Raw genomic sequence first — 128,138 nt, forward strand, 5'->3', positions numbered from 1 at the left:
TAGCAAGGAAGAATCATGTTAACTTTTCGGAAAGCTAGTAGCAAGGATAATACAGCACTGGAATGGATTCCCTGAGGAATCTTCACCTTTGAAGGTTAAACACACACACCCATCAAGAGGGATGTATTTAACAGGGTTTATCTTTTACTGTATAAATTGAATCACTATCTAAAGAGCTGTTCACCAATTCTCTGTCTATACCAGAGCTGCTGGTATATACACTTTGCAAACATGATTTTTCAAATACGTTCACAAAGAATTTTAAAAAAATCTATTTTAATTATACCAGGTTTAAATAGATTTCACATCTAAAATACAGATTAATCACATAATTTTTTTGATTGAAATATATTTCTAATCCTTCTAACGACTCATAGAAGATGCTTTTCACAAAGTCTAGTTGTGTCTCTTTTAATCACATACATCTGAGAGGCTTGTTTAGTGCCCTCCTGACAACCACATAAGGACATTTCTCAGGTTCCCCATTGAAATCAATAGCAACTCTTAAGCACTCTGACATCTTCATGATTAAGGGGAAAATGCCTAGAGAACCAAAGTTGTCCACATGGAATAGATGAGATAACCTGTGTGATATGGGAAAATTGTGTTGAACTGGACACCTTATTTTGTTCAATTATTACACTTTCCCTGGAAATGTAAATTATTTTACGCTACTGCAATTAGCTCTCCTCTGATACCCAGTATTACACTTCCAAAGTTAGTTTGGGTCTCTCTACCATGTGCAGCAACCTTCAGAAAAGACCTTTTGAGAATATCCACGGTCCTTATCAAAACTGCCTCAGCACCTGCAAGCAAAAGGCAGCAAACAGATATTCTGTAGACACCAATTTCATGCCAACTTTAACAGTAATTTTTCTTTTATGATAATTAACTTTGCCAACTAATCCTTATTTACATAAGCAGAGAGTCTTAGAAAGATTGGATGAGATTACAACAGTAGTGAAATCTGTAAATAACCAGTGGAAATTCCATTTATTAAAGAGATTGTGTAGATATTAAACTGTGTGGTAAATTACTTGTAAAGCATTCTTATGATGTATCACTTGTGCTTATAAGCATTTTTCCCTTTTGTTGCCAGATCTCAAACAAGGGATTATGCATGTTTAGACAATTCATTTTCTGTACTTCTTTCGGTTAAACGCACAAGTGTGTAGCTATATGACTTAATTCTTTCTTTATGTATACACTGCTTTCAATGTTATATTTTTGAGGATTGTTAATGTTAATTGTACCTTGGTGCACAGGTGTTTCCACTGCCTCCAGATTTTGTGTGTTCTCTTTTTGAGTTCCATTTAAAATAAAGAAGTGTGAAACATATATTTTAACAAAACATAACACAGGTAAATTTATGTAAATCTGTATTTTTCATGCTTTTAGGATGATCTTTGTTCCCAGGTGGCATCTTAACTATAAAGTTTTGCTTTATAAGATCAGCGATAACTGTAAATCCAGTTGTGTTCCTTAGAAACTGTATTTAAAACTGTTGCTTGATCTTTAGATTACTCTAAAGTAAACAACATAACCAAAGGGCTTTTCCTACAAAGAAGGTCTCCTCGTGTTGTGAAAATTACTGCATAAACAGTAAGATTCCTTGAACTGGTTAGGATGAGGATGATTATGTATGAACATTAGATGGATAATACTGCCATTCCAGGCATCATGTTTGTATGTATTATGTACATACACATTCACATGCTTTGCTTTCTATAAAGAACACACTATAGAACACGATTTCTCAACTGGAGTTCATCTTAAAGCAGACAACAATTTTGTGAAGCAGGGTGTTTTTTGGTTTGTTGGTTTTAGAAATCAACAATTAGGGCCTCAAGCTGCATTTCCTAAATCCTGCCCAGGGAGAAACCAGTAAACCTTTCCTAACGCAGGATGTCTGTCTTAAAAACTCTACTTGCTACTCTGAATTCATGTCAGTTATGTTTTCCCTCTTCAGAAAACTTCATGTTTGCTTTGATAAATTCCCTGAAACACAGATGAGTCTCCAAGTAACTCAGGAATTTCCAAATATCTGGGGTTGCAGTCTCAACTCAGCACAAGACCTTTATGCCAAGCCAATGGAGCAAAAACATGATAAATTTCTCTTAACTGCCTATTGACCCAGGGGATGGGCAGAGGAAAGTCTCAGTTGGCATATACTGACTGAAAAATTGCATTAAGAAGTAATCTGCAAATATACTGGCAAAATAACTATAAAAATTATGAGATTTGTTTTCACTCCATGATCTGATCACTGCAAACTGTGGGTTCACTTTGCCCATTTACTAATGACCAATTATCATCACTGGATATATTTTATATGATCTGTGAATTAACAAATTAACAAACAAATTAACAGTAACTCTTATGTCAACTGCAGGTATTGCTGAGAAAGGGAAACAAAATCAACCAACTAGGTACTGTAGAACCACCTGCAATTATCACGAGACTTATTAGCAGTTACACCATTATGTCTCTTAAAAGCCAAATGGACTAAAACTAGTGATACTACCACTGTGTTACCATAGGGATACATTAAAAACCCTATAAAAGCCACAGAGTGAAATCAGCACCTGGTGGTGTTTCAGACCTGGTGAGATGATCTTCATTGCTGGAATAAGCATGATTATACTGTAGCTGCTCCTCAGTGCTGGCATATCCATTTGCAAACTCTGGGAGAATCTTAAGACCTTTAGCAAGAATGCAGGAGCCATCACACACCAGGACCTTACCAAGGGCTGTCATCATGTACTCACACTTTCAACTCTTACTGGAGCCTCTTCTCCGAGTAAGCTGGATGTAAGCACAGATCTAGAATAACACCAGTACCAGATCCAAAAGCTACAGCTCAATGTAGCCTTTCTAGGCTACAAGCTCAATGTAGTTTTTCTGGAAGGGACACTAGTTAATATATTTTCCTTCTCTTTTGCTCCTCCCAGATCCTTGGCTTTGTTAGGTTTTTGGGTTAGGTTTCTAAATCTGTGTTTGGTGTTCTAGGCTCTTTCAGTACTACTTTTTAGTTAGCCATATTGTTTTAAATAATATGCCACTATCTATATGGGTTGTCTTCAGCCCCACAGGTTCCTCAGTTGTGGAATCTCCTTTATTTTAACCTAGAGCTTAAAACACCAATTACCTATAAAATTAACTGTTAGCATGGTAGGCTGTGGAAATAACCAGCAAGAGAGCACTCTCTGCATTCCTTGCAAACCCACAAATTTTAAGGCATTATTTTGTTCAAAGACTCAACCGTAATAAGCCAACATCATTATTGGAAAAAAAAGTCTGGTTTGGCTTTTTTCTTTGGTTACTACAGGAAGATTATTTTCCTCCTCTGTTTTATTTTCAATAGGACTCAACATATGCATTCCCATTTGAGGTGCAGCAGTGTTAAACCACTGCCCATCTGCTGTGGAACAGGAAATCTGCACTGGAGACTCAAATGTTATAATTTTATTCACTGACTTGCAATTTCAAATGGTTCTGCATTCTGCTGAAACTGTTGAAATTTGATGTAGAACTAAATAATTTAAACAAAATAGGAAGAATTTCTTATATTCTTCATAGATTAAATTTTTTTGTTGTAACCTAGAACAGGGCTGCCCAGCACTGCGACGTCTGCTCCTTCCCTAAGCTGCTACTTACATGGCCAGTGAACAGATGCAGAGCAGGATCATTACACAGACAGGGCAGGGGAAGGATGGTAAATCATTCTGCTTAACTGACTGCAATGCAAAGCACGATGTATTTTTTAAAAAGGTGAAATGCTGACTAAAACTGCATGCTTAATGTCCTATTAAATTTAAAAACAGTTGAATAAAATAGGCTCATGGACCTGCTTAAGAGTTTGAAGTCAGTTCAGCTTCTTGATTACTCAAGTAAGATACAAGACAGTGCACATTATTGATAATTTTACATCACTTTTTGGATCAGCATCCACACAGTAGTGAAAATACACAACTTCTACCTTAAATATTGGTCTATTATTCTCAGATTATCTGAAATGACAGACACATCTACACCTCAGACCCAATTTTAAATGAGAACTTCATCTTGTATGATGCATTTCCCAACTCTGTTTCAAGTACATAATAGTCTCACAAGGTTGAGGACTCAGTTTATCAAGAAAATCTTGGAACAGTTATTATTTTAAGGTAAATTCAAATTTTCTTCTTTTAGAGTTTAATGACTTTGAAAAGCTTGATTATTTTGAGTTATATTAACAGAAACACAGTTTTTAAACTAAAACTCTGTACTGGGGGGTGGTATTTATTTCAATCAAGAGCTTTGAGATTTTATGTAGTCATACTTCTTCCTTTTATGACTGAATTACACAGACATGATTTACAAATTCAGAATTAGTAATACTGTTTTAAAATACCACTAAGGGAATGTGAAATAAGTGCAATAAACTTCTTCTAAGCCATTTTAAGAACTATTAGTCATACTGAAATACAACTTTCATTAAAATGAAAACCAAGAAATGTTATGCCTGCGAATAACCCATCATTTCAAAGCAATTATGCTCTAGGTAAAACTCAGGATTAATGGTGTGCATTTGACATTGTAGTAGTCCTGGCAATATACAGGCACGAAAGAGCCAAGATTCTGTACGTGTGTGATCAGTACAAATGCAAATGCGTTGGATAACCACTCATATTTAGTTCTGACAAGTTGGTAAGTACGAAAGCTCTAAAACCCGTGCTTTACTATTTTTGTGGATAACTGTGTATGGTGGGTAGGTGTATGTTCCGGGGAAGCTGCTCCATCTTTGATACTATGACAAGTTCTGCATTCAGGCACTTTTAGATTTGCTTAGCTTTTTTTCCTGTAAAAATGAAAGTGCTGCTGTCAGAACTGTGCCTTCCCTGCTGCGGGAATTAGATCCAGACAGCGTGACTTGAAAAACACGGCCGCTGGAGCACTCGAGACTCGAATTTGGGAGAAAAAACTGAGGTCTAGCCTGCAGCTCCAGCCCGGGACTGAACCTGCTCCCGGGCGAACACGGCCCACGGCCAACACAGTATCACAAGATCACTGTTCTGGGGATGTTGTTTGAGGTAACAAAGAGTCATTCCAACACCAACAATCTGAATCTGGAGCGGAACGTGTCTCGGCCCCGACACCGACGAAGTTCGACGTGGGGAGGCCTCAGCCAGCGGCCCGAGAGCTCCCGGGCAGCGTTCGGCACCACTGGCACGGGGGTGACCGGAGCCCTGCCCCTCCCGAGGGCACCGGGGATGCCGCCGCCGGGTCCAGCTCTGCCCTCCCCGCGCCCCGGGCGCCATTAGCGCTCCGTGACGGCCGCCTCGGCGCCGGCGTGGCCGTCCCGCGCGGGCTCCCCGCCACAGGCTCCCCGTCCCGGGCGGGCTCCCCGCCACACCCTGTCACAGGCTCCCCGTCCCGGGCGGGCTCCCCGCCACACCCTGTCACAGGCTCCCCGTCGCGGGCGGGCTCCCCACCACACCCCGCCCGTCACGGCGCACGGCGGGTTCCCCGTGCCCAGGATGGCGCTGACGGTGCTGGACGTGGCGCACTGGAGCACATGGGCGGTGTGTGCCGTGATCAAGCTGCCGCAGCTGGCGGCAGTGTTGCAGGCCGGGTCGGCGCGGGGGCTCAGCGTGACCAGCCTGCTCCTGGAGCTGGCCGGGTAAGGCGGCGGGGGCACACGGGGACAACGCGGTGTGTTCCCCCCGATCTGAGCAGTAGGTGCGGGGGCGCGGCGGGAGGAAGCGCTGGGGCCGCGGATCCCCTCGGCCGGGGGTCCAGGGCGCTGCGGCCGCGCTGCTGCAGCAGCCAGGGATTAATTCCTTCCGGCGCGGCTCGGGCCGGGCGTGAGGGCGCGTTGAGGGGCGGCTCGACAGGCAGCGCGCACACCCCGCTGTCTCGGTGTTACGTGGCTCCCTTCGGGGCCAGCCCTCTCTAGGAGAGCCCAGAGAGACTTTGGAGAAGGATCTTCCTGTTTCTAAAGTGATTCCGCGCTGTCGTTTAAAGGGCAACGGCTTTTATAACTTGTCCTATACGACGCGTGAGAGCTGCTGAGGGTGCAAGCCGTGTGTTTGGGTTATTGAGTGGCCCGTGTGCCCTGTGGTACAGCTTGTACTTGTCAGACAGGCTCCCCTCACACAAATCAGTAAAACATAATCATTCTTTAGGAAAATTATAAGCCGTGTCAAACTCCAAAGACCTGTCAGCCTGTAATAAGCTTACATAGGCTAGGCTTATTAAATCTTGCCTAAAGAGGATTGTATGGAATGAAAAATAAATAAACTTTGTGCATGCACATTCAGATGTAGGTACAAGTGAGAGTAAATACCTTGAAAAGCCTCATGTTGGCCAAACCGATGGATGGAGGTGGGCAGAACATCCAGCCAGATGGCTGCTAGCTCCCTGCACCAGCCTAAAACAGGGCTTTTTATTCAGATAAATCCCCTCACAAAACTGGCATGTTGTTTCTGAACTCACCCGTGACGTCTTCAGGCAGGGGCACAGCTACTGACCCTGGTCTGGCATTTAGGTGTACGGACATCTCAGAGTTAATTAAGTAAATTCTAGTTCCAGCAGAGATTAGTGACCCCACAGCTCCAGCCAGAAAGTGGTTGCAGCATTTTAAAATCATTCGTGTGCATTAAAAAAGCTTTGTAAGTAATGTTTCGGATGAGCATGGCGAAGCCATAAATGTCTCCTAAGCACCTGTGTGATAACTATGGTACCTGCACCACTGCAGTGTGGGTCTTCTTTGAAACATTTATTGGGACTGTTTGTTTATTTAGTAAACTATCCTGCAGCTTTTAAAGACTTTGAGTCCAGTTGCAGGGAGCTTTGGGACTACTGGTGCAAGCTGGGATGGTTCTGCAGAGCAGGCATGCAATGACAAGGCAGAGGAGTGATAGATAAGCACGGTGCTGATGGCAGGGAGTCTAATTTGACTTTATAACAAGGAAGTTCAAATATTTAAATTCTGAATACTGTAAGAAACAGTTTCTTACAAGGCAGGCTGTTCCTTGTGCCATCTTTCTACCCTGGAAACCATAAATTTTTCCTTACATAAAATTGTTCTCAGAGTCCTTTCTGTTTCCTCTGTGCAGCCATGAATTTTCTGTCTAACCCCATGGACTTGCAGGAGAGTGGAAAGTAGAGAAAACATTATAAAAATTCTGTTCTTTTCAGATACTGTGTTTTGGATTGGCAGGAAGGAGAATTGCCATTGTTTGGTACACTTAGGAACAGACTCAGTCTGACTAGTAGAGCTATACTGGGCAGTCTCTTAGCAGTATAGTCTAGACAGCTTGGAAGACATTTTCTACTCCTGTAAAACTTGCTTAATGTAGAGATTGAACCACAGTCATAAATAAATCTGAATTATCCTAGAGGTGCCAGGGTTCTTGCAAAAAGAAGGTATTCCCTAGGTCTGGAAGCCTTTCTTTCTTTCTCACCAGTTGTAATTAATAAAATTATGCCTTACACACTCTGCCATAAAGACCTCGATGAGAAGTGTGTGCAGCTCTCTACCTCTTATTCTATTTGAGGGTCACAGAAATAGACTACAGAATGATCAGGCTTGCACTTTGTGCCCAAATTTGTTTCATCAGTTTGACAGCAGGGGCTGTCTTGTGCCTTTTGGCACCACCAAAACAGTAAAAAGTTGTGAAGGCGCTGTCGTGTCCCTTTGTGCAGTCACCTTGTTTTGTATCTCTCTGTTCAGCTTCATTGTGTTTCTGAGGTACCAGATCTACTATGGTTACCCTCTGCAGACATACCTGGAATATCCCATCATCATTGCACAAGGTAATTTTTTAAAACCATGTTTTGGAAATGAAGCAGGGCTCATTCAGCACTCCCAGGCTCTGCTTGTAGGTACAGTACTCCACTGCAGTGATGCTGGAGTTGGGGGGGAGAGGGAGTGAACATCTCAAATAAAATTGAATTCTTATAAATTTCATTAAAATAGATGGTAAGGTAGGGGAGAAAGACCTAATTATTACACAGAGTTGCAGTGTAAGCGCATCCTTTATCCAGTACCTCCATGTGGGAGAGAAACATTTTAAACGCTCCAGACTTGATGAAAAGCTTTGTTTTAGAGCTTGCAGTATTTTGGACATTAAGCACATTTGAGAGACAGAGCCTGTAAGAAAGGAGTTGCCATAGACATGGTGCCCAGTGGAAGTGTCTAGGATTGCGTTCGGGCCCCGCCAGTCCCTCTGTGATGAGCTGTCTTTCGTTTATTTCAGATGTCATTCTCCTTCTGTGCATTCTGCATTTCTTTGGAAAAATGAAACGAGCTTTGTTCTTTGCAGTTATGTATCCTTTGATATCTGGGAGTTTTGCGTTATGTGAGTTGTTTGATGGTTCTTTGCATAGCAGCTATGTCATCATTTGTTTTGTGCTACTATTGTAAATCATTTTCAGCCACTCCTCGATGTACATTCCACATTCACATGCTGATTTCTTGGATCACGGTAAATCTCCACAGGAAGTAAGCTTCATATGTAGCTATGCTTTAGAAGACTACCAACTGATAAAGAGTAAACCTAATTCTTAATTTACATCTTTGCTAGGGATGCAGAGTAGAAATGACAAATCTTATTTCTTTGATTCCCACCCATGCACGTTATACTTGCTATGATGAAGATAGCAGTGTTTGTTTGTTTGTTTTTAGATAGGACTTCAGTTTAAATCTCAAATCTTGTGCTTTGGAGCAAGTTTTGAGAAACTACAGGCAACTGCTCAACTGAAGACAGTGTGAAAAATAGGAACACTTAATGTTTCAACCAGTGCTTAATATGTTTTATCTGGATTGTATAGTCTGTTACAAAGTTTCAATAAGATTGTTTCCAGATGTTTTAAAAAAATCTAATTCCTCAGGCAGTTTTGAGAACTTTGTATCCTAGAATTTTCAGTGCTATGAAACTTAACTTAATGTAAGATTTTGGGGGGGCTGGTACATGCTAACACTGCGGAAGTGGATAATAGACCTGGCCATGGTAAGTGCTGCATGTTTATTTGAAAGTAGGTCTTCATATGAAATTGCTTTTTTTATGGAAGTCTTTATCAGTGGAATCTCTCCTTATATTTGTCATTGGAATAAGGACAACTTTAGCTTTCAGAATAACCAACCAGTTTTCAAATACAACTGGTTCTCTCTTCTGTGAGTAGCTGGAAAACATCAGTGGCAATGGAGACTCTATGGTGAAAAAAAAGGTATGTTCTAAGGTAAAGCTAATTGGTGGTGCCTTAAGTAAAACTAGGAGATGCTTAAGATGTTGAAATTCTATTGCCACTTTAGTCCTAATGTCATAATCCCAAGCAATAAACCTTTAACACAACAGGAAGAGAATGGACCGTCAGTCAAAGCATTTGGAACAGGGCATGTGAAATAATTTTTCCCCTTTTGTCCTACAATTTTGCAAGAAAAGTACCATCTGATAATGCCTACATAGGTTAGAGATGGTCTTTTCTCTTTTTACCATAAGAGAGAAAGTAAAAATGTAATTGAGATGAACTGGAGTTGCTAATGCAAAAGATGATACAAATGGGGATAAAAACTTCTAAGCCCAACTCCAATCCTTACTTGCAAGGGAAATCTGGGCATGGCACAAAGGCCTGTGTGAAGGTGCTCTCTACCTGCTGCCTTTGCAAAATCCCCATAAAAAGAGTGACAGAGTGAATAGTGCATTCCTGTTATTATTTTTTCCCTCCAATTGGACTAATTTTCCACACATTCTTGTCAGTTTTCTCATTCCTTTATGGTTTGGTTTGCCAGACATAGTGGTAACAGATGGTCTGAATCAACCTTGCTGTTTAGACTAGATCAGTCCCATTTCAGCTAACTTTCATAAACAGTTTTATGGAGCAGGTTGAGAAGCTTTTTTTGTTTCTTTGCTTTTTATTGTATTTGCCTCTCTCAAACATTTGCCAGCAACAGTAGCAACTGTCCTGCTCTTTGAGCCTCTTGCTGGGCAGTACCTCAGAAATCAGTCCCTTGTTTCTGGCAACTTCCAGTTTTGGCTTCACTGTTCCTTAGTAAGAACCAAAGCACTTGGGTTGCCAAATACCAGCCTTTATTCTAAGTGAAAAAGCTAGTTCTGTTCAGATAATACAATAGCAGAGGGTCTTTTTCTTTTTTTTTTTACCTGCTTTTCAGAACCTGTGCACATTCATCAGCGCAGCCAGTAAGCTGGTTCAGCTGTGGTGTCTCTGGCAGACCAAAGATTCCGGACAAGTGAGCGCCTTGACCTGGAGTCTGTCTGCATACACCTGTGCAAGTAAGCCATGGGCAACTTGGTGTGAAGTACTGAGTTCTCCTAATGCCTCTTTCCATAGGTATTTACTTATAGGTAAAGATCTTGCCTGAGTTTCCCCCTTAATGCTGACTCCTGAGACTCTTGAAATCTCTTGAAATCAAGTTTTATCTTTGACACCAGTGATATTAACCAGTGACTTAAAACCCATGTGAATATAGCCAAGGGAACAATAGTTGAAATAACTGAAAGGCTGTCTTTATGAAGAAAAGATTTCTGTGTTCTAGGATTTAATAAAATTACTAGTGATCCAGCATGAAAAGGTGCTAACACTTGAGTTAGACAATCAGGCAATGCTAATTTTGAAGTTACCTATAAATAAGTACACACTTACTGATAAGTACCATTAACTCTGTGGCTACATGTAATTGCATTTCTGGACAGAGAATTTAAGAAAAGTGATTTGTAGAGTTCCTGTGGTAATTCCCCAGTGGTCTGCATGAACAATTCTACAGCTATTTGTCAGAAGTGCCAGTGCCTTTCTCATCTTCACAAAACTTGTTTAAAATATTCTCACTATAAAACACAGTGATGCTGGATCTATTTCCACATGAAAGTGAATAATTAGAAGTTTTAGTATGTTTGCTGAACAACGTAAATGCTTTTAGTCTGATGCAAATGTGAACTAATTAACATTTAGGTCCATTGTGGGAAGCAAAATTGATTTCCTTGTATTTGCAAAGGCTGAAAGCACACATGTGGACATTCACAATGGTTAAGTTACTTGATTGGGGGTGTAAGTCACTGTCGACTACTGAAGGAGGGGCTGAACAGAAAGAAAAGCAGTATCCTCTGGCCACATCCAATCTGTATCTCTGTGATAGATACAGATATAAAAGTTCTAATTATAGCCATTATTTTCTCATTGAAAAAGACCCTTAATACATTGCCACTCACCTTTGAGAGCATGATCTCTGAAGCTAAAATAGTGAAGAATTGGATGTACTAAAAGTGGGAATATCTGTACAGTGTATGTTTTCATGGAAGATTACCCTCTGTTGAAAAATAGATATTTCATAATTTTTTAAAATTACAAATGTGTCATATGTGTTCCACTAATCAGAATTCATTCAATTTACAGCAAGAATATTTACAACTGTAGTGACTACAAATGATCTCGCAGGTGAGTAAAGTTTGGAACTGCCTGCCTTTCCAAGGGAACAGCTAGTTTTTAGGTCTTTTGTAAAACAGCTAAAAAGTCGCAGAAGAACAAACCATGAACGTGGTGGGTTAGCATGGTAAGGGAAGGAGTTGCCAAAAAAAGTAGCACAAGATTACAAATCAGGAAAATACATCAAGAAAAAAAAAAAACAAAAACACGAAAAACTGCTCACACTTATTATATGGTACAACTGGTCCAAAAGATACTATTTTTTTCAAGAGGCAAAAGCACTATAAAATTAATTCCAAAAATAGCAGAGTAAAGCATTAAAAATCTTTACTATTTAAAAATAATGTAAAATATAACTTAAAAACTCTGTAGTAGTTGAATGAATTTTTCAAATAGGAAGTGCTTCCTTTTCGTATTGAGGGTTTTCTGAATTAAAAATTCTTCTAGAAAACTAAAGTTCAGCTTAGTATATGAATAGTTTTAGGCACAACATTCAGAAAGTTTTGGCAGGCTGAAAATGAAATGCTAGGCTGGTAAGAAACTCACAAAAATTGACTTAAAATATATAATTTGCAGCTGATTTAATTATGAAGTAAATTTATTTAACAGGTTCTTACCATTCCGAGAAAACTGCAAGAGCTAGGGAGTGTAACAGATTTTTCAATAAATGGTTTAAAATCAAGACTTGGTGGATGCAAGAACAGTAAAAAAATCCCTTTGTGCTTCATCTGGTGGTTCCTTGTTCTCGTTCAAAACCGCTCTTTCAATCAGAAGCATCATTTGAATGAATATTATCCTTCTTAAGCAGCACATTAAGGCCGCAGCTTTACAAGCATTTCAAGCAGCTCTTTCACTGGAAAACAAGTCCCATTTCAATCCCCCATTTCCACCCCTATGCTTGCTGCTTTCCTTTTGCCAGAGTAAGGAGTTCATGGGGCCATGATGTTAACTGGGTCACTAAAAATTTGGCAGAATGCACGTGCAGGAATTTAGTCAGGGTCAAGTACTGAGCCCACCTCACCTGCAGCTACACACAGAGAGAGAAGTGAGAGAAGTTCACTGCGGGGAGGGAGGAAACACCAGGAGAGTAAAGCTGGCTCTGGGTAAAGCTGCTGTTTAAAACCCAGCATCATCACTTTGGAACAGGGAAGAGACAGCAGCAAACATTGATGCTGTGCTGCTCTAATGGAAAATGTTTCCCGTTAACTTGTAACACTTGTAACATCCACATGTACAGAACTGTCAAATATCTCATGCTTCTGAAACAAAATTTTGTGTGCATTTCTGTGAATATTCCAGTTACCAAACAGACATTAGACATACCTGTACTTCAGCCTCTGGTCTCACAGGTAGAAGTACTATGCCTATTATGGTTTTTAAAAGAGCTGAGTTATTCAAGGTACTGAAAAACTGATTTTTTGTCAATTGTCAGATTTTCCATCATTAAAATCTGACAGACAGAGGTTATTTCCTGTCTCCCCAATGGCTACACTTAACAGATGGCAATAGAGAATAATCCCTTTATTATAAACAACACATGCAACTCTAAAGGACGTGATCTGCAACTCTGAGTTTAGCTTTTGGTGTAAATAAGAACTAATATGAGGCTACTCACACTTGTACTACCCTGGCTTTGTTAGAAAATAATTAAATGTACTGCAGTGTATCATTTTCAGATATCACTGCAAGCGATTAAGTGCTAAATGCTCTTTTCTGTTGTATTTACACTCAGAATTTCTGGGTTCCTGAATATAGTAATTAAAACTAATTGGCTGAAAAGAGTTGCAGAATAGGAACCAGCCTGGTTTACAAAACAACTTGTCCTGTGAAAATAACAGCAGTTGGGTTTTTTTTATTAATGCTCACAATATTTTTTTTCCCTTTTAGTTCTCATCCGTTTCATAACCATGCTCATTCTCAATATTTGGGTCACAGCCACAATCCTGCACTACAGGAAGACTAAAAAGACCGATTAGAAGATACTGATTAACACACATATCATTACTATGAAAAAAAAAAACAAACTACAATTAAGCTTGAAGAACAGAACAAAGGTTGAGGAAGCTCCCTGTCTCTCTCAAGCCTAATATTTACCCCTTAGCATACTATAAGTATGTACAGTTCTTACAGTATAGTACCTTCATGCTTACTTTATCTAAGAAATAATTTTGATAAGATACTTAATTTAAGCAGCATATTTTTATTGGTCATTTCAGACAAGTTTCACTAATATCACATTTTCTCTGGATTTTTTTACTACAACGTATTTTGTAATTAGATGTTTATATATTCTTGTATCACTTCAGTACTTTCTGGTTACATATAAGCAATTTTCTTCAGTTTATACATGATCAATTTTGTACCAACATACCAACTTGTCTTTCTGCTGCAAGATTGAAAAACCACAACAGATGTTTGTCTTGCAAGCAACTCAGTTTGACATTAACTATCTGTATTTTAGGATGAAGAAAATCTGAGTCAAGGTCCAATCCAAAATAAGGTTCTAAATGTCTTTTACTAAGTCACAAATCCACTTGGGATTGTAACACTTACATGCAACACTTAAATAGTACAATTTATACAGCTGATACAGGATACCCTTGGTCACTTTCTTCAGTATACCCAGTTTTAATTGGATAAGAGCAGAAACTCAACTATGAATTCTTCTTTTTCAACCTGAGCTCTCATTCACTGAACATACTGTTTTGGGAACGTCAGAGACTAGAATGTTTGGGAATTAATGAAGCTGACCAACAGTTAAAAATGGTGTTCAAGCAGAAGTTCCTGAACCCATATCCAGAATCCCCAAACACAATCCATACTGACAGTGACCTGGCTACATGTGCACCTTGATGCACCTCAGCAGACTCATCTCCCATGGTTGGTCAGTTTTTGGTGATACTGCTCTGTGGTTCATTAGTTTTTGGCCTATCTGTGCTAAAGGGTACTGAAGAACATAGACTTCACTTAAATTTTTACTTCAGAGATTCTAATCAATTTGCAGTACTTAGAGTAAAACGGGGCAAAAGGGTATTCTTGAGAACTATTAACGGGATTTTGCCTTTGGAAGCAATGCCTTCTAAACCAAAAGTTACATTAGTAATCACATATCTTGTCTTCATTTCTCATTACATTCTCAAAAAGATACGTCATTTCAAAAGACTTCTTACGGTATTCTGTTCATTGGCTTGTACAAACCAAGGCACCCTTGATCCCAACACTCCCGAAACCTATGGGAAGACTGCATTGACTACATTTGAGGCAGGTTTTCTTTGCAACATGCTAAATTGTGGGACTCTTGTGGAGGAGCAGGATGTGCAAAAGCAGATGTTTCCACCAGTGAACACTCAGCAATCAGACTGGGACTTTCACCATCAGTAAACAGCTGCTTTGTTTGTAGAGTGGGAAGGGGTGGGAAGAGGTGTTTCTGTGGATCTAGATTTCAAGTATCTCACATTACTGAGGGCAAGTCAAAGATGAGCATTTTTACTGCTACAATAAAATATATAAGTCTTTCTTTGTTGGTTGAGAGATTAACTGTAAACATTCTGTTACTGATTTTACTAAAGCTGTGTAAAGTATCTGAAGTGGTCTAAATGGTGGCAGGTGGCATGTGGTACATTTTTCAGGTGATATTAATAAATGCTATTCTTCAAGATTTATAATGTCATTCTTACAGTTAATTTTCATTGCATTTAATTTTTTATTCTGTTTTCATATATGGAGAGAAAATGAAATATTCATTACAGGTCATAAATGGGCAGCTTTTACCCTAATTATTTGAAGCATCAGACTGAATATTAACCTGTCAAATGCTAAAGAGCTCCAGCATCTTAAAATGAAAAAAAGAAACACTTAATTTTTTTTTTTTAAATTAAAGCCTCTTCTTGATAGAGAAAGATTTGGATGGAGTTCAAACCCCCTCTGTTATTGACATGTTTCATACTCCTGAGTGATGCTGCAGCAAAGTGAAGCTGCTCCATTTTTGGTTTGAGAATCAGCACCTTAATTTGTTTTTTTTATCATAAAATGCTGAAAATGCATTTAAGAAAGTTCTTAATAGGATACGTAACATATTTTGAATAAATCTCCTTAGAAGCCTGTGTGGAAAAAAAAAGACTGAGGAAAAAAACAAAGCTGGGTAATTCACGAGCTAAGGTAAAGTAATTTTGTGGACTTGGAAAGCTGGACCATGAGTTCTCATTCGAGCTGCAAGAGATATGGAACAAATCAGACAGTAGCAGTTAATAGTTTTACACTTTTTTTCCTCCCAGAGAGTAATTTCCTTCACTTTTGTAAGCAGACATACATTCCAGTTCTGGGCAAGCCTCATGAAAGCGCTGACCTTGTGTTTTCCAGTATGTAAAGCATAATCTTCTCAGTGGCTGGATTAAAGGAAGCAGCTTTAGACAAGATACACAAGGAGGATAAATCTTGTTAAACTTGTCATTCATCAGTATCAGGTGGACACAAGTTGGTTGCTGCCTAATGCAGCAGTGAGCCAAAGGCAGGCAGGGAAAGCTGCTTGGATTTATTGCAGTGGGTGTAAACCAGTAAGCCACTTTTATTCATGGGACTGGAAGTAATAAAGCTCCATTCACAGATGCTGCGTGAGTGTGGAATTACACACTCCGTGTCTAATTGCACCAGTTCACAACACGCTCACAAGGTAACACAGCCTGTCCTGTCCTGGCTGACAAAACCAGGGCCCTGTCAAGGCTTTCAAAAAGTTTGTTTCCTTGCCTGTGAAAAGACAAGCTCTGAATTCCAGTACAGTCCACTGAACAACTCCAAATATCTCCAGCTGTGGATATGATGAACTGTGACTGGGCATTTGGCAACAGGTAAGCTACAAGCTCACTTTAACTGTATGAGAGAAAACATTTACCAGATTTACTATCCAGAGGAAGGAATGAGGACGTGACTCGAGGCAGCAGGCTGCGTGCCTGAAAGTGAGGATGTGAACAGTGTAAGATGCACTGAACTGTCCTCAGTGAACAGGAACACCAAACATGTGCAAAACCATCCTCTCCCCCACCCTCTGGGCCTTTCTAACACAGGGCATTTTGTGCAGAGTAAAACTGTGCACAAAGATGTGTTTCTTTGTGCTACTCTAATCCAGCAAAGGATGCTGTTGCTTGGACTGCTCAGGAGTCCCTGTCCCTGCCTGAGCCCCAAGCCTCTCTCACTGGCCTATGCTGTGCACGTAGCTGCTCCCTATCCTGGCTCTGCTAATCTAATCTATTAAAAGAGGAGAGAAAGGAGTAGGGCAGGGAGGCAGCAATGCTCACAACCACTGCAGCTCCAAAGGTGGATTTTAGTGCAGTTTGACTGTCTGGAGGAAGTAATTCACAATTAGCTGAACAGTCCCAACCAGCTTAAAACTTGCAGAATGGCTTCATTCACTTCTTTAAATGAGGTATCCTCCACCAGTCGTTATCTATTTAGGGACATATGTAAGGCAGAGGGGAAGGGGGAGGAATTAACCCCTGAGAGCCCACAGGAGGAACTGTTATAAATGAAAAGCTACACAGATGTGGAGATCAACTCAAAAGAGGTAGTTTGCCAGCCATGTATTTTCTCCGATGATAAATAATAATTACTCCCCTCCAAATTCTCTTCAGGCTGGTTTGTTCCACTCCCTTCCAAATTCTTCAATACTTGGAATTCATATTTATGTATTAAGCAGAACATAAAATGTTGCCTTCATCAATAATAATGCTCTGAGGATGTCTCAGTTTGGAAGGTGAGAAAGCTGAAAAAAAATCTTAAGATGTTATTAAGTTCTTATTTGTACTGAATTTTAATTCGCTTGTTGAGCCAGAGTTCTCCAGGATGCTTCAGAGTTCTCAGAGATAGCTGTTGAGGTCAAACAGGTGTCTGGGAACCACAATAAACATCACCTAAGAACGTGACAGCTCATCACTTGAGATGGATCCAATTGCAAGACCTTGGCAGTCTCAGAGACCTGAGTCCCGATGGACCTCAGGTGTTTCCTGCCTGATGGCAAGATAGACATACAGATATTTTCAAGTTAAAGATGTCAACTATTCCATTCTACACTGGAAGTGGTTTGGGGCAAACACCATCTCTGTCTTGAAAAATAACCCAGTCTTTGGACCAGGGATAAAATAAGAGGCTTTTTAAATTATACTTTTGATGAAATTTAACTGGGGATACCTGAAAGACAATTTAAATACTTGTCAAAATTTTGTTAACACCCTGTTTTGTTTCATTATTTCAGCTTGTAACTGTCTTAAATTGTCAGTAGCCTAAAAAAAGTACTTCTGTGCATTATGTGCTATCACCGACTCACAGGGAGGGAACATTAAGTGGACAGACATCTTGTTTTATCTGTCAAATATTCTGGAAACTGATGTAAAGAACAGAACCTGCACCAGCCTAAAATGTGACAAGAGAAGTTAGCTAATGATAATTCTGATTTAAACTGAATAGTAACATGGCTCCATGCTGAAAGTCAATTCTACTTACCACTCTATTGTAATTGCAAGTCATCGGTGCATATGCCTGCTCTGCAATGTACAAGAATTCTGCTTTGGAATCTGGAGGCTCTGGCCAGCAATACCAAGATGCTGACCTGACTCATATTATATGAAAATCATAAATGGAAGAATACACATCCTATGCCTCAGCGTCCTCTCTGTCATGTAAATCATGACTAATGAAGCACAAATTGAGCTCGTGTAAAGCATATTTTAAGTACCCAATTACTGTAAAGAAATTCTTTCACCTTTGAGCAACTGACTAAATACAGATTCCAGTGGTCTGATTTTCAAGAGAGCGACTTATCTTGTGAGATTTAAATTTTTTTCCATGATATGCACTGTTGGCACAACTTTCAGTCCTCATGGACTCTGAGCTCAAGGATACTTTCCTCTCTCAGCTTTGTTTTTTTTTTTAAGCTTGCATGTTTGCCCACCTTCCAGTAATACAACTCCCATTGCTGTATCTCTGAACAGGATACGAAACATGCAGGGGAGCCTCCTTATTGTATTTATCTAGTCCTTCCATCACTGCAGAGGGAGGTAATGGCTACACAGATCCTACTGAATCTGTTGGCCTCCAGGACATAAGGATTGTAATATGCTGGACATCACTCAGACACATGAGGCCATGGGATCCGGCAAATAAATGCAAGTCCTGAAGCTGCAGCCAGACCTGCACCCATGTGCAAGATCTGCTTTGAAGGTCTATTGGAAAGTGGAACACAGCTGAGGCAAGAGACACCACCAGGGCAAGCAGATACGAAACAAGGCTCAGACAGTGGGACTCCTGGTTCCTTCAGCCTCAAAAAAGTTATTTAATATCTCAGATACCTCCAAAAAACATTTCCACCAGTTCACTTGTTAATAAAAAGTAGCGCATATCCAAGGCAATTCAGTGCCTGAAGCTGGTGACCCAAAGGAAGAGGATTGGCAGTGATCTCACAAGCCTGATGTACTTCTTATTGGGTGGCCATGCTTACCCAGTGCTGCAACAGCATCCTAGGCAAAAAACACCCCAAAGAGCAATGACAAATGACAAGAACTAGATGACCTACGAGGCCCACTGGTACACAGTGTAAGAGTATACATACAAACAGGCTCACCTCTTTGAACACCGAAGGCCTCGACCTCAAAATGGGGCAATAGACCAAAGCATCACATGTGGTTGTCTTGTCTGTGAAAGATTTCTATGTAGCTCCTTCAACAAATGAAATTACTGTTCTCTCTGCCCTTTCTTTTCAGAGTGACGTTGTGTTTCCAGATTTCTTTAAAGTATGCGGGACTACATACATTTATAACTTTGAATTTTGCTACCTTTCACTGTGACTTTCCTTTTGAGAGATCACTTTTATCCTGGAGCTTCTCTTAAGATTATTGGAGCAAAACCAGCTGCAGTCAAATCCAAGGCTTCACCCTTCCATTAGCAAGCAGTAACGTGTCTTTCTTACCTTTATAAAACAATGCTTCCTTCCTACAAAGAGGCAAAGACTCCAAATCTTCACTAATAAGGCCTGGTAATCAGCATCCCTGTGCCAATAAATTACAGTTCCTCTGCATCCCCACTTCTTGGAGCTGTGGTTTTACAGTGAGATTTTCCATTCACTACAGTAGTTTCTGGGGACAATTAGGCTTGATGTGTTAAGCCATGGTGTTCTTTTCAGCCACATACATCTCAATAGACTCATCTCATTTCTCAGATGAGAATGTCTGAGTGTATTCCTGTCCACTTCATAGAACCAAGAACACAAACTAGTTTCAGAACCACTCCATCAACATCTTTTACAGAGATCCAAAAGAAGACTCCTTCCCACTCTTATGGAGGATACTTCTAAGCAGTAGGAAAAACCACATGATCCTTGGGATGCTGATAAAACCCTAAGTGGTTCAGAAGCTAATCTTAAAAATAACAAATAATGTTTTCAGTTTAAAGTGTACTATGTGTAGAGATGACAGTCCATAAAAAACTGTAATGCACTGAAAAGGCACCAAGCATGTCAAAGTTCAAGGAGTGTCTGGATGATGCTGTTGTTCATATGATTTAGTTTCAGGTTGTCCTGTGAAGAGCAGGAAGTTGGACTCCATGATCCTTATGGGTCTCTTCCAACTTGAGATAGTCTCTGATTCTATGATAAAATAAATTAATCCTTATTTTAACATCAATGCTGAGGCAAACTATCCAGGAATGTGAAAGAGACTAAAATACTCAAGTTCACTGAAGTGGACCATGTACTGTTATGTTCACCTGCCTCAGAAACAGAGTTAGGAGACAGTAAGAGTTTGTAAGAGCAATGCAGGTAAGAAGTTTGTTTTCATATACATTCCCCCTTTTCACAGCAGCATCCCAAATATCACCTCACAAGCATAAGATGGATAAAGGCACTTGAGACCAAAATATATAAATCCTCTTCCAAGGATGATTCTCTCAAAGCTAGATGGGAAACTAATAGATTATAAGATTACAAAAACAAATGCTCAAATTTCTCATGATCACTTGACATTGCCTGAGAAACTAAAGAGAAAAAGCATACAATTTCACTGGCAGCTTTCCTGGCCTTGGTGCCTTCAGAGAGCCACTGAATGTCTGTCAAAATGTAGGAGGTTCAGTGCCATCAAGAGGTAGTAAGAGATCTGGACACTTGCAGTGGAATTTCAGTGATGTTTTTAATCTGGCCCCTGTCACCGATTGCTGAGATCCATGGGCCTCTTGCATGTTTCCAAGTCCTACATGGTATGTGATTCTGTGCCACATTTTGGTTACAGCATCAACCATGCTCAAGCACAAGAACCACAGTTTTCCTCTAGTAAAAGCAGACGTGGTGCTGGATTGCTAGTAGTGCTGGGAGGGGCTGCACTTTGGCAGGAAACACTAGAAGTAGGGAATTGCAGCACACAGCTAGGACAGAACTGGAAATCTCCTTGCAGAAAGGTCTTTCTGACAACTGACACGGTAACTCCAACGGGGTCTTCCTGTCCAGCTTCTCTGCTGGTGAGCTTTTGGATTGGGAACTAAAGAGCAACTTCCCTACAAGTGTCCGAAGCTTCTGGATCCAAGTTTGATCCCTGATTTTTCCAGAAGGTTAATCTGCAGCTTGGCTATGCTACTTGTTTACTCTTGTGAAACAAAAGGACTTGCAGTGAGAGAATTTTCTATAGATAAATCATTCAGGCCATAAAAATGTCCTGTTTGCTGGGACAACCCTGTTACAAAATAAAAGTGTTTAAACATCTGTGGCTCGCAAGACAAATATTCTTTAGTTCATGAATATACCCTTCTCTCAAAAATGTTAAAAGGTCACCACTGGACAATAAGGAAACAACACAATCTCCAGGAACTGGCATTTAAGAGTTCTTTGCGTTTCACAGCAGGACAAGTGAGAAGAACGGAAGAGCAGCTTTGCCTTTTGTGTCCTGTGTACAAATCAACGTTCATACACATCATACCACTGGCCTTGAGGAGCCGGTGCTAAGTTAGCCCTGCTCTGAGGTAGAGGTCAGAGCACAGGACCTGCAGTGCTCTCTCTCAGCCTGTATTGCTCTACGACACCATCTCAATACAGCCTGCTGTAATGTATAAATGCACAGAACGTATAAACTGGGGCCAGTAAATACTATAATATAGTACATTTCCTGAAATGTCAGGCTTAACAGGGCCCCAGGGATTAACAGTAAATGAGGGCAGGCCAGGGAGAGAAAAGTGCAACGGATCCAGCCCCAGCAGTGGAGCAGCTGCCAAACAGCTCCCCTGGAGTCTGCGTTCCCTCCTCACACAGGCTTTGTCTTTGCCTTTCCCATGTCTGCCGCAGTAGTTGCCTCTATAATTAAATTCAATTAATTACCAGCTTCTCAAGTTCAGGAACTATTTTACCTTACTCAAATAGTTTATTTAAAAATATATATATAATATTCTCCAATTCAGAAAAGGATAGAACTTCCCACAATGTAACATTTTTTTATATATATATATAAAATATTTATGCATTCAGTGAACGGAAACAGTTTTACTGTATACATTTTTAATGTTGTTCTCTATGCATATCTGCATTACCTAAAAATATACCGTACTTCTGTAAATCAAAACAAGCAGGGAAAAAACACTGTAGCTGTGCGCTGGGTTAGAATACCTAATAAAAAATGATATGAACGTTTTAGCTTCGATTTTAAGAACTCACAAACAACATTTTACTTTGTGAGTGCATAAATAGAAGACTGAATACATTCTGGCTCTGTTAAGCTGAACTGTAGTAGAGGTTACAAAATGTAAATATATTTTTTAATTTTCAGTATTTCAGTGTTTCCAAGTTCACTTTTCATGATAGTGTTAAATAAATCATGGTCCTATCCTTCCAAACATTTCAACACTCTTTAAAAAACAAAAACAAAAACAAATTTAAAGTGAAATGTCCTCCTTCATTGAAGTGTTAGATCATATTTTAAATTACTGCACTCCCACACAATATTTTATATATATATATATTTTAAATATATATATATATTTATATATATATAAAGAGACCAAATAGGAGACTATATTTTTTACTGTCAATATGTTTAACATCGCATACTGTAGTTGTATAAAACATGCATTTTCTGGGATAATTATGAACACATCATGAATGAGCCCACATAAATTATATTTTTGTACAACTCCAAGTTAAAAAAAAGAAGTCAGATTAAGTGCCTCTGAGGCCCTTTCTTCCCAGCTATCAGTTCTCAAAACACACTACTGAAATATTTATCTATGCCTACAGCTATGTGCTAGAGAACCAGATTAAAACTTTAAAATACATCTACAGTATGTTTTACTTTTCTTAAAGTTTGTGACAGTCCTTGGATATTGTGTTGTGAAATGTAAAAATAGTCACAGATTCTTTTTCTTTCCAGAAATAAAAAAAAAAAACACATCTAGGAGAGTATGCAAAAACAAGGCAAAATGAAGTTTCATAGCACTTAATGAGGGTTAATATAAGTCAATAACTAGCATTGAGGTTCGTAAAAAGGGCTGGATGAGCAGTTACATGTACAAGCAAATGGTCTGGTAATTCCAATGCTCTCCGACATTGTTTCTGTAACCAACACTTCTCCACCCTTAAAACCAGTCAATATACATTCAAAATAGGCTGACACTGATATACTTACTAGGTGTAAAAATAGTGCACTATTTTTTCTGCCACAAAGCAAAATTGCATTCTAAGAGCCGGTAAACTTTCTTTTTCCTTAAATAGAAAGAATGGGCAAAAAAAAATTGAAAAAAGTTTAAATTAAGGCAATTAGACAGGTAAAACAGGACTGCCCATGATGACGTATAGCTGAAATTAGTACATACTTCAAACCTATACTAGCTGCTGAACACTGACATGCAGCTTCTGATAGACGTGTATGAATGATATAAACTTCAACAGTATGGCTTTATACAAGTGCATAGTTGCAACTGCAATAAGTAACGGTATCTGATTAATAAGCATAAAAAAATAAAGTGGAAAGATTTTTAAAACCCTCTTGCAGTATTACAGTACAATATATATACACAGTATAATGGTCACTTCTTACAGATGCAGTCTATATCACTATGGTGGATCTTCCTCCGGTTCTACTTGCAGACGTGCTGGTGGCATCTTTACAAAAGCTGAGAAGTCAGTTTCTTCCATTTTAATATTCATTCCTCTTGATCCTTTAATGAAATGTAGTGTATGTGTCTTGCTTTTGTGGAACAGAGTTTAAAAGGTTACCTAACATATCCTTTTACTATTTGCCAACCATTCCTCAATTGATCAGTCACTTGGGAGAATACAGGAAAACCCTCAGAGATTAGTAATTTATATTGCAGCAAAAATGTAAACCTCTGATATATATAGCACAATCTCTCAGGAAAATATATATTTTTAATATATTTTGGGATATGTTTCAGTCTTGCTGTAATGGGAAGAAAATTATCACCTTGAACTGTGTCTACATTCACAGAAAGCAGTTAGCTGAAAAAGAAGAAGGAAGGTTGGTCAGTAAATGCAACAAATGTAAATCTGACAAAAACATACTTCTTCAAAGTCTTAATTTAAGATGGGCTCATCATCATACTTGGGAGAAATGCATCCAACAGCATTGTTACTTAAGGACAGCACATCCTTAGGCATTATGATCCCAAATCAGTTAAAACCCCCTTATAATATAGGAGGGTACAATATGCACAAGGTAATAGTCACTTCTAAAAGATTAGTGACTTGTAAGCTTTTAGTACATAAAGATGCAGTACATTTAATTAACGTAATGCTTGTTACTGTGAACGCTAAGCTGGTTAATTCCACAGGAGCTGGTGTCTCAGTTCCCTGAGCACAGCTGAGGTGCAGCCCCAGTGCTGCTGCCATCGCCCCTTCTTTTATACAGCTGAGACAAACCTCACATACTGTTTGAAAGAATTCTTAGGCATTTAACATTCAGAGGTTTTTTTCTGTGTAAATGAAAGATTGCATCAACATATAAAATGATTAAACTGAGATCTATAACATAGGTAACACTATTTCCAGTACATTCACAATTAAGCCGTGGGACAAATTAAATCACTGCAATGGCCGGATCTTTCCTAAAGCAGTCAAGGAAACCACATCACAGAAGCTGCAAAGCCCGTTTGTTTACATAATTTTCAAATGCATGGTTAGGTACCCAGAAAGCACAGCACTGCAAAGGAAAGCCAAGTCAAATTCACTTCAGAACACAAGGTAGAAAAGAAAAATGCAGAACTCCAGTGATTTCATGTCTGCTAGCCATAGTCAGTTTATATTAAAAGTTTAAAAATGAAAAGTATTTGTAAATGCTAAGTCTATTTCAGCTAAACATCCAGCTGCTACTATCTTCCTTTTATCCTTCAAATACTCTCTGCTGAGGTTAAAAGTATTAGCATTATAGATGAGCAATGACTGACAACAGCAGGGGTTTTTTTCAGGCAGGCAGACATGAATTTGGAAAAAAAAAAGATCTAAAATTAGAAAAATGAAAACACTGACAAAGGCAACAACTTGTTCTAATGAAAATTACTCCTCTAAAAGTTCAACATCAGGAACAGAATCTCATTTTCACTGTTTAAAATATTAAAATGAGATCTTGTATTTTCTCTGCTTTGAGAAACAAAATCCAACATAGCATGCTGTATTCAAAGGCAAACAAATCCATTCCTCTCTATTTAGATTTACCCCTTATACTTCTTCAGAAATCAAAAACATCGTCATCATCATCACCATCAATATCATCAACATCATCAAATGACCAATCCCAGTCCTTAAATGCCAGATCAAGTAATCTGCAACAGGAGGGTTTGATGTTTAATGAGTGTCACACTTCTATAAAAGTCTTCCAAATTCCTTTTGTTATCATTAAACCTTTTTAACTAAAAGACTATTTTAGGTAGATGGGTTTGTTCCTTTGTCTATCATGGAATATCAAGATTCAGTGTTCATGTAAGCTAGGAATATTGTACTCATTGAAAATTCATCTCAAAAATCACTTAATTCAATATAGAACACTTACCATATTGATTTTTTTCCAAAAAAAATTTCAGTAGGAAAGACCAACAAGTACATTTTATAAAATTAGCTGTTTTTTGTTTTGCTGCTGTTCTTGTTGACTCAGGTGGTTTTATGCTCTCCTTTTATCCCTTTCCAGACAACAATGCAAAGCTAACAATTTTTCCAAGAAATTCAAATAATTTTGATTGCTGAACAGAACAATGAATAAGAAACCTTCCTCTAAACATACAAAATACAGCATTATTTTACTGCATCCCAAATACAGCGTGATTACACTATACAGCTATTCTGTAGCTCATGGCTTAAATCTAAGCAATGCCAAAAAAGAGGATATATCAATTTGTTCTCTGGGCCTCGCTGTCTGTGCTCCTTCTATGGTCACTATAGAACAAAGAAAGCAAGCAAGGCAAACTCTGTCAGCAAATGAGTCATTTTACTTTTTTAAGACATTTGTTTTGGGATGGAGTGAATCATTGTCTAGAAGCATTCATCTCATTCTGTAGTTATTGAAGGATCTTAGACAAATATCTTAAGTAGTAACTTCTCAACTGCTATAGCTACAAGAAATGAAACCCAGTCTAGTCGTCTCTTCAGTGAGCTCAAAGGACTTTTAATCAGGATTATATGCCAAGCATAGGAGGCAGACATAGAAACCTTACTCTAACAGAGCATCAGTGTAAACAGACTACACTGCTTAATATAGTTAATCACATGCTCTAAACAAAATGGGTTTCAGGAGGATTTGCATTTTTAGGTTTTAAGGTTTTAAACTATTTAAACCTTTAAATGTGATATAGCCCTGAAAAGGCTCAATATTAATTTGTTATATAAACTACAGCTAAAATACTTGTATAATTAGGAATTAAAATATATTAAAGTTGATTTTTTTTTCAATTTGAAATTATTCTTTTGGCATGATCGAACAGACAGCTAAACAGAAATTATATGGTCTGTAGGAAAATCTGGTTTGCCCTTTCTTAAATCATCACAAAGAACAACAGTCATGAAAACCTTGGAGAAACAATCACTGTGTGAAATTCCTAGGAGGGACAGCATTTTTAGGACCATGCAGCTTGGAAGGAAGCTCATGAAGTTTCTAGCCCAACCTCCTCCAAAGCAGGAGGCCAGCCAAGGCCAGCCAAGGCCAGCCTGGGATGCTCAAGGCCTTGTCCTCTCAGGTCTTGGAAGCCTCCAGGGATGAAGCCTGTCCAACCTCACCAGCCTGCCTCCCTGCATTGGCTTTTCCTTCTATCCAGCTGGAAAGTCTCCTGGTTCAAGTGAGCCCCTCGTTTCTCACCCTCCCACCATGCAGCACTGCAGAGCCTGGCTCCATCTCTTGGATACCCTCCCCACAGGCCAGGGCAGGCTGCTATGACAGTCCCTGGAGATGTCCTTCGTCCGGGTTGAACAAGCCCACCTCCCTCAGGCATCTGCCCTGACCATCCTGGTGGCCTCTGCTTGGTCCTTCCCCGGTGTGTCATTGTCTAGCTGGAATTTCAGGGCTCAGACACAGAGGCGCTATCTTGCAGCAGACTATGGAGTGAACAGAGGCAGATAACCTCTTCCTTTAATCATCTGGCTGTGCTCCTTTTGGTGTGGTCCCAGAGCCTGCCCTGCTGCCAGGACCCACTGCTTGTCCCCAGCCACTCAGTCCCCATCTTCATTCTTAATAAGTTCATAAAGGAAAATTAATTATTCCATATGGTAAGCCCTTCCACAAAAGCCTCATAGAAGCACCAGTCAGATATAAATTGGCCATAGCCATTACAGTAATTTATGAGTATGTGGTTTCTTAATTAAAGGTGTTTAAATCCATACAAATTTCCACTGGTTTGACAGGCCTGCATTAGTAAGGTGATAGGTGACATGACCTCAGAGAGCTAGCTACACTTTTCATCTGTTAGGTACATTTGCAAAGCTAACTTGGAAACTTTAACTGAAAAAGTAAAATGGTTTACATACAAAAATATTCATCCTCCCCCTTTTTCCACCAGTATAGAATGGTAAATACTGTGTTATTTTGTACAAAAGGTCATGAAGATTGAAAAAAGGATGTTGGAAGGAGAAAAATTATTTTCAGAACATCTAAGAATAGCTATTGAAAAAGAATCAGAATTTATAATATACCTTTACATATTAACAGTAAGAAACAGAATAATGCTACTAAATTAGACTGTAAACACCATGCAGAAGAAAAGCATTCTGCTCGTCCTCCAAGTTGTCATGAATGTTTCCTTGATTCGTGCTTCAATCCTATCATTGATATTTTTGTTAGTTTTGCACAAAGAAACTCTTCAATAATGGGTCCCTAAAAAGTGATTAAAACCCTTTTTCCTTCATGATTATAATAAAAAAAAATCTATTAATTTAAAATCCAAATTATGAGGTCTGACTCTCTTTTAAATATGTAAATTAAATCACCAAAAATTAGACTGCATGAAAATTAGGAGGGAAGTGAAATTAAGTTAATTCAAGTCCTTTCACTATGCATTTCCACCCATTAAAATACCAATATTTGTTTAAGATGTAACTCTTCACAGCACAAGGATGTTTTGGAGTAACAGCAGCATCACAGCAAGCACTTCCCTGCATTCCCTCCTGTAACTCTGTCAACTCAACCAACCCTGTTCTCACCCAGCCAGCTGAGATACTGGTGCCAGTCTGGTCACAGACATAAGGACAGCAATCCTGTCCAGCCACTGCCAAATTACCTCTCCGGAGAAAAATGTTAAGCCTTTGCTGAACTGTCCATTACTGCTGGAATACTGTAACAAACAACACAAGTCAGGCCAACCTTTTCACAGGCTGCCAGCAACTGGGGACTGATAGAAGCACAATATTAGCTAGTGCTGCAGGTCATGAAAAAGGTACACTGGAAGAAAACCAGAAACTCTGTACTGTGCAATCACATAAATGCTACCTGCAGAGTGCTATCACTTTTAGGAATCATGAGACATGAGCATGAGTTCTTCTAGGCTGAATAAGGAATTGAAACCAAATTCTCTCACCCTTTGGGTAAATGACTTGACCAAATAGTGACCCTCTGCCTCCCATCTTCCTGCTCTCTTTCAAAAAGCACAAGTGATCCTCAGACAGGTGCCTGCCACTACAGCAAGAGGCTCTACACTGTGGAACCCGTGGAGGCAGAGACACAGAAGGAAGATTCGCTGTATCAGCTGTGTGCTCCTTTTGTACACTAGGACAAGAACCCTGACAAAACTCTTCCTAAATGGAGTCAGACACGGAAATACATACATTTGGTCAGATGAAACACACATAAACATACAAATCCCCAGTCAACTGTCTAACTTTAGAGCAGGGCAGGAATTTAAACACATGCCTCAAAACCGAGCAATAAGAAATGAAATACAGGTAGGCTTTTTTGTGACGTGTAAGGCCTTCTAGTCTGCTTTTTGAAGGCACCTAATTCTCTCCAAGGTTCATCAGAACCACAAACACCTAACATCATTGCTCAGCTTCAAATCGGGTACTGTAGTGGTCACATCAAAAATTTTAAAAAATTTTTTTTTTTTTTTTAAGTCTTCACACCCCTTCTCACTGACTCTTTGCCTGGTTAAACACCATTTTCCCTATCAGTTCACAGGAAGTATTAGGCCACAGATGATGGTACAAGTTCTGCCTGTTACATGTAAGAGCCATTATCAGTATGGTAGAGTTAACTAACACACAGTGCAAGGTCCTTTAAACAAGGGAACGAACATGGTGGCTCTTCTAGTGGACCTTTTTGTAACTTAACTGAGGTTTATAGAAGATTACATGCTAGATCATACGTCACTAGCCAACAACATTTGTGGTCAATTATTCTTATCAACTTATATGACATTAATTGTAGTAAAACGTTTAAAGCAATAACTTAAATAGCAGGCCTTGTGTCACCTTGGTTTGTTTGGAGGAAGCTGTCGACTTGGTCGTCTGATGGACTGGTTTGGCTGTACCTTCATGGAAGTTCTGGGAGAAGATCGAGCAAAGGGGTCTGGTGCTGGAGGCTTCTTGGGTATTTTTTTCACCAGTCGGCTCACCCATTTTTGCTGTTCTTCCGTAGAATTAGCTAACAGTAGTAGATTCTTTGCCGTAGAAATATCATAGTACACTGTAATAATAATTTTTAAAATAAAAATGAATACTGTTATTATTCTAAAGACGTCCCAACATTAGTTGTCAGATTATGGTACTCTCAAAGTCAACACAGTGAAATCAAAAGAAAATGGACCAGATTTTGCCAAATTAAGTTTCCTGGCTGCTGGTAGTGCTTCCTCCTTATATTTAGAGAGTAACAATTTAGTACTATGGAAGAGTGTGTGCCTGAGCCCAAAAAATTATATAACATTGAGTCACAACGCATAACCTTCACCAAATGTCATCTCTTCCGTAACACCCACTAACACAAAGAGCACAACACACAGTGTGAGCAGCCTTACAAGCACCCTGCTTTACTGCATGAGGTTGCCAACACAACAGGTATCATGGTCACATGCCATTAACTCACAGCAGTGAGTGACTCTCACAGAGACACCCTTGGAAAGCTGCTGATGGCTACTTATTAATAAAAGAAAAACTGACCTGTTTACATTTAGTTGGTGTCAGACCATTACTAGAGTCCTCTGACCTATCAGAATGCCTTGTGACTCCAGCACCATATGCATATTCAAATACTTGCTATTTACCTTTGCAAGGCGCTATAATCTCTTCTTTTTTATCCATGTGGTCTTTGTGACATTTGATGTGGCAGCGGCGACATTCCAGAGCAGGAGGAGGTTTAAACATATGCCACAGTGGCTTCATACAAGCTTCACAATTGGTTGGAAAGTGGTAAAGAGTAGGTATAAACTCATGTCCTTTGTGACAAATGTAATTTGACTTCTCTCCCATGGGTTCCACAGGAAATTCCTGTTCCTTTTTGCTCTCTCCTTCATTAGCATATAGAATCTAGAATCAAAGCAAAATAATCTCAGTACTCCTAGATGGCAAATGTAAATTCAGAGTAATTATCTAAGTAGAAAGATTGAAGAATTACAACAGAAGTGAATTTTCAATAATTTTTTAGTAAATATTTCATTAGACAATATTTTTGACAATGTGTGAAATACCATGTCTGTTACACTAGAAACATTAATTTATTAATGAATACCTGGAATATCCTTGGAATCTCCTTGGAATCTGCTCTGTACACATCAGTCTGAGTGACTGGTCGGACATGGAAGAGTTTGCTATAGGAAATTATTTCAGTAAGGACAAAAATGAATGTTACCAAACTAATAAATTTAAGTTGACAGATTATTCAGGATACACATTAAGACTTAGAGCCATTAAAGATTTGTCAGTACAAATTTCTCATCACTTGGTCCAGTCCTGTCTTTCAACCCCACACATGAACTCCCAAAACCCTAAATAAAAAGAATTCACAAGAATCCAGCTATATTTGCAAAAAAAATAACAGCACTGATAAATAAAACCACCATCATGTGACTTTAATGATTGCTGGCAGCTTTCTAACATAATCCTCTCCCTGCGCTCCAACCTCTGAATACACACATTCTGCATTTATTAAGAAAATTAATTAACTATACAACCCACCTGTAAGGACATGTTGTAAGAGAAAATATAGAACACTGAAAATTATAGCCTCTCTGCTACAGTTCTCTAATCATGTTTTGCTCCCATGTGTATGTGAGGAAGGTCTAGCTGAGCTCGTGGGAGCAGTGCAGTTACATCAGGCTCAGTGGAGTTCCCTGGATCAGTCTGAGCACCATGCTACTGCTGCTGCTGCACCAGCAAATCCAACTCTTTCCCACAGTGGGTACCCTAAGGGCCCAGCTCTGTAGTTCAAATTAAAAAAAAAAAAATGCCCCATGCGACATTGTGATCCCAGACTGGACCTCAAAAGGCCTTTGGTCACAATCATTTCAACAAAATTCACCTGCAAATCAGAAGAAAGAATCACACATGGCAGTACTTACTCTATATCCAATACCATATAGGGATTAGATTGTTCTTTATCTTGTTCGCTGTCATAGAACAGGATCTTCTTACTGCTTACAATTACATACTGTTAGGAGACAGAAAATTATAAAATACATGTTTTAATCCAGCTCATCACAGAGGTCAGAGATGTCACAGCAATTACCACAGATGCTGCATTGATATTTTTCTATGATTTTATTAAATGGTACCTAAATAAACAATAACAGTACTGTATGCTAAGTCCATGATATGCCAAGAAATTCACTGCACAACAAACAAAATCCTGATTACTGGATAAACCAATATATGTTATCAGACTAATTGATACCTAAACAGATTTAAGTATCTGTGAAGAGACAAATCTAAAGTCTGGAAGAAAGATAAAAGCTTTTCCTTTCTATTTTATTGATTTAATTTTTACTTGAACTGGTAGAGTCAGTGTCATCTTATGATGATTGTGTGCAGGTCACAACTAATAGAGATCATACCTAAAAACATCACTATTATACTTACCAGAACAGCCAGCAATATTCATTAAAAACCTAATTACCTAGAAGATGCCCTATTTCTAGGATTTTGGCTAGAATTAACAGTATGACTGAGCAGTAAGCAAACTGGTATGAAAATGTGTATGTTACATTTTGGACAAAGACCCATCAAAGACGTTACTGAGAAGCAGTAAACAAGTGAAGGCTGCACAAGGCAGATAAGTAGTTGCTAGTTTTATCTCCTAAATAAAGAAACTGTCAAAGGCATCTGCTTCCAGACTCTGCTGAATTTCAGCTATGAAATACTGTTGGAAATGCTTACAGCTGCATGTATAAAAGTTTGGACACCATGAATGATTGTTCTCACCTCTGGCTGGACAAAGAAGTGTCTTAACATATTAAAATTGTCCTAAGCTGCTCCCCTCAGAGGTAGCTATCCCAGCTAACATATTTTATACATTTAAGTAATGAGAGAACACATATAAAATAAAAATTGAAGTGTTGAAAATCTGCATTCATATTAAAATCCAGACTACGCATGAAACAAGACCAGAAATCTGGGGTTTTTACCTTTTTAACCCATCCAAATTTTTTAGTGTTATTTCTAACAGGCAGTGATAGCCAGCCTTCCAATCTTGATTCTGAAATAGATATATATATTAAAGAACATAAATATTCACAAAACATCATTTTTGAGACTACTGTGCATTTTAAAATAGTTATCAAAGATCAATAATAAAGCAACAGAGCAAACATAAGACCTATTTAACAGTACAAGGTCTTGCAAGGTTTAGCACAGTAAATGTTCAGGAATGCATTAAATAATCTTTAATGAATAAAGCCAATAACCAGCAATGCAATCACAAAAAAGTAGTAAGCACGAGGAGGAAGGGAAAGAGCAAACTTGCAATTGTAGCACACACATTCCCTTTAGTAATTTTTTCAAGTTGTAAAAGCCTTACGTCTATCAACCTTTACCTTTTACAACAGCATCTAAAGGTATTAGTACAGACCACAGAACATCCAGTTCAAGACAAAAAATGCCAAATTACCACCACAAATAACCCATATGCCAGGGAAAATGTCAGTTTAGTATTCAAATTCATACTTTTTGGTCTGAAAATTTTTCTTTTCTCTAATTCTGCCTGTATCTCCTAGGCTTTCTAATCCAAAATAAGTAATTTTTGGTTAATCCTTAGGCCTTGCCTGAATTCAACTGCCCTTTCACACACTTGCAATATTTTATATTACACTGGCACATTAGTCAGATTTGATTTATCAACAGTATTAAGTGCTCAGCTGTTGCTTGACACACACATTTACAGTAGTAACTATAGTACTGATCACACTTTCTCAGTGGTGGGTGATACACCGGATCACATAGCCTTTGACCCTATTTTTATAGCTGCAGTTAACACAAGCACTTCTTTCCCTTCTGTTTTATTAGGAGCAACTACTCAATTGGAATAATATTTTTCCAAAGAGTTTTCTACCCTAGCAGATAACCTGTACTGCTGAGGAATCTCCAAGTCAAAAATAATGAAGCCTTAAGCAATAACAAACACAAAACCATGGAAGGAGCAAAAACATGCTCCAAAATTGCAAATGTTATTTTCTTTCTCACCAGAGGGCATTTGCAGGTTCCTGCCCATGTTTAATGTAGCATAACAAATAGTTATTAGATATTCATAGAATTGTTATTGTGCCTAGAGAGACTTGAAGCAAGGTTATGTATTCAGATACACAGTCTTCAACATGTATCGCTCTACCAGCATTGCTGTTGATAAACCATTTTAATGTATATACTGAGTACATGATGCAGTTCTATAAAATGTATTTTGCCTCATACCTGCCACTTACATTGTTCCTTTCAACTACACCTGATACAAAATGTAGCAAGCATAATGCTGATGAAAAAAAAATCCTACCCCACATCCAGGAACCATGTGTAGGGCAAAAAGTATGCATGCTTTTCTTATTTCCTAAAATATAATGTTTTTCCTATTTTTCTCTGTAATCTCTAATATCATTGCACGAAATTGGACAAAATGAGTTTCTGATTATAATTCTTCAATGATTACAGATCAGAGAAAGGACAGAATACTCAAAAATTTTCACAGCACATGCTTATAAAGCAATAGGAGGGAAAGAAACAACAAAACACAACGATCATACCTCATAATCAACGATCATAATTACAATGACCTGTTGTAATTATGTCAGCAAGAAGTCCTAGTTTAGATATGATTTCTACTTTAGAGCAAAAGAAATCCATGCACAAACCACGACAGCAGCTAACAAGAAAAAATTATGTATGTACATAACTTTTTTTTCATTAGAAGCCTCATAGTAAAAAACAGAGAATGAGGAAAATACATTAGTCTTTACTCTAGTTCAATGAAGTAATGTCGATATCCTAAAAGAAGTTTTGCCTTCAGTGGAAAGGTATTCACACTTTAAAGGAATCTCAAGTGACATACAGGAATTTGAATGCAACTAAAAAACCCACCTATGATATTAACAGTAAACAGAAGCTTTGTTCAAAAGAGTGTAGGTGCAGTCATATAAAATGAACATAGAATTAGTAGAACAGAGTTCTGTTTTACTGGAGTCTTATCAGTCATTATATACTTTATGTATCTGGGAAAATTAACAAATCTTGCTTGCCTTACCACAAAAGAATCAAATATAAGATTTAAATTAAGGCAAAACAATGTAATACTCAGAAGATTGAATTTCTACAAGAAGATCACAAATGTTTAGATGTGAGGAGTCAGATGTTTCCATACTTCACTTTAACACAGATTCGACTTTTTGGTATCCAGTACCTTAGGGCCATACAGATAGCTGCAGACACTAGAGAGATGCTACCTTGAAAACAAGGCCATAAGGCTCATTTATTCAATGCTTTAATAAAAATGGTAGTTTAAGACATGGCAGCAAGTATTTGCAAACGTTTAGAGAAAACAAGCCATTTATTTGTTTATGCAAACTTTCTTGTGTCTTTGATGGCAATGTTTACTGTCAGTTTAGTGTGTTAACTGCCAGATGTATGTTTCTTTGTTTTAATAATGCATTAAGAGTGTTAGTTTTGAAACAGAAAAAAGGACACAGTAAGAACAAAGCCAAACACTTCTCAGGCATGTCACCTGTGCTATCAACTTCTGTAGGACTGTGTGAACAAGACAAAGGTTCTTCCTCTGAGTCAGAATCAGAATCAAGAAGCATGCGAGAACTGGAAGGCTTAGTGGCAATACTGACAGAGGTGGAAGAGTGCTGATAGGTAAAGGACATGGATTCCATAGTGTGGGATTGAGTGATACGGACTAAACATAAAGCATAAAGGAGGCAAAGTAGAAAAGAAGTCAAAACAGAATCTCTGTGAAGAGAGTATTAGTTTTATATTTCATCACATAAACACAGTAACTGCAAAGGAACCACCACAAGTGAAAAAAATATTCAGCTCTAATGGTGTGCAATAGAATTTTTAAAAATAAATTTCAAGATGAAGTATGATTACAGACAGATTTAGTTAGTAGGTGGATAGTGATCCCTATCAAAGGATTGATAAGGTGGTATAAAACAGATGAAGATGAAAAGTCACAGAATCATCAGATCATCAGCTTCCATGGTAAAACATTGATATAAACCCAGTTAATGCAGAAATATTATTAAGATTAACATACCAGGGAATCCATCATCTGCCTCAGCATCTCCAGGCCCGCTGCCAATGCTGCTGTTGTCCAGCCCAATGTGCAGGGACTGCAGCTGGGAACGAAGCTGTTCAATGTCGCTGTCCTTGCTGTCCAGAGTCATCTGCAGTTCAATTCGGATCTGACTCTCTTCTGCAATTTGCTGTAGGGATAAATTACAAGATTTCCTATTATCCCAATATTTGGTTACTCAGATAAAATGTAAGTAGAAAATCACGCAGAATTTGTAGCCAATTGTACAATATTACAGAAAATGCTGCAATGTTTATATTTGCAAAAGGATCTTACTGCCTGCATTTCATTTATTTCCTTCTGATATTTGATCATCATTTGGGTTAACTTTTCTCGTTCAGACTTCAGTTCCATATGCAGCTTCCTATTTTCCTTTTCCTTCCGCCGTACATCAGTGTCAGATCCACGTTTGACTGGACCCTTCCGATTCATGATCTCAGCCAATTTATTCACAGCCTTTCCATGGTAAAGAAAAAAGAGACAAAAACCACACTAATAAATACACAGAGCTACATTGTGAAGAAATAGTCTTCTGTCTACAACCAGGCACTTCTAACTGTAAACTAACACCTCTGTGATCCAGTAATATAAACTTGCTTTAATTCCATGTATTACTTATAACTGAAAAGAAGGTAATGATGCCACGTTTACTTTAAGAAAGCATTAGCTGTGAACACTTCCACTCATCTCATTTAAATAATTCCCTCCATTTTCACTAGTTAGACCCAATATATATATTTGCATTAAAATGCCACTTGTTCTAAAAAACAATCTGGATTAAAATCAAAAATAAACTTCTTTATAGAACTTATAGAGGAATCAAGACTGAAATCAGTAAAATATCAAATAATTGGAGAGAAATGAAGACTTTTGCTGGTGAAATGCATCTGGATTAGAATTTTCCTCTATGATGAAACACAAGGATCCAGTTTCACTACAATGCAAGTCTACTTAGTAGAAGAGAGAAAAAAATCAGTATTTTTTTTTCAGGGCGAAAACGAATAAAGCATTAATGGTACATATAAATAGTTTACCATGGAAAGTTTTCTCTTATAAATTATTTAATTCATGAACACTATCTCTACATTTATTTAAACACATTTGCTTACCTGGGTTTTTAATGTTCTTTCAGTCAACAACTGTTTCTCAAATTGTGCTTTAATATTTCCTATATTTGCTTCTTCTTCTTTTAGTTTTGTAATTTCTGTAGCAAGGTAATTGAAAAAATTCTATGAAAAGTCATTACAAAAGAAAACAATACTACTAAAGAATAAAGCTGGTTTCAAATTAAAGTACATTTGGTTCACAGAATACATACGTTCTTGTACTTCCTTCAGTTTATTGTTTAGTTCTTCTTTCTCATTAGCAAGATTAGCCACATCACTGGTTAGTGTCCTATTTGCTTCCTCCAACTAGAAAAAGAAAAGAGGGGTAGGGGCACAGAAGAATGAATGGTCAGAAAGATGCATGAAGAAACATGACAAGATTTTTGAATTTCAATCATAAAAAATAAATATTTCAAAAATGTTAGATATATCTCTTGTATATCTCTGAGTATACTAAATAACAATGGATAACTCAAACTGCAAATAAAACTCAAGCTCTACAACCTCTACCAAAATTACAAATCATACAACTCACCGAAGCTATGGTGGCATCTTTCTCAGTAAGTTCCTGTTTATGCCTTGCCATCATCTCTTTAATCTCCAGCTCTTTCATAATCTTCTCTTTTTCCAAATCAGAGTACTGCTCTTCAGCAATGGAACGGGCAAGTTGTTCTGAATCTGCTTTTGTCAAAGTAATCTCTAGCTGAGCAGCCAAGGAATCTCTGCAAATTATTGATATATATTTTTAAATTGGGTAATGTAGGAGTGGGGGTAAGGGCAGGGAAGAAAACAACAAATAGCCATCCTAATCTTTTATGTATTAGTAGTACAACTAGCAAAACCTACCTCTCATCCTGTAACTCTTGTATCTTTTGCTGCATTTCTTTACAAATTTTGGTCTTTTCCTCACATTCTTCTTTAAGTTCTCGAACTTGTGTCTTATACAAAGTCTAGAATTTAAAGTTAGCAAGAAACTTATGTGATTTTCTGTATTCTTGAAAGTCCACAAAAATTATACAAGATGACATTGTATGCAATTCTTTAATCACACACTCTAATTAGAGTGTAACTGTGCAATACCTTCTCTAAACTTATCTAAATGTCATCATTCACAAATGTGTTTTGGTTATTTTACTTTTTGTTGTTCTTTGTTTATCTTGTATATTTGTGAACGGGTAGATGTATGATATACATTTTCTATGTTTGTAAACACACTGTTAAAGATACTCTAAATGTGAAAAATCAGTATTTGATAGAAAATTGGAAGTATCAGAAGCAAGGAAAATTAATTGATTTTTCTCTACTATTTTAAATCTTTGTCTGATGTAATTAAGTATGTGCTGTTTAGATTCTAATCATACAAATCCGTGAAACCCATGTGACAGTTAAAGAACAAAAAGAAATATAGGAGGAAGGGAAAAATAGATTAGAAAATAATTTGAAATTCAAAATTTCGTGAAATTGATACAAATCTAGAGCTCTAAAAAAATGAAAGACACATTATATTGCTCTGTCCACTCAAATGACTGAATACAGGTCAAGTGACAGACAGCTGTAAGTGGACTTACCGCAAAGATTTCAACACAGATTGTCTCTCTCTGGCCCATCTACAAAATTCTCCCTTTCTCTCCTTTAATGTGTGCAATGTTTTCATCTACTAAAACTTTAGATAGTCCTTCTCCTCACTGACCTGAATACCACAATGAAATTTTTAGTTTCCTTTAATTCTGAAACAAGCCTTTTGGCATCTCCTGCAGTGCAACTGGCTGTGCACTGTTAATAAAAATTAACCTCCACAAGCTAGTGATGATTTTTAAGTACAATATCTATTTATTCTGTTGCATGTTACCACTCCTAAGAGACCTCTACCAAGTTTGACTGTAATGCAAAAATTTCCTTCCAAGCCTTAATGTCACGTTTTGTCACACCACGTGAGAATACAACTCTTCTCTACCATGCAGCATGGAAGAGATACTGAATGCAAAAGGTTGGAAACATGCAGAAAATTATTCACGCTGTGGAAAAGTGAGCTGCTTGCCCCCTCCCTCCCTCTGAACTCCCTTACAAACCTGGGACATTTTTTAACCTGAGCTCTTTTATATGCTCAGTGATCAAGATCAAGGCTGCAGACAACACTGAAGACAGGCACAAGAAAAACAAGTAGCTTTGGTTAGAGATGTGAAACAGCTGATGGCTAAGGAGGAAGAAGAAAAGATAACATTTACTCAGTAAAGAGATTAGTAAAAAAATAAAGCAGCACAAAACATACCGAGAAATACTGTTCAGCTTCGAGTTGGTCTTGAAGCTCTTTCATTTGTCCATCTGCATCTTGACGTTCCCTAGAAAGGAATAACATGCTTTAAAGATATCAAGACATTCCCGACCAGTAAATTAAAAAAGACGGCATTCATACTCTTGAGATCTTCAGTGATTTCCTGACCAAAGTATGGTCAGCAATTAAACCTGAAGCTTCCTCTGGGCTCCAGATCTCTTTTTCACTTGTATAGCTGAGCCCACTACACTAATAACATGCTAGTTTAATATTGTTAACATGTTAACTACAACAGTGTCACACAGTTTAACCAGTAAGAGACACCAATAAAGTAAACAGCCACCAACAGAATCTTATTTCCATGTAAAACATCTCTGATCTGACCAGTTGTTTTGGGCCTCTTGTTTGCAAGAGCAGAGTCTGTGAAAACATGTCTGTATTCCTTAACACAGATAATTTCTTGAATTCATCTGTTATTAAAACAAAAGTCAGTCCCATAACAAAAGAAATGTAGCAGAAAAGACTTCTGCCAGTGTTTCACATTGTGGTCACCTTCTATGTGACTAACTGCATCTTGTTGACAGAAAAGGCAAAGCACCAGGAGATAAACCATCAGAAGTCATAAAGGAGCTGAGATTCATCTGATATGTGTGCTAAACTTGTATTTTCATTCACAAGAAAGTTCTTTATGTAAAAAAAATATTATTTACTTATTTATTATCAGGTGCAAATACTACTTGTAAGACCTTGAAGAACTGTTGGGATGTAACACAATTCCTAAATGAAGGTCCAACAGATGTGTTTAAACATCTGTAGTATTAGATATTTCCAATAGTTATGCTTTCCAGCAGTTATGCTTTCCAGCTCTGTAGCAGTATTCATTTCCGACTCTAATAAGCTCTCCTAGACTAATAATTCCAGTAACTTTCCTCTTCACTGAAGTTCTACATCATTAAAGAGAAAGTATCTAGACTTTCAGTTAAATTAAGTATTTCTCTTGAGTCCTCAGACTCATGTTTACGCTGAGTTTTTTAAGGTTTTCAGGATAACAAACACCTTTGAATACAAACCCATACACTGCTGAATCACTAGGGTAAGTCTCAACTAGTCACTGTAAATTATTTTAAAGAACCTTAAAGTTTACCACTGTACAATAGCATATTCTTTGCAGCAAATTTTTTCAATTAATATTGCCCTCAACTTTTGTCACAAAAATATTACAAATCAGTAACATGACTAAAAATATGGAGCAACTTGCATACTTGCGGAGTTCATTGTTTTGTTTTTCCAGACTTAATTTGATTTCCTGAAGATGGTTATTCTCCTGTTTTAACTGTTTCTCTGACATTTTCAAGGTGTTGACCTGCTGCGTTTGCATCTTGAGGTCATTTTGAGTGAGACAGCGCTTTTGTGTTTCTTGCTCTATTTTTAATGTCAAGTTTTTTACCTGAAAAAGATACAAACTCCTGTTAATTTTACAGACCTATACAGGAAAGCAACATTTAAACAGTCTGTTATTGGCTTCCTCTATATTTCTGTACAACATGTACTCACATCTCTTGGTAAATTGAAGTTGCTTCCTGAATAAAGGCATTAGCACACATTAAATTAGCTAGTTTTTCCATGTCAATCTCACAGAATTTTAAATGCCAGAATGAAAAACTTTTTAAGATGAGTAACGCTGAAATATTTCTGAAAAATGACACTAGACTCCATGAAGTAGACTTTTTAAAGCTCCAAAGACAGAGAAGGAAAACTGCTGCCATTTTAACTCACAAACATTACTAAATATAGCTATAACAGGAAAAGGATTAGAACATTGAAAATGAGGTTTGACTCAAGATGCTTTTTGTCAGTGTTCCTTACATCTTCATTTAGTATATCCTTTTGCATAAGGAGCTCATTGATTTTCTGTTGTGATTGTTTGAGATCACAGTCCAACATGGAGCGCTGCTTTTCAGCTTCCAACAACCGATTTTCTACTTTTTGCTTTAAAGCTCTCTCTTCCAAAAGTTTCTTCTCCATTTCTGTGAAGTAAAAAAATTTAAGACATAAGTCAGTGTAAAACAGCATATTTTGGAGGCCGAAGGGAGGAGGATGTTTAAGAAAAAGCCACATTTCTCCTTTTAAAACTGAAGAGGAAGACTGCTGAAAAGTGATTAATTAAAATTTTCATAGTAAAATCACGCCCAGAGGGTGCTTTTGCAAGCATTCCTGGCAGAGCTATTTCCTACTTTTGAGTTTCTAGATAACTTCCAGTTTACCTGCAACACTTTTGAGATGAAAAAAAGGGTGGAATTTTAAAAATAAACCATCTAAATCTACTGAATTGTTGCGCTATGATAATATAAAACCAATTAAAGAGCTGAAGCTGTTGCGGAATCTGATATGCCAAGTGACTCGGTCGTTATTACTGAATCACTTTTGCTTCTTTTGAAGATTTGCATGCTCAAAATTCTTGAGAATGCTCTGCAATTGAAAGGAGAGGCTCTATAGGTAGCTTTTCAATTAGCACAATAAACATAAGCCATTTCATTAAAAAGTAAGAGCCATCTTCTGGAATTTTTTGGTAACTATCCCTCTCTTCAAGATATTTCGGTTGTCTTGAGATGCACCAGAATATGCACAGTAAAAGCTTATATTATCTACTTTGTATAATTCACTCCTAAGTCCAACTGTGTCAAATACCTACCTTTCATGGCTTCAGATTTTGCTTCCTCTATAGATTCATAGATCTTGTTTTTGTCTGCTAATCGTGCTTTTGTGGCTTTATGTTCAGCTTCTTCTTGCTCAAGGTTCTGCTGCATAACTTTAAATTTATATGTCATATCTATTTCCATGTTGCTCTTTTCCTGTTAGAGAAAAAATAATATTGAAATAAAACATAAAATACATCAGGTTAGAGGCAAAATTTTGGATGACAATAACATGCTGCTTGGAAAGATGCAAAAAGTAGAAGAGAGAGCTCAGACTAAGGAGCTAACTGAGAACTTATTTCTAAAATGTTTCTTTGTGGATGGCAAAGTGCTCTAAAATGTACAACATCCCGAGGGGCAAACAATTACAGAATTACTGCCTTAACAACAACGTCCTGTAATAGGCTCAAAGATTAGGTTTATTGAAGAAATTTTTCAAGACTTTTGTTTCAATGACAAATTTGTTCAATATTAGCAGAAGCTCTTTGATTTTTGGCAACAAGGAGATTCTAAAAAAACCCAACACATGAAATGAAATGTTACTACTGCACTGTTAAGCTACCAGAGTACGTTATTATGTACTTTAGAAGTATAATGTCTTATGATCGTATAGGACATTATGTCTTTTCCCCCCACACTTTTCATATTGCAAAAACAATTAAAAAAAAAATAAATGCTGAAAACAAGGTTTACTCAACATCTCAAATAATAAAAGTACAAATTCAAAAATTCCGTAAGAATGTGACACCAATGTTCACTTAGAAGTGCTGTTACCTTTTCTAAATCTGTGAGCTTTTCCTGCAATTGTCTTTTCTCCATTTCCAGTTTGGCTAATGCACTCTTTCCACTTTTCACTTCTTCTTCAAGGCTAGATATTCGACCTAAAAATAACCAAGACATCAATGAGACTGGGCAGTGTGTGAAAACGAGACTGTACTTTATCTATTTAGAGATAACATTTTTCAAATGTTACAGCTTCTAATTCCGACTGTTAAGAATATCTCCCTTTGGGGTGATTTTAAAAGTTATCAATAATGTTTTATAAATGTTATCACACATTTTCTCTCAAATGTGTGTTCAAAATTGCATAACATTTTAGAGGACAGCACACTTATCTAGTCAGTCTGAAGCTCAAATAACACCACCCAAACCTACTTTTATTTTGGAAACAAGAAGCAATCTTAACATCAGAACATTTGCAGGAATACCTTGTAAATCACTGATAATCTCTGATCCATGACTTCGATCTCTCCTTTCTGATTCTAGAGCTGACTGAAGATTGAGATACTCCTTCTCCAGTTTGAGTTTCGCATTCTCTAGCAGGCAGTTCTTATCTTGTAGTTCTCTATTATTAGTTTCCAGCTGCTGGATTTGCTTTGTGCTTTCTGTCTGGTTCTTCCTTAACCTGGCTGCAGTATCAGACTCTGACCGCAGCAAAGAATTGGCTTCATCCAACTAAGATTGACAAATACATACTTCAGAAACAATTAAAATATAAAAACTACTATTTCTACTACAGCATACTAGGTTTTAGGGATTAAAGAAGTAAAAAGGAGTATACTTTAAGATTACTTTTGAACACCAAAACATAACAAAAAAAATCTTTAAAAACTCAATTAGAGATTTCAAATCCCTCCACTAATCCCAAAATCTGTACTTCAAACAGCTATTATTTTAAAATATACATATATAAAGTTGGCATACCTGTCTTTGTAGCTGATTGATTTTCTCATTAGATATTTGAGAGTTCTGATTCCTCTTTTTTAAATCTTCAAGCTGGTCTTTCAAACTGTTAACTATAAAAAAAACCCAATTCAACATTGTTAATCACTGTCATGAAAACACTTCAATTGGGACTATAATTCATTTATTTTAACTTTTAAAAACCCACATCAAAATGGAACCCTTCAAGCATGATTCAACATACCCTCATTTTCCAAATTGCGTTTCTTATCTGCTTCGTGTTCTGCTTTTCTCTGGTATTCTGTATTCTTATGCTGAAGAAGAGCCTTCTCTCTCTCTAACTGCCTGACTGCAGACTCTACATTCTTCCTTGAAGTAATCTGGATAGATTTAAAAAAAATACACCACTAATTACATACACAAGAGTGGTATTCTTATATGATAAAAACACAGCTCACACACTCAGTTTAGCCTGTAATGGAGAAAGCCAGTTTATTTGCCTGCTGCAAACACAGCGTATCAGAACACGTGATCAAATCTGGCCCAGGACGACTATGGCCAGGAGCTCTGCTATTTAAATACTGTTTGATCATTTGGATTTGACAAACCTGGTAGACCTGCCTAAGCAGTCACTCTGGGAGCACAGAAACACATGTGTAATGTAAGGCCTTGACATGCACCTGGATGAGCAATACATTAAGTTGCACACATCCACATCCAAGTTTGTAGAAGCACTAAGGTGCAAAGCTGGGCAAGAAATAGGGTCCTTTTACTAACACTGAACAATGCAAAGCATAGCCTTCCTCCTGTAGAAACACTACTCTCACACCTTCGATTTTTAAAATCTATAGGGGATATTTATATCATGCTGTTCTCCAGCTTAAAAACACAGTAAAAAACAAGTTATCAAAGAAATGTGTCATTATAGTACAGAAATCATAATGAAAATATTTTAGCAGTGACAACAATTTCATGCTTGTGAATACTAAGAAATCAACTAGTGTGACTTGCTATAAATACACAGCTACTCAAAAGTAATCTGCTGTTACCGAAGGAAAAAGCCATACACAAATGTTAAAGTTCTAATTCCAGTCAGAAATATCTGTGGACTTACCTCTTCATCGAGCTCTTTCAGTATCTTCTCTAAACGAGTACTTGTAGACCTGAACAAATTTGAAAAATACTTTTAAATCCTGCTGATAATACAGAAATTAGAGTGCTTGGATGTGTCTCATTAATTAGATATTCTATTTTCAGCAGTAACATGAAACTTCAGGGACAGGTGAAATCACTCTAATAACAGAGAGATTCTTCTAGAGAGGTAAGGCAAAAAACCCCAACAAAACCACCCCAGTAGTCACAGGAGCAGCAAGAATAGGCCGGCAAGTTACAGTGAGATCTGCTCACAGGGTTGGGAATCCCCAAAGTGAATTAAAATGCTCTTAAGTATCCAAAAACAGAAGGTCTAATAAAACTACTCTATAAACATACCAAACATGTCAAAACAGTCTTACCTGTACTTCTGTTCTAGTTCATCTTTGGCTTGCAATTCATTACTGAGCTGTTCTTCTAGCTTGCTTAGTTTTTTCTGAAACTGTGTAAAATATCAAAAAAGTATGGCCCACATATAAAAATGTTACCACATAAAACAAATGTAATTCAATTAAATAACAAAATAAGGGAAAGCAAGGAAAATTAATTCAATCTTCCACTATATTATTTTAAAACCATCACTAGAAGGTTACATCTTTACAAGGCATTAATTCAGATGATTTTAAAGATACAGATCCATAGCAACAAAAATTGCTGCATGCTGCATTAAATCAAACCATCACAGAATTATGTGCCACAGATTGTGAGTCATAAAATTTATATGGGGAAAGAATATTGTTACCGGCCCTTTGCTGTTCTCTGTAGCCAGAGACTGTCCACTGCAGCAGATTTTTTGGGATAGCCTTTTCTAAATGAAATGAAAAAATAAGAATTGTCCACATGACCAAAGTGGACAATATTCAGATGACTAAACATGTTCAGTGACCTTACCTGAAGAAGAATTTCTTAGTCTTACTCATTTGGAATCTAATGAACACTTTTCAGGTTTGGAAATGCTTTGTTTTCTCAGAATCAACTGGGTTGGAAGAGACCTCTGAGATCACTGAGTCCAACCTATGACCTAACACCACCATGTCAACTAGACCATGGCACTAACTGCAACATCCAGTCTTTCCTAAACACCTCCAGGGACAGTGACTCCACCACTTCCTGGGCAGCCCATTCCAATGCCCACTCACTCCTTCTGTGAAAAAACTCCTCCTAATGTCTAACCTAAACCTCCCCTTATGGAGCAGCTAAGACTGTGTCCTCTTGTCCTATTTCTGGTTGCCTGGGAGAAGAGGCCAATCCCCAACTGTCTACAATCTCCTTTCAGGGAGGCTCCCCTGAGCCTCCCCTTCTCCAGGCTGAATGACCCCAGCTTCCTCAGCCTCTCCTCATAGGACTTGTGCTCCAGACCCTTCGCCAGCCTTGTTGCTCTTCTCTGGACCTGCTCCAGCACCTCAATATCCTTCCTGAAATGAGAGGTCCAGACACAGGACTCGACGTGCGGCCTAACTAGTGCCAAGTATGAGGGAAGAATCACTTCCCTGGTCCTGTTGGCCACACTGTTCCTAATACAGGCCACGATGCCACTGGCCTTCTTGGCCACCTGGGCACACTGCTGGCTCATGTTCAGCCACTGTCAACCAACACCCCACCAGGTCCCTTTCTGCCTGGCTGCTCTCCAGCCACTCTGTGCCCAGCCTGTAGGGCTGCAGGGGGTTGTTGTGGACAAAGTGCAGGACCTGGCAGTTGGCACTTGTTGAACCCCATACCATTGGATTCAGCCCTTCTATCCAGCCTGCCCAGGTCCCTCTGCAGAGCCCTTCTACTCTCTAGCAGATCGACCCTGCTCTCCATCTTAGTGTCATCTGCAAATCTGGCTAATGGTAGACTCGATCCCCTCATCCAGATCATCAATAAAGATATTAAATAGAACTGGGCCCAACACTGATCCCTAGGAGACACCACTAGTGACCAGACACCATCTGGATGTAGCACCGTTCACCACCACTCTCTGGGCCCGGCCCTCCAGTCAATTCTTAACCCAGCAGAGACTGCCTCTGTCCAAGCTGTGGGCTGCCAGCTTTTTCAGGAGTATGCTATGGGAGATGGTGTCAAAGGCTTTGCTGAAGTCCAGGTAGACTACATGCACAGCCTTCCCCTCATCCACCAGGCAGATCACCTGGTCATAAAAAGGAGATCAGGTTGGTCAGGTAGGACCTGCCCCACCTAAACCCGTGCTGGCTGGGTCTGATCCCCCGGCCATCCTGTAGGTGCTGTGTGATAACACTCAAGATGATTGTTCCATAACCTTGCTGGGCAGTGATCCCAAGCTGACAGGCCTGCAGTTTCCCAGATCCTCCTTCCAGCCCTTCTTATGGATGGGCGTCACACTGGCCAACTTCCAGTTTTCTGGAACTTCCCCAGTGAGCCAGGACTGTTGATAAATGATGGAGAGCAGTTTGGCAAGCTCTTCCACCAGCTCCCTCATCAACCTAGGATGGATCCCATCTGGTCCCATAGACTTGTGAAGATCCAAGTGGCTCAGCAGGTCACTAACTGCTTCCTCCTAGACTACAGGGGGACTATTTGGCTCCTTGTCCCTGTCTACCTGCTCAGGAGGCCAGCTGTCCTAAGGACAACCTGTCTTATTGTTGAAAACTGAGGCAAAGAAGGTGTTAAGTACCTCAGCCTTTTCTGCATCCTTGGTAACTATGTTCTCCCCCATGTCCAGTAAAGAATGTAGGTTTTCTTTGCCCCTCCTTTTGCTATTAATGTATTTATAAAAACACTTTTTATTATCCTTACTTTAGTTTTGCTTAATAAAATATTTTTAAAAAAATGTGAGTCCAGTACCCTAATATTCATGAAATAAATTATAAATAATAAATTTTGGATTAATCTCATGACTTCAGGCTTTCACATGCATTTATTTTCCTCCCTTCCCCCTCTTCCTCTACCCTCCAAACATGAAATGTAAAAATGTGGTTTTCTAAAACGCTTTACAATTATTACAGTTAGAGGATTCCCAGAACAGGGACACTGAAAAAGACATCAAAACTGGAGATTCATCGCTTGAGAACATACAAATAAAAAAGTCGCCAGAAGTCAAATGCAAAATGTTACCATCTGCATTTACTATCACAACATAAAGCAAATGTCACGAATGTGACAATACGTATTTTGAACAGCAGGACCATTTCTTTTTAAAAGGGAAACTCTATTCATCTATTCAGCAGTGACAGGAAGGAAGTGGAGTGTAATAAACATTTGCATTTAAATTTAGCTGATCAATACAAAATGCATTTCCTTTATTTATTTTTTAAACTTTGAAAAGGAACTGTAAGTTTTAAGAAATGTTAACAATATACTATCTGCACTTGAATAATACAAATGTTTAAGTAACATAATGAAATAAGTAGATGAAAATTCTATAACATTTTCCTGTCATATGCATATTTAAATTCAATTGTCAATCTTCAAAAGCTGGATAAACATGCTCCATACACTCCAACTGGAGTATGATTTAAACATTCCTTTATCGCTGCAGGTGACAATTTATTTTTCCAAACTCTGAATAAATCAGTCATGAATCGCTTAGGCAACTGTGGAATCTTCCCAAGAGTGATGCTGTCTGTAGCAAACAGAGCTTTACGCACTGGATTTCCAAAAAATTCTAGATGCCAAAAGAATTTGAGAAAAACCTGTATTCATTCCCTTTTATACTACAGCACCTTAACACTTGAATACAACTGTTTCAAAATACAACTGGCTTACTGCTAACAATTTGGTGAATAAACATTTAAGATACATCACATCCACATAAAATTAGGTAGGAATTTTTCTATTCTTTTCATAATTCAAATAATATACTTACCTCCTTGCTGTCCTGTAAACAGAAAATATCATTTTTATTGAGGATCACTAAAAGATAAAAAGCCCCCCCCCAAAACTGCTTGAAAACTTATTTTAGGCTTTGTCTTTTCTTAACAGACTTAACAAAATTAGTTAAGCATACTGTTAATACTGAAGAAGAAAGGCACTAACCTCATTTTTACTAGATTGCACAGATTCATTTTCTCTGCAAGACTGAGAGGAGTCACTTAGCAACCTGTCAAAAACAAAAACAAATCCCTCCAGCTCTTATTCAAGTTTTCAACAACTCTGGCAATCTTGCCATTTTAATCAATTCTCTCAAGCCTTAATTTGTCCTATGCTCCTCTCAGAATGAAGCTTGTTTTATTTCAGTCTTAGTGCATCTTTATGATTTGAATCTTTCCTTAACTGAAGTATAGCATGTTTCCAAATCCACAGCAGCTTATGATCTTTTAATTAATACAATTACTTTTTAATTATTCAAGTTTAATTCTAGAAAGTTATCTTGTGTAAACTTTTTTCTAAAATAACTAATAAAAAGCTTTTTTAGAAGTAAATTACAAATCTATCAACATTTTAACCCTAAACAATTTTTTAAGATATTGTATAATTCTGTGCATATAAAAATACTGTGTTTAATCACAGTTATCAAAATAACCAAAATAGTAACAAATTATTTTACTCAAGCTTAGCATTTTGTATCTTCCCAACCGGACATAAATTAATATAATGTAAGGAATAAATTATGAATCTAGAGTGAAAAGAGAATACAAGAAAAATGTGCAGGTATTTTTCTAAAAATGTATATTAAAGTATCACATACAAATTATCTCTATAGTAGGTAAATCCTATGAAAGGCAGCTGGTTTCCCACGAAGGCTTTGGGGATTGGAAAGGTTTCCACGTCTCCCTTGTCGTCCTCAATGTCATCAAAATTACTGCTATCTATATCACTGCTGAGCTCAGGAACAACAGGAGCAGCAGCTATAAAAAGGGGAGAAAAGATGAACTTCAAGATTCAGTCACTTGCTATATACTGGTATCTCTATAATGTTAAAAGACTATATTATAAGTTGTCCTTAAATAACTTGTAGTTAAATATGTATTAACCAGACAGCAGATCTGGAAATATCTGTGCACAATTTTTTCTAGAGCAATCTATTTTTGTACTAGTTGCTTCATGCATAGACTATCTAATATGCAAGACATATTTGCTCAGGTAATTATGTTTGAGAATAGAACTCTAATACAATCAGCATTTTAAGAAACCTTAGTAAATATGTAACTTTAGAAGTTACGATCAAGCTCGTGAGCTGAACTGACATACTTCGCTTTTTTTACCTAAAGTTATTCAGGTTCTCAACACCTTAAATGAAAAGCAGTAAAACTGACAAGACCACTGTCAAACTACTGTCTTAACTACGAGAAGATCAAAAAAATCCCAAATCAAAATGAAAAAAACCATAACACAAAACAACAAAAGCAAAAGAGAAACATGCATTCTTTTTAGTTAAAATTCTGAAACATCCAATTCCTTTATTTAAAATGGAAATGTCTACATTAAAAGCATGATAAAGATGAGGATAATCCTAGTAGGAAAAATGTGTATTTACTAACCCTAACTAACATGAGTTTTCATAACACAAATGATAAATATGAAAGGTTGAGCAAGATTTTTGATAGATAGAAAATACTTAATTTATACAGCCTAACGTTTTTTCCTCATTTCTACTATTGCAAATACTGAATAAAATAGAACTTGTAAGCTAATTTACTCACTCTCTCGAATGTTGTCCCAGTTCCACTGATCGCTTTTGAAGAAAGGGTGATGCTTTATTTCTTCTACCCCATTTCTCCCAAGTCGCACATCCCTAAGCATAGCAATTAAGCCAAAGTCACATTAGGGAAACAAGCTTCTTTTTTTTTTGGCTTAGTTTGTTGTTATTTAAATTCTGACTTGTTCACAAGCAGCAATGAAACTTTCAGTAAAGATTGTCTGTGTTAACCACACTAATGGTCAGATAAAAAACAAAATTTAAAAACCACCAACCACTAATCTTTAGTTTCTTATATAAAACATAGTCTGATTCTTAGCATGCGCTCTCCTTGCAACTGCTGAAATGTCCAGAATTTGGAGTCTGCCACGTGGGGAGTAAAGCAAGACAGAGAACACTGAGGCAAAAACTAAGAAAAACCTAAAAACACAAACAAAAACTCAACACCCTCGGGGGAAATAAAACTGCAGAAGTTCCGTGTCTGCCAAACCACATGACAAACCGTAAGACGCAAGTGAAGGAAGGTCTAACCTACTGCACAGAACAGTTATTCAAAGTTGGACTAAAATAAATATTTTAAGAATTTCATCCTCTGCCCCACAACTAACCCTGACACGTCTTTTGCTGCTATTTGCAGTGAAGTAAATCTTAAGAGCAACAAGAAACTTTTAGTTTGAACAGAAGAGTCTCTCTTGAAACTATGTACAGGAACAGGACATAAAAACAATGGATGGAAAAGCAGCAGTAAATCACAGGGTCGATGCTTAGTCCTTTAAGTGCTTCAGCAGTGATCACGCAGACAGAGAGCAAGCATCTGTTTCAAATAAATCGCTCAAGCACTGTGTTAAATATAAACAGGAAGAGGGACACACGTAGTGGAAACACACCTCGCCACATTTACATTATTAAATTCTACTCATATTTTCTCTCTACCCTTCAGCTACTAAGGGTGAAAAATGCTGCTAAATTAAAGCACATCCTTCCTGAGCAACTGCGATCTTGCTCAGTAGAGCAAACAATCTCTCTTTGAATGCAAAACCCATTATAAAACCATTTGTTTTCCTAATCCCTCATTCTATATGCTCTGCTCCAGCTGGGTTCAGGTGAAGAAGCATAAGAAGGCATCACCGATCCAGAGTCAACTGTGGGTCTACAGTGTTGTTCTTTTAAATCAAAGAAATCAAAGATCATCTGTGCTTTCTCAAACTAAAGAAAATGTAAGTGTTCAGGTTAAGAACAAGCTTACACAGTTGAATTTCAATAAATGGCTCCATTCCATAAAGACAAACTTCGAGGACCTATTTGTAGCCAAAACAATACTCTTGCAGATTTGTTAGTTATACTTATCAATTAATGCAACAAAGCAAATAAAAACTAAAAATTCAAACATTCCAAGAAACCTTAAACAAACTCATAAATGCATGCTTACTTCCAGAGAAGTACTTGCTTTCATTTTTCATAAGTAACACCCACACAGACATTGAGCACAACAATTTCGTCCCTGCCTTGGAGCTTACAAATTACTTTCAGTCTTACAGGTTTGTAACTGTATTACACACTGCAATTGGAAGGATTTGTCCAGCACAAACTGTGTTGTTAACAAGAGCTGTCAGAACTGCTCATAGAAATAAAATACAATACCTGGAAAAAACACCCCAAAAGAAAAACTAGAGAACAGAAGGTTTTGCAGAAGAGATGTGGACAGAGATTAGGAAAAGTAATGGAAGGAATTAATTTTTACAATGTACCATCCAAAATAAATACAGCCAATACCATCCAAAATTTAAAAAAAGTAACAGAAAAACACATGCACTTACCTATCAGTTAAAAAGGCACAGATAAGGTTCTTCGCATGTTTAGAGATTTCCACGTCATCCGGGAAATGTAACGAGTTCTTATGATCCATAATTTTACTGTATGTTCCTACTAGTGAGTCTGCATAAAAAGGAGTATCGCCTGAAAATAAAATAGCAAATTGACTGTGATTTTGAGTCATGTAAGTTGAGTAAGAGAAAAGATATAAAGAAAAGTCTACAAGCAGCTTACCAAAAATAGTCTTTTATTTAAAAAAAAAATGAAACAGTAAAATTGGAATGCAAAAATAATGTATACTACTAAAAATATTCCTTCCCTAAAATGCCTGTATTAGAAACTACACCATTTTCTATCCTGCCTATCAATACCAGAATTTTGCCCAGCGAATTACACCTTTTGTTCTATCTAAAGACTCTCACTGTGTTTTCTAATTTACATGATGGCTGACACCCACTTAAATCCCCACCTTCAAACACTCCATGGGTAAAATGGACCACAACTCACTAAAGATTTGCTAATGCACATTTGTTGGAAAGAATAAACCAAAGCTCTCCAAAGACCATTTCAGAGGCATGACAGGCCTACCCTGCCTAAGGCAAGTCAGCTCTGAGCAGGAGCCTTCCCAGTGTGTTACTGCACTGTTAAAGCCATATTATTAAATCTTGTTCACTGACAAATTAATTAGCTTCGGTGCCCATATTAACATGACAGGTGGCTTTTAAAATCATAGACCTTTCCCACCCAGAGGTTTGCAGCATAGGTTCTAAAGATATTCGCAAAGAAAACAGAATTAAGAAAGGTAAAATTGGGACAAGTGAAAAGAATTGGAAGCGATGAAGGCAACTGACACTCAAATTAACTGACAACATTCTGAACTTACAAATGGTTCGGGTCTGTAATCAAGAAGCTGCAACTTTCACAGAAATGCTCTTTCTCCCAACTAATCCATAGGTTTAATAGGGAAGGCAAACAACTGATTGCATGAGCTAGGCTCCTTTCTCCGTCCCAGTGTGCTGTGTGCAGGCAGGGACCACCTGGCAGGACAGCCTTGCTGGCTGCAGCCTTCCATCAAGGAACTGAATATTTCAAAAGCCAAGTACATGAAAAAAACATACAAACGGACCAACAGACAAAAAACATTCTACTTTCAAAAAATACAAATGTAATAATCCTAACTTGAGTCTCCTCTTGTCATTTTATGGCATAATAAGGAATCAGTACACACCAGCTTGAACTAAACTTCTAAACTTTTAGTAAATTCATTAGGGTGCCATACCAGTGCATTGCAGGCAGGGATCACTGATACTTGTTGCTGCCTCACTCTCCCAACCTTCCTCTTCTCAATTGTCTTCTGTCCCAGAAACAGCTTTGATTTTGGACACACCTTAAAACTATCTAAAGTCACTGAACTATCGTTAGGATTCATCCTGTGACCAACATTTTACCTTTTAGTCAAGGGCACAATACAATTTTAATTCTCATAATAAAATTTTCATTAGTACTGTGGCTTTACTAAAACCAGAACAACGGAACACTTTCTGTGATTTCTTTGAAGTGCAAAGTTTTAGAAGACCACAGGCAGAATCTGATATGTGAGCACAGACAAAAATAGATGGAGAAATTAAGTAATATTTCCCTCCTAGATACAAGAGGAAAAAAAGGGAGGCTCTGAGAAGAAAATTCTGGACAGCTATGTCCAATATTTTAATAACTGAATAATTTTCTTTATTGCTAAAATTGTTCATTAGAGACTAATCATTATAAAACACTCTATTTAAAGCCAAAGTGCTTTAATTCTGAAAGACATAGAAATTGTTACAGCTTTTTATATCCAAATGTCTTTCCTAGCTTAGGATACCAGAAGCATCAAATCTGCAATATTCCCAGAACATGCTGATTTGGATTTTTAATAATTATATGCTCAATTCCATCCTTCTATAATCAGTATTTTGCTACCAGACTATAAAATTGATCCTCACCATATATTAAGAGGCAGATGACTCATCTCCTTAACAGATTATATTCTATGTTCGTTGCCATGGCAGTCTGGTGTATCTTACTGGAAAATCCTGACTCAAGCATAGAAGAAAGAATCAAGCCATAGTTTTGCATTTTGACCTAACAGAAGACACTGACATGCTGTGGGAAAAAAGAAGAGGAGAAAAGAAAAGGACAGTCCTGCCCTTTCCACTCCTTTCTCATCTCTGTGGCCCTGCAAACTCAGTACTGCTTGATGTGGCATAAACCTTCACGAGTTGGTGAGGTAGCTGACCCCAGTTAAAACTATTCTAAGAATTAGTTTTAAGCTGAATCAAGTCAGGGAACTAATCACTGAGCACGCACGCAAACAGCTGTCACAGCGTAAGAGTGACAGAGAGCAAAGAGAACAGAAATGAAACCACAGTATCAGCCAAAAGTCAGAAGCTGTTAGTGAGGTACAACCAGCCCCTGAGCAGCAAAGTACAGCTAAAGGCACAGTAAAGACTCAATGATAATCTTATTAGCAGACTAAATTACTACTTACCAACTAACATCTCAAAAAGGAACACCCCTACAGACCACCAGTCACATTCCCGTCCATAGTAACCATCACCCCCCTGCGACTTCAGAACTTCGGGCGATATGTAGTCGGGGGTTCCCACGGCCGTGTCGCAGCGAACCATTCCTGTCTGTGCAACAGAAGAACACAAACAGCTCAGTCCAAAACACTTCTGAGTCTTTAAACAATTAATCTATTAGGAGAGCAGAAAACCATACAAAATATAGCCTAAAATATTTGTTTGACGAGTACGTTTGAAAAACTACTTTTTTATTCAAAAACAATATGGACTGAAATGACATTGTCTGGTAATGTGGTCACCCCTTGCCTACTTCATAGTGATTTCTCTTGACTACCTCTTTCCAAAATTGACCAATTTTATTATTTTTACCATTGGTTTCAATATGAAGCTACACACCATATCAGACTGTTCCTTATCTCATTGAATTCAGGGACAAACTTTAGAATCATTTTGACAAGTTAGGAATTCTAGGCCCTACATTGCAGATACATAACAATTCTGTCCAATTCAGACAATAAATCAAGTTTGAGGTAAATTTTTATAGTTACACCTCGTTTTTTAATTACAGATGCGAAGAAGACTAAAAGGAAAAGCTATTTTTAAAGAATAGGAAAGCTCTTTTTCATTTTTTTTTTAATTAACGTAATGCCACAGTTGTATTAATGGAATGATTCCTCATCCCCTTTGCTTCACGCTGAGAGACTGAAAATGCAGGAGCTAAGTGATGCAGAAGCATCAACCAGATCTGCCAGTATTCTAGTTCAGAGTTATAAGCCTTGTTTCCTTTAGTCAAATTCACTGTATTCACTCCTCAGAGACCAGCTGGATGAATGAAACGAAATTCTGGATGAAGTTAGAGAAGTACCAAAAATACACTCATCTTTTATTCTGTTTCTAAATCTGAAATCTCAGTCATCTTACAAAGTTTTTCATGCATTTTGCCATCAGCATGAACAGCAATGTGCATTATTTACAAATATTGATATAGAATATTAGTAGCAATAACTAAAGTCAAAATACATATTTAAAGAAAGTAAGAGAAACATTTTGCTTTGGGAATTGTACTGATGTGTAAAACTCACACACCACATTGTAATATTCCTTTTCATACACAATATGAACTGTCAAAAGCTTTTATTTCTGTACTAAACCAGAACACAGAGAGTCATGAACCAGCAGGCAAAAACTAAAGGGATGACTAAATACTGTAGAGACCCTACTGCCTGTCCTCCTGGCAAATGCCTATCATCTTCTACAACTCTATGCTAAAGCTGAAACCTGAAGAAGTTTTAACTTCTCAGTTACAGAATGAAGAGCAGGTTAACTTTTGCCTTCTATACTATGGATGAGACAGCACATAAGCTATTCATCCCTGGGATAAGAAAATGAAGTTAATACTTTTCAGAAGACCTAATGCATTCATGGGTCAAAAAAACCCATAAACACATTTTAACAGTGGAAATAAACTGAAGCCCAAAGGCTCCAAAAATCTAAAGTTAAGAGCATTCAAAAATGAATCTGGCACATGGCAGGAACGACTATTTGAATATGCTGCTTGTAACAGCACTTGTGCACTACATGTCTTCTCTGAAGCTTAAGCCTCTCTTTGCTTTGGGCTCAGGAGGAATTGCTCTAGGGTTATGTAATTCTGCTCATCTAGTAAGACTGTGGCATCTTAATGAGGCCTTCAACACTGGCGTGTGTCTATCTCTTCCTTATCCAAATGCAAAATTACAAGGAAAAGTCTGAATTTTTGCTCAGTCAAGACTGGCTGAAGCCACCCAAATCCCTCCCCAGGTAAGGAGATACTTTAAAAACAAAGTAAACAAAACAGTTCTGAAAGAACTTTTTCTGAACATCGCCTTGACACCTAAGCACTTAATAACACACCATTTCCCACCCTTCTATAATTAATACACCAAAGCAAGGACACTTTTTAATATGTTACAGGTGTTGATATTTTATGAAGTCTTAAGCAAACAAAGCAAAGGCTGTGCCAAAACCAGCCAACCCCAAATCTGGCTGGTATGTAGCAACAAGGAAAGTTCTTTGCAATGACATTACAGATGCTAAAGAACTTCAAGTAATAACACCTTAAGTTTTCAGATGAGACGCCAAAGAACTGAACAGTAAAACAAACAACTATTTCTACAGCAAAAAGGGCCCTGCTTCCTAACACCAGTTTTCAATAGACCATACCACTTTGAAGCACATGGAGCTGGTTGTACTTACTTCACATGAAACTCTCTATCTTCTGTCTCAGGAACTAATCTAAAAGTGCATTCACAGATCATAGAACAGTCTGGCTTGGAAGGGACCTTGAAAGATCATCTGACCCAACGTGTTGTGGGAAAAATGGCCTATATAAGATTATGTAGCACCTTGACCAACTGCATCACAAAAAACTCCAGCAATGGCGGATTCTATCATGTCCCTGTGAAGGTTGGACCATTATCATCTGCATATACTATTCCCATATTTCTGTTCCTCTCATTTACACACTTGTTCTTTCAAAGAACTTGAGTGTTGCTCTGTATGTATTTCTAAGTACTGGATACCTTTAATATCACCATCAGACTCGCTTCTATGATCTCCGGCATCAAAGGCAAGTAAACAAGGATGTCCTCTTTGTGCAATACACGGCACCCTGGCAGTCCCTACACTCTGGAGAGACCTAAAGGATGCTGTTTTCTCTGGCCAACTCATTACTCCTGTGTTTCAAATACTAAGCTTCTGTTTTATGCCTGAGCAGCACACTTACTATAACAGTTCTCAGTTTCAGGCCAGTGATTTACCCGAAACTTTCCTCATCACCTCAAAAGATCAAGGTGGATCTCGGAACCCATCTCCTGCAGCTCTGTGAGCGATGCACAGTGCACAGTTTTAAAAAATAGGCTGTCCAGGAGACACAGCATGTCACAGCTCGTGACAACTTGGCAGTGAGGCTGCAGTGTTTCCCAGCATCGTTCAGTGTTATTGTATTGCTGAAGGAAAAGCAATTCAGGTTTCATCTTCAGGATGATCTCCATCAGACCTGAAGGACTTGCTGTCTTGAACCAAGGCAAACAGTCAGGCTTTTACTTCCTCATTAAGTTCCTTCCTGTAAAAAGAGCTGGAGAGTGCTTGTGCAAAAATATTAGGATAGCATATATTAGGTGTTAACACAGCACACAGGCTAGTGCAGTGCGCTGCAGACAATGGACTGAAGAAAGAAGGATCCAGCAGGATCTTGGATAAGCTTCAATGAGAAAGAAGTTGAGTTCTAAAAACAGGAACACACTGCTTCTTTCAACGAAACTGCCTGAGCCAAGGTAATAATCCCAAATGGCAAATATGCCTTCTTTTGGTCACATCTGTTTTCAACAGGTAGCCTCTAAACCTGTGCTCTTCTGAAAGCTCAGCTGGCAAGGACAGCGCCGTGTACCGAGCCTGGAAACACTGGCCCTACCAGACCTATCGAAGCCAATTACTGTCTAGTTTCTTACATAAAACCTGAAGATTAGACACCTGGTGAAACCTGCCCTGATCGACCTTACCAGACCTAAATACCTAAAGGGAACCACAATTTCTACTGAACCTCTGAGGCCAACTCCATTCTTTATACAATAATAGAAATACTCACCTTATTGCAGATTTTAAAAAAGGCAACAAATTAAAAAAAACCCAAACCATCCCCCACCACAAACCCTCAAATCATGACAACTGAGTTATATAAACAGAAGAGTTCCTTTTATGCTGGAAAAGATCACTAAAAACACTTAGCAGCAACTCTTTTCACATAGTGATAAGGAGGAATTCTAGTGCAACTGTCAGGTTTGGCCTGGCAGACTTAAGTGAACACTGACTTCAATTCCACACCAAAGGTCAGAAAAATCTCTAACCAAATTGCAGTAGAATTTTCCTGGGCTATTGGCAGCATAAGGAAGATACCAATGTCCACAACTGCTAAAAGAAATCCAGATCCGAAAAAATAAAAAAGTATTGGGTAAGCTATATTTTCTAGAAATCAGTCTGCCAACACCAATATTATATTTACACAGCTGGGATGTGTTCGTGTTTTGTAAGAAGTAGCATGAGATTTGGAGACAATCCAGAATCTCTCAACTTCTAAAGCTTCCTGTAAAAAAAATTTTTGCCATTCCACTGAGTCTGAGAAACACGAAGAACTTAAAATGTAATCTGTTAAAAAATTAATTTCTTTAGCAGATTACTGGTCCATTGATGATGCCCAGTCTAAACTGGAGCTCACTGTAATTCTTTATGACAAACATGCAAGCATTTCTGACATTTACAGTAGCGTCATCCACATTTTAGTATTCCATTCTTTTAACAACAGCAGCGAAAAGGAAAATGGAAAGAAAGGCCTAGGTCCACCATTTCTGGGATCTCTAAAATAGCATAGAGAATCCCTCTTTCATTTTAGATTTATATTATGAACTTTTTGCTGCTTTTTAATTGTCTCTTCAGATAACAACAGATTCCTTTAAGATCTACGGTCTATTGACTCAAAACAAAGTTAATTTTTAAGGACTGAATTAAGAGACCAAGTACTACTTTCAATTTTTTCAATTAAAGTAAATGCTGTCCCCTAGAATACAGGCAAGTAAATCATCCAAGTGGAGGTGAATATTCTCTCTGCCTTTAGAGTAACAATAGTTATTAAATTATCAGCAAAACTAAATAGACTGAATTTCAATAAACAGCTGCGGTTGTACAATGAAGTTAATATATTAGCATGTGAAAAAAAACCAACCTAATCAGAGACAGTACTTCTAGATACAGCTGAGAAGACATTAATTTAATGATGCAAATGCAAATTAAGTAGGTTGCAGAGACTATATCAAGCACCTTCAAAACAATACACAGAAAAATCTAAAACACTAAAGCAAGTAAGCTTAACAGGGTAACCCTTGCCAATATTAATACAGAAACCTTTCAAAGGCCAGGCAAATCGTAACACACATTCATATACAGGGTTTTTTTAGAATCTGTTAGAATTTTTCACAGGAAGAATACATTCTGTAATTTACAGCCTAACACTGTTTGTCAGGGAAGATTTTAAGAATGCAAACTTCAAAGGTAGATTTGTTTTTAAGTCACCTTTGATAACATAAAGTATTACATCATGTTAAAAATATTCTTATGCAATCTCATTAGAAAACTGTATTTGACTGTAATAAAATCTGGACAATTATAATGCACGACATCTTGACAAATATCTAACAAATTTTGATGAATATATCACATACCACTGCTGCCCCACTGCAACCTCATTTGAATGACCACTAGAGGATGCTACGAGAACAATGAGACACAGGAAAACACACGGACTACATTTTGCCTGTAAAATAATTTCATTTACAGAAAAATGTCAGCCTATGAACTGTTCCAAGGTTATTAATGTTGAAACTACGAGTTATCTCGTAAGCTTTTCAGACATTTGGCAAAAAAAAAATGAACCTCAAAAATTCATAAACACACATGCTTTCAGAAATAACGAAAAGTAAGTTTACATCCTTCTTCTGTGTGACAGAACAGTTTATTATAAAAAAATTACACTATTTAGAGTACTCATATTTAAAACTAGGAGACAAGAAACGGCTTTCTAACCAGGTACACCATTTGATGAACTTTCTTTTGTGTATTATAATTCATAAGAAAATAACCCTAGAATTACAGTTTTATATATAATAAATTATTCAGTTGCGTACTTACTTCATCCATTTTCATACAAGTGCCAAAATCTGCCAGCTTCAGATGCCCATGTTTATCTAAAAGCATATTGTCAGGCTTCACATCTCTGTGTATCAAGCCCATGGAGTGAATTGCATCAAGAGCAAGAACAACTTCGGCTGTGTAGAACTTGGCCCATTTCTCAGGCACATCGTAATTGCTCATAAGGTTTACGAGATCTCCACCTGGCATGTATTCCATTACCATGTACAAGTACTTGTCATCTTGAAAGGCACAAAATAGCTGCAACATTAATAAAAAAGAAAGAAAAAAATGCAATTACTTTTCAGAGACATCTAGTAAAAAGAATAAAGCCCCTTATCTTGAAATTTTGTTAAACCTGAGAATATCTTGTCAAAACTTATGTAAATAACTTTACTTTTTACATTCAGACAATCTACATTTTCTATTAATTATGACAGTACTTTGAAATTTACTGAATTTCAAAATCCCTTCATCTTCATTTTAAAGAAAGTGATAAAAGACTTCCTGATTTTTTTAATAATATAGGTTTATATATATATATCTATATATCCATATTTCTTGACATTAAAAAGTATCACTGAGTCAAAATGCAAAGTATCAAATCTGAGAAAGGGAGCATCACATAATGATTTGAAAATACCTAAACAGTGAGCAGCAACTCAGACTATTTCTAAATTGTGTGTATTATAAACTCCTTAACTCTGTACTTGTTCACAAAGTCACCACTGATTTTGTCCTAAATCAACATATATTGAAATAAGAAAGAAAACCAAAATGTTACTGAAAACAACTATAACACAATACAAAGAAATTATCCTTAACAATAAAATACTGATCTGGCATAGGTTGCAGTCAGTATGTTTCCTACTGGCATGATAATGAAAATAAGTTATCTCTTTAAAATGTATTTCAGACCTAAAGTGCTGAAAGTTTTAGAGATCTCACTCAGCAATCACCAAGTCTGAAAATAGCCCAAGCCATCAAAAGCATTACTATCAAATGTTCAAAGGCTGGTGTGAAAAAGTCTCTGAAAGTCTCACCTTATTTCTCAGGGAATACTGCTCCTTTACCTTAAAATCTAAAATTATTCACATCTTTAAATTACACACACAAAATTTAAAGGGAACTGAAAATAGGATGTATGGAAAGGAGGAAGGGAAAATAAGGGAATCTGTGGAAGATGAGGAACCATGTAAGGCAGGTATGTTATTATGGAGATTTGACTTTTAGATTAAAATTAACTGTATAACTAGCGACAGAAGACCTAGATTAGAAATATATATTTTAATACATACATATTGCACTGTATTTGTTTTCACAAATGGATAATATATGCATTATATAGTAAGATAATGCACTTGGTCATCAAAGTCTAAATTAAAATCCAAAATAGTCTCTGTATTCTCACATGTAAATATATTAATATTACACAATAATAAATAACAGCACTATGCCTTTATACAGCACTTTCATTATTGCCCTCAAGGGATTTAATTTAAAAAAAATAAATTAAAATTATCTAGGGCTCTGGTATCATTTGTTTTTCATATTAAAAACAAGACACAGAGAAGCAGTGTGATCTGTCCCAGTTTCTAACTCAGAACAGGAGCTACATTTTCTTCAAACCAGCTCGATGTCCTGTCCCACTGGACCACATTACCTAAATATATCACACTAATACACTTTACCAGAGAAGGCACACTTGCAACTACACTTTTGTTCATTTGCTATTTGCACATACAGACATACATTTATATCCTGCTTGTGACACTTTCCTTTGAAAATCCATGTCATGCATTTCTCGTTCCTTTCAACTGCATGTGAAAAATAAAAATAATTCCTGACAACTGCTGTTACTAGAACAAAGAACTAAATAAAAAAATCATCTATTTGGTTAAGTATTTCTGCTGAATATAGGCAAGGGCACAGAACATGTTCAAAGAACAAATCAAGTAAATAAAAAACCTTGTAAAACATTTCTTGCATGAAGTTATAAAGAATATATGGAAAGCTTCAGGCCAGTCTTATTAAATACACAGAGGCATGGCAATATACATGAGAGCACTTAGATGTATTAGTTATTTAACAAACTTAGGTACTAACAGTTTCTCCAAGCACATGCTTTCACTACCCATTTTATTAACTGGTGTAATTCACCGGTTACAACAAAAGGCAATAAGCAGTACTGATTCCTCCCAAAGGCATAATTCACATTACAACACCGTGATGATACATCTCAGGAGACAGCTGCGAGCAATGGTGCTCAAGACAACTGAAGAAGCCAACTCTCCATTACTTGGATTTTACTTCCAAGCTCAGGTGCTCTAACTGATCACCAAACAGAAGACGGTTTCAGCAAACCACTGCTCTGGTCTTGCAGGATACCGGGGTGCACACTCACCCATAGACCAAACTGCTGATGAAAAGACAGTGACTGTTTAAATCACTCTTAATACTAACTGCCTGTGATCAACTGACTGTATCAGAAGGAAAGACTGGAAAAAATATTGACATTTGTTTCTACATTTCTGTACAGAATTTTTCTTAGTTGGAAAGATAAATTCCCTATTATTCCAAATAATTATATTGGTATTTCAAAAGTCTGTTTCATTCTGTTTTATGATGCATTTGTGGTGACTAAAATGTAAATTAATCTATTTTCTAACACAGCCAAATACTCAAAACTCAGTGAAATTGCTGTAAAAGTGTATTTTTAAAAAGAAAACTGCGATTTGAGTTTAGGTGTCAATTCAAAACCAGCCTAAGACTGGAAAATATTTATTACATCATCGTTATTATTGCTGTTGTTGTTATTATTATTATTATTTTACTCTTACATATCTTCCTTACCTGAACCACCCACGGACTGTTGGCGAAGGCCATGATATCTCTTTCTTCCCAGAAAAAGGCTGAATCTGATCTCTTGATCATTTCAAATTTACTAAGTAGCTTCATTGCATAAACTTTCTGTGTCATTTTATGGCGAACCTGTTCGTTGAGAAAGAAGAGAATCAACTTTTTTTAAATGCCTCATTAAAAACCTGAACACCAGCACAATATATTTCTGCTATGTGCAAACTGCCTTCTGGGATGTGATGCCTCCAGGTCTTCATACACCTGATTTTCTACCCAGTAAGGATTTGAGAACTTCCAAACCTGGAAAGAAAAGCTTAACAGCCGCTCAGAAAAACCACCATAGCAGGGGTGGAACAAGAAGGATGCCCTGGGAAGGAAGATATGCCAGAGACTGGACAAGGGCTGCAGCTGCCACTGCAATCGCAGCAGAGGAGCCACTGGGCCATGAGCAGAAGCTCTTGGGAGGTGCCTGTTTCTTTGAAGATGCAGCAACACGAGCATATGATAAAGAAAAAAAACTCCAAAAAACCCAACGCAAAACTCAGAATGAGAAAAGTACCACCTTTCTCTAAAGACCTGAACTGCTCTTAACATTTTCTCAGTGAAGGTGCCTACTTCAAATCACCCAGAACACTAAAAAGATAAAATGACTGTTCACAGAAAAAAAAGGAAATGCTATTCCCCCATCAAAAGTTAGATCATGTAAGGAGAAATAAAGTCCGTGTTTGTATTTTCTTATTCTGAACACTGTCTAGCCATTTAAGTCATTCATGTTAGAAATTCTGCAAGCAGTCGGCTTCAGCCTCTGCCAATTTTTATTTTGCACCAGGTAAAGATTGCTCCTATTTCTTTCTTTTCCTAAATAGTTCTTAAACTCACTTTAAATGGTGCAAAATTAGTAACATAAACCTTATTGGAAAACTGGAATTAAAACTTCTATGAAAAAATATGAAAATATTTTGGAAAACTTCATCTGAATGCAAACATGAAACCAAATCCTTAAATTACACACTGCAGTCATTACTCTGTTAATTAAACAATATGAGACTTATGCTGCTTTATGAAACAACTACTAAAGCATCAGGTTTTTAACATTCTTGAGTGTTCCTTACAGAAATCAAGGTGAGAAGTATTCAGCTGTAAAATGTCTGAGTCAGCAGAAAAAAATAAATTAACTGCACCTTAACGTTTTGCATATTTTCTTCCTGTTAAAATAAAAAATTCAGTGGACTAATTTCTGAAATCGATTTGTGAAATTTGTGAAATGCACCAGAAATAGAAATTATGATTTTCTGGTGCATTTAAAACTCTCACATTTAGAAAAATAAAGCAGATCTCCCGACCTTAGTTTTGCACTAGTTTAATTACGCTACTTGAAAGAACAGAAGCTTTTTCTGAACACCTGTAAATGTTTCAGGTCCACTACATCTGCAGTGCAAAGCTTCAGAGAGGCATCTATTTGGTCTACAAATCTGGGAGTCTCCTGCTGCAGAGGAGCAGTAGAAAATAATATTGCTGAAGGAATAGAAGTATCAGTGGAGGGGGTAATCTTGGAAAGAGTGAGAACATGAATAGAAACAGGATTATTTAAGAACTTACTTGAAATTGGGGCTTTTTGCTTTCAAGATATAGGTGCAGAGGTTTTAGTATTAGTACCTTGCATAGTTTAACACTAACCAACAACCTTCTGTATAGTTAGACCAAAAAACCTCCAGCCTAACACCAGAACAGAAACAGGATATCTACCTTTATTAACAACTCTATAAGCACATTTTAAGATATTAACAATTAAGTCAGCTAGTGAGGGTGTCCTAAAAAAGGATTTTGAAAATTAACTCCTTCCCATTTACTAATCCCACATGGGATTATTTACAAAGATTTGGTGGTACACCACAAACTATACTCCACAAAGTAGAGCTCTTGTAATCCTGCCCAAAACCAGAAGAAACACAAAGACCAGAAACCACAAAAAGATACTGTTTAATTGAAGATGCATTTTCTGTGAAAGTTCATGTAAAGCTCTGCAATGTATTTAGTAGTTTACAGTTCCTAAAGTTGGTGTGTACTCTTGCATAGGTGTAGTTAGTGCAGCTGCCTTCATTTAAAAGAACACCTGTCTCCCACTACTTTGGGAAAAAAATTGTTGAAAATTAGCACAGCCTGAAACAAGCTCATGCACAGGAGAGGCAAAGTAAACAGGGGTGGGGAGACCCAAAATCACAGCCTGTGCACCTCTCTAAAGTAGTGCCAATAGCTTATTAGTTGGCTAAATTACTTCTGGAGAAAATTTCAAGATAGGTTCTTTCTCTGTACAAAAATCAAGGAACCAAAGCAATAACTGGTATGGCACACCCAGAGGCTGAGCGTGTCTTGGCACACCTTGCAGGGGAACAGACCTACCACTGATATTACTGCTTCTATCACCACCGTGGCCCCTGGAGACAGCCTTTTTAGCTGCTAGTCACTGTACTCTTCACCCAGAGCTATATTTGTACATACAGATATTGGCTCATACAGCAGATTATTCATGTATTAAACTGTCATGATGTTTCAATTTCTTCCAACTGTTAAAAGGACCTGCCAAATTTAAACTGCAGCTCACCACAGTAACTCTCAAAATAGGTAGGAAAATCCCTTCATGCCATTAGCACTGAGTAACATGGCCTCATTTAACTCATGAAAATGCATTAAGAAAAAAGAATTTCACTCTACTGTGCTTCAACAATCTAAGACCTTCAGTAAAGGAGCACACGCAAAACGCACCCATAATTTCTACAGCATCCACTCCAGAAGACAATCTGTAGGCAAAGAAAATAACATATCTATTTGAAGTTATCAGATTGAATACGCAGCATTGGCAATAGTACTGTCTCTTTTATGATTGAAAGAAAATGAAGGTCCTAGAGTGGAGTTTTGAAATGAACTCCAAGGCTTGAAGTAATCACAAGTATCCTAAAATACTTAATAGAGCCATAACATACGACTATGGATAGGGCACCGAAGTTCATATTCTGACAAATTTTCAGGTAAAAAACCATGACTTTATCTGCTCAATTACAGAGCTGCACGACCGCAGTGGACAGGAACTAAACCTAATAAACAAAGCACTTAATGGAAAAAAGTAAACCAGCACCTCTTTACGCAGGCCATGACAACTGCTGGTTTGCAACACTAAGAAATCGCACAGTAAAGACTGACACCCAGACCATTCTTTAGCACTCAAACACAAGAAAGCTTTAGTTTTGCTTTAGTTTTCTCTTCCAGTACATGACCAGGTCAGTCTGGTGTGTCACTGCAATGTTGCAGTCCTTCATGGTTAGATCTGGGAGAAGGGACTAAAGATAAGTTTCAATTTCATATCAAGAGGATTTTTCCTCAAGTGAAAACAAACAAGAGGTACTCAGGATGTGCTTTCATAAATTACTGTTTCTGCATAAACCACAAGTAACATATTAAGCACCATAATTCAATTTTTCTGTCTGCCCAAACACCAGTCACTTTTATTCACGGCACTGCATAAAAGAAGAAGTGGTCTGGCAGCTGGCAATTATTTTCTTAGCTTTCCCCATCACTACAGATCCAGTAAAACCAGAGACCAGAGCTCAAGTGTAGAGTTTAATACTTCTGGAGCTGTAAGGAAATTGTTTTTCCACCGAAGTCAGATGCTCAAACCAGAATCATCTGATCTCTCTTTACGGGACTGAATTTTTTTAATTTTTTGGAGGGCAGAGGAAGGGAGAAAAGTGAGGCTTTTAAAATACAATCTAACTGTAAGATACAACAGTAGAGAATTTGTTTCCCTTTTCTGAAAGAATCTGGAAAGTTGATCACTCCACACCACTTCAACAAGAAAATGCTATACTGGAGCAGAAGACACGGGGAAAATAAAATTAAATGACAGAGGTCATAGCTGCCTAGTTTATGCTGTAAATATTACAAGCCAAAAAATAAGCATTCTAATATAATCATTAGAAACATATAATAAATATTTGTGCTACAAATACCTATGCACAACAGCACACACTGATAACAAAACATTCATTAATTCACATAGTTAATCATGTTTTATTTATGGTTCTTTCTGCATTGAGTCCCCACTGAAGCAAATTTCTATTTTGATCGCAGAAAGTATTGCAAAATATTTTGCTTACTGCAAATCCATCATCTGCAACAGTGGTGTTAGCATTTTAAATGAAGTAGAAATAGATATAGCTTAGCTCAATAGTTTAAATTTGTATCATACCTTGTGAGGAAAAAAATCTAGGTATGTCTGTCCACATCACCAGCTAATATTAGTTCAGATCTGCAATTGTATTTATTAGCCCACTGCTTTTTAGCTGTAAGACTGCATAACATTATGATTTCAACTTATATTTTTACATTACAGAAAAATGGTGTTCTCTTAAATTGACATAAAGTACAGAAGAGTTCTATTTGAACACACAGAAGTTCCCCTCCAGCACCAAGCATTCCTGCTTTTTTGAAGGGCTTATTAAAGAATAAAAAAACCCCAACATAACAAAAACAAAACCCAAAAAACATTATTATATAACCAGGTTACCAAGCATTTTGCCATTTTCATGGTCAGGCAAATGAAAAATAGTTTGTCTTCAGATCCCTCAAACTGCCTAACTGCAGCACGGACACTGAAAAATCAGCTCTTCTTCAAAATCTAAATTGTGCATGACATGGATTATTTAGAAAAACCCTTTTATCTTTAGAAATACATATATGAAAATGCATCTTCATTTTTGAAGCACATCAAAAATACAATTCTCTTGGATCCTTCCAGCAAATATATGAGTGTGACACCCAAAAAAGGCACAGCTTCTGTTATTGGGATCTTCTCTTTTTCATCTCACCCCTACTCAGCAAATAGAGGAGGAACTCTGCTCCTTAGGACTTGACTTTTCACTGACTTCCCATGCAAGCGCATGAAAAAGGAGAGTCTCTATTTGCTGCTACAAGTGGATATACATAAAGATAAAAACATCTAATCAAGGACTTTAAAACAAGCCATTTGATGTGTCTGTCAGTGAAAAGACAAGGAACAGTCTGCTTTCTTACAAAGCTCCCTGCAGCAGCCCTTTCACACATAGGTAAGGTTCTGCTAAAGGTTCTGGTTTTGGTTTTAATTTCTTGCCAGCAAGGATATAGAATCATATAAAGATACATATTAATTTTTTAAAGTCTTGTTAGAAAATGGGGATTTTTGGAAATACTCCACTGCAGACTTCATACATTCTTCTGGATAAAAACAAAGTGCAAATGACCCTGATAAAAATAGGTAAGAGGCTGCTACATTCTCATGTTGCCAGACTTGGATGAAGGTGTCTCAAAAATGACACAAATGAATAAAAATTGCTGATTAAATGTTGCTGTCTGCCGCATAAATAACATCTAAATTTGCAAATTATCCATTAGTCATGCAAATAGCTTTACTCTAGTCACAGTTTCAGGATAATTTTAGGTTTTCTTCCCTGGTTTCCATTAATTTCACCAACGCTAATATGGAAAATACAAAGAATTTTATAAATGGATCATAAATGTATTACTATTTTACACTGTATACCTTCTATAAGTACTTCACAGCTTACAGAATTTTACCACATTCCTCAACAAAACCCCAACACATCTTTGTATTTTCCAAAATGCTTATGTATTACAAGACAATATAATTTTCCCAGCTTCCTAGTGCAAAAATAGCACATAACAGTAAAATGTCAGTTCCATGTCAAAAAGCAAAAGGGTAATTTTTGTTACCTTGTGGTAACAAGATAACAAGTTTCAATTGCTGCAAATTAGTTGCTCCACTTTCCATTTACTTGCTCCACAGCTCTCTTCCACTAAAAATGCTCACAGAGAAAAGTATCCTGGATTAGCTGGTGCACAGTTATCTGTAAACTCATGATAACTTGTCCTTGGTGTTTGTATTTCAGATTCTATTTGGTGCTTACATCCAAGGCTTATTTCAAAACTGACATATCAATCCATCTTATACGTATGTGCACATTTTTGTGTCACTTATCACATATTAGGACTTGGAAGTCTGGGAAAAACCAAAATTAAACGAAAATCAGACTATGCGTGATACACCAAGGGGTTTTTTGTATTTTGCCTTTTTTTTAAATAGAATTTCTCTACAATAAAAATTTACAAAGTACTCTCATTCTTACTTTAGTTATTATAGAGCATACAATGTTGAGGGGACAATGTTAAAAAATGAATCTTTTAAAAATCCTGAGTCATGTCAGTTAAACGCAATGCAAGCATTACAATTATAAGAGCAAATCAAAATTCTTTTGTCACACTATATACTTGCTCTTTCATAGGAAGGTTTCAGACATTATTATACAGTGAAGCTTGTGGCCAAAAAAATTTAGAATTGCCATGAACTGCCTTTTTGACATTGATCAAAGGATAATAAACTATTTCCCAAGTCCTTCCCTTCCAATCCATCACATTTTAAACTCAGATGTACTGTCTACTATGTGCAGAAATGACCTCATGACACAATGAAAATAATACTTATTCTTTATAACAATGCATTTTTAGATATAAAGTGTGGAAAACTGAGGAAGGTTTTGGCTAGAACTGGAAATCTCTCTAAACATTAAATCATTACATTCTTACCAGCTGCACTTCTCCAAAAGCCCCTCTTCCAATCACCTTTACAACATCATAGTCTTCAGCTTTCATTTGTAAAGCTCGGATTTTTTCCACAATCTTCTCATCTAAAACAAATCAAATAGAAGTTGTGATAATGCACGTATTAACAGAATACAAGAATTTTCTCTGTAATTTTTCATTTAGAGTAAAAATAAGCTATTTGCATTTAAATGCTTAGAGTTTTCTTGATAATTCTTGAAATCTGCAGTCACTCTAAATATCCCCTTTCATTATTCTTTGGAAACCATTACCCTCTACCTTTAGCTGTAACAACTGAAATGTCTTTTGGACTTTGCTGATTCTCATTTCACACCTCTAATAATCACTCAAAAGCTCACAAGAAGACTCTGGCAATGAAGAGAGGCAGAGATGCCTGTTGTGCAGGGGTAGAGGACTTGGTACACACAAACCACTGCAGCTGCGACCTGCTCCTACACAGCTGGAGGGTTCAACAGCAGTCAAATGGCAACCTTCATGTACAACTACGGATCATGCAAAGACATGACTTCAGATCCACTCGTTCATTCCATCCGATACATTGATTCAAGTTTACCTATGAGTATGTAACTGCTGGCCATCTCAAAGTGCTTTTTGGTGTTCACTACACTTCTTAAAATGATGTCTACAATGCTCTGTTCAAGTATTCTCTGGTATAATGTTCTGCAGATAAGCTCTGGCTGTCAGTATGTGTCTTGTTGGCAGTTGTGAGAATCCGTAAGGGAAACCAGCGAAATTCTGATCTCTGACAAATTCTAAAAACACGCAAAGTCCTAGACTCTTTAATTTTGCAAATGAAGCATGCTACGAATGCATTCCTGGCTAAATGCATTTTTTAAGTCTATTCTTATTACAAGGACAAAAGATAATGGAAACAATGAATGGAATCCATAATACGGGAGGTAATCTTTCTTAGGCATGGCAAGCCCCCCCCCCCCTCCCCGCACACACTGAGAAGAAGCAAAACAAAGCAACCAGGTGGCTGGAGCAAGAACTCTACCAGGGAAGAGCATAAAATTGTATGAAAAGCTGTGGATGCTTATATTCAGAGAGGAGTAGAGGTGTATATTGTGAGATCCCTGTTTAGGGTCAAATACCATGGAATTTGATCCCTAGAAAGGCATGAAAGAAGATCTCAGATCTGAATACAGGAGGAAAAAAGGATCAGAGATACAGTTAATCCAGTACGACATTAAAGATGACCTAGTCCGAGGAAGTTAATGATAATGAACATCTAGTAAATAGCTTAACCATCCCTACATATTTAAAACGAGCAGCTTGGCAGGCTACAAGCAATCCAGGAGATGCCTGACTATCAAGAACATTTATTTTGTTCCAAGCAAGCAGAAAGCCAAATCAGGGAGGTGCTCTGGTCTATTACTCACAAACAAGAACGATCTGGCCCAGGAAGACAAAGTCTATGGGAGCCTTAGCTGAAGCAACTGTGGTGGAACTTAAGACTCTTAACAGAAATGAGGAAGAAAAATAGCAGACCTTGGACTTCAGAAGAACAGACTACAGCTTGATTGGGAAACTCACTGGCAGGATCCTGTGGAAAGCTGCTGTGAAGGGCAGAGGAGTGGGTTGATCTTCAAAGATGACATGTTCATAGCACAAGAACAGTCTGTTCTAGTTAGCTAGAAATTGAACAGGAATGGCAGGGGGGAGCCAGTCCAGCTAAATGGACAACCTCTGCCTCAAGTCAAGCACAAAAGGCAAAGGTTTGGACCATGGAAGCAGAGATGTCCCAAACGGGTACGAGTGATCCAGCAGGAATGTCTCAAACAAGCAAAGATAGAATTGGGAAAGCCAAGCTTGGCTGGAATTGAAACTTGCCACGGTTATGAAGGGCAATGAGAGCCTTTATAAATACACTGGCAATAAAAGAAAGAATGAGGCAAATATGGGCCTGCTGCTCTCAGTGAGGTAGGGGATCTAGTGCCATGGACATGGAGAAGACCAATGTACTCGATGATCTTTTTTGCCTCAGACTTCACTCTCAAGCTCTGCTCACAGGCCTCCCAGCTCCTCAAAGGCAATAGTTGAGTGTGGAACAGCAAACTATTGCAGTAGGGGAAGTTAAGGACCAATAAACCAACTTGACGTACACCAGGTGATGAGACAGGACGCATCCAAGTATGTTGAACAAGCCAGTAAACACCATTGCCAGCGTGTTCTCTATCACCTTTGAAAGGTCATGACAACTTGGGGAGGCTCCTGATTACTGATAAAGGGCAGATGTCATGTCCATTCTCTAGAAGGGCAACAACGAGGATTCAGAAAGCTACAGGCTGGACCAGCAGGCTGACCACACTGCCTACAACAAGCACAGAGCAAATCCTTCTGGAATCCGCTTCCAAACACTTGATGGACAAGAAAGGATAAGAACAGCCAGAATGGATCTAAAAAGGACAAACTATGTTTGATTAACCTGATTTCCTTCTATGACAAGATGTCTGTCTTGGTGCACAAGGGGAGAGTAGTACATACATCCTTTCCTATACTGCAGCATGACTTTCAACACAGCATCTCAAAGCATCTTTGTAGCCAATTAACGCCAACGTGGATTGCACAGAGAAGTTACCAGGTGAGTGGAATACTTGCTGGAGTCACAGTCCGTGGTTTTAAGTTCAAAGCTGATACACTGGAGGGCAGGGCGGTTTTTAGGAGTGACCCAGACAGGATGAGTAAATGAGCTGACAGGAAGCTCAAAGAGTTCAACGACAGCACGTGCAGAGTCCTGGAGCTGGGATGCAACATCACACAACAGTATAGGATGGCACTTTGAGAAAGAGGACCTGACAGCCTTGGTGGACAATAAGCCAAGCAAAGAGGAACAAGCAGCCAGCCTTTGCACTGACTGTGTACAAGTCTGCATGGGTAAATCCATAGCCAATAGGTTGAGGGAAGGGGGAAGTAGATTTCCTCCTCTATTTGTCACTTGTGAAACCATATCTGGAATGCTATGTCTAATTTTGGGGTCCTCAGTGCGCGAAAAATATCAAAGCATTCGCCAGCTTTATGGAAGTCCACCAGGATGCTTCACGTGGTATTCATAGAGAAGCTGAGAGAACTGAATTGTTCAGTTTAGGATGAACAAATGGTTGGCTTCAACAGAAGCTGAAATGAGGCTTTACTTTTAAGGGGTGCAAAGTGAAAGGACAAGAGTCAACAGATAAGTTGAAACACTGGAAATTCTACTTTGTAGGAAAAGAATACCAAGAATTGGGGAATGGAGCAGACTGCCCAGTAGAGCTACAAAACCTCTGTCTTTGGAAATTTTCAAAATTCAACTGCACAAGGACCTGGATGATGTAATATAACATCAGAACTGGTTTGACTTCCAGCAGAGTTGGACCACTTGACCTCCAGTGATTCTTCCTAACCTGTGTAATACAAAAATGCAATTCCAACTTTCTTCTTCTGTGGAAAAGATTAAATGTGACAAGGAAGGGAGGAGATTAACGTTAATAACGAGGCAATAGCCTGCTAGTAAAGTTGTAAGGACAGAGGCAATTAAAACCTCAAAAAGTAAATACATTTGCTACATTCAGTGTACCAGTAAGACTGAAGTAAGCCAGAGTGTGAATCAGGAAAGCTTAGACAGGAAGCACAGGACAGCAACAGTGCTTCACCCACACCAAGTTTATTATTTTGTTAATAATGTGAACTAATTTTGCAGATTGAGAAGGGAAGACTGTGCTTGGAAGCTTATTTAACTGCAGATAGGAAGCTCTGGCACAAGACAAATAATAATAAATGTAAATCACAGGAAGCAGCAGTAGAGAAGGAACATCAGCAAATTTCAAGGCAGAGAGAATGTGCAACTACATATTTGAACACAATATTACATCTCATGACGGACAGGAATCACATGAATTTATTTTCAAATGTTTCTAAGATGTTACAAATACCTTCAGATGTGTGAAATGAGATGGTAAGTATTTCAACACATTGAAATTGAGCTATGTAGTTTTACATAGCTCAATTTCTGATCAGAAACTCAAGAGAATATTTCTGTGTTCAAAACAGAATGCAGAAACTACAAACCACGCTACTACAGCTCCAGTGAAACTCTTTAAGCATTAAACATTGTGATTAAGCAATGAAAAACCCAGTAATATATGAAGCAACCAACAGAGGAGTTCCCAGTTTTATCATCCCTGGGAAATGTTGAGAATGGAGAAATCCTACTTTCTTAGCTAAGAGATAGGCTAGAATAGGATAGAATAGTATAGAGCCCTGTCAGTTGGAAGGGACACACAGCTACCATCAGTCCAACTGCCCGACCTTTTAGGGCTCACCAACAGTTAAACATGTTGTTAAGGACATTGTCCAAATGCCTCTTAAACACTGACAGGTTTGGGGCATTGACCGTCTCTCTATGAAGCCTGTTCCAGTGTCTGACCACCAGCTTGGTAAAGAAATGCTTCCTAATGTCCAGTCTAAACCTCCCCTGGTGCAGCTTTGAACCATTCCCACATGTCCTGTCACTGGACACCAGAGAGACCTTCCTCTCCACTTCGCCCCTCTTTAGAGAGCAATGAAGTCACCCCTCTCAACCCCTTTAACTAAGATTTAATAATCTTAGTTAAAAATAGTATCATCTAGGGATGCAAGTGTTGTGAAGGTATCAGTTACATAGATGGATTGTCTATTTTGGCATAAAATTTTACAGATATGGAACAGATAATCAATGCATGGAACTAATCTGAAACAAAAAAACTGGGGTGCAAGAAGGCAAGTTTAGATTAACCCTGAAGCCCTGTCATAATTGCAACCCATGCTGGATCATATGATGTAGTTCACATATCACATAACATGATCTAATTCAAGGTGCAGGAGACCTTTCCAAGAGTAGCCTTTTAGTAGAGTTCTGAATTTTTGGAAGATTTCACACAGGTAAGTTTGCAAATTTGTGGTATCTGTATGCACAGATACCACAGTTTGCATCTTACAGCCTCATAAATTTGCAAAAGAACAAAGCCCAGCAGCAGAAAAATGTTATGTTTAAAGGAAGGAATTAGATGGACTCCTCAGACCCAGAATATAATGGAATCTGATAAAAATATTGTGACATTTGAGTAGAAGTCCTAAACGTGAGAATATCACCACCTATGATTCAGTTTTCTTCTTTAACACAGGAAGGACAGGGAATGCTGGATACCAAGAGTGTTTAAAGACAGCTTTTGATTTACTGTTTAAAAATGGCACTACAATCTTTAAACAAATGAAGTTTCACTTTCTGAAAGGGCAGTGTTTGGATCGGTCACTGACAGCTGGCAGCAAGAATGTGGCTGAAGGTTGCAAATGCTTGTGAAAACAGAAAAAATACCTGACTAGCAGAGTAAAGGGGGATGGGGAGGAAGAGAAAACCACACTTTTCTGCTTTTTAAAGTAAACAAAAAAAAAAAAAGAAGTTCATATGAAGGTTATTTTCTTTAAATAAAAGAATGTGTATCAAGCAGTCCTGGGCTGTGTATATATGATGAATAAAAATGCAAGGGGATGCAATTTTACCCCAAAGGTCAGGCACAGTCAGTCAGTGAGTGCTGCTGTGGAGCACGTTAAGTCAAAAGCTACTGCCCTAGGCACAAGTCCAGCCAGAAGTTAAACTGAAGTACAGCCAGGAAGTGCTGCAATCCCACACCCAACCAAAACCAAACAGAAAGCACAACAGAAAGACTGAAGTCATTAGGTGTGCATACATAATATCTGGTCAAAGGTGTGTGAAGAATAGGAAGCTGTTGCAGACCTTGTAGAAGCAGCAGAACCTAGAAGGCACAGCTTCAGACGGGGTAGTGCTTCCACCCCCCAGAGAAAAGAGAGGTGGACACAAGAAGTATTTTGACTTGCACAGACAAAAAGAGCAGAAGACAGGGAAACAGAAAGCAGCAGCCCTCTAGCCTGCAGAGAACAGATTCCTTAATGAAAATAAGCCTGATGGCAGGACTGAATTGCTTTGTATCTACTGAGTACCTAAATGGAAAAGTGGTTAATAACACTGACATATAACTTGTTTATACATCTGAGACATTCTGTGTTAAACACTATGGCTTCCGTGCTCTGCTTGGGAAAGTTGTTTATTTGGTACGTCTCCCATCCCTACTCTTACTAGAACAATGTCATTAAGAACAGAACTGGAGTCCAACCTGCTGAGGCAACAGCAAAGACCTGGCAAGGAGTGCTCTAAGAGAAGCCAAGAGAAAACCAGAGTAGTGATTAGCTCCTTAACTCAATGTGAGTTCTGCTGTGCACTACATTTCTAAGAGTCTTCTTGGCATATGACACTTCATCAGTGTGGCTGGCAGGAAGCAGGGAGCACAAAGAGCTACAGCCATGGCAGGCACTCACACCACACCAGATAACACATTTCTGTTGGTGGCTGCACGGTTGGCACATGATTCAGCAGCTTCAAGTGACACAACGAAATGCAAGCAAAGGAACCAGGACTGTTAATTTTGCAAAAAATTACCCTTAGCAGATAAAACTTCCAAGTAAGCAGTGTCTGCTTGGAGAGGAAAATGGCCAAAGCAACTTTCTAGGAAGTTTATTCAGGGGGTCAGCAAAGCTGCTGCACAAATGTCACATCTGCACTAAAAGTTCCTTCTACTGTAAATACGTCCATTGCCATTACACTCTGCAAGTCTGCCAACCTACAAAATATCAGCAAATCATTTCAACAACACAGGTTTCTAGTTCTTGAGTGATGCTGGATAATGCACAGGAAATCACTGATCCACTGAGGGAGTCAAGACTTCTGGATTGTACCAGGCCTGTTGATGGCACCACTCCCTGCACTGCTGCTTGGATTACTCAAAATCCATTCTTTGTGCCCTTCTATTCCTGATGATAAGATTATAAATGATCAAATATTTTCAACTGTTGCTTAAATCTGTTATTTAATTATTTAACTTTCTGCTCCCAGAAGTTATAGCAGCCAATAGGCTAAGTAGCACCTGAAAGGGAGACCACCAAAAAAGGCACAAGCCACCAAGACATGATTCAACACTTGGTAAATCTCAGATGACAGAAAAAATGACTTAGAAGAATTTACTCAACCCTATTGTCTTGGTCTAGATGAATAGAAGAGGAAAAGAAAACACCAAGAAAGATTTGTTACACCAAGCCCATGCTGGAAAACTCACCCTTCTTTTCTAAAACAAGCAAAGTAGTTTTTGCTCTCAGAGGACTATGAGATTCCTCTCATTGTCTCAGGAATTAAATATTGCGTTATGCTTTCCCTTCCATGAATACTCTAAAAGAACACAGCAATTTAACCAGAATCCCAACAGTTGATTAAAACAACATAAAAGACTGAAAAGGAAGGGTTGTATTATATGAGATGCTTAATGTGCCTCTTACAACAAATATAGGCTCCACTTGAGGTCAATACCTCAGAGAAAGTGGTAAGAAATCAGAATAGTAAGGGAAAGCAGGCAATGAAAGAATTTCTTGCATATTAAACAAGTGAAGAAGCTGCTTCAGCAAAGTGGTCACAGAAACAGGATACATCAAACTCCTATAGTATGGGAAATTAATAAACTGCCTTTGTGAAATGAGTTGAAACATCCGAGTTTCAGCTTGAAACTATGAGTTGAGCTGAACATCAATTAATGTCTCAGCTGAGGTGCAAACTATTTCATTTTTAAACTAAACTAAGCTATTAATAAAACATTAACCTTAATAGCAATGACTTGACGTAGGTTGGAAGTAGAGTGCACACAAACCCCTGGGAATATGGTAGGAAAAAAAAAAAATTCTTTCTCAAAGTGTTATTGTGGAAGAATTAAGTGATTAAACTGACCGAAAGTGTGATGATTATTTAGCATTCTCCACAACTTTTGAAGATTTGTGCAATACGGATTAAAACAATCGCAATGACTTCACCTCAGCTGCTTTACTGTGCACCCCACTGCTAACTCATGGGATGGCCCTGCCATCTCTCTGGGGTTGCCTTCAGGAAGCCCTGAGGAAGGATGCAGGCTCCAGGCCCCTGGCACAGACTGCTCATCAGCGTCTGTCAGAACCTTTTGACAGCAGTTCTCATCTAGGCATTTGCTACAGTTCATCAGATGCTGAGAAAAATCACAAGCGACAAGAACTCACTGTTCCCTAACCTAAGAGAGCAACAACTTACAGTTCCATAAATTCCTAACACAATTCCCAACTCTTCTTCCAAGCCCAAGGTAGCAAGAGGCTTCAGCAAGCCTGTGTAATGCTCTTTCCACTGATCCTTGCTACCCCCAGAACAGTTTCCAGGAAGACATGAGCTATGGGTTCAGCAACTTCATATGGCATAAAATCGCAAAGCCAATAAGAACCCAGTTGTTGCCCCATTTTTTCCTGCACCCCAGCAGCTTGTTTTGTGCTGGCAAAGTATCAGTGAAGTGAAATGAAAATCAGAAACTGGTCTGCTTTTCTTTTGCCCGACTAGTTTTAACAAAAAGAAAAAACAAACCGCCCCACTCTTTGCTTTAATTCTGCTCAGTTCCCCAATCTGGTACATAACAAACCACACAAACACCTGCGTTGGAAAGGACTTTGAAAGACATCACTGCCAGGACTGATTCTTTCCACTGCAATGCCAATAGATTACTAGCCTCAAATGTTTACCAGACCCTCATTTCAGAATTATTTTTTTAAGTGTAAATCACAGAAGATATGGAGCATTATTTTTCATTCTCTCCCAGGCAGTATGGAAACCTGAGAGAAGTTACACGGGTGATTCTTAAGAGAGATGCACTGACACACAATCTATGAGCCAAAATAGTCCGGTCTTACATGCTTTTTTTTTGAAGTTCAACAGGTGAGGATGAAGTACACCTTTGAAAACTCTTTGAAAACTACTATGAATTTCTTGGTAACATGTCTCAGAATTTTTTTAATTAGTATTTGGCTATTTCAATTGTATAGTGTCAGCTCATTTAACAAAAAAAGGTAATAATAAAATTGTGAAGGAAAGTATATTTCCATGTTTCTGCCATTGCTGGTAGCCTGTAGGCCACATCAGATACTTAATAATATTTAAAATAACAACTGGAGGGAACCTAGAGGAGGAGAAGAAGCAACAGCCTTCAAAAAAGGGCAGACAGACAGCAAGAATGTTCAGGGGCTGCACAAAACAAACACCAAACAAACAAACCAATCCAACCTGTTCACAAGGTTAAATTATTTTCCCACAGTAATGTAAAAGTGAATCTGAACAGCTCATAGAAGTTACTGATAAATGTTATTTCTGTCATTTTCACTGGGTTTTTCCCTTACTTTACACATACAGCACTTAGTTGCAGGTAACAAAGATACTTAAAATACTGTTTCAAACCCTTTCTTTCACAAATATCAGCTTGAATTCCTTTGAACTCAAACTGAGAATAATCCCAAAGTATGCTTCTACTTCCTAATCTGCTGTTTCTTATTTACTGTATTTTAAGTGATTTCTCCAAGTGAGACTTTATTGGCAACTGTAAAGCTGTATGTCCATCTACAGGGCTCTGCCAAACCTCACAGAGAAGCACTGAATTCCAAACAAAAGAACTCACCACAAATTACTACACTGGCCACCATTTAACTGAGGAGCACGAGTGGATATTTCAAGGAGTCCCAGGACAACAGAGAGCAGAAATACACCTCTTACAAGTAAAGACTCTAAAAACGAGTTGCTGATAAGACTGCATCTGCAGGAACCTTAACTTATGCAAAAGAAAAAGCTTTTTAAAAAAATATGGATCTCAAAATAAGCTCCCACAAAGCATAGCTGTTCCAAGAAGGCCTACTCACTGCAACTTACATTTTAAACAAATGGTCCACTATTTTTACAAGAAAAATATTCTGCTTATATACATGGATAGAAATCACTTTGAAAAGACAAAATACATCTACTCTGATGTACAGTCTTTCATTTCCATATGCTCAATGAACTCCAAGATCCTGTCTACAATTAATTTGAGGAGAATCACACACATCTATGCAAAGGTGCAAAAATGCACCAACATATTTTAAGGTACAACCTTAGTTTTAGTTTTTAGTTTTAAAAACCCACAGAAGGCTGTGGGTTAGATCAAGTATGACTATATAAACAATGTTGACATTTTGTGTAATGAATTCCTGAAGAATAATAACTTGGATATGCGATATGCTTAGCAAATTATATAGCTACACATCCGTAAGATAAAAAAAAATAACATAAAAGGATTTTTCCAACTGTATTTAAGAAAACAAAAATCTACAGCTTGTATTTTTCAACATTATTTTCAGCAATATAATAACTCCCCAAAATGAAACTTCTTTCTGTAACAAACAGTCCTCCAAAGCCTTCTGAATATAGAAGCTCAGAGTTATAAAAATCAGTACAATGACCATCAGTAAAGCATTTCTGACCACTCAGCTTCCTATGACTGAGATCACAACTATGTAATTGTTCAAGGACCACTTGCAACTTACATCTATTTAAGAAATTATCAATGTTCTTGTTCTTCCTCAGTGCTGGATAATCCAGATCAAGGACCAAAGAATTCAAGCCGTCCTGAAAAAAAAAATAAAAACAAGTTAATTGAGTTCTAAAATCTTAATTAACAACTTCACTAAAACTACTACACTGAGACTGATTATATATTATTCAAGCATGCATTACATTCCTAGTAGGCAAATCAAACAAGCTCTCAAGTATGTTTATAAACCAGCAGAGGAGCTAACACACACTGACTGGCTCCAAGTTCTATAAACAGTACAGTTATATTACCACTGATTAGTGGCACTGGAACTTAAACTGGAATAGTAGCTTTAATCTTACTCATTAAACACTGATTTAAGATACTGAGTTCAGTCAGTCCATTTTTCCTATTTTCGTTCACAAGGATTTCGTTACACATTTCCTGCCAAAAAACATTTGCAGGAAATGTTTGTATTATCCATATTATTGCTCTGATCACAGTCTACCTTCTTGTTCTGGATATTTGAAAACCAACTGCTCATTTCTCTTAGAAGCAAGATGTGACCTAAACTTAAGAAGACAATTCACCACGTAATTCAGGCTCACAAGACTAGATTACTTTTTCTAAGTGACTCAAAAGAAGGCAAGCCAAAACTCTACATACCATTCTGCTACCCATTATCAGTGCCTCAGCAGAAAACAATTGAGACCTCTGAAAATGGCAAGGGATGAGATCACCAAATCTAAACTAAGAACAGTATTTTAAATGCCTGTTACAAGACTTAGCTCAATTCCACCTTTCTGCAAGTCGGGAAAACTTAAAAAAAATTACTCTAAAACACAAACACTTTTCCAGTTACACATGGACAAACAAAACTAAAAATTAGTTTCAGATAGTAAGAGGAGGCACAGATACCATTCATTGTCAGCAACTCCAGTGTTCAGCCTGAACTGGCAGTTCTATTCATTCCTCTAAGAACAAAATTCTGAGACTGTTTCTTCAGGTTTTTGAACCTTGATAGGGCATCACAGAGATTTAAGTCAGAGACCATATCATGTTTATTATAGGCAGCCAACAGAACTAGATAGTTTTTCAGTCTTCTTAACTGAGGCTATAGCTAACAATCTGCTGATTTCATACCTTTTTCTTAAAATATCTGAGAAGGTATAATTTATTGAAAATATCACTAAAATCACTCATTCTAAAAACATATCTGGAGAGAGTCAAAGGCAAGGCCTAAGATTATTAAATACATTTTGAATGCCACTTTGTCCTAAATACACATATACACAAATAAGACTACCTCTGTGGAGATGTCACTTTGCACCACAAAATACACTAATGGTTAAGATCATTCTCAACACTAAGAGATTTTATTTATTTATTTACTTTTTACCTCCTGACAAATGAAAGCGTCTTACAAAGTGTCAGAGACACACTGACGAAGTACAGGTTAGACAAATGATTAAAAGCTGTCTGAAAGACTAGGCCCAGGAGACTGTGATCAGTGGCACAAAGTCCAGCCACCAGCTGTGCACCCCTGGACAGAGAAGATTAACACAAAGTTCAGTAAGGGGAAAAGCCAAGTCTTGCTTTGAGGGAAGGAATAACCCCAGGCACCAGGTGTAGGCTGCAGCCTGAGAAGCTGGAGAACAGCTTTGCAAAGAAGGACCTGATGGTCGTAGTGAACAGATGATCCTTCCTCTCTGCTCAGTACTGATGAGGTCACACCTGGAGTGCAGCATCCATCCCTGGGCTCTCCAAATCATAAAAAGCAAGGATTTACTGGAGCAAGTCCAGCAATGGGCCATGAAGATTAAAGCACTGGAGCACTTCTCAAAATAGGAAAGGCTCAGAGAGCTGGGACTCATCAGCCTGAGATGGCTGAGATGCTCAGGGCAGGAGAGCTCATCAATGCGTATAAGCACCTGATGGGAGGGACTGAAGGCAGTGCTCACTGACAGGACAAGAGACAATGGACACAAGGTAGAACACATGAAATTCTATCTGAAAACTAAACTTTTTTCCTGTGGTCAAGCACTGGAACAAATTGCCCAGAGAGGTTGTGGAGTCCCCACCAGTGGAGATACTCTAAACCTGACTGGACCTGGTCCCGGTCAACGTACTCTAGCTGACCATGCAATGAGCACGGGTGTTGTACTAGATGATCTCAAGAAGTTCTTGCCAACTGCAAACATTCTGTGATATAACACCGATAATATTTCCACTGCTGCTCAGAAAAAAGGTGGAATTTTACTCTTGAATCTATGTAACATAAAGTGTTATGAATGTCTTACACATAGAGTTTTAAAATTTCCTAACAGAAAGAAACATAAAACAGTGTTAATAAACAAAAAGGGAAGTCATAGAATCAGCTGGGTTGGGAAGGACCTCTGAGATCATCAAGTCCAACCGCTGATCCAACACCACCGTAGTTACCAGACCATGGCACTGAGTGCCACATCCAGTCTCACCTTAAAAACCTCCAGGGACAGAGAATCCACCACTTCCCTGGGCAGCCCATTCCAATGCCTGATTACCTTCTCTGTAAAAAATTTCTTCCTAATATCTAACCTAAACCTCCCCTGGCAGAGCTTAAGACCCTGCCCTCTTATCTTACTGATAGCTGGCTGGGAGAAGAGACCAAGCCCCACTTGGCTACAACCTCCTTCCAGGGAGTTGTAGAGAGTGATGAGGTCTCCCCTGAGCCTCCCCTTCTCCAGGTTGAACAACCCCAGCTCCCTCAGCCTCTCCTCATGGGACTTGTGCTCGAGTCCCTTCACCAGCCTTGTTGCTCTTCTCTGGACCTGCTCCGGCACCTCAGTGTCCTCCCTGAAATGAGGGGCCCAGAACTGGACACAGCATTCCAGGTGTGGCCTCACCAGCACTGAGTACAGGGGAAGAATCGCTTCCCTGGTCCTGCTGGCCACACTGCTCCTGATACAGACCAGGATGCCTTTGGCCTTCTTGGCCACCTGGGCACACTGCTGGCTCATGTTCAGCCTCCTGTCAATCCAAACTCCCAGGTCCCTTTCTGCCTGGCTGCTCTCCAGCCATTCTGTCCCCAGCCTGTAGTGCTGCAGGGGGTTGTTGTGGCCAAAGTGGAGGACCCGGCACTTGGCCTTGTTGAACCTCATCCTGTTGGAATCAGCCCAACTCTCCAGTCTGTCCAGGTCCCTCTGCAGAGCCCTCCTGCCCTCCAGTTGATCAACACTCCCCCCAACTTAGTGTCATCTGCAAATTGTTGATGGTGGACTCAATCCCCTCATCCAGATCATCAGTAAAGATATTAAACAGAACTGGGCCCAACACTGATCCCTAGGAGACACCACTAGTGACCAGCTGCCAACTGGATGCAGCACCGTTCACCACCACTCTCTGGGCCCGGCCCTCCAGCCAGTTCCTAATCCAGTCAATAAAATCAATAAAGAAGGCACAGTAGTTGCTTTCATAATAATAAGAATTATTTCAGCTTGATCATAACTGTTCCTGCAAGACTCATTACAAATAAAGGAGTGATGCACCAGGACATCATGCTCATCTTTCAGAGGGACAGAAGACTTACTACCTATTCTTAATTTTGACAACATTTTTACAGAAGATAAAATAAAACCAAATCAAAGTAACGAAGTTTTTAAATAATTATGGATTAATCGCTTCATGAACTGCGCAGGTATTGCCCAATAACCCAGACAAATCCAACGGAAAGTACTGACTTCAGGTGATTTTCTGCAAAACAACATAATCCATAGTACTCTTTATTTAGCAAGCACCACCTTCCAGAAAGGATATCTCATTCTGGAGCACAGTGTGCCAGCAGAAATACGGATCCTCATTTTGCAAAATGTAGAGAAGGACCGTGCTGAAGGCCCCAATGGAGAACAGCTGGGCCACCTTTTAGGATTTTACCTAGCTCAGTAAAGTACCAATTCCAATGTGCTGGCAGTCTACACACACCACCGAACTCCAGCATTCTTCTTTCACTGCCACAATATTCTCATGATCACTAACAACTGGGCAGACATTTTAAGGGAGATGTAAAAGCACTCTGTGCTAACACAAATCAGCCAGGCATACTTCTGTTCTTTGTATTTTGGAGAAGTGAAGTCACCTGATATTTTAATGCTTTTCATGCAAAGGTATTTTAGTGGTCAACCAAGAAACTCATATACAGTGTGCTTGACTTCCACCTTATGCAAAATGTCAGGGAAAAGAATAAAGTTATCAACCTGAACAAAAATTTGTGTGAAGTTGGATTACAAGATCCAAATCAACTGTAATTTCCAATTTAAACAGAGCTGTGTATTAAAATTTCAGATGTCACTGTTTTTTTGCCTGTGTCATTCTGATTCCACAGCTTTTTTGTGGGCTATAAAAACTGAGAACCATATTTACTGCTAATTTTTTTATTAGCTCTTTCTGCTTCTTTTTCATGGACTCCTGGTAACAATTTTCACCAGTAGCTATTAATGAATGGTAATTTGAGAAAGTGCAACTGACTCTTATTAACTATTATTAACTATTTGGAAGTGTCCTAACTCTTGAAGACAGCCAGCTACAGGTGGTGTCAAAGAGAGGTGATTAGTATCATCACCACAAGGAACAGAAAGTGTCAATTTTTTTTTTAACCCTGTGAACAAGCTTTATTATCCTACTCCCTCAAAGACAAGTGGGTTTTTTTTTTTAAAAAAAAGCTTTTGAACAAAATTTTACGTTCATAAGTTCATATCAACAGGTAGTTTATGAAAGACTTGTCTTGCACATTAGCATTTTGTCAAAAGTTGTTTCCTTAAAGCTTTACATTTTCATTGAAAGACCTAGTTTACATTACTTAACACAAAAATTCACTACAATTAAGAAGCTGGGTCAAAAGATTACACAGTAAAACAGACTGTTCAGACTGAAGAGAAGTAATCCAGGAAATGACGTTGCCTCTGTCTAGGCCTCACAGATAAGTCACTTCAACCAGGAAATATGCTATTAAAGGGATTTCACTGTTCACTTCCTCTTTCTGCTCCTACAAAAGACTCAGAAGCTCACAGGCCAAAAATAGCAGCTTCCAAACAAACGCACCACTGGCAAAGACAGATCAGCCCCCATCAAAAGCCTTTTGCTTATGGCCAACATGCTAAAATGTTTTCCATAGATTGTTTTCCAAAAGAAAAGTCCAAACTTGATATATTTTGCAACACCTTTCTACTACACCAGGAGGAGAGTTCCTGGCCACTCTGACAGTCACCCTCCGTGGACAGTGTGGAGCTTGGCTTTCCCAGCAAGTGACTTGCACTGTTTACAGACCTGAATGAACCTAAGAAAAAAGAGGCAAGAAAAGTTCAGGACATACAAGAACAACATGTTTATGTTCTTCTCTGACAGAAGGGGCAGTAACAGGGAAAAAATACTAATAGTTTCTCAATGAGTCCCATGTTAATTCCAGGCAATCCAACTGAAGCCCTCACCAAATTAAACCATGCTGTGCTGACAGGAGTTTCTGAAGTTAAAATAACTGTTTGAACCTGTCTAACATTGGTATGTACATGTAAACTCCACAGGGTGTCAAAACCAGCTTTGGCTGCTTTGATTTATTCCTCACTTTCATGATGTGAAAACAGTAAAACTCAAGGCCCAAAAGTAACATGACTGAATAGAAGAGGTATCACTTGCTTCAGGAAACAATCCATAATCCTGCAGTAACTGGAAAACATAAAAAGCCTAATCTAGTAAAAGATGTCCCTACGTGGAGACAAGGAGTTGGACTACAAGGGACTTCAAGGTCCCTTCCAATCCATGCCCATGTGATTCTGTGAAAACTTCACCAAAGTATTACTTACAGGGAAACCAAAACAATATTCGTTTCACCTTCCAAATCCTCAAATAAAATAAAATATGCTGCAGCCAAAAGTACGGATAGAAAAGTCTTGTAACTTCAGATTACATTTTCCTAACTTGGTCTACATGCTTTTTAAGGTAGAACTTCCCAAATCTATGCACACAAGAACTGACCATCTAACGACTCTTCATGAGGATTAAATCCCCACTATGTTCTTCCTTATGCCAATTGGAGCCTTGAATAATTCTGGTCTTTCCTGCATGATTACCTCTTTCCATATCACAGAAGTTACCTTCAGATGCAAGGTGAACAGCTCAGTAACAGAACACAGTATGAAAAACAACTAAAAGGTCATATGCAAGGCAAATAAAGCATTTTCCCAAGCCCATCCTACTCACTGATCACTAGGACATGTTGGAATTCACTTTTCTCTTACTTAAGAAAAATTAGTATGTGAAGGAATAATCTGGGGCATGATAATGCAGCCAACATTTACTGCTGGGAGGTCTTGCTATTCTAGTTCTTCAATAGCTCTATGTTAATTAACAGATTTAAGTTTTAACAGTATTGAGCATGTACAGTTTAGAAACCTAAAAGAAGCTACTGTCCACAGATGACTATGTAAATACTTAACAACAGGTTTTACTTACAATCTGATTTCTGTACATGAAGGTAAACAAATACTGAAATGGTTTTAATGTTGTCTACTACTGAATACATGCATATTTTTCTTCATTGTACCAGCAATGCTCCTTGAGACATGTCCCCTTATGTGCTGCATCCCATGTGCATATTTTAATGGTTTTTATACATTTTCCCTTGCTATTTGAAAGGCACAGTATGAAAGTGTTCCACTGTAATGACAGGATGGTAACAGGCCAAAAATAGCTTCACCCTAACTACTTCCAAAACAATAATCGCAAAATTGTTCAAGATGCAACAAGAATTTTAAGGAACACCACTGTGGAATAGCAAAAGCATGTAAATAACAATCAGAAAGACAAAGGGGTATAATGAGTTGTATTTTACAAGGGACACGAGAAAATAATGGAAGATATTTTACATTAAGAATGACCAAAATAAAAATCCATTACGATTTACAAAAAAAGAAAGGGTGCACAGGCAGCTTAGGTCTTCCAGGCATTCTAGGATAAGAATGAAAACAAATCCTAATGAAAATCACTATATACATGAAGAAATGTGCTGAAGTTAGCAAGAGCCACTGAAATTCACTCCAAGTATCTAAGGAGACTGTCTTAATCAATTTACTTTGAGAACTCAGGAGAACAAGAGAGGTCAGCAAGACTCAAAAGGGCAAATCAAAGCACTCCCATTTAAAGGCGGAGGGCTTTCCAAACTACAGATCAGAATACTTGGGACAGGGAGATAGAACATGACAGTAATCATTTCGTAAACACCTAGAGGATTAACATGGGAGATGCAGGGTTTAAGGATTTCTGTATTCTTCTCAAAAATAAAACAGTGCCATGTAACTGATTTCTGGAAGAACATGTGATGTAATCAATAAAGCAAAGCATCTTAACATAGGAATAAAACACCAGACTCACCATTCTCATTGGCAAAGTAAAAAAATACAGTAGAGAAAATCAGGGAGAATATGTCCAAAAGGTAATTATCAGGAATTTGGTAATTATCAGGACTTGGAAAAGTGTGTCAAAAAGAAATTCTGTTGGGTTTGTCCTGTTCCATTTCTACAGAATATTTTCACTATCGCAATAAAGCAACAGAATAAGAAACAGATCTATTAAGAACTAATAAATAAATAAATAAATAAATTCTGTGACTGATACCAAACTTGGAGTTTTGAGCACATGCTTTTGTTTCTCCCCCATTTAAAATTACTTCAAAAAGAAGGAAAAAAACCATGAAAAAAATACAATCACATACAACTCAAAGGCCAAATACCAAAAAGGGGAAAATCCCCACTAACATATGCTTTTGAAAGAAGTTAAATGCACAGAACATGAAAATTGGAATAACGAATACACAAAAAGATAACGGACAACAACGCAGGGTTATAGCAGACTAGACATCCTATCTAGGATTCATAAACAGGAGGTGCATTGTATAAGACCTCACAGAGAACCAAGATTCTTTTGTAAATAAAGATCACAAATCATCTGTTGTTACAGCCTAAGACAGAATATTGTATCCAGAGCTGTAAATCCCTGTACAGAGGACTGCAAAAGACAAGCTGGAAAAGAACCGAAAGGAAGGTAACAAGACCAGGAAAATGATAAGCAATTTGTGCTAGGGAAGGCTGTCAACACCAGAGACTTCAGTCTTAAAAACGGTTTGCCTAAGGAGACAGGACAAGTTCTTTCGGAACATTAAAAGCTGTTATGAGCGACAATGATGATGGACACTTCCTCACATCCCCAGACACAGCATAAAAATTAGCTGAATTAGGCATGAAGATTTAGGTTACAGATTAGGAAAAGAAATTCTAAATAGCAGTAGTGAAGAACTGACACAATACAGCTACCCAAGGAAGCTGAGAAATCACCTTCACAAGAGATTCACGAGTTAGAGAAATATTTATTGCAGTAGCTCCAGCTGTGGATCCTACCTCTGGGAAGAGGACTTTACTAGTGATCTCTAAAATTCCTTCCAAGACTACCTGGAATCTCTTCACAAATTGCTGGTATAAACACATAAAAGCAGTAAATTAAGCCAAAGAAAGAGGACTGGAAAGAGGAGTAAGCCAGTAGCTGTGAACAGACAACAATGTCTAAAACATTACCTTCTTCAAAAAAAACCCCCAAAAACTTAAACATCTTAAAAATGCACATTTTCTCCTCTAAATCAGTTGTTCCTATTTTCTCTTTAAGCCTTAATAAAACTGGTCTTGCATGTCTTGCTGCTTATCACTGTAGCCATGGAAAATTCAGTAGTTCAGCATAATCTGCTTTCATCTGACATCGCCGTACATTTCCAGGTTCTTTAGCTACTTTTGATTTTAGAATTCATATTGCTTTCAAAATATAGTGCAGCAAAGCCCACAAATGCAAACCTGTTAAAATGACACTAGAGATAATTTCCTATTCATTGGAATCCTCCAAGGCCTTTATTAGCAAGCTTTGCTCCTTAACAAGAGAGCAAGAGTGGGCTGGTAATTTTGACTGTCACTTTATGCACCAGTTCAGATGGATTTCCCAAGCAATCAAGCAGAGCAGTACAAGTACTAGAACTGCAAAAAGACTATCTACAAATGGACAAAAAATAAACCCATGCCCGGAATTATTTCTCTGACACCCTGAAAAAGCGGAGTTACCTGCTGGTCCATGAAAATCCAAATGCAACACACAGTTTTTTATTCATTCCTCTTTTCCCAAACAGGGCTTTCAAAGGCTACAGCTGCAGGAGTCAGAGGCAACACCAGGAAAACAGATAAAAGGTCAGTGAGCTCATCTGTGTATGAAGAGGGAGACAGATGTATGGTCTATTCTTAAAAATCATGTTTTGACCACAAGGCCATCCTTGTTCCACATTAACTAAGAATCCCACTTCTCCATCATGAAAATGATTCTGTTTATTTTTCTGTACCCTCAAACAGTTCAGTCTGTGAAGCTAGTTTCAGCAACTATCCATTGCACAGTACACCATCAGAATCACTATTTAGCAGTCATGGATAAATGAAAAGCAAGTACACATTCTAACAACTAAAAAGGATACTTATTAGAGTAAATAATAAAAATTATAACTATTATAACTATCTCTAATACAGTTGCTGGAACTGCAAAGAACAAGACTTGAAAGGAAAATCAAGACAGCATCTAGCATCTTCCTCCCCTGAAAGCATGATTAACTAGAAGTTATAACAGGATTTGTTTTGGGGTTTTTTGTAATCAGTGATTCAGAACAAATTATTACAAAATTTCCCTGTACTAAAAATACCAGCAACTGTTGAAAAATCACTCTTTAAAACACTTCAAACTTAATAAATAATAGCCTGCCTATCACGTTATCTCCTGTCTAACTTCAAGTTTCATGTCAGCAGCATATTCTAATCAGCTGCATCACGTATTTCTTAAAATGTACTCCACCATAATTCCATGAGCTCAGATTTCCAGTTAAAGTGATGAATAAAACTGAGGTAATCAAAATCACATCTAACTTTGCAGTACAGAATTTGAATGCAGTATGGAAAAACACAGAATACGTATTGCCACAGACGGGTTCTTTGGTTTTTTTTTTTAAGGTCAAGATATCAGACCAACCGATCAGAAAGCAGGATGCTGACCCATACAGCAGGAGAAAAAGGCACCACTTCTGTTCCAGGGGAGAAACAATTAAAATCAAATAGAAACAGTCGAAGCAGGGCAAAGTCCTACTATTTAGTGGACATGTTTTGTGGAGAACTTCTGGAAAAGTCTATAGTTGTAAAAATGATTGCTGAAAGAAAGGGAGCCTGGCTGTGCGAGAAAGTAGGGAAGATTAAATGGACATGGGAAAATCCCAAAAGAGGTAAAAGTTAGTTTTAAATAATGATGAGTTAGTTTTAAATAATAAATAAGGTCTTTGACCTTATTCAAAAGACCTTATTCAAACTTAAACTACTGATGGTCTACTGCCTAGCAATATGGACAAAACAATTATTTTAAGATTATCTCTGCATGAGTAGCTACCTAATGACATTGGAGGAAAATGAATGGAATTTAAACAAAATGAATATGTATATCTATTTCTACCAAACATCAATATCTAAAGTCAACAGGGCAAAAGAGCATAACATCAGGAAAACAAGATTTTTATTTTTGCAATAATACATATGCATTGTTGGTTAGTAAGGAGATTATTTTTTAATTAAAAAAAAAAAGCTAAGCAGCCCTAAAACATGCCTTTCTCACAGAAATGGATTTGATAATAAAGGAAATAATTTATAATCAATTTAATTCCTTTAATTAGTAAGTATACACTACTTTCTTGAAATATAAGTGCCTTATTTATAAGTCTGACATTCTGAAAAGTAGTTGCATCTGTTCATCACCTTAGTTAAACACAGATTGTATTATTGATACAAAAGGACAAGCAATTTGGAAAAAAAAAAAAAACTTATGGAATACGTTTGAGTAGATACATTTTAGTATGTTCAGGGGTCTTTTCCTACATAATATTAGATTCATTTGGAGTTCACATTGCAATACACGATTCCACAGTCCAACACAATAAACTTCACTGATGACCCCAGACTGCAGTCCACTATTAAGTCTGTCTCCCAAACACATAATACATTTTCCCATAAGCCTACATGTAAACATGTTAAAATAAATATTTAGAATGGTTAAATATATAAAATAAAAGAAATAACACTTCCATTCCAATTCCTGAGTCAGGACTATTAATACAACATTCTACATTTTAAGGTAGAACAGGAATTTTTCTGGATGATTTCTGCTGAAACTCAACACATGTTCTTCTAGGTACTGACTAGAGTAATAATTCCATCATTTGTAAAATCCATGAGGATGAGGTATTATCAAAGAATTGAAGTTTTCTCAGCAACTTCAATAACAAAAAGGCATTTAAGAGGTCACTGGCCTCAGCCTCTAGGACAGGAACGGAACATGTTGAACATGTTGTCTCTCCTGACAAGCCCAACTAGAAGTGTTTGATCTTCCATGTTTCCCTCTGGAACAAAATGAGTAAGATTGTGATCTGAAGTAATTTGAAGAAACTTCCTTGAAATACCTTCCAAAAAACCAGAAAAAGAACAAAACAAAAACAAACAAAAACCTACAATAAGAACAACAAAAAACCAAAACAAATTAAAATCAAAACCACTACCCCTGCCCCCCAAAAAAGAAAAAAAACCCCACAACATAACAGGGAGAAAATCTAACCCCATCCCACCTATCCAACCCACATAACTGGCTGTCCTGTATAAAAGAGACCAGATTCACACTCAGGACAGACTCTAAGCAGCCGCTTTGAACAGGGGTTGAACCTCAATGACCTCCTGAGGTCTTCAAAGCTGAATTATTCTGTGATGCTACAATTACTTTTGACCAGAGCATATGGCAGGTCGGCAACATTAAAATCAGTTTTTGTACCAACAAGTCCAAAAACGTCTGGTCTTGCAAAGATAAAGATAGTCCTTAAATAAGGAATTTCTTTACAGTAAAAAAGTATGAAGTACAAGAGTAGAAAAGAAGCGCTGACAGGAACTTGCTATCTGCAGATTTTGAGAGACCTCCTTCAGCCAGTCTGACAAAGTGAATGCCTATTGCAATCTGCTGCTATAATTACTCATTTTTCAAGTCTCTGAGCAACAAGTTTGTTGTGTACACAAATCTATATTAATTAGGTATTTCTCCTACAGGATCCATTAGGACCTTCACATTGCAAACAACTGCTCCTCCAAGCTTTGGGTAGGCTTTACCAACATCTTTGGGCTTCTTTCACAGAAGAAGAGGTGAGACAAAGGGCCACAGAAGAGAGTAAAAAATTTCTTCTGAAGGATTTTTTTCAACTACTTCATCAATAAATTAATTTAGTCATGGAAAAACTTTTCTTCGTTTAGTAATGTTTAGTAATGTAAAGTTTAAAAGGCATCAAGGTAAGTGCAGAACTTTTCTTTGGAAGTTGCTAGCATGAAAATTCATTACAAAATTTAGAACTTCTTTCACAGTTGACCACAAACTGGGGAAAATAACAGTTCTTGATTCCTGATCTGTTTATCTAGCCATAAATTCCACTGAGTGGGTGTTGTTATATCCTCTGCTTTATGAATCAGTCTGCAGAAGCTTTTAATGCTAATTGCATGTTATATCAGAAGGAACTGTATTTAAAAATAAACATTACATAATATTAGACATCCAAGAAAAAACTCCAAACTATTGCACCTTGAACAGACAAACATAAGCAACAAATACTTCTTATGTTTGTACACAGCACCTCGGTTTTGCTTTGGCCAGGAAAAAACATCACCTTATCAGTGTCTGTGCGATATTCAAATGCCAAACAAGACCATAATAAAATAAACATATTATGTCACTTCAGATATTATAGAACAGCCTGTGCCATGCATAAAAGAGCATGACTTAGAGCATGACACAGAATGACTGTGATTAAGCCTGTTTCTCTTAAACTCTGAAGCATTTACTATTTCTGTCCCTAGAAAATCAGAATATACGCACATACACGCACATCCTCACACACAATGACAGGTTCAGGTCCTGGCACTGAAAGGGTATGAAGGACAAGAACAAAGGCTTCTATGAATAAATCAGCAGCAAAAGAAAGTAAATGTGGGCACACTTTCTCAGAAAAAACCCTCCCAGGACTCATCCAAGAGGGTGAAGGAGCCAGTCAAAATCATTACCAGGCTGCTCTCTACCTTCTCTGAGAGGTCACAGCAACTGGGGGAGGTGCCTGTTAATTGGACAAGGGCAAGTGCTGTGCCTAGCTTCAACAAGAAGGATCTGCAGACCAACAGGCCAGAATTGCAGTTAAATTCAGGCCCCTGGACACCATTTCCAAATAAACAGAGAATAAGATAAATGAATAAACTGATCACAAGCAAATTGTGCCTAATTTGCTTGTGCATCTCTTTTCTAATGAGATGACTGTTTCAGTACCCAAGGAGTGAGCAGTATGTTGTTTATCTCTACTTCAGCAAGGTATTCAACACAGATTCCTACAGTAATTGCATTGGCCAACTGGGTCTGTGAACAATCAGCTGGAAAGCTGACTGGACCATCAGGGTCCAAGTATCATTGTGATCAGTAGAATCAAGTCCAACTTGGCAGCTGGTAACCACTGGCATTCCCCAGGGATTGATAATGGGACCAATACTGTTTGTTTTCACTAATGACTCAAAAGCTAGGACACAGTGTACCTTCAGCAACTTCATGGATAACACAAGCGGGGCAGTGGCTGATACGCTGGAGGGCAGAGCTGCTATTCCGACAGACCTGGAAAGGCTGGGAAAATGGGCTGAGAGGAGCCTCATGAAGTTCAATGATACACAGAGACTCCCAAGTGTGGGATGGAATACCACCACACATGAGGAGAGGCTGGCACTTGCTGACTAGACAGTGGTTTTGAGGAAAAGGATCCAAGGGTCCTGGTGAACAAAAGCTGGCTGTGAGTCAGCAGCAGGCCCTGCAGCAGAGGGGTCTGATAAGAGGCAGCAGACGTGGGTTGCCATTTGGGAAATTGAAATTGGCTATATGGAAACATTTTCTTCACCATAGTCAGACATTGGAACAGGTTGCCCAGAGAGGATGTGGCATCTCCACGTTTGGATATTTTCAAAACAAAATTCTTAAACATCATCTAATTGAACCTGCTTATTGAGTATATCCATGGTTTGGACCAGAAGACCTCCACAGGCCCCTTGCATCCTAAATTATCCTATGATGGGTATTTGTATTCAATCCTGAAAATAGCTTCAACTAGAGCTCAATAACTGACAGAGTGCCACATACATCTCCAGAAATACCACAAATTATTTGGCTAGACATTGCTGTTAGAAGAGCTGACAGGATATTTTGTGAAACAGTATTTCATCATGAATTGTATTATCACAGTGTCATCAATCATGGACTGGGGCCTGTCTGTGGAAGATCATGACTGTTCTGTTTTGTATTGCAGTCAAATCTAAGATAAGAGATGCCTGATGGATAAGCACAAATTGAAATAAGCAGAGACAACATCAGACAGTATCACAGGCAATCAACTGGAACCTGGTCTGCTATGTATGTGGTGACTCAGACTCCCTGGCTAGCTGGATCTCCATTAATAGGAAGATGGAAGGCAAATGAAGCCAGCATGCAAAAGACTCAAAACAGAAGGGAGGGGTTTTTTCACATCACAGAACTTATTGCCACGGGATGTTTCTGCCACCAAGAAGTTTACATTGGGCTGAAGGCTATTCGATTCAAAGGAGATAAAACTGTCAAGAGCTCTGAGACAGAAAACCACCACATCCACCTTGAAGACTCCCTGAGCTGCCTTGTCTTCCCAGGCTGGGGGAGTGGAATTGAATAGGCACAGTCCTTGTTCTGCACTCTGTCCCACTCAGGCACTTCTGAGCTATTGACTATTGCTGGGAACAGAGTAGCTAGGCTAGGCAAACTCCTGATTCAATCTAGTGATCCACTTTCATGTTATTACTTTGGGAAACTGTCTTTTCATTCCTGCACAAGCTACTTTAATCCCTACACATAATTACAAGGAAATAAACCAAGTTTATTTCAGCCTCAGTATTATACGTTCTGCACAAAAGAGCACATCAAGTGCCAAACTCAAAAATATACAAGGAAAAGGAGAAGAGATTCAACAACGGAGACTAAGAGAAACCATTCCGAAACCAGTAGTACATTGTATTTTGCCTGTTATCCTCCCAACCTGCAAGAGGAGGCTTGTAATTTGGGGTTGCAGGAGTAATTAGTTGACGAGGTGGTGACTGGTCAAAGGTTGGACTTGGATGATTTTGGAGGTCTTTTCCAACTGAAATGATTCTGTGAAATGTGAGAAAACAGAGGCTGGATTCAAATGCCACCTCTGACAACAGCCAAACCAAATGCTACTGCTACAAAGCAGGCTGTGAGCTTGCAGAAAACACTTGAAAGAACTTCGTATCAGCCCCATGTGCAATAAAACAATTTTTCTAATCTTCGGCTTATGCAGCAAGAAAACTATTTACTATTTAGTGGCATTTTAAACTCATACTGCATCTCTTTTAAGCTAACTTTTACATCTCAGGAGTGGCATTACAACTACATACACATACAGATATATTAAGAGGAAAAAAAAATTCAAAATTTAAGAGGATAAAATAGAACAAAAGTTGACTGCCCAACCTTACTTTGCTTCCCTTTCCACAACATGATAATTGAGCATGCAACACATGGCTGTGCAATATTTCTTTGTGTCCTCTTTCCTGAATGCAACTTCACCTCTTGCTCAGTGAGAACAAAACCAACAGAACAAAGTGTATAAATTTTCTCTTTGGTAGTTTAAAAACTACTTTCAGGTACATTCAATGTTCTAAGAACTCGATTTTCATTACTGCACAGACAATGTAAAAACCACTCACACTGCAATTTCTGAAATACCATGACTGATTATCAATTTTACAGCTGGTTAAACCTCATTCTGGTTAAAAAAGGCCATTTGTTGTGGTAATACTCTAGATGATAACTCTGAAATAAAGTGGGACACTTGGTCTGACATTTGCATAACAAGTTCCCAGAACATTCTTCTTCCCAATGTTCCAGCTGTAGGTGCAAATCAAACAGTTGGGTGTGCTTATGTATACAAGAACTTTTTGTTTGTATTTCTGAAAACGAATCACATCAAACTGGCAAAGGAAACTGTAGCCTTTTCAGAAGAGACTCAAAATTATAATGAAGTTCCTTATTCTTTTACTGCTAAGAGTGAAAACAATTTCAAGTTGTAGCAATATTTTAAATATAAGATTTATCTTTAAGTGAACTTGTGTCTTTTTTTTCAGACATTTCAATTCTCAGTATCTCAATTTTCAATTTAGTGTTATTTGCACAATTTCACCTACCTAGGAAATTACTATTTTCAAATCCAATTCAAAAGAAGACTTATCTCTACTAACACAAAAATATTGTGAAATTGTTCTGAAATTAGAGCAAGTATACTTTGTTTCACAGTAAAGATGATGTTCCTGAGCTACTGTAAACTCTTTTTTCTGTTCATTATGGATGAATGAAATAAAATCTAAGTTTTTGCTCTACATATGCACATTTGTCCTTTTAGCCATGAGTAATGTGATTTTCAGATGAACATACAAGTTTCCAAGTGCTCAAGAAAAAATTCCCATCTAAAATCATTACATTTTCAAGTCAATAAGCACCTTCACTGTCTTTTAGTCTTCGAGAAGGTTCCTGGTCCCTAACTTCCTGTACACAAATCAGGAAGATGAAAGTACACAGGTGAGAGATAAGAAGATCCCTCTTTTAATTTAATCACTTACAGATGTAATGACCCACCATGCAGCTTACCTTTTAATACTGATTTCTAAATTTCAGTATCACCCTGTACTACACACTGTGCAATTGGATATTTAATCCATCTCTTCACTCAGAATGCCATCACTCTGAGTGGAAATACTTCAGTCAGATACCAAAATAGAACTCCTAGAAGTAGTAATCCTTTATGCTGACTCATTTATCTGAAAATATAAATTCAGTTCTTCGAAAGCGTAGACCTAACTTCATTATGTGCTCAAATCATTCAGGTTTAAGTGTACTGTTCAGAAACACTGAACAGTTCTAGTTTTTACCACAATAATAATTATTTGTGAAAATTCGTTAATATGCACCTCACCCCTGCTATTTTGTCTGATCCCACAGTGACTTTAAAACATCTGAATAATAAATCCATCATGGAACATCTGTTTGAAAAGTACATATGACTGTATTTGCTTAATAGCAGCAACGTAAAACTTCTTCTACAAAGGACAGAGGAAGAAGTGTCAAAGAGGCTAAGAAATACTGTGGCCATCGAATTAGAAGATATTTAAGACATGAAACATTAATCATCAAATCCTGATGAAAGTTTGGCATGAAAACAAGATCACATTTCTTCATGCAAACAATTTGGAAGAATGAAAATCCACAGACAGGTTTCTACAGTAAATCATGATACTGAAAATCCAGGTTAATAGTAAAATGACCAGAAAAAAACTGGCCAGAGTTTCAGCAGACATAATGCAGACAAGAAAGGCAGTCAACAGTTAAAAAGATGAAAGGATAGAAAAGAATTACACAGGGAAATGCCAAAGATCATTCCAAGGACATTTTGATAGGAATTCTAAATGCTATCACTTAGACTTGGGCAAAAGGAAGAAAGGAGTAGATAAAATTATTATGTCTTTTTCAATCTGAATGGTTTTATTCCAATTAATTTAATTCCAATAAACCAAAGTTTCTGCATTGACTTTAATGCCCATTAGCTACTAAACTATACAACAAATTAGGTATTTAAAGTTTTTAAAAAGACAGCAAATTAGTTAAATGGAAATTTAACTCCCTAGCTACACAACTGATCCATAAAGCTGGAGAAACTGAAGCCACTTATTTCAAAAGTGATCTTTCCTGTAAAATCCTAAAATACTACTAACAAAAATGAGTATTAGAACTCTAAAATTACTGTTAAAATTCTAGAACTAGTTCTAGGATTATTTACAAACTTTGTTCATAGATTTCTTTAGAAAAAGGGCAATATAATTGTTTTCCAAGTACTCCTACTTGTCCACAAAGCACCACAAGTTGAATTAGATTTGATGACCTCTTATGTGAGTCCTTCCCAGTATCAACAAGTGAAAAATACATGTGCCTTCAAGTTGCTTGTTGAGTCAGTAAGATAGATGACTTTCAGGTCATTCACCGGTACATGGACATCCAGAGCATGATTCAGTATTTGTAAACAGTGTCCAGAATCCCCCACATTATATCCACGGGAATAATGTGGGGGAAAATAATCTGGAAATGGAAATTTATTGGTTTTTTTAATGTTAGGTTAATGGTCGGACTTGATGATCTTAAGTGTCCTTTCCAAGCCTAATGGTTCTATGCTAAGCAATCCAGCAAGTTTACAAAGCAGGAGTGGGAATGCAGCACCTCCAATGCGACAGCACAGACAACTGAGAAGCCTTTCAGGTAGAGAGCACAGGCTGTCTAGGGTACAGGTCAAACAACAACAACAACAACAAAAACGGGGACAGGTCAAAGAAAAAAAAGAAAAAAACTTTAAGAGCACCACCTTCTGCCAAGAAGACAGCCTTGATTTCAGAATCTCAACTCCCCTGGGTTCCCAGAGAAAGAAACTTTACAACAAGCCAAGGAAGTCTTCCCCAAGTGCAGACACCCAAGGCAGTGGCTGAGCCCCCATGCAGACTGTGCAGCCCTTTTTATGGTTATGGCTGTTTCTGAGCAATGCCAGCAGTGAAGATCATGCTCAGAGTGCAGCTCAGCCTTATCCCTGCACTGCAAATGAAAAGGTGGATGATCTCAACAGCTGTTCCTTGCACTTCCCATTGTAACTTGAAACACAGATTCCTAGGCGGAGACTTCTGGAGCATAACCACACCAGATTACTGATGCAATTCCTTTCTCCTCCCTCCTATGAATTTTCACTCCACCAACGTCATAACGCATTATCTCATCCATTCTGCAAACTCAACACTCAGCTAAGCAACTAAACCTCCTTTGCTAGGAAATAAGATCAGTTTAACAAAAATGCTGCATTTCCACCCCTTTATTAGGCACCCTGTGCCCCGCAGCCAGGGCTATGCAGCCCATGGTGCATCACTGAGAGCAGAGCAGGAATGGTGGCCAGGGCAGGAGGCAGCCACTTCAAGCACTCAGGAGTAAGAACCAGAATTCCCTGCCTGTGACAAGGAGCCTTCAGAGCTGCTTCCCCACCAGTATTTGCCAGCTCTTCCCTACTACCTTAAGACAACTCCGTCTGAAAACTATAAAGGGGAAGAAAAAACCCACATCCCCAAGACAAATTTGCAGACAAAAGCTTTCAAAACTAGGAGACTGTCCTTCAACTACATATGAAAGCCAAAGCTGCCCTGAGAGCAGTAGCCTTATCCTTCTCTCTGACGTGGAATTCTATTCTAGATGAACAAACGTTATCCTTTTTTATCAAAATGTAGTTTAAGCAGAAATCAAGGTTGTTTGCTGGGACACGCTATTTTGCAAATCAATTTTACATTTACAGTTGTGATATTCAATTAACAAGAATGCTAATGAAGATATTAACTCACTTCCTTTATCATGGAGAAATATTTTAAATATGAAACCTCTTACTAGCACAATTTTAGATTTTCTGTATTTAAAAAAGTGCTAGGGAAAAAATCTACTATGGGAAAATTTGCAAGAAGTAAGTAGAAATTACATTGAATTGACATTTCCACAAGTCTCCCAAAGTTCTGAAGCCAGCTATAAATTTGCAATCCAATCTTACTCTTTAATATGCATGGAAACCTGTAACTATGCTTTGCTATATATTGATTTCAACCCCCTCAGTTACTTCAATTAAGACTGTATGTGCAAAGTTAAGAGTATTGACATGTTCCTCTTCTAAAATGTTTAGGAAACTATAATCATATTTTGCTTCATTTTAAAAGTCTTCCACTCACCACAGAAAGTAGTTTAACAAAAGCAGAACCCCTACGAACAGCTACTCAAATAGTATCCTCTAGTAAGTACATGATTAGATGGGAAATAATTTAATTTCCTGATCTGCCTCAAATTTAAGAAGGTGCTACACAACCCACAGCCGTCGGCATGATCTACCATATGTTTCTGTGAAAAGCAGGAATTTTTAACAATGACTTGCAATTTATCCAAAGGATGCATATGTCAAACTTAAAACTCCAAGTGTGATATCATACATTTGTTGAGCTCTGACATTAATAACAAAAAAAAATGAAGCCACCTTCAATGTAGCTGTGACAACATAAATCATGACGCTCTACGAAAACTCACTTTCCGACTGACTGTATAATCACGGCACGCTGTAATTAAACACATTCTTCTAACCAGCCATGACCTTAGTAAACCAACTCCCTCCTTTTAGATTTTCTCACCAAGTCAAAAACAAGGAAGCGTTCAGAGCCCTTCATCAACCCCTCCAAAAGCCCTATGACACAGCCACCTCCCAGCTGCACAACCTTCCCGCTGACATATCACGTTCCACTATAAGATCTAGGTCCTTCCCTGGACAGAAATGGATTGAATGCACATTTTAAAGCATGACAGAAGAACGAAGATCAACAGAAATGTATGCTGTGATTTTTTGGACAGCTCAGAGGAACATGAAGTACTTACCCTGTCAATGCAGAGGTAACCTATTCTGCACAGCAGGCAGGAAAATGAGGTAAGTGCTTTTGTTAACTTCCACTTGCAAACCACATTGCACCAGCTCTTTATGTTACAGAAACAAGGAGGAAAAGCTGAAAGTTTCTTACAACTTTGTGCTGCAATAAGGCACTTCAGTCACGATTCACTTTATTTCTACTGAAGTCAGCAGAACTGTCTTACTTTAAGCCTTTTTTCTAAATGGTGTTTTAACAAAGCCAGTAATACAATGTCAAAAGTAGATTTTTTTAACAAAGTCATGCACCTGTATTCCTCTCATCTCCTGCTTTTTTCTTCTTTGGGTTTCTTTCCTTCATATAGCTCCATCTCAGCTTGATTCCCAAACAAAATTTCATTGATCTTGCATTATTTCCATAATTTGTCATTACCTATTCTCACATGAAATGTTACCTATTCTCACATGAAATGTTTGACCACAATCATCTCTCTTCAGAGTTGCAGTGTCTTAGCCAGCCAGCCCATTTGCAGCTCTTTAAACTTAGTTTATCTACACAGTCCAGGTTGCCATGTCATTTTTCATACAACTAATCTTTTTTTCTTCATTACATGTGAAAAGATCTGCTGTATTAGCAATGCATGCTACTCTTCTCATCAGATCACACAATGAAAGACCTTTACAAACCTTCAGAGTGAAAAAACCACAAACCTTTGATTACTGGGGACTTTTCTCTAGGAAAGCTTTTAAATAATACTTTTCAGAATTCTTCTCTTTACATTACAACAGTTCAGCTATTCATTTTTTCCCTAGGTGCACATATGGGCCTGTGCAGGACACAAGGTGTTTTTCCTTAAACTTAGTGCCTTCTTTAGATTGCTCTCTGAAGATTTGTTGGTTTTCAGTCTACTCAATGGCAAAAAACAATAGTCCAGTCTACTTCATAGCTAAACAATGGCACTCCACCAATTCTACAAAAGCAGAGAAAGAGGTTCGGAGGTCTGTTGTATGAAATAATACTCTCGGCATTTTCTGTGGAAGTTTTACATTTACCACACAATTTCAGCTTTATTTGTAGCTTTAATTTAACTTATTTGCTTAATTTGTAGCTTTATTAAAAGAATTTAATTTTCATATTTTTCAAATTCTCAGAATTTCTGAGTGAGCACAACTGCACAGTGGAATTCAGCAGAAGTACCCAATATAACTGAAAAAAGCTGTCAATAAATTAGCAAATGTTTAATAGAAATGTTATTTAACAGCACTTCAAAAGCTTGATTGGGGAGCAAAAGAGGATCTAGCCTGGCACCATCTCCTAGGGAGCCACACACCACTGCATAAACCACTGGGGTTTCAGAACATCAACAGAGAGCCTGGGTGGCCACACGAAGTTGTGGCTTTACGTTCGTAGCATTTATTTTACATAAGTTCTTGGAATGCAGTTTATAGTTGAACACAAAAGTCTTTCCAATCTTTTAGCTCTGTGATGTCATTTCATCTCTTCAACAAGATGGCTCTTGGCCAATTAAGCCTTTCATTAAAAAGGTTATGTAAATGAGAGCATTAATACAGGCTCTCCCCTCCTATTAATTCCTTCCATGACATTAACAATAATGCACCTACGAGATTTATAAATAAACTCTGTGCACTCTATGCCTCCTACATCGCCTACCTCCATGTCTCAACATCTCAAAATATCTGGCTTACACAAAACAAATCATCACAGGTATTGCAAACATTAACTGTATAGAACATATAAAAGTATTTTATACTGCAAGTTTTAAAAATAAGGTTAATAAATCTGAAACTCATGTCTAAACACATTATAGTCAATTAAAATCATTTAAACAGGACTGTCTTAAGGGTAAAATGAGAAAAAGCCTAATTACAGTGACTCTCTGACCACATGATGATGTTATTTGCTACATTTTATTAGTTATTTGCTACATCTTTTAACAAAGCCTGGAGGACTTCCACAAATAAAAAGTGTGAAAATGTTGAAATTGTAAAATATGTTGGTAATATCTTTGTGTTAAGTCACTGAAGAAAAGCGATCAAAAATAGCTTTTTCGGAGGGGTTCTGAAATGGAACTACAGAACAGATGATACTTTTCATTAAGAGTGACCAATTGTGAAAATTTTTATATAAAACAATTATTATTGTATGGCATTCTGCAGAGAAACTGGAAGTTCAAGCCTATGCTATTGGTGACATCCACAGCAGTTAGGATGGATGTCTCAAGAACTTACTCCACCCAACTCTTCTCAAAACAAACTTTGGAAGCAGGTTAACACTAACGTTTGCTTCCAAAGCTGTGTGTGTTGCAGGCTTCTAACAATGAGTAAATCAATTATAGTAACCCACAGTAATTTTCAGGGCTGCAGATTAACCAGTCAAGCAGCATATGTTTGCATACAGCAATGATATACTCAAGGTCTGAGGATGAAGTTCCAGGACAGTCTAAACCAGTCTCCCCATCCTCTAAACAAAAATCCCCACGCCTCCTTTGACTCAGCAGTGATGCCTTTCTCACCCTGAGCAAGCCAGTTTAGGGAGCTACACTGGACAGGTCTTCTGCTGTTTTCATTTTTGGCCATTTAGCTCCTTAAACCTGCTCATACCAGAGTCAAAAAAGTAAAATAATCAGCGAAAAGGCAGCAGAGGGAATATAGCAAGGAAGATAATTTCCAAGCATGGGGTATTACTCCTGAGAAAATGTCATTTAATTCAAACCTGAAAAACTGAGAGAGGGGGAAAAACCGAGAGAGGGGGGAAAAGCAACAAAACAACAAAAAATGTAAAACACTTGTTTCTTTTATCCTACCGATACAATTTCATTTGAAAAGAAGATGTATCGAGTCTTTAGAACTGATTGTTTCTGGGCATACTAATCAGTCTATTTTGAGAATAGAAAATACTTTCATAACTTTGTAAGAAAATATGCTAAGCCTACTATCAATAGCTCTTAGCTTATCCATAGAAAATGTTCTTATTTCACTAAGTTACAGTTCGTATCCAAGTGGACAGATAGATGTGTCAAGAATTAAACACTCCCTACATATTTTAGTCATCCAGTAAGTTCATTCTTCATTTCCTGAGAAACACAAAAAGAAAGCCGAAATGTCAAAATAGTGAATATTTATATAATTAATTAAAAAACACTTCAAACATGGATATAGCACCTTCTTTTGTTTAGGAAATAGAGTAGGAAATTTAGAGAGGGTGAAAAGGAGAAAAATAATTAGTAAGAAAATCATACTGGCATACTGCATAAGGGTTACCTTCAGCTGTAAACACATAGAGCTATAACAATAAGTACATATTTTGGGAAAAGATTAATCACAAAGTATTGTCCTCTACAGAGAAACAGTAACATCACCTCTTCAAATAGTTTTTCTTTCTCATTCTATTTAAGACATGGATCATGACCTCCCTCATAAAAGTGTTGTTTGGATTTATATTAAGTAGCTTGAAAGAATGTTTATCTTGAGTTTCATGTATTCACGCTGTCAACTTGAAAATCTTTCTTCCCTACCCTTTGCAAAAAAACACAGGCACACACACACACACAAAAAACACAAAAAAACCCACAAAAAACCAAACCAAACCAAAAAACAACAACAACAAAAAAACTCCCCAACAACACTCTGCAAAAATCTGAACATTTTTCCTCCTCAACTTCCTATCACATACTGCAGATAAGCCTTACTTATTCACTTATCTTAAATCTTGCTGGAGTACTGCCATACAATTTTATGGACATGAAGACTTCTGGAGCCTAGTCCTGCCATACAAAACCCTGCAGTATTCCTCCACAGTCAGACTAGCTGTCTCAATACATTTGCCTTCAGCTCCAGTGGTTGATTTAGACTTTGCAAATTGATCTCAGCATTCCTCGAGGAACACCACGTTCATCAGCTGCCCCTTTCAGTGCAAATAACACCAGTGCAATCTCTCACCTGAAGATTGTAGTGTATAATTATGTTCCTCTTGAGCAAAGAGGCTTTCCAAAACAGAGATGAGTTTTATCATCTCCATCTGGAAACCTAAGATTTTGAGAAACTGTTCCAAAACTAGGCAATGAAATTCCACAGAATTAAGGGCCACAGGAAAGCTCACCATCTTTTCCAGCACAAGCTGCCTTTCTTAGTCAGATGCCACATTTTACCCACAAGATTTGTCTCCAAATATCATAGCTGAGGAAGTCAGCCTAACAGCTTATGGAAAAGTGAATGCAATTTCCCCAAACTCTAAGGACAGAGCTTGCAGGAGCTCTGAGGGCAGCCAGCCCCACAAGCCTGAGACAGACTGCAGTTTTCTTCACTTATGTTGAGCTAATGTTTAACATGCATTTTATAACACTGAAGTGTGTTCATTCAACCACATTTGAAGTTTGTTGCAGAAAGTTTCTCCTACAAAGAAAGAGGTTAGCAGTTACCACAATCCCTTATAAAGTAAGCGGCTAGGAAATACTACAATTTATCCCAAAAATTAAAAATTTATTTATTCTTTTAAAATTACCTGTGTTCAAATGCAGAGAAAGGTGAGAAAAAGAGAAGATAGCTGGTTATTTTTTGACAATTTGGGTTGGAATTGCTTTCCAAAGGCTAGCCTAATAAAGGTAGTGCAGCTCACACCAAGATGAGTAAATTATGCATAAAGTCTAAGTAATTTTTACTAAATGCTTGGCAAAATGAGATGAACAAGACAGAACATCTGTCAGCCAATACCACCTGATTAAACTTAGTGAAAACCTCAGGGGAAAGACAGGTAGTATTTCCTCACTAAAAATATTGAAAAATACTTAATATTATTTCCAGTGTTAAATATTAATATTTTTCAAAGTAGATGTATAACTCAGAAAATAAACAAATAATCACAGCCAGTAGGAAGAGTAATTGTTGTGTATATACAAATATACACAACAAGAAACACTGTATGCTCCTTCCAGTGATCTCAAAGAAAAGCTAACAGTACCATGGAAAATGTTCAATGTCTTTAAAATACAACTCTTTTAGAAAAATAATAAAAACGTTCTATCACTCTGTTCAGGTGAAAAAGACGTGATAAATCAGTAATTTTTATTCTGTGATTTTCAACGCACAGTTGAAATATTGTGGCACAGTTGCAAATATTTCAGTTACACTCCAAGTTTAACCCAGATACTCTAGTAACAGAAAAAAAACATTTAGAGTCTGAAAAAAAGAAAATCAAATCATCACTGGGGCTGGGACATCTGCCCTTTCCTCTTCCTCCAATTATTTCTCCATAAGGCATACAAAACTCACTCCAAAAACACAATGAAATACCTGAGAAAGAAGGGGTGGAATTCCACGGAAATGAGTTGAATGTTTTACTGAATGCATTACTAAATTTCACATAAGGTAAACTGTTTGGTTTCAAGGTAGTAATGACTAAGGTCACAGAACTACACACTAATAGAACACACATTCAAACATGAGCTCTTAGATGTCAGGAATCCACTTAAACAGAGCATATTTTTATTAGGAAATAGACTTAGTTTGTTAGGCTCCACTGAAATGGCTCCATGTTGCTCTAAGATGAGAAGAGAGATTAGAACGAAGTGGGTACAAAAAGTATCTTACATATCAAAGAGATGACAAGGAAAAATTACAGTCCTGGCAACAACCACCCAATTCACTGTGGATTTCAGCCCTCTGGACTGAAACAACCCCTTGCCTAATTCTGGGCCCATAAGTAGTCCTACCCACTTAATTGTATTTATTAAAATGCTTTAAGCTAAACATGCATGTAAGTGCTTGCAGAACTGCACTCTTAATAATATTTCTAAAAAACACTCCCCCTGTCCCAAAGTGTCTTTCAAAACTTTCAGGAATCTCTAGGATCCATTTCACTTTCACGATTGGTTAAAGAGTAATTAAAGAAATTCTAGTGTGGCTATCTAATCTGTTTATCTTGGGGAAAGAAATTCTAACACCCAAAGAAAATTCCCAGTATGACAGAGAAACTCATGTCATCTTTTTTGTGAACAGATGATATTCACATTTTGATATCTGCACAGTATAACAATACAGATTTTTGATATACTCTATTTGATTTTTCACATTAGTGTTGTCAAAGAAGGAACTTCTATGAAAATAACTGGCTAATGCCATCTCCTGGAATACATAATCTGAAAGTAAATTTTCTTTTAGCATGTCTGACCAGGAGATCCAGCATCTACAGAAATTGATCCTGTCATAGTTTCTGCACTCTAATGGTGCAAAAGTATTTTTTGTACCATCCCCAATCTGTTTTGTTACCAAAACAGGGCTCTGAATTGCTCAATATCAGGCTACAAATAGGAAACAAACCGAACATAAAACTGACCATGGGGACACTACAAATGCCTATTCCCTCCATAAATTGTATTTTACATAGTTGTGTAAGATTTTCAGGTAAAGAATTGAGAATATCAATGCCAGTTACTGCAGTAAACTATTGGCTTGTTTCTTCATGTGAATCTCATGAAGTTCAACAACATGTGCAGTCTGGCACCTGGGTTGGCGCAATCCCTGGTATCAACACAAGCTGAGGAGTAAAGGAATTTTCTGTGGAACCTTCAGAATAGTTTTATCTATTATAAATATACCCACCTTACCATTAACAACCTAGAAGTAAACCCTTTTTTCTTTAAGCTTAAACAATCTTGTCTCAATGCAACACTACTGATGTAGTTGATGCTGTTGACCTGATGTAAGAGTATGAAATCAGAAAATACTGCATTAGGTGTAAGGTCCAATTAGTACTTCTACAATTTATTTCAGTCAGGTGTCAAAGCAGGCTGCAGTGACATCAGTCTGCTTTGTGCCAGTGTAAGAGAACATAGATATTAGAGATGGAACAGTAACATGGCACCAAAAACAACTTCTGAATAATCACTGGCAACTAAAAACTCAAATTAGTCATTCTGGCATTTCATATGTTGATGGATTCCACTATTTTCAGAAGAAAATATGAGCCAGTATTTATCTTTAAAACAAGATTGTTTACTCACAGAATCCTGCTTTTCCTAAAACAGAGGGAAAGAAACAACAGATTAAAGCAAAAGACTGCAATACAAACCCCCCATTTTAGTTACTTAAACTCAAACACAGACAAGTACTAGTAGGAATTGACCTTTTACAAGTTTATTTACCAAAAAAACCTCTTTCCAGTTTCTACAATTTTCTCTGTACATAGGCTAGTAAGATGCTGTGCTATTACCCTGAATATGATAGCAGAGTTTATTTCATTCTTTTATTCTAATTCTCTTTTCTCCTAAGTGTATATTAGCATATTCTAGCTGAATTGAAGTTCTCTGCAATCTGAAAGTAGCTACAGCATTTGTACAGCAGTATATGGAGATTTGTTCTTGTCCCCAGGCTCTCTCCAAAGTTTCATTACTGACACTGAGGTAGGACACCTGTATCCAAAAAATATTAGGCTGCATATTTTAATCAATAAACACACCATTCATTTGAAACGTAGTTCCTTGAGGAAAGGAGACATGCTGTGGATTTTTCAGTTTGTTTTGGAGAGGTTCAGGATTATGGGTTGTTTGGGTTTTTTTGTTACTGTGGTAGTTACCACTGTGTTCTGCAAATCCGCCAGGATTAACTGAGAAAATGGTTCAGGCTAGTTTTAATCCAGGTTAGTTACTCAAAATTCACAGCACACCAGCACAAACATTGTGCCACCACCAAGGTGGTGCCCCAAGGACACAGGTGCAGCTACAGCTTTAACTGACAGTGAGACTATTTGTGGAACCCTGCTAGCATTTGTTTTTAAATGGATTCATACAACTAAGGGAGAAAGACACAGGTTAAAAAGTTGGGATCACTCAGGTTCAGTTTCTTATACTGAAAAACTTTCGTGTTCCTCAGACTTCTGAACTTTTACTGGTCTAATACTAAAAGTTGGTATCTGAATCCAACAGTGTACAGTTGTATTGGTTCATTTACAAATTCTTACAAGATAAATATATTTTTGTTAAATATGTAAAATCTTGATTGGTTCTAGCCTTAATGACTGAAGCCCTTAAATAAGTACAAAAATATATACACCTTTAAAAAAAACAACAATCCTAATCCACTGGGTTTTCAACATCCTCAAGAGGGGAAGTGCAGGGGCAGGTACAGATCTCCTCACTCTCATGATCAGTGATGGGACTTTAAGAAATGGCATGAAGCTGAGTCAGGGGAGGTTTAGGTTGGATATCAGGAAAAAGTTTTTCACCCAGAGGGTGGTAGGACACTGAACAGGCTCCCCAGGGAAGTAGTCAAAGCACCAAGCCTGCCAGAGTTCAAGAAGTGTTTGGACAACGCCCTCAGGCACATGGTGTGATTCTTGGGGATGGTCCTGCATTAGGGCCAGGAGCCAGACACCATGATTTTGATGAGCCCCTTCCAACTCAGCATATTCAGATTCAATTATTGAGACAATCATGTCTATTCCTCTTTTAAATGAGCTACAGATACTGCATCCTGCAGCATTTTAAGGCTTCCCCCATCTCCTGACTACTCTTAAGTGGATGACTACAGAGCTTATCTGAAAAGAGAGAAAGACATTCTGAAGTATTTGTCTACGGTTGATAGAGATCTTCACAAAGGAACCCAAATCCTCAGGAACTCTGGTCTCAATCTGACAATGAAGTACCTTGTATCTTCAGAATGGTAGGACTATTTCAAAGCCTTTTCAAGGCAAAGCTATTGTAAGGAAAGCCCCTGTAAACCTTGAAACAGGTATAAAAATTTTCTTCCAATTGATAATAGCTCTTCAAGATAGTGGTATTATCTTCATACATGTGGGCAATGAAATGTCACCTTAATCACTGTGCCATTTAACAGAAGACATGCATGTCTGCCTTTATTGAGACAGTTAAATTACAATTCTATTAAAATTAATTTACAAACTGATATTAAAAATATCAGCTGAGATTATGGTAGCAAAAAAAGAAATCTTTAAATAGAAGAATATTTGCAGTTTATTTAGCTTGTATTTATTCCACCATGATCACTTTTCCCTTTATCCTTTATGTGCAAATTTGTCTTTGTAATATAAAGAATAAAAAAACAGTGAAATAAAAAATATGTCAAGATATTCAGGGCTAAGTGAATATTCCAAATTACTTGGGAGAATAAAGTGTGGTCCCGAAGACCACAACTCAGTGTTTCCTAAATTTTCCTTCCGCTTGGCAACAAGCAATTCTGACATGGAAAGGCAAGAAAATATCTGCCTTAGACCTGATCAGATAAATTGCCACAAGAATCATCTCAATGAGTTGCTTCCTCAAGGAATCTCATTTTTTATATTTGAAGAAAAAACTTGTACATCAATCACTAGGGTCAGAAGAAGTGCATTGGCTAAAGGTTGTGGGGAAGAAAAAAATTTACACAGGTCTCTTGTAAGTGTATTTCTGCACACATCCTCTGTGAATATACACAGGTGTAGAGGCACACACCCATGACCTAACCAAAAACAGGACAGCCACAACAGTGTGGCACTATCCAGCAGCCAGCAGAGTTCTTTCTACTAAAGCAGAATTTAAATCTGGGAATACAAAGTCCTTATATCTACAAAAAACAGCTTTACTGCACATCATTTAGGTAAGAGCATGACCTTGATGTTTCAGGCCATTTCAGACAAAGTTGTGTCCTTAATTCATCTGAATTTCTTGTCATTCCTTATTACCCTACATGGAAAATCTGTATACAGCCAGCTATCAGACACCTCACTGTCCAAGGAGTTCAGACAAATGAAAAAGCTGATTACTGAATAGGGCTATGTCCATTTACTCATTGACCAGCATTTGCAGAAATAACATGAGATAATTTCATCTAAAATAAAGCAGTTCCAGTTATCATCTGCTTCTACTTTACTACTTCTTGCTCTGCTGCAAGAATGGTAGCACTGAATTTAACCACAGTATTTCTTACTCTGTTCTGTCACAATGTGTCTCATGCAGCAATTAAGTCAAAACCAGCAGAATAATCAGCAATTTATGCTTAGAATGCACCTTGCCAGCATTCAGGGTGAATGATGATTTCCAACACCACATCTGCAGCAGCAAGTGAAACAACAGCAGCACCTGAGCCCCTGTGCGAGGCCTCCACCCCCCAGGCTGTAACCACGGCAATGCTTTTGGACAACCACAGGCCAGAACTTCCCACTAGGGACAGGGCAACACCGTATAAGCTATAGCACCACAGGACCCTGACACGGTCTGGGTTACTGTTATTAGATAAAAACCTTACAGACTACAGTGATATTTTACTTTTGAGACTATTTTGCATGTAATTAAAGACAAAGAAGAAAAAAATGTTACGCCTCTCTCACAACCCATATGTGTTTTCAGCATCAGTGACCCTATGATACAACACCATGAAGAATGTTTGTTGCTCCCCCCCTTCCATTTTAGAGGACAATTACCCCAACAGCGGTTAAGATTTTATAATGAGAAAATAAATCAAAATATGATGGCATTAAAAAGAATATCAATTCCATAATTCAGAAAATTACTCTGTGTATAAACCCAAAAACAATTCCCATGTGCCAAGAAAATAGTCCAATCACACAGCAGCCTCTTCTGATAGTTATGTTCTGGAAATTAAGCTTAAACTCTAAATATAACTAAAAAGTTCTACCTCGGAATAAAATGTGTATAAGACTTTTCTTCAATCATGCATCGTGCATACTCCAAAAAGGCAAAACAGCCATTCCTCTCCCTCATCACATTCAGCATCCATTTGATATAACACACTGATAAAGAGAAATTACTTCAGTGTACATTTGGTTTGTTTTGATTAACTAAAAAGGCACTTGGACTGTACGTACATGCAACTCCATGAATTCCCATCTAAGTCTAAAAGATGCACTGCATATCTTCCCTCATAGATGTGGACAGTGTGATTTCAAAACAATACCATATTACCAAGCATACTTTTAGCAATGCAGCATAAGCAACACATTCCATCCTATATAGAAAACTTATAATGAATGAACTCTACAGTTGGGTTCAATACTATCTCTGATTTTCTGATTCAGTAAAGTTCTGCAGTAGAGTCATATAAAATAAATCCAGGAGCTTTTTAAATAATGAACAACGTCACACCTTACAAAATTGGTCTTAAAGTTATATTTTTAAATCTGTCAAATTTTGGCAAAGGTGCTCTCACAAGTAGAGAGGGGACATTTGTGACTTCTGGCACTTGAGAAACACTGCAGGGCACATGTAGGAAAAAATACTGGTATTCTTTCTAAAAAATGAAAAGCACTGAAATAGTTTATTTTGACACTTAAATTGCCTTTCTTCAGAGGCAGCCAACCATTAAAATAGACGAAGTGATTCACACCTCATGGTGCTACTGTTTCAGGCTTCTACATGCACAAACCGTTCTTCATCATAGCATCCATATTTAGAGGTTTTCTTCATAATCCCAACAGAAATCATTTCTAAAACACAGAACTAGCCGGATATCTATGATTAAAAGGAATTGCCAGCATAGTATTTTTTCAGGAGATGCAGCTTTTATTAGTCTATTTTATATTTCTTGTATCTTCTAAGCCAAGCTTAAAAAATTCCTGACACAGAACAAACACTTCACGAATAAAAAACAGTTTCTGCTGCCTTATTTGCTGCTACATTCAGGTTTTGCCATCAGAATTTTGATATCAGGAGTTCTGCTGCTCCCCACCTTCACTGGCATTAATGCCACCATTTCCTGAGTCAAGACAAACCGTATAGATCTGGGAAGATGATGAGTGGGGAATAATGAAAAAAAATTAAAAAAAAGCATATTTCGTACAGTTTAAGTAATTTATTTATAGTAATACTGATCAGTAAACTTGAAAGCAACTAAAAAAACAGGGCTTTACAAAACTTTACAGTGTAGTAATAGGAATTTATTTTTTTTAATGCAGTTATTTTTAGCTTTCCTTATGAAATCTATATATCAGTTCAGAGGCTTCTAATACCAGCACGGATGCAACTCTTAAGTTTAACAGAATTACTATTTTGTGCTGACAGAGAAAAAAAAATTAAACATAGAATAACATTTAAATTAATAGCAGCAGCTGCAATACAATAATAAACTGTCAGAATCTCCTTGCCAGATGAGTAATTCAAGTAGTTGTTCTCAGTCACTTTTCATATAAAAGTACATAAATAAAAGGGGGGGTACTTTATAATCCAGGTTTATACATCCTAAAGAGGTCATTAAATTGAATAGGCCAAGAAATAAAAACTATGGCTTAATGCCTAAGTGGGCTGACTTTTACTGTTGGAGGAGGTCCCAAGATGTTCACTAATGGAAACAGATTGTGCATGCACACCCCTGGCATTAGAAAGGTTTTCATTATTCACTAAACCTACAGCTTCCAAGATGGTATTGCTTCCTGCTCTTCTCCATTTTCCTGAGCTATTAGAGGGAATAATTCTATTCCTAAATCAAGAGACTTCATGGATTTTCTATCACAAAAATTTAAAAATTCCACAAAGAAAACAGAATTCAGAAGTCAAGCAAGGTTACAAAATTGTGTAAGAAGGGGTGGAAACAATGTTAAGTCACCCCATAACATTTTATATCTACTTACTGCAGCTTGTTCCCAATGACTTCAGCTGCACATATTAGAAGTCTACCACAACAGACCTGTCCCTACATAGCAGAGGGTGCTAGAAGTTATTTACAAATAAAAACCCGTGTCCTAAACGTGCAACAAACAACAAGGCCTGTCTCCCTAATCTTGCATGTCACATAATCAGCACTAAAATGAAAATAGAGACTAGAACCAACCAGTTCCTGAAACCACAGGGAAAACCAGTTTAAAACTAGTTTCCGTATGAAATAGAACATTTTCATAGCACAGGCAAGCCAAGCGATTGTATACCCCTCAACCAAAACCTGGGTTTTACAGTTTTTAGTGCACAATCTCTTTGAAGATATGCACATACACACTACCATGGGTTTATCGATGCAGGACTTTTCATTTTGAACAAAAGAAAAATACAGAGGGTCAATCAAGTTGCGACAAACAGAAGCAGACTAAGCTTTCCAAATTCACAGTTCGTTCAATAAAAAGTAATTTCCAAGCAACACCCAAAGATATTTCCCTATACCTATTCCACACTAGGGTAAATCTGTGCTGTGGAGAGAGCAATGTTTGATATTTAACCAACAACTAAGCTACAGACTTTGGACGACTACCTATAACAGCAGTGACAGACATGGACAAAGAACAATGATGCGTTACAGCCTTTAAATAGTAATCAAGATTTTAGTTAAACTTTAAATAGCATTTGGAAGAAAGTGTGGAACTTCAGCATCTTTTCCTTCCAGCTATTTATTTACTTGGATAGTAACAGTCAACATTATGTGTTTTGAGATTAAAGAATCAGAAGAATATTTGTTTAAGATTAGGTTTTCTTCTTTCATAGTTATTCAAACCTTCTTTCATGTCTGTATGTGACCTCAATTTCCCCCTGAAGAAAATTATAAGAAAATTATTGTGTTTGAATGAGTCACAAACTTTATCTTGCTTTATGTAGGATCCTGCTATTCTGTACTTTAAATACATACTAATAAAATCAGTACAGTCAAGAAGCAATAAAGCAATCACTTGGTTATCTGAATCCTCAAGGTTCAAAATTAAACACTCGGGCATAGATGCCTTGTGATCATCCTTTTTATATCACATAAGTCAATTCCAAAAATTAAATTCTTCTCCAGTAGAGGTTAAAAAAAAAGCTTCATCATCCCCATTTCATACAGTTGGAAATGCAGAAAGATGATGCCGTACAGTGATAGCACTAGATTAGGGTTCAGACCCTCCTGCACACCATCCTTTTTAATTTCTGCCTGTACCACCTGAACAGCACCATCCTACTAACAAAAATGAATGATGAAATGACTATGGAATAAAGTAACAATGCTGCACACTAACATCATAACTCATTAGTCTTCATTTCGGCACACAGAAAACACAAAGTGATTGGTGACTGTTTGCAAACCATTTGACTCAGGTAAGCTATTCCACGTGAAATAAAATTAATGAAAGACAAGAATAATCAAAACCAAACTGTATGTGGCACTCAGATTGTTTTTCTTCTAACGTCTATCACCTTCCATACCCTACCACAACTGAAACAGAGACTGAATAGGAGGCATGTTTCACATGACAATGAAGAAATTTGTGTCCATCCAACAAATAAACTCCATGATACGTCACAGATGTAAAAAGGCCCCTCACAACAGCTGTAAGTGCAGCAGATGAACACAGAGAATAAGAAAAAGCTAGGTTCATACCACATAAAGCAGCTGTTACCGAGACTATCCAACCTAGTGAAATCTGGACAAAATTCACAGAATCACAATCTGCCAAATATTCCAACCCCTCTGCGCATTAGAGGGTGGTCAAATCATGGTTTAAGCATACAGTCTAAAACTGTAATTAGTAAAAATGTTAATTAGTATAATGTTCCAAATGAAGGACACACATGACGCTCCACCTGTACTAGAGCAGCCGAGGCAGGCCTGGCCAGGCGGATGCAATGATGGCTACACGGGAACGTTTGGACACTGCATGGCTGTGGCAGCAAGAGCTTCATCCACAGGAGGTATGGCTTGGGAACTGAGCACTGCATTCAACATGGTGTTTACATTGCAAACGGCTCATTAAAATAAGTTTATTACTAGTCAAGTCTGCCAATATAAACACAGTATTCTTGTTCTTTACCAATGGGATGTACCAACAAAAAAAGTGTTCTAAATACATTTGTTACCAGAAACATTTGCTGCTTGCAACAGTTTAGGAAAAAATCTTGTACACAATATAGCATCCTCCCCCCCCCCGAAAAAAACATCTTTATGGGCTATAAAAATATACATATTTAATTTTTTTTAATATTCTTTCATTATGTAAAACTCTACTACCAAGTTTCAATCACTTTCATCTTTAAAATCCAAAGTCAGCTTTACTGTGACATTCATACAATTCCAGTAATATTTTGTTGATCAAACACTGGCAAGAAATCATCAATTTACAGCTGCAGAGATTGGTTACTCCAGGAGCACCTTTCTTTCTTTTTAAATTAGTCAGTTTTTGTTACAGATTGCATTACTAGATCAATAGACAAGTGCTTTGGCATCGCTCTGTCAGTAGTTAGAACTGAAAATATACTTTAAAAAACAGTTTCTTATCAGCACTAGCACACATTCCAACAGACATTGAGGCTGCTAATATTTGGAAAAGTGTAGAGTTCCTGAATTTTTATTCCTTCACATATAAAGCAGAAGAAAACTGTGCTAATTTGATGGTGTGGGTGTCTTTTTGTTTCTCTGAAGTTGTTAAAGAGACTGAACAACTACAGGGTACAAATGACACACTGCAATCTGATCAATACAGATGAAATACTGGGAGTGAACATTCCTCTTGTGAATACACATACACAATATCTGCAAGCACCTTGTATGGCAGTAAAAGTATTGAAGCTGAGCAAAATGTTCTTTTTGCTTTCTTACACTTCAAGTGAAATACTTTGATACTAGTGTGGAATAAGACAGAATATAAGAACAGGTAAAGCTGTCAGAAAATAGAACTGTTCTTTTCCAGCTAACTATACTGCTATATATAAATCCATCAGAGGGGAACAATGAACAAAAGACAATTCTGTTTCCTTAAAGATGATCTTTTTCAACTCTGCAGTAGATGCTCTAAAATTACAGATCAAAAATAGAAAACTTATAGAAAGAGTCAGAAACATAGACACAAGAAATACACATTTCAGCACAAGAAATATAACAAACAAGGAAAGATTATTTCTTCAAGAACAGAGAATCATCTGGCCTTCTGACTACTTACTGGGCAACAAATTTTAGATCAGATCCTGCAAACTGCTACAGTTTCAGCTCTTCCCCATACTTCCTGGCTCAAATTAACACAACAGATTGCTCTTGCTGATTCAAAACTATGCGGCAATAAATTCAGGAAAACAAAACGACTTTCATGTTAAATATGAAACACTCAGAAAGCTCATAAGGCCAAAATCCTACGATACATTGTGTCGGTCGGCCATGATGACCTGGAGACCCCCTATTAACAGAGCTCAGTCTAGGGATCTGCTCAATTAACACTCTTGGTATAAAGTTGGCATCTACTTAATTGATGAGATCGTTATGGACAGATGCACCTATTGAAAGGATGAGAGTCACAGCTGTATCTGCAACCCACTTTTCATTAAGAGTAAAATTCCAGAGTCTCAATAGCAAGGGTCAAAACAGATGAACATTATTCATGTTCAAACTAGTGGAAACACACAGTTTACCTGCCAGCTTTATTTTAACAAAAAATAAATGGCAAATTAGTTCAGTTTTGGTTTGTGGGTTTGGATTTTTTAGGTTCTAAGGCATGTGTATCGTGAGACACTTGAGCACTCTCCTGCTAATCATCTCTCCATTTCTCAGTCCACTCTGCTTGCATTCCCAGTGTAGCCCAACACTGTGCTCACGATTTCACTGCTGCACTGTCTAATTGACAGTTTTAAGAGCTCCTTCTCTCAAAGGCTCACATAGCAACCACAGCAGAACAGGTAGAATATAGTCAACATTTTACACCACCAGTGTAAGGCCAAAGTTTAACACTAAAATCCCGAGGCTTACACTAAACAAGTCCAGGGGCAGACACCAGACCCTTTCTCTGGGCAACCACCCTTGACTGGAGCCCCAGCAGAAGGCCCAGGCAGACCACTGCAGGGAGGAGGATGATAAGATTTATCTGAGCTGTTCGTCACCACCATACAACACTAAAGTTGATTTCAGCATATGCTGCAGTGATACAATTACACAGGGCAAGGAAGTGGATGTCTGGATTAGTTTTCCACAGCCTACAGTGACCTATCTGGCTCTAGTTTTAGAACACGTTAAGTGTTCAGCTAACACTTGCCAACGCACCCCTGAATAATGTGTATTGAATACTACAGAAAATAACTCAGTTAATACTGTAGATGGAGTTTATATGCAAAAACATAAATACACAAATGTATCTGAGAACCATTAAGCTCTCCTTAAATGTAGTTGTCAATTAGGTACTATTCAGTAGGAATGTATTTATAGATGGGTTTCTTATAGATCACCCAAGGTCAAATACCATTACGTGCTATCATCCATGTGTACATGCAGTACACATAAAAATGTCACTTTGTTAAATTAGTGGATGACCCAGCTGGCAGAAAAGCAAATAGCGAGAATATGGTAGCTTTACAAAGTGATCTGCACCATCTAAATGTAATACACAAAACAGGTTTTCATAACCACTAATGCAATGTTACATGACCAAAAAGAGTAAGAGCTGTGACAACAAAGTTATTTATCTTAGCAGAGGCAACCTAACAACAGCTTTTCAACACAATACAATGAGAAAAGGAGCACTTGGTTGACATCTGAATGAGGTTGCACTAACCACTTCCCTTTGTAGATGTTTTGGTGGAACCTGTCACCGAACAGAGTATACAGTTCTAGCATTCCCATTTTCATCTCTTTATCAGACCAAAACCAGAAGAACCCCACCAAGCACAGGCTGCACATCTGACCTATGCTAATGAGTAGAAAGTCCTCTATGATTTTTTTTTTTCCTTTTTTAAGCAGAAAAAGGATGGCGACAACCATACTGTACATTTCAATTTAGGGGGAGGGGGTATTTTGCTTTCAAAACTAACTATGAGGACAAACTAAATGGTGAGTTCTCCATCTCTTTATGCCTCTGAATTGAGAATGCATGTCTATTTGAAAGATAGGCTTTAATCACACACAAACGATTATGCTCTACACAGGCATAAATAACAAGTTTTAATGCATATAATATAGCAAAAATCATATCAGAAAATTTAATGGTCTCTCCTGAGCCCCAAAGGGGGGGTGGAAGGAACATAATCAATCAATGTATTTGGCTTTATGGATTCTCCTGCTGAAGAAATGGATGTGGTCAGCCATCCTGTGGCCAGGGAGGTACACAAAGAAAGTCTCTTCATTTAGAGCCACTGAATGAAACAGCTCTTGATAGGCAGTGAAACTGCTATCTAGAGTAAGACAGCTTATTACCTCAGCTTTTCACGGCTTTCAAATTTACACCATGTGTTGTAGATTAAGAGTTACTTTTTCACTTTTTATGGCTTCCTAAAAATAAAGCATGCACACAAAATGCAGAATAGCAGCTGTTTATGACTTTTTACACTGTAAGGAAATGAATTCCATTTTGAATTCCATTCCTCATTTTTAGTTTTGGTTATGTTATTTTTGGAAGATGAAATAGTGGCATTCCAGCTAGTCTTTTTAAGATGTTTTCCCTGACTCTTAGTTTCTGTTGCTGCATTTCTACTTTAAACTAAAAATACATTTCCACTTATGATAATTTACACTGAAAGTAAGCTGTTTAGTAAACAGATATATTTTTTAATATGAATATGATATTTTCACATTCAGACTGCTTAGCAGCATGCAAATGCAAAATTAAAGTCAAATAGCATAAACCAACAATACTAAAGCCCTAAAGAAAAAGCTTTCACAGGAAATCCACTGCAAATTTCATAAATAAGAATGATAAACAGTAAATTATTTAATACACAGACAAAGAGAGTGTACAAGCTAGGATATTTGATTGATTAGTGTTAGATTTTGCTTGCTGCTAATTTTTTAAACAATACTTACGGAGTGCAGAGCAAAGTGATGACCTTTAGCATTAAAACGTGCTTAAAAATGCATTTACAATCCAACTAACACTCTCCTATGGTTTGCTAATTTGCCCAATGTGTTACATGAAGTGGTCTACATTGTAAGCATACAAAACAAACAAACAAACAAACAAACAGAATCAAGTTGTAAGCAACCCAGTCTCAATTTTGCAGTTAGAATTTCTCTTCAGAAACATAAACATATTTCAGTGTATTTAATCTATGTCCAAGGTACAAGAGGCGAGACAATACTAGAATCACACTGTTGAGTATAAAAGCAGAGTGTGAAAAAGTCTACTGGGGTTAAGTATTAACCTGATGCATTTTTCAGAACGACTGTACTATTTTTAACTTCTCTTTTTTGGCCACAGGTCAAAGTTTTCCTAGCAAAATACCAAAGTGAAAATGCTGGGAGCGAAGCCCAGAGGCAGCTCTCTTTGCTTTGGCCTAGGCAAAAACTTATCTGAACCCAGTCACATCTGTAGCGCTATTTCCCACTCCCCTCCACTGACTATGGCTGTCATTATGCCTCTGAACATCTATAAGAGGAGCAACACAGCACTACAGCCTCAGGAAGAACATTTTTCAGATGTTATAGGAAATTCCTATATTCTCCACACAGCACAGGCATACATACTGTTCAGTCAGTTCCTGTATTTTTGGCCAAACAGAACTGAGCTATTTGAAAGCAGGAGAGAAAAAAAAAAAGGACACTGTAAGTGCCTTTAGCAACTCTTGGAAGGACTGGGATTTATTCTCCCCTTTTCTGCTCCTCATAACTCGGACACACTGGAAATCTTGGGACACATTGGAAATATAAGATTTGAAGACTCTGAAGTTCAGTTAAAATAATAGCGACAATAATAACGATAATAACAATGATAATAATAACAACAACAATAATAATCTCTTACAGCCTTTTCAGAGTTTGAATGTTTTAAATGGGGAAATCTAACTCCCTTCCCACTTCTTCCCGAGGGCACAAATTTCTTACTAAAGTAAATTATATTTCATACACTCACACAGAAAAATGCTATTTGAAACAGGAGACAAGACGAATCAATTTGCCCCAGTGGAAAATAAACGTGACCCCACAGGACCCCCCAGTTACATTTCTCCCTTAGGCGTGTCCTTTTCCTGAATTATTTCCACATCACACAGCAACCTCATCCTTACCAGAGGACGTTTTGGAGGGGGTGAGCGATGGGTGCCCTCAGCGCACACAAAGGCAGGTACTTTGGGGACGGGCACGCCGTGATTACGAGGCGCGAAAGGGAACGGTGTGAACGATGCTGGGCGAGAAAACAAGGCGCTTTCCTCCCCCGGTCAGATCTCGCCGGGGACGTTTCTCACTTCCCCCACAATAAGATGTACCTAACCGGGAAGCGCTCGTTCCCCTCTCACGGCGCCGTGTCCGTCCCCTCACCCAGCACAGCCCCGGGGGGCGAGGGCCGATCCCGCCACCTCCCCGCCGCCGGTGGCCGGGCCGGGGGCGTGGAGAGGATCTCTCGTCCTCCCCCAGGAAAGCTCTCTCAGGACGCGGGAGCTCTTTCCTTCCTTCCCGTTCCCTCCCGCCCGGCCGAGGCGAGGGCAACGCTCCCTTTGTTCCCCCGCCGAGCGCTGCCCCCGGGCGCGGCCGTCCCTCACCAGAAGGCTCTCCACGTTGACCGGGGAGCGCGGGTCGCGGATCATGGACTCCAGCTTCCTCTGGCGGCCCTCGAGCATCCCCGCCGCCGGCTCCGGCGCCTCGGCCGCCAGGGGAGCCGCCGACATCTTCCCCGCCGGCTGCTGGCTCATCCTCCGGCCCGCCTAGTGCCGGGCCCGCGGAGGGCACTGCGCGGGGCCGCCGGGCGGGCCTAGCGCGGCGGCGATCCCGGGGAAGGGCGGGGGCGGCGAGGCGGGAGCGGAGGGCAGCGCCGCCGGTGGCCGCCGCCCGGGCATGAAGGGCGCGGGGAAACGGCCGCTGCTCCGCCCGGGCGCGGGGAGAGGGGAGGGGAGAACTGAGAGGGAGGGAGGGAAGGAGGGACGGAGCGCTTCCCGCCGTGCCCCCGCCTCTCCCCGCTCGGGGCGTCCCTCGGCGGCCGCCGGCTCAGTGCCCGCTCCGCCGGGACATCGCTGCGGGCGGAGGGAGGCGGGCGGGAAGGGGGAGCGGCCGCCGCGGAGTCGGGCTCGGAGCGCGGCTCCCTCTGCAGCGCTCGCTGGCTGCCCGGGCGGGAGCCGCGATCCCCGCCGGCCTCGCCGCTCCGTCCCCGGCTCCGTCCCTCCCTCACCGCTCACCCCGCGGTCCGCCCGGCCCGGCCCGGCGCGGCCGCCGCTCCCCAGCCCCGCGCAGGCGGCCTCCCCTACCCACAAGGCCCCGCTGCGAGCGGCGCATTGCTCGGCGCTCACTCACAACCCCACGATAACCCTGAGCTCAGCGGGGCAGCGGCCGGGCCCGGACGGGGCGGCCGCGCAGGGAGAGGGCTCTCTGCATTCGGGCACAAGGAACTCGCTCTGCTCGCGCACCGTGAAACACGCGGGGAAAAAACAAAACCAAAAGCCTCCTGACATTAGAGAGAGTGTGCAAGCAGCGTTTCCGGTAGAGCAGCAGTGCTCAGGGCGTGTCATTAAATCATAGAATGGTTTGGGTGAAGGGACCCTAAAAATCGTCTAGTTCTAACCTCCCTGGACACCTTCCACTAGACCAGGTGCTCTGAGCCCCATCCAACCTGGTCTTGAACACTTTCAGGGATGGGGCATCCACAACTTCCCTGGGCAACCTGTTCCAGTGCCTCACTACCCTCACAGCAAAGAATTTTTTCCTACTGTGTAATCTAAACCTACTCTCTTTCAATTTGAAGCCATTCACCCTTGTCCTGTCGCTACATGCTCTTGTAAATAGTTTGCCCCATCTTTCCTTAAAGTTCCCTTCAGGTACTGGAAGGCAGCAATTAGGTCACCCTGATGCCTTCTCTTTTCCAAGCTGAACAATGCAAATTCTCTGAGCCTTTTCTTATAGGAGAGGTGCTCCATCCCTCTCCTATGTGTATATCCTACGTGTATGAGAGGGAGGATGGAGAGAGAACTAGATGGTGCTGGGGAAGGTGCAGACCACCCCTGTGCACCCTGAGGAAGATGAACCTCCGCACTGTGCTAGAGGTGGGTAGAGCCACCTCACCACACTCGGTGGGCACTTTGAGGGGTCAGGATGCTGTTTACCAGACACAGGCAAGAGGGGCTGGAGCAGGGAGGGTGTCACTGATGCCCAAGTTGTGGCTGCAGGGGTGGCAGTGGTGAGTTGCATGGCAGAGATGCTCCAGAGATGTGGCTACTGGGCAGATGTTACAGGGCAGAACAAGAGAGACCGTGGAAGTGCCATTCGCTGAAGTGGAGGGACCTCAGGGAGGAAAGGTTATCATTTCACTGTGTTGACTTTCAGCTGATAGCTGGATGTCAGTGAGCTGATGTCAGAAAAATGGCCCAACATTTTAACTTGAAAGGAAGAAGAGAGGGAGTCAGAGAGAAGTAAATATGTGAGTCACTCACATGGCTTTGAGCGAGATCACTCTCAGTGATATTCTGAGTCAGGGCCCCGACTCAAGGGGAGGTCTGTTCTGAATATCAACCCAAACTCCATAACTGGATTCTGTTTTTACAGTATACTGAATCAGAATCCTCAAACCTGACAGAAATACACACACACATGAACATTTTGAAAAGTCAAATTGGGCACTATGACTCACACTTCTTTCAGTGAACCACATTGAGTTTGTGAGTTTCCTGAAGGAATTGGTGAAAATCTGTTTGAGAGAGGCACTGGTTATTTATATCTTAGGACTGCTTCATCTCCAAAACAGATTAGGATCTGCTTAAACTGCAACACTACAAAAAAAATCACATAGTTTCCTTGAGCAGTTTACTTTGCTGTGAGATAAAAGAACTAGGTGCAACAACGAGTTGGGTTGCTACTGGGGTTAGCACATGGTACTGGTAGGATCATGAATTTACACACCCAAGCACAAGTTAAAAGCTCTAAATTACCTAAAATAAACATGATTTCTTCATTTACAGCCAATTCATTGGCTAATTTCTTGTAAGTGGCACAGCAGAAACGTTTCAGTTTTTTTTAAGAAGGGATTTAAAATAGGCTTGGACAACAGAGCAAACTTGGGGAGTGTGTTTCCAGTGATTGATAAGAAGCCTGTGCTAGGTTTTGCTAATGTCAACAGCGATTTTGGGGGTGATTTCAATGAGCTTGGAGTTAAGCACCAGGTTATATGAAGAGCTAAGCTCTCTTCTCAGTTTCCTCTTGGTATAGGCTAGGTGCTTCTCTTTTCCTCGTTTTTTCTTATCTATGAAATAAGCTTTGTAAAAACTAATCTTTACCTAGCTTATATGATTTAGTGACATTGTTGAGGGTGCTATCTAAACAAAGGTAACAAAGAAATTCTTAAATAAGCATTACAGCCCTTTTTACATAGAAAAAAAAAAAAGTGTGATTGTGACTTCAAAAGCAAGTGTGTAGAAACAGTACCTTCTTGAAATTCTTGCCCAATAGATCTGTTCCTCCAGCCTTCAGGACATATCTGTTTACTGACTAAACAAGTTTTAGTCTGTTACAGGGACAAATTGACAACGGCAGTCTGCTGAATTCCTTTGTATGACACAAATCCTCAACAAAATCATCATCAGAAGCTTTATTGCTTTATATTGGTTATAAGTGACAAAAAGGGTACCGAGAAAGCCAGATCCCTCTCTCAGTATTTGCAAAAAACACTGTTTTAATGTGCCCTAAAGGAAAAATAACACCACCTTCTGTGGTCTTTTTGCAGTTCTACCTTTTCTGCCTTCAGTGGCGTATATCTCTCACCTGTGCCTAACAATGACCATCTAAGGAAGAACTGTTTCTACCCAGTCTGTGTATGCTAGTTTTGAAGTCTGATGCAGTGACTTGTCAAATGCTATTTACCATGTTTTTTAAGGCAAAGTCCAAGCCTTCCAGCATGCATGCTGCAGCTTTAAGCCTAGAGGCCACAGTTGGATCCTTCACCTCTCTTTCTGCTCCCTAAAAAGCCATTTAACTCTTTAGGTGTCTACAGTCCAAATATGTTTTAGGTGTCCTGATGCAGTAGGGAATTTGCTGTTGACTGTTTTCAGTACTGGCTGCATTTTTAGGAACAGATATTTAAGAAGTTGGTAAATGAGGCTTATTGGTTAAAAGCCATCCCCTTCAGGTCATTCCTTTATGGTATTCCATAGGGACCAAGCCTTTTCAGGAAGAAGAGGGATTTGGCTCTGGACCTCAGGCATGCTTTCACTACTATCTATTGCAAAAGAAAAAGGAGACAAACTACTCATGTGTGCATGTGCTATGCTTTTAGCACTTGCTGCTTGCTAAGTAAGGCTTTTGCAAATCCTCTTCTTAGGCTCTCTGCAGATATTGAGAGGAGAACATAAGAGCACTACTGACAGAGGAGTTGATTCTACTAATTGGTGGGATCTCTAAAACTTTGGTTTAGCATCTCGTGTGGATGTAGTCCATTTCTGTGTTTTGCATATGGGAAAACAGATGTATAGAAGAATTAAGTGATATCATGGACTACCTTTGTCTAGCAACATGAACCGACTCTCATCCCAAATGAGAACCAAATTGTGACAACAGAGTAAGAACAACCCCTCCACCTCAATAGTCCAAGCAAATACAGAGTCTTTGAAAGCTTCCAAAATTAAACCATGTCAAACTGCTACAGGCAAAGGTATATAACTATCGTCACTCGCCTGAGATGCTCCACTGACATAGATGGTTGTCGTTGTGATGGAAATAGGACAAGAAATGGTTTTTCAGATAATGAGGTCTCGAGACTTTGGAGGGTGTAGCTAAAGATCATCATTCTACCTCCAGAAAATAACATAGATTTATTTCATTAGTGTGAGAGTTTCTTTACTTTTAGATTCATAAATATGAAATAGGGATGGAAAGGAATATAAGTTTATTGGGGGCAGGGGTTGGGCTTTTTTGTTTTTTTAATTTTCCTTTCTCACATACTAGTGTTCAGTCAGTCTAAGGGTTAATGAATTATTTTTTTGGATTAAAAATAAACCTAGTTTTCTTCATTTTGCGTTAATGAAAACAAATGGGAAGGAAGGTATATGACTTGTGTATCTAGGACATATAAAAGCTCATGTTTTTGAACAACTCACAAAGTCAGCCACAATCTTCATCATTGATTTACCGATTCCAGTGTTACCTTGGGGCAAATACTACAGTTATGTAAAGTCCACAAAAAAACCCCAACATTATTTAACATTCTTTCGTTTAATTCATAGTACAGCATCGGTTGCATCGCAACTAATGGCTTTAAATACAAGCAGCTTTTCAAACCCTATGCATTTCCAAACCAGCCTTCAGTAAGAATGACACTACCACATCAATTACTAGCACAGGCCAGCTATAAAATTACAAAACCACTCAGCCATCTATATAATTAAATGCAAACCAAAGTAATCAAGCAAATGTTAAAGAAAATGTCTTCATATGGTAAACTTTGTAGGTAAAGGCCTACATCTACTCTTCTACTTGGGAAGAAATATACCTTTGTATCTCATAGGTATGCCAGGTATCTGCTTCCCACTCTTTCAAACAGCATTTATAGCTGATAAATACAGAACTGTCAGCTGGTACTGTCTGTTGCTCTGTTGAATTCAGTATCTTAATCACAAATACCAGAGAATCAAGTAAAAGAGGTGTGAAACAAAAGTGGCTGCATAATGCCTGGGTGTGTCCTGATAATGTAGGACTTGGTCTCTGCCTGGCTCTTAATTGCTTACATAATTCTCCTGAGCTAACTAGCATTGCTTTTGTTAATAATGTAATTTTGTAGTTTCTTGGATGCGCTGTGAAGACAGAAGTGAAGCTGTGAATCGAGGTTAATTGAAATGCTTACGTGATGGTGATGTGCCAGATTCCCTGCTGTAAGTCTCAGGAGGAAACTTGCAGTAAGTGTAGCTTGGAGAGTAAGGACAAAGTGACCTTGGCTTTTCCTTTGCTGCTTTCTGCATTTAGGTGAAGTTTAGGGCTCTGTGGCCCATAGGTGTAAGTCAGCAGTTCGAGAGGGTGCTGTGATTTACGAAATCCTCCCCACTGTGCTGTCAGTAGGCTGTTTACGCCTCACAGTACCTTAGAGCAGAAGAGGATTTCTGACACTGTTCTTTCTGCTGTGAGCATTATCTCCAGCACTTCATTTACATGACACATGCTAAAGGTTACAAAATTGGAAACGTGCAGGAGTACAAAGCTTCTGGTCCCTTGAAAGTGCTGGCCAGAGCTTCTCAAAGCTGCTTCTGCCTCCTTTTAATTCTGACAAAGGGACTAAGGATTGATTCTGACCCGTCACTTGCATGCCTGTAATATTTATTTCTTTCAGTGAACACATACCTGTATGAACAAAACCATTTTTGATAGTTTATTGTGGATTTAAGATCAAACATTTAAACACTAACTTCCCGAAAGGGAACCCAAAGTCCAGAATTAAGTAAATAGGCTCCTCAGAAAACCTGAGGAGAATCAGACGTGTTAGAAAGGGAGCCCAACTGTGCAATGAACAGGACTTATAAGAAATGTGCCCAAAGCCCCATGTTTTCCCAGATAAGATGTAATATGAACCAGCATGTCCATTCTGATCCGATCCATAATTCTTTAGCAGAGTGAGAACCCCTGTACCTGTTCTCCTTTCTCTGTCTTATGGCAATTCATGTTGTGTAGTTCACCTCTAAAAAAAGTTCCTTGCCACTATTTTGCAGGGTGGTGTGTGGTTTTGCCTCTTTAAGAATGCATTCTGCTAAAGAAGTCTTTATGCAGAAAAGTGCACCAATAAGAAGATAGGGATGCCAGGAAGAAAAGGCTCTGTAGCCTATCGAAGAGAGCACTCAGCAGAATGGAGGCAGAGAGGTAGATAGCAAACTTAGTGACCTTCACAGTTAGACAGCTGTTGAGAAGAGTATTTTTGGATTGTGATCTTGGATTTTTGTGTAAGAACCATTGTAGTCACTTAATAAATCTTTTTTTGATCTGGCCTTTTGCCATAAGAATGCAGGAACTGGCTTGGAAAGTGTCAGTAAAATCCTGGGCACTGAATGCTCCCCGCAATTAGGGGGAAATGCCAGTAGAAGATGACTTGGATAGAACTGGCTAAGAAAAGATGATTAGTGCAGTGGTTCTGTGTGCATCTCTGAATACCCACATTATGTGTCTCTGTATTAGCACTGTCATTCCTATGCTCTGCTTTTCATCAAGACTTAGCTACTGTTAATTGTGGGGAAACCGAGCTAGCCTTGCTGATACTGGGATGTAAACAACTACAGCTGCTGTGCCTACTCTCAGGGAACTTGCAGGGGCTGTAAAACAGGAGGAAGAACAGTTGTGAGTGTACTAGTGAAGACATAGCTTTGCATATAAAGGTTTACAGTCTTGGAGAAATTGCGTCATTTTATATGTAAACAACATCAGAGTCGAGCAGCAAAGTAACCACAGCACAGAGAGGGAGAGAGGGAGAGAGGGAAGGGAAGGGAGAGAGGGGAGAGGGGAG

At 38.3% G+C, this 128,138-nt stretch overlaps 2 protein-coding genes across 4 annotated transcripts; one reads left to right on the plus strand and one right to left on the minus strand.

The window, feature by feature from the left end:
• Positions 1-5,446: 5,446 nt before the first annotated feature.
• SLC66A3 (solute carrier family 66 member 3) lies at positions 5,447-15,084 on the plus strand. 2 transcript variants are annotated; one of them, XM_027739018.2, is made up of 7 exons: positions 5,447-5,662; positions 7,718-7,800; positions 8,244-8,313; positions 8,939-8,996; positions 10,157-10,277; positions 11,395-11,436; positions 13,312-15,084. In XM_027739018.2, exons 1-7 carry the CDS (start codon positions 5,520-5,522, stop codon positions 13,398-13,400), a joined length of 606 nt encoding a protein of 201 aa, XP_027594819.1. In that variant the 5' UTR covers positions 5,447-5,519; the 3' UTR covers positions 13,401-15,084. The 2 variants fall into 2 exon arrangements, with proteins under 2 accessions (XP_027594819.1, XP_027594818.1); XM_027739017.2 differs by lacking the exon at positions 13,312-15,084 and adding an exon at positions 12,034-13,284.
• Positions 15,085-21,787: 6,703 nt separating this feature from the next.
• On the minus strand, positions 21,788-121,466 carry ROCK2 (Rho associated coiled-coil containing protein kinase 2). 2 transcript variants are annotated; one of them, XM_039388475.1, is made up of 32 exons: positions 121,222-121,466; positions 80,204-80,285; positions 69,728-69,828; positions 63,089-63,226; positions 60,236-60,496; positions 54,484-54,628; positions 51,962-52,100; positions 50,149-50,240; positions 49,194-49,353; positions 48,542-48,605; positions 44,911-44,990; positions 44,511-44,559; positions 43,641-43,776; positions 43,418-43,509; positions 42,922-43,168; positions 42,488-42,594; positions 41,710-41,869; positions 40,884-41,044; positions 40,280-40,464; positions 39,015-39,084; positions 37,592-37,695; positions 37,281-37,467; positions 36,958-37,051; positions 36,749-36,843; positions 35,916-36,095; positions 35,601-35,769; positions 32,485-32,555; positions 31,423-31,511; positions 30,594-30,672; positions 30,130-30,391; positions 29,342-29,555; positions 21,788-23,899 (listed from the first exon to the last, which is right to left on the minus strand). In XM_039388475.1, exons 1-32 carry the CDS (start codon positions 121,369-121,371, stop codon positions 23,896-23,898), a joined length of 4,167 nt encoding a protein of 1,388 aa, XP_039244409.1. In that variant the 5' UTR covers positions 121,372-121,466; the 3' UTR covers positions 21,788-23,895. The 2 variants fall into 2 exon arrangements, with proteins under 2 accessions (XP_039244409.1, XP_039244410.1); XM_039388476.1 differs by lacking the exon at positions 21,788-23,899 and adding an exon at positions 23,927-25,218.
• Between the last annotated feature and the right edge of the window lie 6,672 nt (positions 121,467-128,138).

Source organism: Pipra filicauda, unplaced genomic scaffold (assembly GCF_003945595.2).
Source record: "Pipra filicauda isolate LSUMZ 115617 unplaced genomic scaffold, ASM394559v2 scaffold654_size181887_pilon, whole genome shotgun sequence".
In the NCBI taxonomy this organism is placed as follows: Eukaryota; Metazoa; Chordata; class Aves; order Passeriformes; family Pipridae; genus Pipra; species Pipra filicauda.

What these genes read in the sequence shown, in the direction of transcription:
- SLC66A3 (XM_027739017.2), top strand. Translation starts at nt 5,520, where the DNA reads ATGGCGCTGACGGTGCTGGACGTGGCGCACTGGAGCACATGGGCGGTG. An exon ending in CTGCTCCTGGAGCTGGCCGG is followed by an intron (nt 5,663 to 7,717) that starts GTAAGGCGGCGG and finishes CTCTCTGTTCAG; the next exon opens with CTTCATTGTGTTTCTGAGGT. An exon ending in TCCCATCATCATTGCACAAG is followed by an intron (nt 7,801 to 8,243) that starts GTAATTTTTTAA and finishes CGTTTATTTCAG; the next exon opens with ATGTCATTCTCCTTCTGTGC.
- ROCK2 (XM_039388476.1), bottom strand. Translation starts at nt 121,371, where the DNA reads ATGAGCCAGCAGCCGGCGGGGAAGATGTCGGCGGCTCCCCTGGCGGCC. An exon ending in ACTGAAGGAAGTACAAGAAC is followed by an intron (nt 36,844 to 36,957) that starts GTATGTATTCTG and finishes ACCTTGCTACAG; the next exon opens with AAATTACAAAACTAAAAGAA. An exon ending in GATTATAGCGCCTTGCAAAG is followed by an intron (nt 29,556 to 30,129) that starts GTAAATAGCAAG and finishes TTATTATTACAG; the next exon opens with TGTACTATGATATTTCTACG.